This window comes from Dipodomys spectabilis, unplaced genomic scaffold (assembly GCF_019054845.1).
Source record: "Dipodomys spectabilis isolate Male_0828 unplaced genomic scaffold, ASM1905484v1 ptg000212l, whole genome shotgun sequence".
Classification (NCBI taxonomy): Eukaryota; Metazoa; Chordata; class Mammalia; order Rodentia; family Heteromyidae; genus Dipodomys; species Dipodomys spectabilis.
In genome coordinates, this window is record NW_024870889.1 from 1,528,315 (window position 1) to 1,654,203 (window position 125,889).

Sequence of the window (125,889 nt, forward strand, 5' to 3'; positions counted from 1 at the left end):
CCTGTGAGACTTTTATCTCCAATCACTCAAAAACCAGAAGTGCCCGTACATGAGTGGCTCATGCCTGTAATACTAGCTACATAGGAGGCTGAGATCTGAGAATCACAGTTCAAAGCCAGCCCTGGCAGGAAAGTCCATGAAACTCTTATCTCCAGTAAACTACTCAGAAAACCGGAAGTGTTACTGTGGCTCAAGTGGTAGAGTGCTCGCCTTGAGCTGAAGAGCTAAGGGACAGTGGAGGCCCTGAGTTCAAGCCCCAGGACTGGGGGGGGTGGGTACCTCAGGGACAGCAGCCAGGCCCTGAATTGAAGCTTCACCAACCAAAATTAACAAAAAAATGCAGGGAAGTATATTGTCCAAAGGGTCAAAGACTTCACTAAGTCCACCAAACATTGTTAGCCTCCTTATGGCTTTCCTGGGCAGGGCTTGAAATATAGGCGGGCCCAAATCCTGGTTGCCTAGCAGGGACTGTGATTTAGAATGCCAACCCTCCAGTCAGCCAAGCTGCTGTACTTACAAGATAACCTTCATTCCCTTCCAGCATCTCTGAATGTTGGCTCCTAACATACTGCGATGAAACACTAGTGCTAGAAGGAATATCTACTCTGTAGCTTGACCTCAAGGAGGACAGACATGCTTAACCAACCCTACGTGGCTTTAAAAGCTGAGAATGGGATGTCACAAAGGGGGACCAGCTGGCCAACCGAATGGTCCCTAACAATGGGGTACTACCTCAGTCCCCTTGTGGCCCACCACTCACAAACACAAGGCAATCAGTCCATGAAGAGGGAGCTAATTCATACTGAGCAGACTCTTAGACACCAATGTCTAAACAATCAGAAGGCCAGTTTGCTAATTTACCTCCGGGTGGCTACTCATCTCTGCCATCCCCGATGTGTGCTGAGATGCACAATCCATGCACTCACTCAACAAGGATTTCATAAGAACCAAGTGTACTTAACAACCTGTGAGTACCTGAGTGACGGAAATAACAAAGCCAAATGAGGTGGGAGCAGAAATGGGAGGTGGAATTGTGTAATAAGCTTGGCGTCAAACAAACTGGAGTTCAAACACTGTCTACTATTTATTAAACAGGTGACTGGGGGAAATTGTTTAACCTTCGAGTCCCTGTCCTCGTCTATAAAATATGGGTGGGGTTACTAATGTAAACTTCTTAGTTGAATTTATATTACTATTTCTCTGGAAAGATTTTAACAATACTTAAGGGAGAGACTCTAGGATCAGAAAGATCTGGCTTAAATCCTAGTTCTACTTACTGGGAACATGACTTTGGATAAGCAGCTTAATTTTTTTCACTCAGTGTCAATTTACTAATCTATAAAATGAGACTAGAAATCCCTTAGACCTAAGAAATAGTAATTATCTGAAAAGACTATCAAATTTTGAGGGTAATGATAAGCATTGAACAACAGTATGAGAAAGAGTAGTTCCGGGGCCTGTGGATGTGGCTTAGTAGTAGAACACTTGCCTAGAATGCATGAAGCCCTGGGTTCGACTCCTTAGTACCACATAAACAGAAAAAGTCAGAAGTGGTGCTATGGCTCAAGTGGTAGAGTGTTAGCCTGGAGCAAAAGGAACTCAGGGACAGTGCCCAGGCCCAGGACTGGCATAAAAAAAAAAAAAAAAGAGGACAGCCCACGATTTAGTAGTGACTAAAACATACACTAACAATGGGCACTGGTGGCTCATGCCTGTAATCCTAGCTACTTAGGAGGCTGGGATCTGAGGATCAAGCTTCAAAGTCAGCCTGGGGAGGAAAGTCTGGAAGACTTATCTCCAATTAATCACAGAAAAAGCTTCAAGTGGCACTGTGGCTCAAGTGGTAGAGCACTAGCCCTGAACAAAAGGAGCCTAGGGACAGGGCCCAGGCCCAGAATCCAAGCCCCAGGACTAGCAAAAAAAAAAAAGTATAAACTTTTGTTTGGGGGGGCGGGGAGAAGGGGCAATCCTGGGACTCAACCCAGTGCTCAGAACTTTTTGCACGCTCTACCATTTGAGCCACAGCTCCACTTCCAGCTTTTTGGTGTTTAATTGGAGGTCAGTTTCACATGGGTTGAAAATGTGGCTTAGTGGTAGTGCTTGCCCAGCATGCATGAAGCCCTGGGTTCCATTCTTCAATACATCAACAGAAAAAAACGGAAGTGGTGCTCCCTTTGAGCACAGAGGCTCAAAGTCAGTGCCCAGGCCCTGAGTTCAAGCCCCAGGCTTGTATAAAAAAAGAAAAAGAAAAAAGTTTCACTGACTTTCCTACATGGGCTGGTTTTGAACCATGATCCTCAAAACTCACTCTTGAGTAGCTAGGATTACAGGCAAGAGCTGCCAGCACCTGGGGCTTGAACACAGGGCCTGGGCTCTGTGTCTTGAGCCTCTTTGTGCTCAGGGCCAGGGCGCTACCACTTGAGCTTATTGGAGATCAGACAGAGTCTCATGAACTTTCCTGGAGCTGGGCTGGCTCTGAACCGCAATCCGCAGATCTCAGCCTCCGGAGTAGCCAGGGCACAGGTGGGAGCCACCGGCGCCCGCCTGGTACAAACTTCTGATGAATCAAAAAGTGGACAATCAAAAATCGTGCTTTTTCAAAAAGTAATGGCTTTGTACGCCCCATCTCGGCCTCGTTTCACAGCCCTAGTTCCCAAGTTTCTAATGCATTCATGCGGAGCCAAGCAAAAACGCGATGTCTCAATACTGCTAAGTCACGCTCCGCGGAGAGGGCCGCGTCCGCCGGGCCCGGCTCGCGCCGCGGGCCGGCTTACAATGGGGAAATCACAGAGGAGTAAGCAGAACCGTCACCTTCTGGCAAATTCGGCCTATCTAGAACAAAGGGCAGCCCCGTCGGGCTCCGCGCCGCGGGCAGCTCCCGGGGCGAGCGGCCGCCGCCCCCGGGGAACGCCCGCCCCGGGCTCCGGCGGCCGCCGAGGAGCGCGGCGTCCAGCCGGGTCGGGGGCCCGGGGGCTCCTCGGCGACCGGGCGGCCCCGCCACGCGCTCCCAGGGCCGGGCTGGGGCGCACTCCGCGGCGGCGGCGGCGTTTCCGCTTTGGGAAGCGACAGGCCGCGGACGCTGGGCGTCCCGGGCCGCGCGCGGCGACTCCGCCCGGCGGCACCGGGGAGGACAGGCCCGGGCCGGGGAGCAGGCAAGGGCCCGAGCGGCCCCGAGACCAGGAAAGGGCAGGGTGGGGCGCGCGCCGGGCCGCGTCCGGCCCCCGAGAGCTCTACCTAGGCGGCGGCTGCCAGCGCCGGCCCCGCGCTGCGGCTGGGAGTCACCGCGACGCCCGGGCCAGACCCCGCCCTGCAGGGGGAGGGGCAACCGCCATCTTCCCGGAGCGCCCGAACCGCCAGCCGGGCTTCGCTGTCGCGATACCGCGGAGAGCTCTGGGAAGGACGGGGGGGGGGGGGGGGGGAGGGGAGGTGGGGGAGGAGGAAGCCGGACCTGGGACGGGAGGCGGGCCGAAGCCGCTAGTGGAGCCCCAGGAAGCGGGGGAGGGCGGGGAAACGCGCGATTGATGCCGAGTACGAGCCAATGACGAGCGACCTGAAGCGGGCCTCCCACCAATGGGCAGTACGGCCCGCGGCGGGGGGCGGGCGCCGGGGCCGAGGGTAGCTTGAGCGCGGCGGCGGCGTTGTTCAGTCAGAGCGAGAACATTCCAGAGGTGAGTCCGCGGGGGGCGGCGGCCCGCGCCCCTGCCCAGCGCTCCCCGCCCCTCCTCCCCGCGGGCCGCAGGCGGGGGCAGGCGCCGCCCGGCCGCCCGCGGCTCACGGCCGTGTCCCCGCCAGGTCGCCAGGCTCGGCGCTGCCGGTGTGGACGCGGACGTCGCTGGGACAGCCCCTCCCGCTGCTCGGCGGCGGCACCTGCCCGGCCGCTCCTCCGCTCGCCGCCCGCCCCGCCGCTCCGGACCCGGATTCCAGCGCCTCTTCCTCCCAGTCCCGGGCGAGCCGCGTTGGGTTTATGTCTTTATTTGACGAAAACGGTGAGTCGCGGACGGCGGGCCATGGCGGCGACAAGATGGCGGCGCGGCCGCGTGACCCGCCGCGCGTGTGGCGCAGTTTGTGGGGGGGGCGGCGAGCGCGCGCGCGCCGGCGTCCGGCTGAGTCAGGCCCGGGGCGCGTTTGTGAGTCACGGCGCCCGCGGCGACGGCCGCTCCGCCTCGAGGGGGAGGCGCGGCCATGCGCGCCCGCCGCCGCGCAGCCTCGGGGCCCGGGGCGAAGGTCGGCGGCGCGCCCCACTAGGAGCGGAGCGCGGCCGGGCGCGGCCGGAGCGGCGTCCCCGCGCGCTCCGGCGGGGCAGATGGCTCCCGGCGTGGACCCGCCGCTGTGAGGCAGGCCGGGCCGCCCTCGCGTCGCCGTTGGCCGGCGTTCCCCCGACGGCGGATGGGGGAGGTAGGCCCGGGGAGGCTGATTGCCCAGCGGGCAGGGGCCCCGCGGCCGGCTCCCCCCCCCCCCCCCCGGCAGTTAGGACGCGGTGACTCGGTGACGTGCGGGGCGCGCCGGGCCCCCGCGCGGCCTCGGCCGCGGTCCGTGTGGTGTGGTGGAGGAGGCAGGCGTTTCCCTGCCGGCGCGGCCAAGATGGTGGCCTGCTCCCCGAGAATGTCACCTGCCCCGCCACCGCAGCTCGGAAGCTTTGCCACCTCGCAGAGGAGTTCACTGGGGCCTGACCCGGGCGGGGGGAGGCATTCCGGGCAAGAACCGTGGCAAGCCTGCGAGGACAGTTGTGTGTGTTTCTCCTTTCTCTTTCAGAGCTGTTGCGCAGCCATTGGTACCTGTATTGGGGAAACATAGCATACAAGCAAGAAGCTCACAGCCTCAGCGGCGAAAATTTTTTCATGTCAGAGACCGAGAACTCTTGCAGTCGTTTATGTCATCCCTTCTTCTCCAGACAGAAGATACCAAAAAGTTGCAATCAAAGATCTCTTCATCTTATTGATAAAGCCACTAATAAGCCAAAATGTCTGTCAACGTCAACCGCAGTGTGTCAGACCAGTTCTATCGCTACAAGATGCCCCGTCTGATTGCCAAGGTAATGTCCGTCTTCATCTTGGTAGCAGCTCAGTCCGGAGCGCTCTCTGCCTTAGCTTTGAAAGATTGCATTCACAGGGAAGACACAAGGAAACTAAAAATTCTTATTTCCTTTAGGTTGAGGGCAAAGGAAATGGAATCAAGACAGTTATAGTCAACATGGTTGACGTTGCAAAGGCGCTTAATCGGCCTCCAACGTGTAAGTAAAGCTTCTTGGAGAAGCCTGAACAGGTATATTACAGAAATAATCTTGACAAATCTTTGAGTTTTACTGTAAATTTTTGTCTGGATTATGAGCTTGTTAGCTTAAGGACTAAGTGTGGAGCCTGGGTTCAGCCAATTGATAGGTTGCTGCCACCGATTCAGTAAACTACCAAAGCCACACATTTCATTAGCCCCATAATTTTAAAACATGATCGGTTTTGTATAAATTTGGTTGCTTAGGCAGGCAGTTAGTTGTTAATTATAATGAGTCAAACCTTTTCTTCAAATAGATCCCACCAAATATTTTGGTTGTGAGCTGGGAGCACAGACCCAGTTTGATGTTAAGAATGACCGTTACATTGTCAATGGATCTCATGAGGCGAATAAGCTGCAAGACATGTTGGATGGATTCATTAAAAAATTTGTTCTCTGTCCAGAGTGTGAGAATCCTGAAACAGATCTGGTGAGTGTATTTCAGATTTTTAAAGTAAAGAAACAGTATTTTTTCTGGTGGGTTCTGTTATAACAATCTGTTGCTGTTCAAGCACAATTGACTGGCAGTATTGAGTCAGTATGGAGCAAAGTTTGTGTATGAAGCTAGTGTTTTAGGTATCTCTTCTACAAATTCATTAAGAACTTGCATCTTGTATTATTGATGAAATACTTTTTGCTTTTTTGGCAGCATGTCAATCCAAAGAAGCAAACAATAGGTAATTCTTGTAAAGCCTGTGGCTATCGAGGCATGCTTGACACACATCATAAACTCTGCACATTCATTCTCAAAAACCCACCTGGTAAGTCCTCCTAATGAACTTCTGAGGTCTTAATGTAAAGCAGCTAATGGTTGGAAACAGAAGTGAAGGACTTGTTACATTGGATTGAGATATTCATTGTAAAACATTATGATGGGAGACCACAGTGGGAATCTACTTGCCTCTTTGAGCTTCATTGGCATTGAACCACTGCAAGCAACACTCTGTGGCAGATAATCAAAACTGTCTGGCACAATTTGAGCTTGCTATAGTAAGAAAGTCTAACCTATTCCGGTGTTCTCTCCTCCATGAGACAAGCCGTTATATAGACTTAAACAATACTTTTTTTTTTTTTTTTTTGGGTCCGGTCGTGGGGCCTAAACTCTGGGCCTGGGCACTGTCCCTCAGCTCTTCAGCTCAAGGCTAGCGCTCTACCACTTGAGCCACAGTGCCACTTCCGGCTTTTTTCTTTTTGCCTATGTGGTGCTGAGGAATGGAACCCAGGGTCTCAAGCATGCAAGGCAAGTGCTCTACCACTGAGCCACCTTCCCAGCCTTAAACAATACTCTTAAATAAAATTGAGTTGAGATACAGCCTTGCTTTAGGTAAATAGTTTTAAGTGGTAAGGCCATCTACCTGGTGGTGATGCTTTCAAGTCAAGCTTTCTTAATCCTCAGTTATTTAAGTACTTGATGTTGCTGCGTTTTTTGTAACCTATGAAGGACATTTCTCATCTGTTTCCCTAGAGAATAGTGACAGTGGTACAGGAAAGAAAGAAAAAGAAAAGAAAAATAGAAAGGGCAAGGACAAGGAAAATGGCTCTGTATCCAGCAGTGAGACACCACCACCTCCACCACCAAATGAAATCAGTCCTCCTCCACATGCTGTGGTGAGTACAAGGTTGACAGGCTTTCGGTGGGCTCAGAAGTTGTATGAAGTATCCGGCATTTGGTTCAGGTGGGCAGACATGATAAAACCAGACTTCACTGGAACATTACAACAGTATATTGGTGACTTGAATTAAGGTAAATCAAAAGTATTTTAGTGAGAAATAGACTTACTGTCAACTTGACAGATCATATTTGTATATTTTAATACCTGATCTAAAGGTCTTTGTTTTTGTTAGCAGGAAGAAGAGGAAGATGATGATTGGGGGGAGGATACAACTGAGGAAGCTCAAAGGCGCAGAATGGATGAAATCAGTGACCATGCAAAAGTTCTGACACTCAGTGATGATTTAGAAAGAACCATAGAAGAGCGTGTCAATATCTTGTTCGATTTTGTTAAGGTGAAATAATATTTGCTTGATGTAAAAATGAACTTAGCACACCTCTTGTTTCAGCCTTTAGGTATTTTATTTACTTGGGCAGTTGTTATTTTGAGTATACATAGCCTGTTTTCACTTTTTTTTTATTGAAGACATGTTTGGGAGAGGTGGTAGTTCCAGGCAATCTTTAGCAATTGTGTGTCATTTAGAAATCATGAATTAGAAGAAAAATTAGGAAGACTGGTATCTCCAATGTACTAAGATGAACTCATGTTGCACCGTTTTTTCTGTTTTTTGTTTTTGTTTTTTCCAGAAAAAGAAAGAAGAGGGCATCATTGACTCATCTGACAAAGAAATAGTTGCCGAAGCAGAAAGACTAGATGTGAAAGCCATGGGTCCTCTTGTTTTGACTGAAGTTCTTTTTAATGAGAAGATTAGAGAACAAATTAAGAAATACAGGCGCCATTTCCTAAGAGTAAGCAAGTTTGGTGTACTTACACACCAGATTATGAGTGTGTGACCTTCTGAGGACTGTTTTAAATCCCCTTTTTGCATTCATTATCCTGTAAATGATATAAGCAGGCCTCCAGAGATAAGTAATGTAGGGATCTTTGCACTGACTTTTAGAACTTCTGAATGAGCCAGACATACCTTACCAAAACATTCTTGGCAAATACAGTGTTAACTTTAAACCTATACAAAAGCTTGTTAATACTTGTTAATTTTTTTTCTTTTTTGCAGTTTTGTCACAACAACAAAAAGGCACAGCGATACCTTCTTCATGGTTTGGAGTGTGTGGTAGCAATGCATCAAGCTCAGCTCATCTCCAAGATTCCACATATCTTGAAGGAGATGTATGATGCAGACCTTTTAGAAGAGGAGGTCATTATCAGCTGGTCAGAAAAGGTAAGGTGTACATAGTAACTTTCAATACTAGTAATTCCTAATACTTCATGTCTTTTTTTTTTTTTTTTTCCCCTGTTCATGGGGCTTGAACTCTGGGCCTAAGTGCTGTCTCTGGACTCGTTTTGCTCAAGTTGAACGCTCTACCACTTGAGCCACAGCACCACTTCCAGCTTTTTCTATGATTAATTGGAGAAAAGTCTCACAGACTTTTGCCCTTCCTTCCAACTGCAATTCTCACCCTCCTGAGTAGCTGGGATGACAGGCGCGAGCCACTGATCTAATACCTCATTTCTTGTCAGCATTAAGTTGTAATAGGTTTATTTATTTTGTTTTTGTTTGCATGTCCTGGGGCTTTAACTCCGATCCTAACCAACCACTGTCCCTGAGCTTTTTTGCTCACGGCTAACACCCCACCACTTGAGCCACACAGTGCCACTTTTTCTGTTTATATGGTGCCGAAGAATTGAACCTAGGGCTTCGTGCATGCTTGGCAAGCAACCTATCACTAAGCTACCTTCACCCAGCCCTAAATTGTGATATTTTTTAAGTGCTTGTTAAGGTTTTGTTAAGAATATTATGAGCCATGCGCCGGTGGCTCACGTCTATAATCCTGGCTACTCAGGAGCCTGAGATCTGAGGATAATGATTCAAAACCAGCCCAGGCAGAAAAGTCTGAGTCTTTTATCTCCAACAAACAACCAGAAAATTGGAAGTGGAGCTGTGGTTCAAGTGGTAGAGCACCAGCCTTGAGCTGAAGAGCTGAGGGACAGCTCTTAGGCCACACGACTGACAAAAAACAAAACAAAACTATGAACTTTTTTCTTTTTCGGTTTCTTTTTTTAGGCCTCTAAGAAATATGTCTCAAAAGAACTTGCCAAAGAGATTCGTGTCAAAGCAGAACCATTTATAAAATGGTTGAAGGAGGCAGAGGAAGAATCTTCTGGTGGTGAAGAAGAAGATGAAGATGAAAACATTGAGGTAATAAACATTGTTTAGTCTTGGCAGTAGGTGAGGTTCAAAGGTTGTGAACAGTTAGTTGTACAAAGTGACATGGGCAATTCTAAATTTAAGATTAAAAATGCATAAAGTATAGTCTCAGTTTGGGAAATTAGTGGCAAATATTTTTGCATGGAGGGGTAGGGTGAGTTTTTTGTGCAGTGCTGGGGATTCAACTCAGGACCTATGTAAGTTAGGCAACTGTTCTACTTTTGAACTACATTCCCAACCAAATTAAGTCTTCCCCCCAGGTATCAGACTATGGAGACCATAACGGGGGGGGGGGGGGGGGGGGGGAGTCGAGTCGAATATAGTTATATACTAAAGGTTGGGAGGATTTTATTTTTTATTGGTAAATCTATAGGTTTTCTCATTTGTGACCATTTGAGGGGGAAGGGGTGGAGTATACTAGGATTTCAACTCAGGACCTTGTACTTCATAAATGGTAGTCTTATCTTTTTTTTTTTTTTTTGGTCAGTTGTGGGGCTTGAACTCTGGGCTTGGGCACTGTCCCTGCACTCTTCAGCTCAAGACGAGTGCTCTACTGCTTAAGCCATAGCGCCACTTTTCTAGTTTTCTAGTGGGTTTATTGGACTTTCCTGCCCGGACTGGCTTTGAACATGATCCTTAGATCTCAGCCTCCTAGTAGCTAAGATTATAGGCATGAGCCACTGGCACCTGGCATATTCTACCGTTTTTGAGCCGTACTTCCAGCCTGGCTTTCTTTTGATGGTTATTTTGAAGATGGAATCTTGAGGATTTTTTTTTTTTTTTTTTTGTCGGTCGTGGGGCTTGAACTCTGGGCCTGGGCGTTGTCCCTCAGCTCTTCAACTCAAGGCGAGCGCTCTACCACTTGAGCTACAGCGCCACTTCTGGAATCTTGAGGAATTTTGTGCCTGCCTGAATCTCAGCCTTCTCCTGAGTTCCTAGCATTACAGGCATGAACCACCAGGAGCCAATTCATTGAGTATACTGATTTGTTTGGGCAAAGACCTACAACTAATAAAAATGCTTATTTACCAGGTGGTGTATTCGAAGACTGCCAGTGTACCAAAAGTTGAAACTGTGAAGTCTGACAACAAGGATGATGACATTGATATTGATGCCATTTAAAGGATGGATGCCACTTAGCTTAACAGTGTAATGCTGCAAAATTTCCTCCATTATCAGCCAGAAGTGCAACATGTATGTGCAAAAGCTAAATGGCTTAACATCATGCTACACTTTATACTAAAAATCTATTACTGTGAGTGGTCTGTGATTAAGCCCAATGAGACATCTAGGGAGTCCATACACACCAGTGAGCAGATGTAGTTTGCTTATTTATAGCATGTTTCTTTTGGAAAACTAGTGGTGGACACATTTGGATCACATTTATACAGTTATAAATAAAGATTTGATTTTGTTCATTCTTCAGATTTTGGGCTCTTAATGGCTTATCCTGAAGTAACTGGCTCCTTTTAAAAATGTCATGCTATCATTTAACCTGATAGGTCCTTGGAGCCTGGTAATTGTTATGTGCTGAGACTATATCAAAGTCTTCAGCAGAATATAAACACAAACTTGCTTGTAATGATCTTATTCAGCCATTAAGAAATAGAGAACTTTAAGTTTTATCTTTAGTCCCTTTGAATTGGCATCCTAAATCTTTTATACTAAGGTAATCCGATAATCAGATGGACAGTGCAACATCTTACTGAAGTAAAAATGACCTGCGTGTCCTTTTAAGAACAAGTTTTAAAGGTTTGAACTTGTGATTTTTCAGTTCATGTATCCTTGCCCCAAATTGTTGTATTTGGAGTCATGTGCGTTGCACGTTGGATAAGCCAGGGAAATTATTAGATAAATATTTTATGTGTATGTAGTGGTTGCTTTGTACTGAGAGAAAACTTAACTTTGAGGTGTAATTAAATAGTAAACTGATTTTATTTGGGAGAAACAGGAAAGAAGGTGCACTTAATCTTTAGCAATTTTTTTTCCAGCTTTTACCCCTAAATTATAATTTCAAAATGTTTAGACATACTGTGTATTGTGTTGTGTTCTTTTTTCCCCCCTGATATTATGGTTTATTTTTTAATGCCTTTTACATTGGACATATAGCTATGCTTTTTAGGTTTTTGTTGCTATCTTGCCAAAATAAGTGTTACTGTTGTTTCAAGCTTGATTTCCCCCACCCCCTCTCTGGGGGGAAAAACTACTTAACAAAAGTTAAAATCATACTTCCAAGTCAAAGCATATATTTTGGTGTGTGACTTGGGATATTTTTTACTTCACATTGAATATGGCTGGGCACCTGAAAAGTCTGGGTGGCAGGTGGTACTAGGACAGCAGGTCCTGGCAGGCTCTCGGACATAACCAGATGAATTCCTTACCCTATTAGCTGATGTTAACTCATTTGATAAGGGTTCTAACTATACCATCTTAAAGGTTAAATTTCCCTCAAAAAGCGCATTCTAAGACTTTTGAAGGGTCCATGTGGTTAATTTTGTGTGAAGCACTGGCTTATACCTTTTACTTTACTCCTTTGTTTCCCATCTCATAGATTGAGACTTTTAATAGCAAATGTATGTAAAAAATTTTCACATTGAAATTATACAAACATTTGATAAAAATAAAACCTTGTTAGCTTGATAATTAACAGGAATTGAAACCTAGCAATCTTAATGGATTATCTTCATTTGCCTTGTGATAGAGTCTGGAGAACTTGGAGCAGGAACCACATATATGCACCCAGAATATGTTAACGCACAGCAAAGAAGGTTTTGCAAGCTCACATACCTCCTAGGTTTGAAATACTTTGCAGCAGGGCCTGTTTGCTATTGAGATTGTGTACCAGCATACCTGGTGGCAAGCTATTGAGAGTCTTTTGGTTGAAATTTTCAGAGCTTCTCTAAGGAAAGGGTTTGGGCTTCAACTAGTGTTAAGTCTGGTGCCAAATTTCAGTGGAATTCAAATTCACACAATCTGGATTTTATTTAGAGGTTCTCCTAATAGAGTAATCCTTCACTTTGCTCTATTGTCTTAAAATTTGTTTCAAACAGCTACATTACTTGATTAAAACAATTAAAAATGATATTTTTGTCTCTGCTTTAATATTGAAGTCAACTTTCCATTTTATAATCAAAGCAGTTTTGTGCCTGCTGCTTGGAACTTGTATTGGATGTCCTGCAGCGACATTTGTCTGTCTGCCTTTGCCATTGCTCATCTCATTGGCTCATAGCTTTCCTTAGGTTTGGTGTCTTTTATGAACACAAGGTCTTTTTCTTAAAATCTCAAGTGCTTACTAGGGAATTCAGACTTTATACATAGAGAGCTGTATACCCATGGAGTATAGTAGAGGTCTATGAGCAGGAACGACTGCTTTCTGAAGCTGACATAACATTCGGTACTGGTTGGGTTTTCTAGAAGGGGTTGGGAGGGCTAGTCCTTGGCACTAGGGAGGAAGGTAAGAAATTACCTTGGCGTTTCTATTCACTTGTACCCGTGGCCCTGGGATGTGGGTACATGTCCGAAGGTCAGTCACCTACATCCAATCAAAATGGTTAAGGGCTGGGAAGCTGGCTCAGTGGTAGAGCACTTGCCTTGCATGCATGAGGCCCTGGGTTTGATTCCTCAGCACCATATAAGCAAAAAGAAAAAAGCTGGAAGTGGCACTGTGACTCAAGTGGTAGAGGGCTAGCCTTGAGCAAAAGGAGCTTACGGACAGTGCCCAGGCCCAGAGTTCAAACCCCATGACCAGACCCCTCTCCCCCCCAAAAAAAAAAAGTTCTAAGAGCTCTGGGCTGGGAAGGTGACTCACTGGTAGAGTGCTTGCCTTGCATGCATGAGGCCCTAGGTTCAATTCCTCAGCACCATATAAGCAGAAAAAGCCAGAAGTGCTGTGGCTCAAGTGGTAGAGTGCTAGCCTTGAGCAAAAGGAGCTTACGGACAGTGCCCAGGCCCAGAGTTCAAGCCCCACAACCAAAAAAAAAGCAACCTGGGGCTTGAACTCTGGGCCTGAGACACTGCCCCTGAGCTTTTCTTTTTGCACAAGGCTAATAACATTGCTTGAGCCACAGCACCACTTCCAACCTTTTCTGTGTATGTAGTACTGAGGAATCAAACTCGGCTTCATGCAATGTTAGGCAAGCACTCTACCACTAAGCCACATTCCTAGCCTGTCCCTGAGCCCTTGCTCAAAGCTAGCACTCTACTACTTGGGCCAAGCTCCACTTCCAGGTTTTTTGGTAGTTTAGTGAAGGTAAGTCTCAGACTTCCTGTCCAAGCTGGCTTCAAGCTGTGATCCTCAGGTCAGCCCTCCTGAGTAGCTAGGATTGCAGGCATGAGGCCACCAGTGTGGAATGATACAGCAGCTTTTAACTGTTTCCAGTTAACAGTTGTCTCTAGTACTGGGACTTGAAGGCAGGGCTTGGACTCATGGACTTTTCTAGCCTAGCCTGGCTTGGAACAACCTCAGAACTCAGCCTCCTGAATAGCTAAAATAACAGGTGTGAGCCACCTCTTCCTTTTTTGTCAGTCGTGGGGCTTGGGCACTGTCCTTGCGCTCTTCAGCTCAAGCAAGCGCTCTACCACTTGAGCCACAGCGCCACTTCGGTTTTCTAGTGGTTTATTGGAGATAGTCTCATGGACTTTCCTGCTCGGGCTGGCTTTGAACTGTGATTCTCAGATCTCAGCCTTCTGAGTAGCCAGGATTACAGGCGTGAGCCACCAGTGCCTGGCTTCCTGACATTTTTAATGACACTCTAGTGACATGGGTAAGTGACTAAGTTCTGCTCATAGGTGGTAGATGGGCATTTATATATCTACCTGCAATGGGAGCAGAGGTCATTTTAGAGTCAAGTCTCGATGAATTATGACCAAGAAATAACAGGTGTGCTCTGGGGTATAGGGAATGGCTGCATAGAGGAGTAGTTTATTCTTAGGACATGGGCAACTAACCCCAAGGTAAGGTAGGGATTAGATTAGCTCAATGCCTGCCTTTTGGTTATTCTACGGAACAATACAGAACAGAACCTTGAAAGCTGGATTCTGTCTGCCAAGGGTTTTCCTGAAAAACAGATAATGTTTTTTTTTTTTTTATTTGGGGGGGGGTGGTCCGGTTGTGGGGCCAGAACTCTGGGCCTGGGCGCTGTCCCTCAGCTCTTCAGCTCAAGCTAGCGCTCTACCACTTGAGCCACAGTGCCACTTCTGGCTTTTTTCTTTGCTTATGTGGTGCTGAGGAGTCGAACCTAGGGCCTCATGCATGTAAGGCAAGCACTCTACCACTGAGCCACCTTCCCAGCCCCAGATAATCATCTTCTAACTGGGGAAGATGTTAACCTACTTGAAGCTCTTAAGAAATCCTACTGAGAAACATGCATTCTTTAGAGGAGGTGCCTGGCTGAGGAAGTAGTGGAAACTTGGGAACTTACGTGCTGAGACCTCTAGATGGAGCAGGTACCCCAGTAACCAGGCAAAGGCAGTAGGCAAACAAAAGGAAAGCTACTCTTGGCTGTGAACTTGCAAGCTATCATCTCTGCTTCAAGTAGCTCTGATGTCCCAAAAGTGGTTGCCATCAGCAACACAACCTGCAGTGATACACCAAGCCATGTCCTCTTGGGTTCCCTCATAACAGCTACAAATATCCACCGCCAATCTTCTCTCCTCCCCCCCTCCTCCCCTTAATACTGATGACAGTATTGGGCAGGGGATGCGGCTTAGTGGTAAGAGTGCTTGCCTAGCATGCATGAAACCTTGGGTTCAATTCCTCAGTGCCACAAAGGACTCGGTGGAGGGTGTGGTTCCAAGTGGTAGAGTCTGCCTAGCAAACCTAGGCCATCAGTTCAAACTCCAGTGCTGCAATGATAGAACGTTCTGGAAGTAGGGATGTGGCTCAGGTGGGTGGTGCCAATGCCAATCTTCAGTGAAAAAGCCAAGTAAGAGCATGAGGCACTGAGTTCCTAGCACTCAAAAAAATTGAACAAACCTCTTTAATGCACGGTTTATACAATTAATACAGTAGGATCCTCATGTGCTTTTTTATGGTTTTGTGCACTTGGGTGTTTTGGGCTTTGGGGGGATTTTTTTTAAAGCATATAATATACTAACCAAGGATCACTAATAATAATACAGTTATTAAGTCCTTAGAGCTCTGAGGGAACCATATGAAGCACTTGCTATATGTAAATTTCTATATACATTCATGCACCTCTTAGGTGGGAAAATTGAGCTTTTATTCAAAGCAACCTGAGGAACATTCAGGGAAACTAATTTTATAATCAAGTAGAGAGTACAGATACATGTCCATTTGGCAAGTTCTCAGTTCTGCTGATAGCCAACACACAGCTTCTGCTTCATATTGGAACTATGGGGTTTTGAAGATCTGTGATGTGTTTGTCATCCAAACAGTACTTGGGGTCAACTTATTTGATGTGCTTGATTTTTGTGCGTGCTGGAACCAGGGCTTGAACCTCAAGGCTAGGCTCTTGCATGAGCTTTTTTTCCTTATGGCTGGTGATCTCCCAACAAAAAATCTTAAAAGGACACCTGTCAGCTAAATGCCAGTGGCTCATGCCTATAAGGCTATTCAGGAGGCTTAAGATCTGAGGATCTCAGTTCAAAGCCAGCCTGGGCAGGAAAGTCCTTGAGATTCACCTCTATCACCAAAAAGCCAAAAGTGCAGCTGTGGTTCAAGTGATAGAGTGCTAGCCTTGGGCAAAAAAGCTCAGGAACAGTGTCCAGGTTGTGAGTTCAAGCCCCAGGTCTGGCACAAAAATAAACATTTTTCTTTTTTTATAAGTTGTAATCAAAAAAGTAATTAAAAACATCTTCCCAGGATAAACATCTTTAAGATATTTCTCAAAACAGAGTAATAACTCGAGCCACGGCGCCACATCTGGCTCTTTGAGTAGTTTGTCTCAAGGACTTTTCTGCCCCAACTGGCTTCAAACCTCCATCCTCAGATCTCAGCCTCCTGAGTAGCTAGGATTACAAGTGTGAGCCCAGCAAAAGGTCTTGCTTTTTCACTATAAGTGTGTGAGACCCAAAAAAAAGGCATATGTACTTCTAACCAAGTTATTCACTAATACAATGTTTTTCTTAGTTTCTAGCTTTAAAAAAAATTTAATGGGGGCTGGGAAGGTGGCTCAGTGGTAGATCACTTGCCTTGCATGCCTGAGGCCCTGGGTTCAATTCCTCAGTACCACATAAGCAAAAAGAAAAAAGCTGGAAGTGGCGCTGTGGCTCAAGTGGTAGAGCGCTAGCCTTGAGCTGAAGAGCTGAGGGACAGCGCCCAGGCCCAGAGTTCAGGCCCCATGACTGGACCCAAAAAAAAAAAAAAAAATTAATGGCTATTTTCCTTTTATTTTTGTTTATTATTATTATTGTTATTGTTATTATTGCCAGTCTTGGAGCTTGAACTCAGGGCCTGGGCACTGTCCCTCAGTTCTTTAGCTCAAAGGTAGCGCTCTACCATTTGAGATATAGCGCCATTTCTGACTTTTTCTGTTTATGTGATTCTGAGGAATTGAACCCAGGGCCTCATGCATGCAAGGCAAGCACTCTACCAATGAACCACCTTCGCAGACCTTGAGCCTCTTTTTTGCTCAAGACTAGTACTCTACCACTTGAGCCACATCACTACTTCTGTTTTTTTCTGTGTATGTGGTACTGAGGAATCAAACCCAGGGCTTTATACATGCTAAACAAGCCCTCTACCACTGAGACACTTTCCTAGCCCTTTATTGTTTCTGTGGTACTAAGGAATCAATCTCAGGGCCTCAAGCATGCTAGGCAAGCACTTTACCACTAGGCCACATTCCCTGCCCAGTTTCTAGCTTTTAAGTCTCATGCTTTCTCTGTGTATGTGTCTGTATCCATCTGTCGGCTTTTGTGGGTAAAGACAGGTTTAGAATCAAACAGCCTGGATATTGTTGTTGTTGTTTTTTAGAATTAACCATATGGAAACATGGTTAAAAACTCAAATGAGTCCAGCATGTATTGAAAAGAAACAATGCCTGAATGCCTGCCTTCCCCTCCTCTCCCTATCTGAGCAACCAACAGCAGCTCAACTTTTTTTTTTTATGGTTAATAATTTATTATTTTTTATTGTGAAAATACCGTACAGAGGGGTTAAAATTACATGAGCAAGGTAATGAGTGCATTCCTTTTTTTTTTTTTTGGGTCCAGTCGTCAGGCCTGAATTCTGAGCCTGGGCGCTGTCCCTCAGCTCTTCAGCTCAAGACTAGCGCTCTACCACTTGAGCCACCATAGCGCCACTTCCAGCTTTTTTCTTTTTGCCTATGTGGTGCTGAGGAATCGAACCCAGGGTCTCAAGCATGCAAGGCAAGTGCTCTACCACTGAGCCACCTTTCCAGCCCATGAGTGCATTCTTTATCAAGCTGCAGCTCCATTTTCTGTGTGTTGTTTTTTTTTTTTTTTTTTTGTCAGTTGTGAGGCCTGAACTCTGCACCTGGGCGCTGTCCCTCAGCTCTTCAGCTCAAGGCAAGCACTCTACCACTTGAGCCATAGCACCACTTCTGGCTTTTTCTGCTTATGTGGTGCTAAGGAATTGAGCCCAGGGCCTCATGCATGCAAGGCAAGCACTCTACCACTGAGCCACCTTCCCAGCCCTGAGGTTTGGTTTTTTGTGTGTTTTTTTCCTGGTGACTAACATCTAATTACAGTCATGTGTTGCTTAATGATGGACCACCTCGGAGAGATTAGATGATTTTGCTAAGCAATTTCCTTATTGTGCAAACATCAGAGTGTACTCACACAAATTTAGGGGGGATATAGCTATCCTACCACACACCTAGATCAGGCGGCACATGAACGTTGCACTATTGTTCATAGGGCCATAGTGAACAGAGCACCCAAGATTAAGTCTTATCTAGCACAAAAGCAAAGGATGCAATGGAGAGATTTGGAAAACAGATGTTAGTGCTCTCTGTAAGATGGCATACTGTTTTATGGTAAATTATTTTTATAAGCAACAGGAGTACACTGTAAAATAACAATTACAGTAAATACATAACATGGCTATTATAATTGCCACGATGATGCACTACATAATTGTATATGCTACACATTTATACAATTGGCAGTGTGGTAGGTGGGTGTACACCAGTGTCACCACAAACACCAGGAAAACATTTCCCAATGATGTCATAATAGTTACCTTGTCACCAGGTAATAGGAATGTTTCAGCCGCATCTAAGTGTTGTGGGACCACCCCTGGACATCATTATGCACGACTATACTATGTGATAGGTGTGCTTTGCTGTGTGTTCCGACCATGCTGCTATCATTTAATGGTGTTCTAGGAGGACACATAAGCAGCTCAGCACTACATATTTTGTCTCAATCTGCATGTTGTTTTCAGCTCCTCTATTTGTTTCATAAGCATCCAGGTTATAATTTTATCATCTTCCTGACTACCTGGATCATCTTTTGTTTTTTGTCAGTCATGGAACTTGACCTGAGCTTGCTCTTGGTTCAAAATTAGTGCTCTACCTCTTGAGCCACAGCTCCACGTCTGGTTTTCGAGTGTAAATTGGAGATAAGAGCCTCCTGGGGACTTTGTTGCCCTGGCTGGCTATGAGCCGAAATTCAGTCCTCAGCTCTCAGCCTCCTGAGCAGCTAGGATTATAGGCGACAGGCACCAGTGCCTGGCATGAACACCTCGGTGAGTGCCGATACTTAGCTCTCTCACCATGGCTTCTAACTCCCACCTTGCTTAACGTGTCATTGGCGACTTTCTAAATTCTGTATGAGAAGTTGCTTTTGAGTGTCCTCATCCTTCATTGTTCACCTCCCAAAAGGAAAAAAAAAGAGAGATTAAAGGGGAAAAACAGCCTCTATCTCTTTAAATGTCTCACGCAGCCATTGCTGCTAGGATGCCCATCTTATGTAACAGCCGTGGTCAGAATACACATGCCCAATATTTGGAGGACAAGGTTGTATGTCCATCTTTGCTCCTGCTAGTTACTCCAGGCTTGCTCCAGGATGACAGGCTGGAAAGAGAGACACTGGAATTAGCCAGGATTTACCAATCAAGCTGCTATGGATTGAAGGTCCCCTTTGAAACTCGTGCTGAAATTTAGTTACCATTTTAACAGTAATAAGATAAAAAAAAAAAAAGGCCTTTAAAGAGAGTCTGAGAGATAAATGAGGGTGACAGACGTAGAGGAATAATTCCATTATCACAGAAATGTATTTGTTACCATCAATATGGGTTTATTATAAAAAGGGAGTTCTGTCTTTTTATACTCTGTCACTCTCTCTGCTGACACAGAATGAGATAGAAAGAAGGCCCCAGCCACATGCTTGGCCCCTCAGTCATGGAATTCTCAGCTTCCAGAACTTTAAGCTGGTAAATTTCTGTTGATTATAAATTACCTAGTCCCTAGTAGTCTGTTTTATAACTGCACAAACTGAACTGTGGCACAAATCCCTGGCCTGGGAGCTGTAAGTCTACCAGTAGATTTTAGATCTCCAAAGCTGTCACATCAGATTTTGCCAGACTGCTGTTTCATTGAAGAGATGGGTTCTTCATCATCGTCCATGATCTATCTCACTGCTACATAACCAAATGATAATGAAAAGATAATGCTAGGCACCAGTGGTTCACACCTATAATCCTAGCTACTCAGGAGGCTGAGATCTGAGGATCTCAGTTCAAAGCCAGCCCAGGCAACAAAGTCTGTGAGACTCTAATCTCTAATGAACCACCAGAAAACTGGAAGTGGTGCTGTGGCTCAAGTGGTAGAGTGCTCACCTTGAGCTGAAGAGCTGAGGGACAGTGCCCAGGCCCAGAGTTCAGGCCCCATGGACCGACAAAAAAAAAAGAATAAATCTCTGTTGTTTGAGTCACTAACTTAGGATTGTTTGTTACAGTAGCTACAAATGGCCTATTAATTTTTTAAAGGAAGATAACAAACTGGGACTCTGTTATACATACACTGATGTTGGGAGTATAAAATGTGACACTGTAGCTTTGGATAGTAGGCTGGTAATCTTTCAAAAGATTAAACACAGTGTTACCATATGAGCAAATTCTATTCCTGAGGAAACTTACCCAAGAGATGAAAATATATGTCCAAGTAGTAACTTGCCCTTTAATGTTACATCAGCATTAGTCATAGCCAGAAAGTGGAAACACCCAAAATGTTCAACTGATGAATGAATAAAGTATGGAATATTGTTCAGCACTGTTGAGTTGTTCTTTCTTAGTACCTATGAAATTCATTGTTTATTCAAGATGCAATACTATTACATAATTATATGTAGGGAAATGTGTTTTCCAAGTTTTTATCCCATTATTGAAGTAAGAGTACTGGGTCTAAGTAACAGTGTTGTGCTCACTGCCATCCTGGTGCCTTGCTTGGTGGTGGGAACTTTAAACCCAGCTCTGAAAAGCCTAGAGGTGAGATAGTCCATTCTTTAAATTGCAGGTGCAGCATGCTTGTATTTTGATTTTTCGTTGGCCAGTCCTGGGCTTGAACCTCGGGGCCTGGGCACTGTCCCTGAGTTGCTTTTGCTCAAGGCTAGTGCTCTACCACTTGAGCCACAGCAGCACTTCTGGCTTTTTTCTGTTTATGTGGAACTGAGGAATCGAACCCAGGACTTCATGCATGCTAGGCAAGCACTCTACCACTGAGCCACATTCCGTCCTGAGCTGTTTAGCTCCAGAAAACTGCAGACGTGTCATGCTGAGTATTTCCCTAGATGGAAACTTTTGCTCACTCCTAGATATTCCTCTGTATGGTTTGCTTTAACATTTCTGTTGGGTTTTGGGACCCACCCCAGACATGTGGTATTGCCTTTACAAACTTTGTATCAGCTATATTCTGGACTGCAGCTCTTTGGGACAGGAGTCCCCCTGAGTTACCAGTTTTCTCATAGGCCTCCAGAGCTGGGCGCCAGTGGATTATACATATAATACTAGCTATTCAGGAGGCTGATATTGTAGGCTAATGGATAGGAAAATCGTGAGACTCTTATGTCTAGTAAACTACTTAGAAAGATCCGGAAATGGAGCTGTGACTCAAATGGTAGAGTGCTAGCGTTGAGCACAGAGAGGCTCAGGGACAGAGCTCAGGCCCTGAGTTCATGCCTCAGGACTGGCCAAAAAACAAAAAAGCTAATAAAGACTCAATTTGACCTCTCAAAATGTGGCTTCTAGCCGGGCGCTGGTGGCTCACGCCTGTAATCCTAGCTACTCAGGAGGCTGAGATCTGAGGATCGCGGTTCAAAGCCAGCCCGGGCAGGAAAGACCATGAGACTCCTATCTCCAATAAACCACCAGAAAACCGGAAGTGGCTGCTGTAGCTCAAGTGGTAGAGCGCTTGCCTTGAGCTGAAGAGCTGAGGGACAGCGCCCAGGCCCAGAGTTCAAGCCCCACGACCGACAAAAAAAAAAAAAAATGTGGCTTCTCCGTATCTTGCGATTAAATTCCTATATAACATTATAGCCATTCTTGTTCACTCTCCCCACTCTTAATATTCTACTAGAATTCCTAGCCAGAGAAGGCAGGAGAAAGAAAAGGGATTCAAATAGGGAAGAAAGAAGTCAAATTAAACATATTTGTGGTAAAATGAAAGAAATAAGGAAACACTCCAATACAGAAACACTGGACATGGACTGGGAAGGTCGCTTAGTGGTAGAATGCTTGCCTCACATGCATGAGGCTCGGGGTTTGATTCCTCAGAACCACATAAACAAAGTGGTGCTGTGGCCAAAATGGTAGAACACTAGCCTTGAGCAAAAGTAGCTCAGGGATAGTGCCCAGGCCTTGAGTTCAAGCCCTAGGACCAGCAAAAAGGAAAAAAAAAAACAAACCCACTGGACACATAAATTGACTTGTTAAATTGTAACCTGCTTGTGAAACTTTGACATTTACACATTTACACACGTGTGTGTCCTGGCTGAGGCTATGACTCAGGGCCTGGGCACCTTCCTTGAGCTTTTTGTTGTTGTTGTTGGTCGTGGGGCTTGAACTCTGGGCTTCAGCGCTATCCCTGTGCTCTTCAGCTCAAGGCGAGCATTCTACTGCTTGAGCCACAGTGCCACTCCAGTTTTCTAGTGGTTTATTGGAGATAAGAGTCTCACGGACTTTCCTGCCTGGGATGGCTTTGCACTGCGATCCTCAGATCTCAACCTTCTGAGTAGCTAGGATTACAGGCTTGAGCAGGTGGCGCCCAGCTACTTCCTTGAGCTTTTTTACTCAAGCCTAGTGTTCTACCACTTGACCACAGCTCCACTTTGGGGTTTTGGCTGGTTAATTGTAAAGAGTTTCAGGGCTTTTCTGTCCAGGCTGGCTTCAAACAGTGATCCTCAGATCTCAGCCTCTAGAGTAGCTAGAATTTCAGCTGTAAGCCAGCTTGAATTGTTTTGAAATCAGGAAGTGTGAGTCATCCAAGTCTGTTTGTTTTCATTTTAAGGTTCTTAGGCTATTCTGAGTCCTTGCCACATGAATATTGGGGTTACTGGAAGCTTGCTGGAGATCATTCTAGGCAAGCACTCTGTCACTGAGGTTTTCTCCAGCGTAGGATCATCTGTCACTTTTTTAGCCTATGAGATTTAACCCCACTTTGCCTGTTTCCACAAAGAAGTCACCTGAGGTATTGATGAGGATTGCATTAAGTCAGATCAATTTAAAGAGTATTGTCTTTTTTCTTTATTTTATTATTTATTTATTTGCACCAGTTCTGGGGCTTGAACTCAGGAACTGGGCACTGTCCTGAGCTTTTTTTTTTTTCCTGAAGGCTAGCCACTTGAGCCACAGCACTACTTCTGGCTTTTTCTGTTTATGTGGTACTGAGGAATCAAACCCAGGGCTTCATGAATGTTAGGCGGGTATTTTACCACTAAGCCAATTCCCAGCCAAATATTGTCATCAGTATTAAGTCTTTCAACCCATGAGCATTGAATATCTGTTTAGGTCTTCTTAATTTTTTTTTTTTTTAACCAGTCATGGGGCTTGAACTCAGGGCATGGGGGTACTGTCTCTGAGCTTTTCTGCTCAAGACTGGTACTCTACCACTTTGAGCCACAGTTCCACTTCTGGTTTTCTGGTGGTTAACCAGAGAGAACTTTCTTGCCCCAGTTGGCTTCAAACTGCAATCCTCAGATCTCAGCCTCCTAAATAGCCTCCTAAATAATACAATTATAGGACTGAGACACCTGGTATCTGGCCTTCTTAAATTTCTTTCAACGATATTTTGTAGTTTTACAATGTAAGTTTGAACTTTTTTAAAGACTATATAGATAGGGCTCGGGAGGTGGCTCAGTGATAAGAGTGTTTGCCTCACATTCATGAGGCCCTGGGTTTGATACCTTTAGTACCATATAAACAGAAAAAGCCAGAAGTGGCGCTGTGGCTCAAGTGGTAAGAGCACTAGCCTTGAGCTGAAGAGCTGAAGGACAGCATCCAAGCCCAGAGTTCAGGCTCCACGACCAAAAAAAAAAAAAAAGAGGGCTGGGAAGGTGGCTCAGTGGTAGAGCGCTTGCCTTGCATGCTTGAGGCCCTGGGTTCGATTCCTCAGCACCACATAAGCAAAAAGAAAAAAGCTGGAAGTGGCGCTGTGGCTCAAGTGGTAGAGCGCTAGCCTTGAGCTGAAGAGCTGAGGGACAGCGCCCAGGCCCAGAGTTCAGGCCCCACAACCGGACCCCCCCCCCCAAAAAAAAAAGACTACACATAGGGAGGCGGTAACTGTTTAAAAAGAAATGTACTCAAGCCGGGCTCTGGTGGCTCACGCCTGTAATCCTAGCTACTCAGGAGGCTGAGATCTGAGGATCGCGGTTCAAAGCCAGCCCGGGCAGGAGAGACCGTGAGACTCCTATCTCCAATAAACCACCAGAAAACCATAAGTGGCGCTGTAGCTCAAGTGGTAGAGCGCTCGCCTTGAGCTGAAGAGCTGAGGGACAGCGCCCAGGCCCAGAGTTCAAGCCCCACGACCGACCAAAAAAAAAAATAAAAAAGAAATGTACTCATACCTTATGTAACTGAAAGACCATATATGTATATACACACACACACACACACACACACACACACACACACACACACACACACTGAGACATATATTTATGTATATATATGATAAACTTTTTCCTTTTTGGTTTGCTACAATATAGAATTTTTTTTTGCCAGTCCTGGGGCTTGAACTCAGGGCCTGAGCACTGTCCGAGTTTCTTTTTTTTGGGGGGGGTCTAGTCGTGGGGCCTACCTCCACCCCAGCTTTTTGCTGGTTATTTTGGAGATGGAGTCTTTACTTTCTTGTTAGGTTCCTTCAAACCATGATTGTGTCTCAGTTCCCTATAGGGAGGATTACAGGCATGAGCCACCAGTACCAGGCAATTTTTGCTTTTCTCTCTCCTCTCTTTATTTTCCTTCCTTCATATTTCCTTCCTTTGTTCCTTCCTTCCTTTCCTTTCTTTTTGTGCCAATACTGACACCTGAGCTCGGGGTCTGGAGCTGGTCCTGGGGCTTAAATGCAGGGCCTAAGCACTCTCCCTTGAGCTTTTTTTCCCCTCAAGGCTAGCATCCTGCATCTTTCATGGTATATTGGAGACAGAGAGTCTCACAGGCTTTTCTGCCCGGCTAACTTGGAACCATGACCCTGAGGTCTCTGGCTCCTTGAGTAGCTGGGATTGCAGGTGTGAGACACTGGCACCTGGCCCAAATAGATTTTTCTTGTTTGGGATGTTTTTGAGAGTTTTGTTATTTGCCTTACATCTAGAGTTCAAGAGAATCTCTTTTGGCTTAGCTACAAAAGCCAGTCTCTGCTTACTAATATTCAAATACAGTGATTATATTCATCTGCTCCTGGGCATATTACACACTCCGAGTCATCCACTCTCCTTCCCTCTTTGTGAAAGGAAGCTTTCAGTCCAGCCACTCCACAGGCAAGGAGTGTAGGTGGGACTCAGGGCTGACTCAGGGGCCAGCCCTGGACAGCTCACGTCTCAGACTGAACCACAGGAGAGGCGCATCACTACTTCAGAACCAGAATCTTGTTCTAACAAACTTCCCTGGCTCCATGCTGTCTTTGCCCAGATCCTGAGTCTGACTGTGTCAAGTCAGGGAATTATCAAGTACAAGGCTAGGTTACTGAGTGTTGGCCTTCCCTTCCTCCCTCCTTCCCTCTTTCATCTTTACATTCCATTTTCGGTAGTTTGAGACATGTTCTCTACGTAGCTCAGGCTGCCCTGGAATTTACTATGTAAGCTAGGCCAGCCTGGTGCTGGTGCTCCTCCGCCCACCATCCCGAGGGCTAGGACTGCAGGCCACCACACCCAGCTGCCATTTTGCTCCTTCAGTTGTCCTTTTCCTTGACCTGCGATCACGGCATTAACCAAATGCAGTGGTGGCAGAGATTAGGAAATTGGATGAGCAGCCAGGACCACTGAGCAGCGGGAGGGAAGGGAGGGAAACTCAAGTTCTGTGAGGGCATGAAGGCTGGCTGCTGTGGCTCTTGTGGTAGTGTGAGAAAGCCAAACAAGAGTGCCAGGGCCCAGTGCTTGAACACACACATGCACAACAACATAAACTACAAAAATAGCCAAGACATTTTCTCCATGCTGTCAGTGCTTGAACACACACATGCACAACAACATAAACTACAAAAATAGCCAAGACATTTTCTCCATGCTGTCAGTGCTTGAACACACACATGCACAACAACATAAACTACAAAAATAGCCAAGACATTTTCTCCATGCTGTCACTTGAGGCTGGTGACTTACTTAGCCCCGTTCAACGTGACTGCTGGAGGCTTAACAATGGCTCACGAAGGTATCAGGTGCTGGTGTCTGAACCTTGAGTGTGCTGCCTCTGCGTGGTGACTCTGCTGAGGTGGGGAGATGCAAACCCTGAAGAACACACAGGCGTCCTTAAAGAGGGGGAGGGGCCGGGTGCAGGCCGTGCACGCCTGCAATCCTAGCCACTCAGGAGGCTTAGGTCTGAGGACCCCTGTCTCAAGGCCAGCTTAGGAAGGAAAGTGAGACTTATCTTCAATTAACCACCAGAAGGCTGGAAGGAGAACTGTAGCTCAAACAGTAGAATACCAGCCTTGATGAAGGACAGTGCCCAGGGCCTGAGTTCAGGTCCTTGTATGGAGAAAAGGGGAAGAGAATGGGGGTGGGGGGAGCTACGGCAGTATATCCAGAGGCGAAATTAAGCATCCACTGGTAGAGTGCTGGCAACCACGGATAGAACCCCGGAAGAGGATGACTTTTTGCCCTGAAGCCCTGGGAGGAGTGCAACTTGTGGACACTTTTACTTCAGACTTGCAGTCTCTAGAACTGAGTATACATTCCTGTTGCCATCCCCTTGCCCAGGCCTCCACATCTGCCTTCAGGGGAGGCTGCAGCCCCAGCCGCTGGGCTGCTAAGATGCCCGCTTCCACAACACTGAGGCCATGTCTCTGCCCCCAATTGCAACATTGCAGGGTAGCCTCAGTTCTTTCAAGCTTCCCCATCATTGAGACCAAACCTGGAGATGCCTGTGCCCTCCCCATACCTTTATCCAGACAAGTCTGAGCCTCTATTTCCTCCTTTTACAGGGGCCAGCCTGGTGCCTGAGGCTCAGTCCTCTGGTGTTTTGCCTTCGATCAATTATCCATCCATTCTTTTTTTGTCAGGTCATGGGGCTTCAACTCAGAGCATGGGTGCTGTCCTTGAGCTTTTTCACTCAAAGCTAGCATTCTACCACTTCAAGCCACAGTGCCACTTCCCATTTGGTTAACTGAAGTCTCATGAACTTTCCTGTCTAGGCAGGCTTTGAACCATGATCCTCAGATCTCAGCCTTCTGAGTTGGTAAGATTACAAGCATGAGCCATTGGCGTCCGGCCTGACCATTCTTTTTTTTTTGGTCGTGGAGCTTGAACTCTGGGCCTGACAGTCCCTCAGCTCTTCAGCTCAAGGTGAGCGCTCTACCGCTTGAGCCACAGCGCCACTTCTGGTTTTCTAGTGGTTTATTGGAGATCAGAGTCTCAGAGACTTTTCTGCCCCGGCTGGCTTTGAACCACGATCCTCAGATCTCAGCCTCCTGAGTAGCTAGGATTATAGTCGTGAGCCACCAGCGGCCGGCCAAGTCCTACTGGTACCCAGCACAGCGGTACTGGGTGAGCGATCTCACCAATATGCAGTGTGCTTGTTGCTTAGACATCTCCTGAATCCCCAGACAGACTCGGGGTAGTCTTTCACCCTGTGTACTGAAGGTGGGGTTGCAGCAGGTTTGATACCTGTACTTACCCAGCAAGCCTCTTCTTAGAGCACTATTAGTTTACTGGTGGCTTGAACTCAGAGACTTTATTTGGCGCTCTACCACTTGAGTCACACCTCCAGTTCCTCTTTCTTGCAGGTCTTCATACACATACCTTGCCACCTGTTTCTACCTTTTTATAGCAATGTTACTTAATGTAGGTGCAAAGAAAATGTCAGTGTTACTTCAATTTTAACCTTGGTGAAAACCACAGCATCCTGGGGTGAGTACTGTCATCTTCACTTTGGCATTCACGGACTCACTGTGAGCAAAAGCCCAAGAGGACCCTCTTCCCTAGCGTGGAATGCTGAGTTCTCCATGAACTCCTTCAGTGCTCACTCTCTTCTTGTGGCTTCCATTCATCAGGATCAAGTGTAGGACTGGTGCTTCACCAAGTCCAAGCCTGCCTGGCTCCTGCCTCCCTCCAACTCACTTCTCCATTCTCATGCTCTTGACAGTACCCTGACCCAGCTCCTCTTGCGTGGACAGCACTCTTTCCACTTGGACTGCCCTTGCTTTTCATTCTCACTGAATGGCTTTACAGAGCATACACATGCTGCCCTCCAGGAAGCTTTTCCTGACCTTTCCACCAAGTTGGGCCAAAGGCCTTTCTGCTTGGTCTCCAACAACATTATGCTCACCCCCACTCATCACCTCCATTTCAGTATGGACCTCACAGGAATTCCAAAGAGGAAGAAGGAGACTGACACCTTCTGAGAGGGGGAGAAGGGAGCTCTGATGATGTCTTAGTCCTCTGATGTTCCTCTATTGGGATAATCTGGTTCTTTAAGGTGTGAATGATTCTTAGGTGTGAAGATGTTTCACTGAGCAAGAAGTGTCCCAGACCTAGGAAGATGCTGGAAGAAATTAAAATAAGGGAAAAGCAAACAGGATACACACACCCCACTATAAGACAAAGGTTATGAAAGCTTTAGGAATGGGGTTCAAGACCAAACTGGGTGCTTTGGGCAAACTACTCACCCCTTCAAATGGTCACCGAGCGGCTTGGGTAACCAAAAGGCTCCAAGGTACGCTCAGTAACCATTCACGTTACCCTCGCCCACGTAGGCCTCCCTCTTGGTTGTTTTTTTTTTGGCCAGTTATGGGTCCTGAACTCTGGGCCTGGGCGCTGTCCCTCAGCTCTTCAGCTCAAGGCCAGCGCTCTACCCCTGGAGCCACAGTGCCACTTCCAGCTTTTTCTGGTGCTGAGGAATCGAACCCAGGGCCTCATGCATGCAAGGCAAGCGCTCTACCACTGAGCCACCTTCCCAGCCCCATGGGCCTCCCTCTTGGAACCTACATTAGTGGACTCCACCCAGGGAGGACATGGAGAGGTGACTGTGCGGGCAGAGAATCCACGAGAGGGCCTCCTGGGCGGCGTGCCGGCCCGGGCTCTGGGAGCCTAGAGCGGCGGGAGCAGCGCGCGCTCGCAAGCCCGGCGGAGGCGGCGAGGGCGAGGCCAACCTGGGCTGCACAAAGCTGCGGTCGTGACAAGGCTTGAGGGCCTGGTGCCTGCGTGACTCAGGTTCGCCCGCGCCCTCACCCTTTGGCGGCATCTGGTGGCTGGCGGGTCCGGGTCCGGGTCGTTCTGGAAGCCCGGCCCTCGCGGAGAGCCAGGCGCGCCCGCTGGTCCCCAAAGCAAAGGCCAGAAGGTTCGTGGAGTGCTGGACGTCCGAGCCTCGCGGACGAGGCAGGGCCCCGCTCCCTCCCGCAGCCCTCCGGGAAGGGGCTCCCTGCAGAATCCAGCCGACCGGGTGGGAGGGCTGCAAATGCCGGCCCCGCCAGGGAGGCCGGCCCGCGCGGACTGCGGGAGTCCGCGGCCACCCCGGCCCGGGCGCGCGCCGCCCCCGCGGCCCGCCGGGACCGAGTCGCCCCTAGCAACAGCAGTGGGGCGGCTTCCTGGGTCGCGCTGATTGGCCGGCCTCCAGGAGGCGCTGTCGTCACTTCCGGCATCCGGAGGCCGCGGAGGAAGCCGAGGGGCAGCCATCTTGGGTCTGTGAGGCTCGGCGGTGCCGGGAGCGGCGGCGGCGGCGACGGCGGCGGAGGCAGGGCGGAGGCAGGGCGGAAGGCGAGCCGGAGAGCGAGAAGCGGCGGGTGCCGGCGCCTCCTCCGTGGCCCGCTCCATGGTCGGCGCCCGCGGCCCGCGGCGGACTGTCTCGCGCCCCACCTTCTCCACACCCTCCTGCGTCTCTTCCTCCGGCGGGGTCGCCGGCGGCGCGACGGGCGGGCGGGCGGCGTAGGCCCGGGGGCCCGGGACCGCGGGGCGCCCTGAGGCGCCGGGACGCCGGCCGGCCGCCCCGCCCCCGCCGGGCTGTTGGCCGCGGCTGCCGGCGCCCGGGGAGGATGAGCCCCGGGAGCCGTCGGGGCACGGCCCGGGCCAGGCCGGGCGTCTAGAGCGCGGCCCGAGAGGGCGGCCGGGCCCGCGGCGGGCGGGAGACGCGCCGGAGCCGGGCGGTTTTGCGTTCGCCCTCGCGTGGTGCAGCGTCGAAGCGCAGGAAGATGTCCACTAGGACCCCCCTGCCCACGGTGAACGAGCGCGACACCGAGAACGTGAGTGGCCCGCGCCGCGGGGGGGCGGGGGCGCCGCCGGGGCCCGCGGTCGGGGCCGGCGCCGGGGCCCGTGGGGCCGAGGGCCGCGCCCGCACCCGGCCCTGCCTGCTCGCGCCCCGGTCTTGGAGCTGGCGTGTGTGGAGCGAAGCCGTTCTCAGGGGCTCGCCTCGGTCCTCGCGGGTCTGGTGGGAAGCCGTTGGCTGAGCGTTCTGAGGGGCAGACGCGCAGCAAACGCTCTGCCCTCGTCGTCCACCCTCGGGACGCCCCCTCGGGGGCTTCGCTCCCCTCTTCCCACCTCCATGCCCCGCTGCCAGCCTGTGAACTCCACGGAAGGAGGCCTGGATGTCGGTCGTGTGGACTTTCAAACTAGGGACAGCGCGGTTAGGGAGTGACTGCTTGTAGTAGAAATTCCGTTGTTGAAATGTTAGACTCCGTCTCTGATCTCTTTTCTCCAGTTCAGGCATTCAGTTCAGTTATTGTCTGTGTAAAAACAGCTAGCAAATAACTTGTAAAAAACAACTTCACGCCGGGCGCCGGTGGCTCACGTCTGTCATCCTAGCTACTCAGGAGGCTGAGATCTGAGGATCGCGGTTCAAAGCCAGCCCGGGCAGCAAAGTCCGTGAGACTCTTACTTCCAATAAACCACTAGAAAACCGGAAGTGGCGCTGTGGCTCAAGCGGTAGAGCGCTGGCCTTGCGCTGAAGAGGCCAGGGACAGCGCCCAGGCCCAGAGTTCAAGCCCCACGACCGACAAAAAAAAGAAAGAAAGAAACTTTACTGGCATTCCATAAGGATTATGAGGTAATTGCTGGCAAGAAAATGCCATCTTATAGGGAAAGCTCCCTTGCTCCGAATGTTTTCATGCTTTCAATAGCATCCTGAGACATTGGTGGCTGGATAGCTATTAATTATCTGTCTATATAAATCTTAGTCTAAAGTATCCTGTTAGTATGTTATTGTGCGGTGCTGTGTGTATGCCTATGTATATATGATTGAGATGGGTTAGAAAATTACAGTACTAAAAGTTTTAACTAGATGAATGTGAACTCTTCCCACCTCCTTCTTCCCTTCTTCCTTTTCTTCCTTTCTCACCTATTCCTCCATCTCTTCCTAACCATCCATCCATCCATCCATCCCTCTTTCCTTCTCTCTTTTCCCTTCATTTTTTTTTCTTTCAAGATGAATCTCAGTATTGCCCAGCCTAACTCTTGGGCTTAAGTGTCCCTCCTACCTCAGTTTACCCAGTAGCCAAGATAGACATATGCTATCAATCATGGTGTCTTGTGACCTTTTTCTTACTAAGGTCCTTTTGAAGAAATCTGTCCCTGACATTTTTTTTTTTGACCACTATGAAAATGGAACAATGCAGGGGGGAGGGAGAGAAGAAGGAGCAGTTCAGGATTGATTGGTTTTGGTTGTTGATCTTTTCTCAGAGAATCCAAAACCTTACATTGTCCAGTGTGTAGCCTTGTGCTGGTGGCTCACGCCTGTAATCCTAGCTACTCAGGAGGCTGAGATCTGAGAATTGCAGTGCAAAGCCACCCTGGCTTTGATAAGAGTCCATGGGACTCTTCAATTAACCACTGAAAAATCCAGAGGTGAAGCTGTGCTTCAAGTGGTAGAGCACTAGCTTTAAACACAAAGCCCCCAGGACTGGCACACACACACACACACAAAAATTTTTTTTTCAACCAGTATGAGAGTTCTATACTTACTAAAATGGAATGAGAAATAATCACAACAAATTTGTGAAAATGAACATTTTTCAGTTGGATCTTTTTTTGCATATGTTCCCTTGATGGCTATTTGGAGACGATAGCAGGAGTTTAGGTGGCAGTTGTGATTATTACAAACTGACTTGTCATATTCACCTGTTCTTTGGTTAGTTTATTGATTGTTTCTCAGTTTTTTGTGTATGTTAGAGTTACTACCTTTGTTCTTTAAAAATCTAGGGCTGGGTGCTGGTGGCTCATGCCTGTAATTCTTGCTACTCAGGAGTCTGAGATTTGGGGGTTGTAGTTCAAAGCCAGCCCTGGCAGGAAAGTCCCTGAGACATAATTTATCTTCAACAAAAACCACCAGAAAACCGGAAGTGGCTCTGTGGCTCAAGTGGTAGAGTGCAAGCCTTGAGCTGAAGAGCTGAGGGACAGAGCCAGGGCCCAGAGTTCAAGCCCCATGACACTCCCCTCCCCCCCCTGCAAAAAAAAGGGGGAGCTGGGAAGGTGGCTCAGCGGTAGAGTGCTTGCCTTGGATGCACGAGGCCCTGGGTTCGATTCCTTAGCACCACATAAGCAAAAAGAAAAAAGCCGGAGGTGGCACTGTGGCTCAAGTGGTAGAGCGCTAGCCTTGAGCTGAAGAGCTGAGGGACAGCGCCCAGGCCCAGAGTTCAGGCCCCACTACCGGACCCAAAAAACAAACAAACAAAAAACCAAAAACGATTCCTCAGCACCACATAAACAGAAATGGCCAGAAGTGGCATTGTGACTCAAGAGGTGTAGAGCGCTAGCCTTGATCTGAAGAGCTGAGGGACAGTGCCCAGGTCCAAAGTTCAAGCCCTACGACCCGTCAGAAAAAGATTAGATTTGTAGCTTATATTCACCTTAAATTCAGCCTTTCCTTGTTCCATTTCTGATGCTCCTGTTGGCATGATACGGAAGTAGCTGTGTGTCTTCCTCAGTGTGGCTAGCACCTTGATTAGTATGAGACCTCAGGCCCACTTCTGACAGAGCCTATATTACTTCTCTGTCATTACTGCATGGCTAATGTCAGACTTCCTGTCAGTTGAGTGGTGAGTGTACTGTGAACAGAGCTCTCCATTTTTAGAGAAGTCCTTTTGTTTAAGTCAGGTTTTGAGATAAGAACATTCACGTTTAAAGTAGATGGTCTTGAGTTTGATGAATAGTCATGTAACCACCACTACATTCAAGATAGAGAACATGTCCGTCTCCCAGTTTCCCTGTATGTGCTCTATCACCTAGAATGGCTTCTTGTGGCCCTTTTTTTTGGGGGGGGGAGGGGGGGAAGGTCCGGTCGTGGGGCCTGTCCCTCAGCGTTTCAGCTCAAGGCTAGCACTCTACCACTTGAGCCACAGCACCACTTCCGGTTTTTTTCTTTTTTGCTTATGTGGTGCTAAGGAATCGAACCCAGGGCCTCAGGCATGCAAGACAAGCGCTCTGCCACTGAGCCACCTTCCCAGCCCCTGTTGTGGCCCTTTCTAAGACAACCCTTCTTCTGGCAACCATTGACTGATGTGTTTTTTGTCCTTGTAGTCAGTCTTACCTTTTCTAGAATGCTCATATTTGTAGAGTCATAGACTATATACATGTTTGTGTATGACTTTCTCATGCTGTTTGTTTTTGAGATGAGGTCTGATTTCAAACTTGCTTCAACAGGGCTGGGAAGGTGGCTCAGTGGTAGAGCGCTTGCCTTGCTTGCCTGAGGTCCTGGGTTTGATTCCTCAGCACCACATAAGCAAAAAGAAAAAAGCCGGAAGTGGTGCTGTGGCTCAAGTGGTAGAGTGCTAGCCTTGAGCTGAAGAGCTGAGGGACAGCGCCCAGGCCCAGAGTTCAGGCCCCAAGACCGGACCCCCCAAAAAAAGAAAGTTGCCTCAACATACTCAATGCTGGGATTACAGGCATGCACCACCATACCTAGCTGTACCTGACTTGAATTTAGCATACTACTTTTGAGATTTGTGTTTTCATATGTATTAGTACTTTATTCCTTTTTATTGCTAAGTAGTATGTTATTGAATGTACTGCAGGTTTGTTTGTGGTCTCTTTTTCTTTCTTTCTTTCTTCCTTTCTTTCTTTCTTCCTTTCTTTCTTTCTTTCTTCCTTTCCTTTCCTTTTCTTTTCCATCATTGGGCTTGAACTTAGGGCCTGAGCACTGTCCCTGAGCTCTTTTTGTTCAAGGTTCCAAGCTAGCACTCTACAACTTTAAGCCACAGTGCCACTTCCTGTTATGTGGTGGTTAATTGGAGATAGAGTCTCATGGAATTTCCTGCCTGGGCTGGCTTTGAACTGTGATCTCAGACCTCTGAGTATGTGTGAGCCACCAGCATCGGCTCACATTTTCTGTTTTTGCTTTTAATCCATTCACCAATTGATGGACGTTGTGGCTATTATGACTACAATAGATTTTTTTTTTTCTGTTTTATAAAAGGAGATTATACTTTTCTTTTGGGGGGGGGGTCCAGTCATGGGGCCTGAACTCTGGGCCTGGGCGCTGTCCCTCAGCTCTTCAGCTCAAGGCTGGCACTCTACCACTTGAACCACAGTGCCACTTCCGGCTTTTTTCTTTTTGCTTATGTGGTGCTGAGGAATCGAACCCAGGGCCTCATGCATGCAAGGCAAGTGCTCTACCACTGAACCACCTTCCCAGCCCCGAGATTATACTTTTCTTATTATGGGAATGTTACTTAATTATTTTGGGTGGTTGTGGGGCTTGAACTCAGGGCCAGGGCTCTGACCCTGATCTCTTTTGCTCAAGGCCAGTGCTCTACCACTTTGAGCCACTCTCTACTTCTGGGTTTTGACTGGTTAATTGGAGATAAGAGTCTCACTGACTTTTCTGCCCTGGCTGGCATCAAAATGCAATCCTCAGATCTCCCTCCTGAGTAGCTAAGATTACAGGTGAGAGCCACAGGCACAGGCTTAATTTTTTTTTTTTTTTTACATTAAAAAAATTTCTATTATAGCCAGGTGCCGGTGGCTCACACCTGTAATCCTAGCTACTGAGGAGGTTGAGATCTGAGGATCATGGTTCAAAGCCAGCCCGGGGCAGAAAAGTCCATGAGACTCTTATCTCCAGTTAACCACCAGAAAACTGGAAGTGGTGCTGTGGCTCAAGTGGTAGAGCGCTGGCCTTGAGCTGAAGAGCGCAGGGACAGTGCCCAAGCTCAGAGTTCAAGCCCCATGAATGACCAAAAAAAAAAAAAATCTATTATAGAAGTGCTATACAGAGGGGTTAGCCTTGAGCTGAAAAGCTGAGGGACAGCGCCTAGGAGCAGAGTTCAGGCCCCATGACTGGACCCAAAAATAAATAATGTGGCTTGAACTCAGGACCTGGAACACTGTCCCTGAGCTTCTTTCATCGAAGGCTAACACTTTACCACTTGAGCCATAGTGCCACTCCAGGCTTTTCTGTTTATGTGGTACTGATGAATCGAACTCAGGGCTTCATGCATGTCGGGCAAGCAATTTACCAGGAAGCCACATTGCTAGCCTCTTCATTTGTTTTATAAATGTTAAGATCCTCCTTTATGGTGGATAGATATGTCAAAGTTCACTATTACCACGTCATTATATAGTTCAAAAATTAAACAATTTGACCCAAGTAGTATGCTGAGACTCACTGAGGTAATAAGCCTGCTCATGACCATGGATTGTGTAGTAGAAAAGCCACTACACGACCTAGATCTCCAGCTCAATCTCCTTTCTCAAGAGCTAGTTTAACAACCAAGTGCTGTGGCTCACACCTGTAATCCTAACTACTCAGGAGGCTGAGATTTAAGAATTGTAGTTTGAAGCCATCCCAGGCAGAGCCTTCTGAGATTCTTATCTCCAGTTAATCAGCAAAAAACAGGACGTGAAGTTGTGGCTCCAGTGGTTGAATGCTAGCCTTGAGCAAAAAAACTGAGGGACAGTTGGTATAATTTGTGGAGGGGAAGGGGAAAAACAAATGGTTTAAATAGGGATACAGGTGGACCCATTGCAACAATGAGATGTACAAGTCATTATGTCGAAAACGAACTTTATGGTGCCGGGTGGGGGTGGAGGGGCGCCGATGGGAAGGGGAAACAAAGGAGGAGGCTACAATGCTTGATAAGAAATGTACTCATTATCTTGCCCATGTAATTGTAACCCCTCTGTACAGTATTTTCACAATAAAAAACAAAAAAATAATGCTTAGGGACAGCATAGGCCCTGCACCAAAACAAAAACCAGTTTATTCATTATTCAATGAGAGGGTGTAGTTGAACCAATATCCAGGACATAAGTAAAGTCAAATCTTTTTTTTTTTTTTTTGTCGGTTGTGGGGCTTGAACTCTGGGCCTGGGCGCTGTCCCTCAGCTCTTCAGCTCAAGGCAAGCGCTCTACCACTTGAGCTACAGCGCCACTTCCGGTTTTCTGGTGGTTTATTGGAGATAGGAGTCTCACGGTCTCTCCTGCCCGGGCTGGCTTTGAACCGCGATCCTCAGATCTCAGCCTCCTGAGTAGCTAGGATTACAGGCGTGAGCCACCAGCGCCCGGCAGTAAAGTCAAATCTTAAATAAGTCTTATTCTGAAATTTTCAAACAAGTAGAATAAGTAGTTACCACTGACCTTTATTTAACTCTGGACTATTAACAATGCCTAGAGATATTTTTGGTTGTCAAAATTAGAAGGGCAGATTGTTGCTGACCAGAAATTTTGCTAAACATTTTACAAAACGTAAAGACAAACCTCTCTTTCCCCCATTAAAATTTACCTAGCTTGAGATGTCAGTAGTCTACTGAGGCTGTGAAGGTGGCTCAGTGGTAGTGTGCTTGCCTTGTGTGCATGAGGCCCTGGGTTCGATTCCTCAGCATCACATAAGCAGAAGAAAATCAGAAGTGGTGCTGTGGCTCGAGTGGTACAGCACTAGCCTTAAGCTGAAGAGTTGAGGGGCGGCACCCAGGCCCAGAGTTCAGGCCCTACAACTGACAAAAAAAAAAAGAGTTAAGAAATCCTGGTATCTAGTGAGCTCCATGTTCTCAACAGCTCAGTGACAGTCTTCTTTATTCCTTCTCCCAGGAAACACGTTCAGTACGTCTTTTATCTCTAAACTTTCAGAAGAAATAAAGGCTTTAAAAAATTAACTGTGCCTTTATCGTGTGTATTTGTGTTTGTTTGTTTGTTTCTGGTACTGGGGATTGAACCCAGGATCACACACATTAAAATTAAAGGCTCCTTGATCCATGCAGACATACCCTCACACTTTTTTTTTTTTTGTTCAGTTGTGGGGCTTGAGCTCTGGGCCTGGGCCCAGTCTCTCAGCTCTTCAGCTCAAGGTGAGTGCTCTACCACTTGAGCCACTGTGTCACTTCTGGTTTTCTGGTGGTTTATTGGAGATAAGAGTCTCATAGACTTTCCTGCTCGGGCTGGCTTTGAACCTCTCAGATCTCAGCCTCCTGAGTAGCTAGGATTACAAACGTGAGTCACCAGCACTCAGCACATATTTTTTTGTAATGATACTCAGTGTATGTAGCTCAGGACCTTACACTTGTTAAGCACACACAGTGTTACTTGAGCCAGGCCCACAGCACTTTTACTTTCACTATTTTTTGGGTAAGTCTAGCCTGAGTCATGGTTCTCTTATCTATGCCACCACCCTAGTTGGGATGACAGACAAGTGTTACTGCATACCCAGCGTATTGGCAGAGATGAGGGTCCCATGAACTTTCTCAGCAAGCTAGTTCCCAACTGTGATCCGCCCAATCTCTACCTCCTGAACAGCTAGGATTATAGGACTGAGCCAACACATCTACCAAATACTTTTTTTTTTTTTTTTGGCTGTCCTGGGGATTGAACTCAAGTCTCACACTAGGTTTGTACTTACTTTACCACTTAAGCCTGCCTTGAGCCTGTTTTTTTTTTTTGTCAGTCCTGGGGCTTGAACTCAGGTTCTGGGCACTGTCCCTAAGCTTCTTTTGCTCAAAGCTAACTCTCTACCACTTGAGCCACAGCACCACTTCTGGCTTTTTCTGTTTCTGTGGTACAGCGCCACTTCCGGCTTTTTTCTTTTTGCTTATGTGGTGCTGAGGAATCGAACCCAGGGCCTCACGCATGCAAGGCAAGCGCTCTACCACTGAGCCACCTTCCCAGCCCTGTAGTCTAAGCTTTTGGGTGGCGGAGGCAGAAGGATTAGAAGTTTAAGGCCAGCCAAAAAAAGTTAAAATTTTATCATTCTGATGGATGCTAAGCAAGCTACATTCCCAGCCTCCAGCCTGTTTTTTTAAAGTTACTTTAAAAATGTGTGTGTGTGTGTGCATATGTGTATGCGCGTGTGCCTGCACGTGCGGTGCATTCTTGTAGCAGGACTTGAACTCGGAGCCTGAGCTGCTTTTGCTTAAGGCCAGTGCTCTAGCTCTTGAGCCACAGCTCTGCTTCCGGCTTTTTTGGTGGTTTAGTGGAGATAAGAGTCTCCTTACGATAAGACTTTCCTTCCTGGGTTGGCTTCAAACTGCAATCCTCAGATCTCAGCTTCCTAAGTAGCTACTCAGCAACCAGCTACAAAGGAGTTTTATATAGAAACTGGCCTACAGCAAGACTATGTAGTGAAGCCAGGTACCGGCATCTTGATCAGTGTCACCTCTTTCATCATTCTCTGTTTTGCTTTTGAGATAGAGACTAATTTTTCCCAGGCTGGCCTCAAGTTTGCTATCCTCTACCTTGCCTCCTGAATAACTGGAGTTACAGTCCTGTATCACCATGCTTAGCTATTTTTGGATTCTTGAGACAGAGCCTCACTGTTTAGCCCATACTGACCTGGAACTCCCTAGTTGACCCAGGCTGACCTCAAAGTTGTCTGTTTTCCTGCTCAGCCTTCTGAGTGCAGGGCTTATAGATGTGTAATCACCATGCTTAGCTACTTGTTTGTTTTTTATTTTCGTGCTGGTCCTGGGTCTTGAACTCAAGGCCTGGGCACTGTCCCTGAGCTGTTTTGCTTAAGACTAGCACTCTTCTGCTTTGAGCCACAGTTCCATTTCCAGTTCTCTTGTGGTTCATTGGAAATAAGAGTCGCTCACAGCTTTTCCTGCCAGGGCTGGACTTTGACGTATGACCCTCAAATCTCAGCCTCCTAAATAGCTAGGATTATAGGCTCCAGCCACTGTCTTGTGGCTATTAGTCATCTCCTAATAACCAGTAGAAACTTAAGAGAGTTATAAAACATGTTATTTACGTAGTAATTACTTAGAAACTTCAGTACACAATCTTGTATCTGTTACCTATTTCGAAGACTTCATTCTGCACAGGCTGTGGTGGCCCATGCTGTAGTCTAAGCTTTTTTTTTGTTTGTTTGTTTTGGGTCCGGTCATGGGGTCTGAACTCTGGGCCTGGGCGCTGTCCCTCAGCTCTTCAGCTCAAGGCTAGCGCTCTACCACTTGAGCCACAGCGCCACTTCCGGCTTTTTTCTTTTTGCTTATGTGGTGCTGAGGAATCGAACCCAGGGCCTCACGCATGCGAGGCAAGCGCTCTACCACTGAGCCACCTTCCCAGCCCTGTAGTCTTAAGCTTTTGGGTGGCGGAGGCAGAAGGATTAGAAGTTTAAGGCCAGCCAAAAAAAGTTAAAATTTTATCATTCTGAAATATAGCTAGATTTTATCCCTGCAGTTTGTCCCCAGAGTAAGGGAATGCAGCCCCTTCTGATCTCTCCTGGGAGGACTAAGGCAGGCATTGTCTCTCATGTCCATTTTACAATTTTTTTTTTTTTGGGGGGGGGGTCCCGGTTGTGGGGCCTGAACTCTGGGCCTGGGTGCTGTCCCTCAGCTCTTCAGCTCAAGACTAACGCTCTACCACTTGAGCCATAGCACCACTTCAGGCTTTTTTCTTTTTCCTTATGTGGTACTGAGGAATCGAACCCAGGGCCTCGTGCATGCAAGGCAAGCGCTCTACCACTGAGCCACCTTCCCAGCCCCAACCTTGTATTTTCTTCAGCCTATTGTGTAAGATATTAAAGCACCCCACACAAGAATCCAAGAGGTTTTTTGTTGTTCATATTTAATGTAAAATTGTGGCTGGGAAGGTGGTTCAGTGGTAGAGCGCTTGCCTTGCATGCATGAGGCCCTGGGTTCGATTCCTCAGCACCACATAAGAAAAAGAAAAAAGCCGGAAGTGGTGCTGTGGCTCAAGTGGTAGAGCGCTAGCCTTGAGCTGAAGAGCTGAGGGACAGCGCCCAGGCCCAGAGTTCAGGCCTTACGACTGGACAAAAAAAAAATAATAATAGAAAAAAAGAAAATACAGGGTTGATTTGTGAACCCATATGCACCCAGTTGTACAGAGTAATGGAGAGAGTAGAGGTTGGAGAGAGGAGAACTTTTCTGATGAAAACAATGGGCTTTTCTTTTTGGGTGTCTGTTATAGTTTGGGTGTTGAATGGCCCCCAAAGGTCTTATCTACTTAAGGCTTGTTGCCCAGTGTGGAGATACTGCCAGATTCTTTGGTCACTTGGCAGCTGGGGGTGAGATGCTCTCAAAGGGGATTGTAGAACCCGGGCCTCATCCCACTCTCATTTTTCTTTTTTTCACCATCTTTCTGACTCATGAGGTGAGTAGTTTACCTTCCCCACCGTTGGCTGTCAGGGCCCCAACCAGAGGGCAAAAGCAATGGGCCTGTCTGGGTTTGGACTGGAATCTCCAGAACTATGAGATAAAGAAACTTTTAAGAGTTTACCTCAGGGCTGGGAAGGTGGCTCAGCAGTAGAGTGCTTGCCTTGCATGCATGAGGCCCTGGGTTCGATTCCTTAGTACCACATAAGCAGAAGAAAGCTGGAGGTGGCACTGTGGCTCAAGTGGTAAAGTGCTAGCCTTGAGCTGAAAAGCTCAGGGACAGCACCTAGATCCAGAGTTTAGGCTCCATGACTAACAACAACAACAAAAAGTTTACCTCAAGCCTGGCATTGGTGGCTCACAGCTGAGAACTGAGGATTGTAGTTTGAAGCCAGCCCAGGCAGGAAAGTCTGTGAACCTCTTACCTCCAATGAACCACCAGAAAACCAGAAGTGGCCCTGTGGCTCAAAGTTGTAGAGCACTAACCTTGAGCAAAAGAAGCTCAGGGACAATGCCCAGACCCTGAATTCAAGCCCCAGGACTGGCAAAAACCAAACAAAACCTTCAGCATTGTACTGTAGCCATTTTCTTTTTTCCCTCAGTATTGAGTTTGAACTCACAGTCTAATGCTCTCTTGATTTGTTTGCTTAATTGGTGCTCTACAACTTTTTTTTGATCAGTCATGGGGCTTGAACTCTGAGCCTAGGCACTGTCCCTGAGCTCTTCAGCTCAAGGCAAGTACTATACCACTTGAGCCACAGAGCCACTTCCATTTTTCTGGTAGTTTATTGGAGATAAGGTCTCATGTACTTTCCTTGTCCTGGCTGGCTTTGAACTGTGATCCTCAGATCTCAGCCTCCTGAGTAGCTAGGATTACAGGTGTGAACCATCGGTGCCCGGCTTTCTACAACTTCTTTAGCCATGATTCCAGGCCAGCTTTTTGTTGGCTATTGTGAAGATGGAATCTTATGGAATTTTCTTCCACAGCTGTCTTTGAACTACAGTCTTTTAGATTTTAGCCTCTTGAGAAGCTAGGATTACAGACATGAATCACCAGTGCCTAGACTGATTTTTTTTTTTTTTCCGTCCGGTTGTAGGGCCTGAACTCTGGGCCTGGGCGCTGTCCCTCAGCTCTTCAGCTCAAGGCTAGTGATCTACCTACCACGTGAGCCACAGCGCCACTTCCAGCTTTTTTCTTTTTGCTTATGTGGTGCTGAGGAATGGAACCCAGGGCCTCATGCATGCGAGGCAAGTGCTCTACCACTGAGCCACCTTCCCAGCCCCTAGACTGATATTTTTATATTACCATTCTTTTTCTTTTTTGGTACTTGGTCTTGGGGGCTTGACCTCAGGGCCTGGGTGCTGTCCCTGTCTACCACTACTAGAGCCAAAGCTCTACTTGCAACTTTTTTGGTGGTTAATTGAAGACAGTCTCATGGGCTTTCCTGCCTGGGCTGGCTTTGACTGCAGTTCTCAGATCTCAGCCTCCTAAGGAGCTAGGATGACAGGGGTGAGCCACTGGTGCCTGGTTACATAACCATTCTTTATGCAGTCAGTCTACAATAGCAGATTCTAGAGTGAGAATGCTGGAAAGGAGTAGGCCTAGAACCACCTCTCGTTTGCCTTTTGCTCTTATACTTTCTAGAATGCAAGCATCTTTTGTGTAAAAGGTGTTTGAGGCTTTTTTTTTTTTAAATGACATTCTTTCCACATTCTGTCTCCAACTCTTTCCTTGACTTTCCTTACCTCACCTAATACCTGTCCTAAGCTTGCCAGTGGTATCTTTGGCATGAGTTAGCATTGCACGTAGAGTAGATTTAGTATTTTATTTTTTCTTCTCAAATCATTGAAAATAAGGCTACCATCTAGACATTGAAGATACTTGATAAAGAAATTTCCACATACTATGGTAATGTATTTGTTTCTTTTTCTGTTAACTAAATTCAGATTCTTAAAGTATTTCTTGTTGATTATTTAGTTGCTTATTGCTGTGGAACAAACCGCTCAACTACTTAGTAGTATAAAACAAGAAACATCTTACATTCACAGTTAATGTGGAAGAAATTTCATTAAGATATGGCTTATTGCTGGCCCCTGGTGGCTCATGCCTGTAATCCTAGCTACTCTGGAGCCTGAGATTTTAGGATCATGATTCAAAGCCAGCCGGGGAGAAAACCAGAAGTGGTGCTGTGGTTCAAGTGGTAGAGTGCTACCCCTGAGCTGAAGAGCTGAGAGACTGGGCCCAGGCCTAGAGTTGTGGAACTGATAAAAAGAAAGATATGGCTTATCTCTATTCTACCAAGACTAGACCCTCAGTTGAAGGGGACCCTGAAATTGAGTGGGTAGAATTTTTGTTGTTGTTGTTGTTGCTTTTGTTTTGGGTACTGGTACTGGGGGGTCTTGGCCTGGGCACCATCCCTGAGTTTTTATGCTCTGTCACTTGAGCTACACCTCTACCTCTAACTTTTTGGGTGATTAATTGGACATAGGAGTCACATGAACTTTCCTGCTCAGGTTGGCTTTGAACCTTGATCCTCATATTTCAGCCTCCTCAGTACCTAGGGTTACAGGCAGAAATCAGAAGAGCTCTGCTCTAAGGTCATGTTTTTAAACCACCACAGTAATAACTCTGGGTTTATAGAATCTAACCTGGTATTTTATTCTGTGGCCTGTGTACTCTAGTTAGCTTATCTATAAGATAAGCTAACTAGATGATAATGTCCTGACATGATTAGGCCTCTTATGACCTAGTTCCTTTACTTTAAAAAAAAATTATTTTTTTGGTACCAGTCCAGGGACTTGAACTTGGCCTGGGCACTGGCCCTGAACTTTTTTGCTCAAGGCTTACACTACCACAGCTCCACTTCTGGGTTTTTGGTCATAGTTAATTTTAGAGATAGAGTCCCATGGACTTTCTCACCAGACTAGCTTTCAGTCAGAACTCTCAGATCTCAGTCTTTTTTTTTTTTTTTTGGGTCCGGTCATGGGGCCTGAACTCTGGGCCTGGGCGCTGTCCCTCAGCGCCACTTCCAGCTTTTTTCTTTTTGCTTATGTGGTGCTGAGGAATCGAACCCAGGGCCTCGAGCATGCAAGGCAAGCGCTCTACCACTGAGCCACCTTCCCAGCCCCATGGGGCTTGAATTCTAAGGCTGGGTGCTGTCCCTGAGCTCTTTAGCTCAAAGCAAGCACTCTGTCACTTGAGCCACAGCACCACTTACGGTTTTCTGGTGGCTAATTGGAGATAAGAGTCTCTTGGACTGCCCTGCCTGAGCTGGCTGTAAACTGTGATCCTCAATCTCTGCCTCTTGAGTAGCTACGATTACAGGCACGAGCCACCGGCGCCTGGATCCATGAGCTTTTTACTTTGTTCAAGGCTAGTAGTGTTCTTCCACTTCTGGCATTTTTAGTAGTTTATTGGAGATGAGTCTCCCAGTTTCCTGTTCTAACTGACTGAACCACAATCCTCAGATCTCAGCCAACTGAGTAGCTGGGATTATTACAGGCATGAGCCACTGGCATCTGGCTCAGACTGCCTGCCTGCCTGCCTGCCTGCCTGCCTGCCTTCCTTCCTTCCTTCCCTTTCTTTCTCTCTTTCTTTCTTTCGCCAGTCCTGGGCTTGAACTCTTGGCCTGGGCGCTGTCCTTCCACTCTTCAACTCAAGGCTAGCACTCTATCACTTGAGCCATAGCGCCGCTTCTAGCTATTTCTGCTTATGTGGTGCCGAGGAATTGAACCCAGGGCTTCATGCATGCCAGGCAAGCACTGTACCACTGAGCCACCTTCCTGGCCCTCAGACTACTTTCTTAAAAGGCAATGTGATGAAATATGAGCCTCGTGTGTGAGAGAAAAATGAGACATAGAATCAACAGATTTTAGCTGGGCACTTGTTACTCATACCTGTAATCCTAGTTACTCAGAAGGCTGAGATCTGAGGATCACAGTTTGAAGACATCCCAGGTAGGAAAGGCAGGAAAAGTCCATAAGATTCTTATCTCCAATTAACCACCAGAAAACCAGAAGTGGAGCTATTGCTCTAAGTGGTAGAGCGCTAGCTAGCCCTGAGCAATAAAACTCAGGGACAGACCCTGAGTTCAAGCACCATGACCTAATAAAAATAAAAAATAAGGACTGGGCCAGGTACTGGGGGCTCACTCTTGTTAATCCTAGCTCAAGGAGGTTGAGATCTGAGGATCAAAGTTCAAAGCCAGCCCAGGCAGGAAAGTCCAGGAGACACTATCTCCAATAAACCACTAGAAAACCGAAAGTGGAGCTGTGGTTCGAGTTGACAGAGTGCTAGCCTTGAGCTGAAGGACAGTGTCCAAACCCAGAGTTCAAGCCCCATGACCAGCCAAAAAAAAGGAGGGCGGGGGCTGGGAATGTGGCTTAGTGGTAGAGTTACTTGCCTAGCATGCGTGAAGCCCTGGGTTTGATTCCTCAGTACCACATAAACAGTAAAAGCCAAAAGTGGCACTGTGGCCTGAGTTCAAGGTCCAGGACCAGCAAAAATAATAAAAAATAAAAAAGTTGCCGGGCACTGGTGGCTCACGCCTGTAATCCTAGCTACTCAGGAGGCTAAGATCTGAGGATCGCAGTTCAAAGCCCGGGCAAGAAAGTCCATGAAACTCTTATCTCCAGTAAACCACCAGAAAACCGGAAGTGGTGCTGTGGCTCAAGTGGTAGAGCGCTAGCCTTGAGCTGAAGAGCTCCGGGACAGCATCCAGGCCCAGAGTTCAAGCCCCATGACCGACCCAAAAAAAAAAAAAAAACCAAACTAAAAAACCCAAAAAGATGAGTCTGAGGTTGAAGAAAAGTCTAGATGTTTATGAGATAGAGTTGACAAAGTATGGAGCAAACTTGGTGACTGTAGCCCACACCTATAATCCTAGCTACTCAGGGGGCTGAGATCTGAGGATCACAGACTTTGTTCATAGCTAGGTGCCACTGGCTCACACTTCTAATCCTAGCGCCAAGGGTGGGGGGAGGTGAGATCGCATGGTTTGAAGCCAGCCTGCGCTGAAAAGTCTCTGTGAGACTCTTACCTCCCAGAAAACTGGAAGTGGTGTTGTGGCTTAAATAGTAGAGTGCTAGCCTTGAGCACACAGAGAGAGGCTCAGGGACAGCGTCCAGGCCTTGGGTTCAAATTCCAGGATGGACAAAAAAAAAAGTCTCATAGACTTCATTGCCTGGGCTGGCTTCAAGCCGCCATCCTCAGATCTCAGCCTTCTGAGTAGCTATGATTGTAGGTATGAGCCACCAGCACCCAGCTTTGTATTCTTACTTTAAAATTGAGTTCCTTGTGTTATGTCTTATGCTCCTGTATCTTCATTCCTTTTAGTTTATATTCTTTTGTGTTGGTTTTTCTGTTCTTGTGTTAGTGCTTTACATGTGTTCCTTTGAATTACTGTGACTTTGTAGCATACCTGTGTATTCACTAAATGTCTACTTTTGAAATAATTTTAAATTTGTAAGAAAATTATAAAAAGTTATGCCTTAGCCAGATACTGACGACTTAAACCTAGATTTTGGCTACTAAGCAGGCTGAGATCCGAGAATTGCAGTTCAAAGCCAGGCTTGGTATAGACAAGTTTGAGACTTTTTTTTTTTTTTTTTTTTTGCCTGTCTGGGGCTTGGACTCTGGGCCTGGGAGCTGCCCTTGAGCTCTTCAGCTGAAGGCTAGAGCTTTACCACTTGAGCCACATCTCTACTTCTGACCTTTTTTGCTTATGTGGTGCTGAGGAATCGAACCCAGAGCCTCATGCATGCAAGGCAAACACTCTACCACTGAGCCACTTTCCCATCCCCAAGTTTGAGACTCTTATCTCCAATTAACTACCAAAAAGCTGGAACTGAAAGGTGTGGCTGAGGTATCAGAGCTGTGAAGAAAAATCTGAGTAAGTGCATGAGGCCCTGAGTTCAGGCTGCCACACTGTACACACACACACACACACACACACACACACACACACACACACACACACACACACACACACACACACACACACACACACACACACACACACACACACACACACACACACACACACACACACACACACACAGAGCGGTTATATCTTTCTAGCTAATTTACACACACACACACAGCTGCTGTCTCTCTTTCTAGCTAATTCTCAGATTGTTAAACATTTTCCTTCCCTGGGGGAAGGAGGAGTTGGGGTGTTGGGGAGGGAAGGGATGGTAGGGGAAAAACAAAGGAGGGGGTAATGATGCTCAATAGGAAATGTAGTCATTACCTTACTCGTGTAACTGTAACAACTCTGTACATTATCTTTACAGTAATATATATATATATATAACATTTTTCTTCCCTAAAGCATTGGCCATAGCCTCCAGTGTTGTTTTTTATTTTTGTCCTTTTGGTGGTACTGGATTTTAATCAGGGCATTATGCTCACTGGTCTTGTTTGCTTAGCCATGAATCCAGTTCTCTGTGTTTTTTTTGTTTTTGTTTTTTTGTTTTTGAAGACAGTCATGTACCCTCACTGGCTTTGCACCTCAAACCTCTTGATCTTATTCTCTTGAATAGCTAGGATTATAAACATGAGCCACTAGTACCTGGCTTCCAGTACTGATAAATAGTAGTATAGGTTTACTATTTCTTACCTGAAGTGTTTGGGACCCATTTAAGATTTTAGAATTTGGGGCTGGGGGTTTAGCCCAGCGGAAGGGCGCCCGCCCAGCGCGTGCAAGGCCCTGGGTTTGGTCCTCAGCCCTGGGAAAAGAAAAAAAAAAGATTTTAGAATTTTCAGATTTGTGGGCTGGGATATGGCTTAGTGGTAGAATGCTTGCCTAGCATGCATAAAGCCCAGGGTTTGATTCCTTAGTACCACATACACAGAAAAAGCCAGAAGTGGTGCTGTGGCTCAAGTGGTAGAATGCTAGCTTGAGCAAAAGAAGCTCAGAGACAGTGCCCCAGGACTGGCCAAAAAAGTGTTTCAGATTTGGGAATATTTGCCCAGACTTTATTTGGTGAACATCCCTAATATAAAAATATATATCTGAAATACTCTGAAACTTGCTTAAAAATTTTTTTTGAATGACCCATTTGAGATTTTGGATTTTTTTTTTTGTTTTTGTTTTTTTTTTCGGTCTTGGGGCTTGATTGAATTCAGGGCCTGGGGCTGGGGCTCTGGCTGTCCCTGAGCTCCTTTGCTCAAGGCTAACACTCTACCACTTTGAGTCACAGCATCACAGTTTTCTGTTGGTTAATTGGAGAGTCTCAGGGACTTCCCTGTCCAGGCTGGATTCAAACTGTGATCCTTAGATCTCAGCCTCCGGAGTAGCTAGGATTACAGGTGTGAGCCACTGGCACTTGGCTTGGATCTTTTTGATTAGGGGTGCCAACCTGCACTGGTAAGAGGCAGACCTGACTTGTTCTAAAATGAGTCCAAAATTTCTTCTTTTGTTGTAGTTTTTGCTGAAAGTTGTGTTTTAGTCTGTGACTTTTTTCAGACCAAGAGAGTGTTGTCACACCCTAGTTTGCTAACAAATTTTTATTCCTTAGAAACGAAGCATGGCAGAGAAAGAGAGCAGAGAAAGAGACATGCCACAGGGAAGATGGCAATTTAGCCTGTATCTCTGGCATTTTGAGCAAGGCTTTAGCTGTTTTCCCAGCTGAAATAGTAACTAGTTTTGTAAAGTTCTGTTTCTGTAATGAATGAAATAATTATCTGCCATCAAAAATGAAATTAAACTTTGTATCTCTGAAGTACAAAAGAATTGGAAGATAGCCACTTATTGTTACAATTTGGCTTCATAAATGTTTTCTAAGATTTGGAAAACCAGTCCATGTGTTCAGGAGGTGGTTTGTTAAGGATTAGAAAAGATTTGTGGGCATATATCTCTTTTAGGGAAGAGACTGAATTCTGTTTACAAGAGTTAATATGTAGTTGCCAGGCGCTGGTGGCTCACGCCTGTAATCCTAGCTACTCAGGAGGCTGAGATCTGAGGATCGCGGTTCAAAGCCAGCCCGGGCAGGAAAGACTGTGAGACTCCTATCTCCAATAAACCACCAGAAAACCGGAAGTGGCGCTGTAGCTCAAGTGGTAGAGCGCTTGCCTTGAGCTGAAGAGCTGAGGGACAGCGCCCAGGCCCAGAGTTCAAGCCCCACGACCGACAAAAAAAAAAAAAAAAAAAAAAAAAAAGAGTTAATATGTAGTTAATCTTAAACTGGTAAATCTGTTATCTCCTCATATAGGAGGTAATTAAGTGTATTGGTTACTTTTCCTGTTACTTTGACAAAATACCTGATGGAGTTTATAGGACAAATTGTTTTTGTTGCTGAGTTTCAGAGGGTTCTCGTCCTCATAATATGTGTGATGGCAGGAGTGTGTGTCAGAGGAGGTTCTTCATGGTAGACAGGATATAGAGAAAGAAAGGAATGAGTCAGGGAAAAGATGCCCCTAAAGACCCACCTTCCTGTGACCCATTCCTCCAGGGAAGGCCCCAGCTCCTAATGTTGCAGAACTTCCCAAAATAGTGTCCAGTGGGGACCAAACTTTTAAAACATGAGTCTTTGGGTAGGATTTCAGATTGAATTTATTTTATTTTTTAATATATATTGTTTATTGTAAAGATAATGTACAGAGGGGTTACAGTTACATGAGCAAGGTAATGAGTCCATTTCCTATTGAGCATAAAGACTATAAACATATATGTCTAATGTATGTATATGTATATAGTCGGTTGTGTGGCTTGAACTCAGATCCTGGGCACTGTCCCTAAGCTCTTTTGCATAAGGCTAGTACTATTCTACTTTGAGCCACACTGCCACTTATGATTTTCTTGTAGGTAACTGGAGATGGACTTTCCTTGCTGGGCTCTTGAGTAGCTAGGATTACAGGCATGAATCACCAGTACCTAGCATAAGGAATATTTAAGTTTTGAATCACCAGTACCTAGCATAAGGAATATTTAAGTTTGTATCTTCAATGATTTATAATTTACAGCTCTTCTGTTATTACTATTTTTTTGTCCAAGACCAGGGCTTGAACTTGGTATCTGATATCTGATGCTTTTACTCATTGGCTAATACTTTTTAACACCTAAGCCATTCCTCTGATCCCTACACACCTCTTCTAAATATGGAGAGAGAGAGAGAGAGAGAGAGAGAGAGTGTGTGTGTGTACACTGAGGCTTGAACTCAGGGCATGGGTATTTTCTCTTAGCCTTTTCTTTTCTCTCAAGGCTGGCTTTCTACCACTTGAGCCATAGCTCCATTTCCAGGTTTATTGGAAATAAGCATGTCACTGCCTGGCCTGGCTTCAAACCACAATAATCAGGTCTCAGCCTCCTAAGTAGTTGGGATGATAGGTGTGAGACACTGGCACCCAGTTTTGGTTGTTGTTTAATTAGAACTAGTTTTTAAGTACTAGGCATGCTGGCCCATACTTATAATCTCAGCACTCTAAAAGTTGAGCTGGAAGATTGTCAGTTTTCTTTAATTGTGAAAATACTGTACAGAGGGGTTACAATTAACATGGGCAAGATAATGAGTACATTTCTTATCAAGCATTGACACCTCCTCCTTTGTTTCCTGTTCCCATCCCTTCCCATCCTCCCCCTGCCCCTGCACCCAATCCTCTCCCCCCCCAGATTGTCAGTTTTTGAGACCAATCTGGGCTACATAGTGAAACTCTTTAAAAAAAAAAAAAATTTTTTTGGGGGGGAGGCGAGGGAGGGAGGGAGACAAGACTCCTCTCCCCCAAAATTAATGTGAAACCAAAAATGGAGCAAATTTCTTTTCTTTTTCTTTTTTTTTTGGGGGGGGGGGGTCCGGTCGTGGGGCCTGAACTCTGGGCCTAGGCACTGTCCCTCAGCTCTTCAGCTCAAGGCTAGCGCTCTACCACTTGAGCCACAGCACCATTTCCGGCTTTTTTCTTTTTGCTTATGTGGTGCTGAGGAATCAAACCCAGGGCCTCAGGCATGCAAGGCAAGCGCTCTACCACTGAGCCACCTTCCCAGCCCATGGAGCAAAGTTCTTTCAACATCATAGTGATAAAAAGAAATTAGTAAATTCTCTGAATTTCTCATTTAGCCCCTGAATCATCTCATGAGCAAAGACATAGAGTCAGGCTTTACAGGTTGTGGTGAGGATTAGATGTGCAGGTGTAGTTGGTAACATGTAGGGAAGTTATACTCTGTGACCAGAAGGCAGTCCTATTTCTATTTTATGGGAATGCCACAGATTCTAAATACAGACGCTCCTCAATTTACCATGGGTCTGTGTCCTGGTAACCTGGTCTGGTCTAAAGTTGAAAATACCATACTTAATACCCATTTTTATAAATGACCAACTGTCATAGCTTAGCCTAGTTTTCCTTACATGTGGTCTGAATATTTACATTAGCCTTCAGTCTGTCAAAATCACATAATACAAGCCTACTTGTGGGCTATTTATATAATAACTCTACCTAAAAACTGGCACCATAGTATACTGTAGAATCTTGATTGCTTACTCTCATCTAAATGGCCAACGGTGTGCACTGAGAGAGTCAGAAAAACGTAATTCAAACTTAAAAGTACAGTTTCTACTGAATGTTTGGCTTTAGCACCAATACATAAAGTCAAAAAATCATGAACTCTAGGGACTGTGGCTCTACATTATATCTGACTACCCAGTTAAACTGCTAGCAACATTTGGTCTTTTTCTTGTTACATTTTCTTTGTTTTCCTCATAAATTTATATTATGTGGATAAAGTTCCTTTGCACTGCTGGATATACTGTAAGATTAAGATTAAATAAAGCCTTAATCTTTTGTTTCTTCTGCTAGAACCTCTTAAAACTTGGCAAGTACTTCATGTTCTCTCATTTCCTTGTCTTTGTGTACATTACATTGTAGCACACCTCACATGGAGATGGGAGGCAAGAAGTTACCTCCCGTACTGGGCGCTCTGGAGCAAGGTGTAGAAACTCAATAGCTTCCTGTGCAGATGAGCAACCTCACATCGGAAACTACAGACTGTTGAAAACAATCGGCAAGGGGAATTTTGCAAAAGTGAAATTGGCAAGACACATCCTTACAGGCAGAGAGGTAATACCTGTGCTTATTTTTGTTGTGCTGGAAGAAGAAAGTGCATGTATTGGGGATTTTTAAAAATTAATTTCCTTTTTTAAAAAAGAACATATCTTTGTTATACAGTGGGGTCTCATTGTGACATTTATATACACACACATATACGTATACAATATATCCTGATCAGCCTCCCTTATCACACTTCCTTAAAACAATTTTCTTAGATATCATTCGTTCGTTCGTTCGTCCGTCCTTCCTTCCTTCCTTCCTTCCTTCCTTCCTTCCTTCCTTCCTTCCTTCCTTCCTTCCTTCCTTCCTTCCTTCCTCCCTCCCTCCCCTTTCTCTCCTTTCTCTCCTTTCTCTCTCTCTCTCTCTCTCTCTCTCTCTCTCTCTTTTCTTTCTTGTGTCTGTCATGGAGCTTGATCTCAGGGCCTTGTGCGTGACCCCTGAACTTTTTTGCTCAAGGTTTAGCACTCTACCACTTTGAGCCATAGCTCCACTTCTTGTTTTGGGGTGGTTAATTAGAGAAGAATCTCATGGACTTTACTACCTGGGCTAGTTTAAAACCCTGGTTCTCAGATCTCAGCCTCCTGGGTAGCTAGGATTACATATGTAAGCCACCAGTGCCAGGCTTTCTTCTGTTGTTGTTGGCTTTTTGTTCTCCCCCTCCTGCTCCCCCACCAGTCCTGGGGTTCAAACTCAGGGCCTGGGCACTGTCCTTTGCCACAGCACCATTTCTGGCTTTTTTTGCTTATGTGGTTGGTACTAAGGAATTGAACCCAGGGCTTTGTGCATTCTAGGCAAGTACTCTACCACTAAGCCACATTCCTAGCCTCTGCCCTGCATTCTGTCCCTCAGCTCTTCAGCTCAAGACTAGCACTCTACCACTTGAGTCATAGCACCACTTCCAGATTTTTGGTGGCTTATTGGGAGATCAGAGTCTCATGAACTTTTCTGCCAGGCTGGCTTTGAACCGCAATCTGCAGATCTTAGCCTCCTGAGTAGCTAGGATTACAGGTGTGAGCCACCAGTGTCCAGCTCTGTTCTGTTTTTATACATGTAAATAAACTTCTATCATATTATTCATCCCTCTCACTACTGTCCATCTTCCCATCCAAACCTGTTTTATTTTCTTGTCATTCTTTTTTTTTTTCTTTCTGTGTATTGTATCAAGGGATTTCACTGTAGTATTACTACTTTGGATATATGTTACTTGTGAATTCTTGGGCTTCTCATTATATCATATTGGAATTGTCTTGTCTCCCTCCAGTAGCTATAAAACTATATGGTAGTTGCCAGGCACTGGTGGTTCATGCCTGTAATCCTAGATACTTAGGAGACAGATCAAGAAAAATAAATAGTTTGAGACCCCCATCTTTATCAGTAAAATTCTGGCACAATAGTTCTTGCCTATCATCTTAGCCACACAAAAAGTATATATAGGAGAAAGCAAATAGGAGAATTGCTGTTCAGGCCAGTCTAGGACTAAAAGTGAGACTCCATCTCAAAAATACCAAAAGAGGCCAGGTGTTGGTGGCTCACGCTTGTAAACGTAGCTACTCAGGAGGCTGAGATCACAGGATCGTATTTCAAAGCCAGCCTGGGCAGGAAAGTCTTGAGACCCTTATCTCCAATTAACCACCAGAAAACCGGAAGTGGCACTGTGGCTTAAGTGGTAAGAGTGCTCACTTGGAGCTGAAATGTTCAGGGACAGTACCCAGGCCCAGAGTTCAAGCCCCACAGCCAACAAAAAAACAACAAAAAAAACTCAAAGAGCGGGTGCTAGTGGCTCAGGCCTGTAATCCTAGCTATTCAAGAGGTTTAGACCTGAGGATCGTGGTTTGAAGCCAGCCTGGGCAAGGAACTCCAGAAGACTCTTTTTTTTTTTGTTTTGTTTTGTTTTTGGGGGTCCAGTTGCGGGGCTTAAACTCTGGGCCTGGGCGCTGTCCCTCAGCTCTTCAGCTCAAGGCTAGCGCTCTACCATTTGAGCCACAGCGCCACATGCATGCAAGGCAAGCACTCTACCACTGAGCACCTTCCCAACCCCTCCGTGAGACTCTTATCTCCAGTTAACAGCTAGAAATCTGGAAGTGGAGCTGTGGCTCCAATTAGTACAGCACTATCCTTGAGCAATAGGGTTCAGGCACAGTGTCCAGGCCCTGAGTTCAAGCCCCACCACCAATGATGACAACAACAATAAAATGAAAAAGGATTAGGTAGTACTTGTCTAGCAAGCATGAGGCCTTGAGTTCAACTCTAGCACCACCAAAACAAAATGTAGAAAAAAAAATATTAAATGACTATCATAATAATATTGCTGCTTTTTTTGTGCTATTCCTGCAGTTTCCTCAAGGCTAGCTAGCATACTTGAGCCCCTTTGGCTTTTTTTTTTTTTTGCCAGAGCTGGGACTTGAACTCAGGGTCTGGACACTGTCACTGAGCTTCTTTTGCTCAAGGCTCTAGCACTCTTACCACTTGAGCCACAGCGCCACTATTTATGAGGAATCAAATCCAGGGCTTCATGCATATTAGGCAAGCATGCTACTACTAAGCCACTTTCCCCGACTCCTCTCTGGCTTTTTAGATCAATTGGATATAATAGTCTCATTTGTTTTCCTGTTGGGATTGGCTTTAAACTGTGATTCTCAGATCTCAGTTTGCTAAGTAGCCACTGGTGCCTAACTTTGAAGACGTGTGTGTGTGTGTGTGTGTGTGTGTGTGTGTGTGCGCTCGCGCGTGTGTGCGTGCGTGCGCGCGCGCGCTTGAACTCAGCAATCTACAAGTAGAGCAAGAGCTCTACTTCTAGCCAGGCGCTGGTGACTCACACCTGTAATCCTAGCTACTCAGGAGGCTGAGATCTGAGAATCGCAGTTCAAAGCCAGCCAAAGCCAGCCCTGGAAGGAAAGTCTATGAGACTCTTTATCTTTATCTCCAATAAATCACTCAGAAAACCAGAAGTGGTGCTGTGGCTCAAGTGGTAGAGCACTCTCCTTGAGCTGAAGAGCTGAGGGACAGTGCACAGGCCCAGAGTTCAAGCCCACGACTGACCAAGAAATGAAAAGAGCTCTACTTCTGGATTTTTTTGGTGGTTAATTGGTGGTAAGCATCTCACAGACTTTCCTGCCCAAGCTGGCTTTGAACCATACTCCTAAAATCTCAGCCTCCTGGGTAGCTGGGATTACAGGCATGAGCCATTAGTGCCTATCTGAATTTCTTGTCTCTCTCTCTCTCTCTCTTCTCTCTTTCTTCTCTTTTTCTCTTTTTCTTTCTCCCCTCCCCTTCTCCTCCCCTCTCTGCCCTCTCCCTCTCTCTCCCATTCTCCCTTTCTCTCTCCCCCTCTCCCTTCCCCCTCCCTCTCTCTCCCCTCTCGTCCTTTCCTTTCCCTTCTCTCCCTATTCCCCCCCCCCCCCTTTCTCTTTTTTTGGTCAGTGATGGGCCTGGGTGCTGTCCTTCAGCTCTTCAACTCAAGGCTAGCACTCTTCCACTTGAGCCACAGCACCACTTCCAGCTTTTTCTGCTTATGTGGTGCTGAGGAATTGAACCCAGGGCCTCATGCCTGCGAGGCAAGCGCTCTACCACTGAGCCACCTTCCCAGCGCCCCCCATCTCCTTCCTTCCTTCCTTCCTTCCTTCCTTCTCTTCCTTCCTTCTTCTTCTTCCTTCCTTCTTTCCTTCCTTCTTCTTCTCTTCTCCCTCCTCCCTCTCTATCTCTCCCTTCCTTCCTCTTCTTTCCTCTCCCCTCCCTCCCTCCCTCCTCTCTCTTCTCCCGCTCCCTTCCTCCCTCCTTCCTTCCTTCTTCTTCCTTCCTTCCTTCCTTCCTTCCTCCTTCCTTCCTTCCTTCCTTCCTTCCTCCCTTCCTCCCCTCCCCTCCCTCTCTTTCTCTCTCTTTCTCTTCCTTCCTTCCTTTCTTTCTTTCTTTCTTTCTTCCTTTCTTTCTTTCTTTCTTTCTTTCTTTCTTTCTTTCTTTCTTTCTTTCTTTCTTTCTTTCTTTCTTTCTTTCTTTCTTTCTTTCTTTCTTTCTTTCTTTCTTTCCTGGGGCTTGAATTCAGGGGCTGGGCACTGCCTCTGAGCTACATTCTACCACTTGCTCAAGGCTGCACTCTACCACTTGAGCTACAGTACCACTCTGGCTTTTTCTGTTATATGGTACCCAGGGCTTCATGCATGCTAGGCAAGCACTCTACCACTAAGCCACATTTCCAACCTGAAGTTTCTTATTATTTGACTTTCATACAGATTTCTTTTGGAAGTCTGGTATTGTTAAAATAGTCTTTTTAAAATAATTTTTTATTGTGATTAAGTGATTACACATATTTCACAAATTCACAGTATTGTGAGATAGTGATACTTAAAGTCAGAAACACATTCTAATCTTCAAGAGGCACATTGTCATTATAGTGGCCTATAAAGCTTGTGAATTCTATGAGCTTTGATAATAGAGCTATTTCTTTCATATTGGGTGATATGTACATTTCTTTACTTTTGCTGCCCTTGAGTTGCTTAGTTTGTTTCATCATTATCCAGTGCAGCTGATGGGCCCCTCTGTTGTATGTTTTCCTGTTTCCCTCTGATTCTGTGTCCTCCTCCTAGTTTCCCTCAGATGTGCGCATATATGTATGTATGTATATACATACATATGTGTGTGTGTGTGTGTGTGTGTGTGTGTGTATATATATATATTACACCATACAAATGGTCAACAGCATGAGGTCATTTAGTAATGATATGACAAGATGAGTGGAGGTCCTTTGTAAAATGGAGTCTTAAAAAGCTGGTTTGAGGGGCTGGGAAGGTGGCTCAGTGGTAGAGCGCTTGCATTGCATCCCTGAGGCCCTGGGTTCGATTCCTCAGCACCACATAAGCAAAAAGAAAGAAGCTGGAAGTGGCGCTGTGGCTCAAGTGGTAGAGCACTAGCCTTGAGCTTAAGAGCTGAGGGACAGCGCCCAGGCCCAGAGTTCAGGCCCCACGACTGGACCAAAAAAAAAAGGTGTGTTTTGTTCCCATGCAAAGGATGTTGGCCTCCAAGTTTGCCTTCTGAAAGTTGTTGGACCCTAGATTTCTGTCTAGCTTTCTTTTCTAGGAACATTGGTTTGTCCAGGCAAGATTCTTTTTTTTATTTTTTATTGTGAGAATACCGTACAGAGGAGTTACAATTACATGGGCAAGATAACGAGTACAGGCAAGATTCTTTACTTCTTTTTTTTTTTTTTTTTTGGGTCCGGTCGTGGGGCCTGAACTCTGGGCCTGGGCGCTGTCCCTCAGCTCTTCAGCTCAAGGCTAGCGCTCTACCACTTGAGCCACAGCACCACTTCTGGCTTTTTTCTTTTTGCTTATGTGGTGCTGAGGAATCGAACCCAGGGCCTCATGCATGCAAGGCAAACGCTCTACCACTGATCCACCTTCCCAGCCCCAAGATTCTTTACTTCTGCCTGGTTGTAGGAGTAGGAGGCAACTTGTTGTCCTAGTCCTTGTTGGCAGTTGTCAGTTTCCTTTTCCATCTCATGATATACTCCTGTTGCCTGGTTGGCCCATCGTTCTTGAGTCCAAAGCTGTATCTATATTCACAGAGTAAGTGTCTATGTTTCTGTCCTACTAGGAGTCAGTGGTTATTGATGGGGTTAGTGCTGTGTATATTCTGCGTGACTTTGACTTGTGATTAGCCTAGCAGTCTAGTCTTCTTTGTACTTGAAGCCTCTGAATCAGGAGTTCTAAGTAATACTAGACAGATCACTTTGTCTCTGTGTAGTTTTCTCCGTTCCACTGTCAAAAATTATTGACACATTTTTCTCATTGTGGTCTTCTCAACTTACGTTTTCAAACTTGTGTCTGGTTAGTCATTCTTTCACATTTTCGTTGGAAGTGTCCTGTTCTCTTTTTTTCTGTGATCTGTCCCTACACATAGAGGACTGCAAAAGCAAGCTGAAGGATTTGGACTTGAACTACATACATTCTTAGGTCCTAATTCTGAAGAAAAAAAAAATTGTTTTTCTTTTTGTGCCAGTTCTGGAGCTTGAATTCAGAGCTTTGTACTCTTGCCTGGCTTTTTTTTTTTTGCTTAAAACTGGCATTCTAAAGGCAGGGAAGGTGGCTCAGTAATGGAGTGCTTGCCTCGCATGCATGAGGTTCTGGGTTAGATTCCTCAGCACCACATAAACAGAAAAAGCTAGAAGTGGCACTGTGGCTCAAGTGGTAGAGCGCTAGCCTTGAGCTGAAGAGCTGAGGAACAGTGCTCAGGCCCAGAGTTCAAGTCCCATGACCCCCCCTCCCCCAAGGACAAAAAAAAGACAAATGGTTTATAATAATTTTAACTTTATTCCCCCTCATCTTAGTGCTTTTTCAGCTTGAACTCTGAGCCTGGGAGCCATTCCTGAGGTCAGTTCTCTACCACATTGCTTCCAGTTTTTTTGTGGTTAATTGGAGATTGAGAGTCTCACAGACTTTCCTACGGACTGGCTTTAAACCACAATCCTCAGATCTCAACTTCCTAAGTAGCTAGGATTATGCTGCCACCCTGCTTACAAGGTTTTTTTTTTTTTTTTGGTGGGGGGGTGGTTGGCTGTGGACTTGAACTCAAGGCCTGGGCTCTGTCCCTGAGCTCTTTTGCTCAAGGATAGTGCTCTTCCACTTTGAGCCAGAGTGCCTGGTTTTCTGGTAGTTATTAATTAGAGATGAGTTTCATGGATCTTTCCTGCCCAGGCTGGCATTGAACCATGATCCCCAGATCTCAGCCTCCTGAATAGCTAGGATTAGTGGTGTGAGCCACCAGCACTGGCTAAAAGTACTTTTTTTTGGGGGGGGGGGGGTCAGTATTGGGCTTTCACTCTGGGCTTGGGCACTGTTCCTCAGCTCTTCAGCTCAAGGTGAGTGCTCTACCACTTGAGCCACAGTGCCACTTCCCGTTTTCTGGTGGTTTATTGGAGATAATCTTGCAAACTTTCTGGCCTGAGCCGACTTTGAACTGCGATTCTCAGATCTCAGCCTCCTGAGTAGCTAGGATTACAAGCATGAGCCACCACCACCTGGCTGAGTACATTTTTTTGTTTGTTTGTTTTTTTATTGTGAAAATACCATACAGAGGGCTTATAATTACATGGGCAAGGTAATGAGTACATTTCTTATCAAGCATTGTTGCCTCCTCCTTTGTTTCTCCTTACCATCCCTTCCTATCTTCCCCTCCCCACAACCCCTCCCTCCCAAGAATACATTTCTTATTGGACAGTGTTAGCCCTTCTATCACATCATTCTTTCCCAGTTTTTTCTTCCCATTCCCACCTACAAGTAGTATACTTCATTTTCAACATAATGTCTAGTGATACCACTGCTGCATTTGTTCACCTTTTGTTGGAATTAATATCTTTCAACTATAGAACTAGAATCCTAACTTTACATTTTTTTTTAACCTACATACAAATTCATTCTTCCCTTCTCCAATTCTTATTTGTCTCATGCTGAGGATATGGTACCGGTACTGGTACCGGCCTGACCTGGGTGTCAGAATCATATGTGCCTTGCCGCAGCATTTCCTTTTTCTAGTTCCTCTTGGGGTACATCCATAGGCAATCAGTAACTTGAGTGGGTAGAAGCATTAACCTAAATCAGGGAGATGTTTTTGTTTTCTTTTCTAAAAACATTGTTAATAGCCATAGTTAGGCCATTCCCAAAATATGCTATGGAAAGACTCCCTGGATGTTTCTGCAGCTCAGTTATGGGTCTTCAGAGTCAAATTTATTTGTCCTCTGATACTATTTTTACTCTCACTAATTGAAAGTGGAATTTCCAGAGGTCATGCATTCTGTAGGGTAACAAAAGCAGAAGCACATAAGAAAATTTCAAGAAGAAGCTTGACATTGGTGGCACATGCCCAAGATCTTAGCCACTCACAATCTAAAGATCATGGTTTAAAGCTAGCCGGCAGAAGAATTGAGCAAAATGCCAGAAGTAAAGGTGCAGCTCAAGTTCGTTGATTGCCGCTCTTGAGGGAAAAAGCTAAGCAAAAATTCAAGATCCTAAATTCAGTCCCATTCAAAAAATTATTTTTTTCTTCAGAAAAAGGGGAAAATAAATGAAGAGGATACATGAGGATGGATATGGCTAAAGCACTTTATTTGCACATATGAAAAGAAAACATGAAACCTGTTGGAATTGTTTTAGAAGGTGGGAGGGGGGTTGGTTTAAGGGGAGAATGCATGTATGAATGTATGGAAATATCAAAATGAACCAGCGTATGCAAGTAATGTATGCTGATAAAAACTTAAACTTAATTTCTTATGCATTATCTTGTAATAGGTTTGTTGCTGTTTTGAAATAAGTTCTTAATCTTTAGAGAAAAAATTGCAAGTGGTGGTGCTAGAGATCAAATCAAGGATCTTACCCATGATAATCACATGCTGTGCTACTGGACTGTATAGAAATCTTTTCTTTCTGTCCTCCCTCCCTCCCTCCCTCCCTTCCTTATTTGTTTCTTTGGGTTTTTTTTTCTTTCTTTTCTTTTTTTTCTTTTTTTTATTTTTGGGTCCAGTCATGGGGCCTGAACTCTGGGCCTGGACACTGTCCCTCAGCTCTTCAGCTCAAGGCTAGTGCTCTACCACTTGAGCCACAGCACCACTTCCGGCTTTTTTCTTTTTACTTATGTGGTGCTGAGGAATTGAACCCAGGGCCTCAGATATGCAAGGCAAGCGCTCTACCACTGAGCCACCTTCCCAGCCCTCTTTGTTTTTGAGGGACGGTGATCAGGGGCTTGAACTCTAGGCCTGGGTCCTATCCCTGGGCTCCTTTTGCCTCCAGGCTAGCACTCTACTACTTATTTGAGCCAAGCACCACTTCTGGCTTTTTATATGATTAATTGGAGGTAAGAGTCTCACAGATCTTCCTGTCTGGGCTGGCTTTTTTTTTGGTCATGGGGCTTGAACTCAGCCTGGGCGTTGTCCCTGAGCTCTGCCACTTGAGCCACAGCAGCACTTCTGGTTTTCTGGTGGTTTATTGGAAATAAGAGTCTCATGGACGTTCCTGCCCAGGCTGGCTTTGAACTGTGATCCTCAGATCTCAGCCTTCTGAGTAGCTAGGATTATAGGCATGAGCCACTGGTACCAGGCTCTGGTGTTGTATAAGTGTTTTCATAGAAATGTTTTGAAGGGGTTTTAGAAAAGATTATTTCCCTTATCAATATAACGAATACCAAATGCTATAATACTTGTACTTACATAAAGCATGTATTATCACCTACACACTTTTATGATGTTAAGATTATTAGCTGTAATCGAGCTTTTATGGTCAAGATGTGCTTGTTTGTCAGCTTTTTAGTATTATAGTACTTTACATGTGGGTTACCAGTTAGTCTGTAGTTAAATTCTGAAAATTTATGAATATTAATTTGATATTAATTTGTTTTTTTCTAGGTTGCAATAAAAATAATAGATAAAACTCAGTTGAATCCAACAAGTCTGCAAAAGGTAAGATTGGTCTAAAATTTGGTAAGATAAGAAATAAATTTCAGTATTAATTGCTATTTAGTTGGTTCCTTAAATATCTTACCTATTATTCATTATGTTTAGTACAGTAAGCTTCCTATTTAATTGAAATTAGCATACTGAGTGTACTGGTACAATGAAATAACCTTGGAGTCTGAAATAACCTCGGAGTGGAGAAATCCACAGAGGCATGGTCAAAAGTGACAAAGGAGGGCTGGGAAGGTGGCTCAGTGGTAGAGCGCTTGCCTTGCATGCTCGAGGCCCTGGGTTCAATTCCTCAGCACCACATAAGCAAAAAAAGAAAAAAGCTGGAAGTGGCGCTCTGGCTCAAGTGGTAGAGCACTAGCCTTGAGCTGAAGAGCTGAGGGACAGCGCCCAGGCCCAGAGTTCAGGCCCCACAATCGGACCCCCCAAAAAAAAAAGTGACAAAGGAGTCTTTATTATAGCCAGCCAGAGACTGACCTGTCCTGGGCTAAGGTGTCTCAGAACGAAGAGCAGTAGCAACCTCCAATGGGGTGTTTCTGAAGGCAGTAACCACACATAGGTGGCAGTTTCACAAGCAAGCAGGCTGATTTACAGAAGCTCAAAAAAGATCATTAGGGGAGGGGATATTCTTCAGCTGCTGGACAATAAAGATGGTCAGGCAGACAGCATTCAGCTAATGCAGCTGGGAGCTAGAGATTTGGGACTGGAGGTGGAGGTCAACAAGAAACAGAAAATGGGGTTCTTTTTTTTTTTTTTTTTTTTTTTTTTGAGTCCAGTCGTGGGGCCTGAACTCTGGGCCTGGGCACTATCCCTCAGCTCTTCAGCTCAAGGCTAGCATTCTACCACCTGAGCCACAGCACCACTTCTGGCTTTTTTCTTTTTGCTTATGTGGTGCTGAGGAATCGAACCCAGGGCCTCAGGCATGCAAGGCAAGTGCTCTACCACTGAGCCACCTTCCCAGCCCGAAAACGGGGTTCTTACAATATGACTGTAGTCCCAGCCATTGGGAGGTAGAGATTAGTCAGTCTGAAATTCAGCATGGTTTCTGCCTCAGAACACAAAAAAGAATGAAGTTTAAATTGAGTATTTTATAAAATTACTTAGATTCTTTTTATATCCCCTTTATCATAACAATAAAAAAATTAATAATTAGATTGTCTTCACTTGAAGGTAATTATAAATTTAGATGTTTTAGTAGCACAAACTGAACTTCAAACTGAACTTTTTTGGGGGAAGGAGGGGTCCAGTCGTGGGGCCTGAACTCTGGGCCTGTGCGCTGTTCCTCAGCTCTTCAGCTCAAGGCTAGCGCTCTACCATTTGAGCCATAGCGCCACTTCTGGCTTTTTTCTTTTTGCTTATATGGTGCTGAGGAATCGAACCCAGGGCCTCAGGCATGCAAGGCAAGCGCTCTACCACTGAGCCACCTTCCCAGCCCCAAACTGAACTTTTTTTTGTTTTTGTTTTTTTCTAGTAATTGGGCTTGAACTCAGAGCCTGGGTGCTTGTCTCTGAGCTTTTTTACTGGAGACTAGCATTCTTCTACTTTATTTACAGCTCCACTTCTGAGGTTTTTGTGTGTGTGTGTCGGTGGTGGAGCTTGAACTCTGGGCCTGGAAGCTGTCCCTCATCTTTTCAGTTCAAGGCTAGCACTCTACCACTTGAGCCATAGCACCACTTCTGGTTTTCTTTTTTTTTTTTTTTGGAGATAAGAGTCTCATGGACTTTTCCAGCTCTGGCTGGCTTTGAACCGTGATCCTTAGATTTTAGCCTTTTGAGTAGCTAGGATTACAGGCATGAGCCACTGGCGCCCAGTGCCCAGCCTGACTTTTTTGGTAGTTAGAGATAAGAATCACATAGGTTTTCCTCCCTGGGCAAGGTTTGAGCCATGATCCTTAGATCCCAGACTCCTAAGTAGCTAGGATGATAGGCGTAGTACCTAGTGAGTATTCTAAATGTTAGATCTGGAGGCATGTTTCAAGTGAAGCAACCAAATACTCCTCCCTATCTTTCTGGTAAAGACTTGTTCTGGGAAGCAGTGGTCATTCTGTTCATTTAACAGTTAACTAGGCTGGGTACTGATGGCTCAAGCCTATCATCCTAGCTACTTGGGAAGCTGAAATCTGAGGATCATGGTTCAAAGCCAGTCAGGGCAGGAAAAGTCCATGAGACTATTTATTATCTCCAGTTAACCACCAGAAAACTGGAAGTGTAGCTGTGGTTCAAAGTGGTAGAATATTAGCCTTTACTGAAAGAGTAAAGAACTCAGGAATGGCGCCCCAGCCTGAGTTTAAGCCCCATAACCAACAAAAATAAAAATGAGGGCTGGGAAGGTGGCTCAGTGGTACAGTGCTTGCCTTACATGCATGAGGCCCTGGGTTCGATTCCTCAGCACCACATAAACAAAAAAAAGCCAGAAGTGGCACTATGGCTCGAGTGGTAGAACGCTAGCCTTGCTTCCATGCTTCCACATGGAAATTTCAAACTAAAATAGCAGAAATTGTAACTTTGAGCCACAGCTCTACTTCCACCTTTTTGCTGGGTAATTGGAGATAATTGGTCTGAATTTGAACCTCAGCCTCAGCCTCCTGAGTAGCTAGGAGACATTACTATCAATGTCATCATCATCAAGCAAAATAGCCCGTAAGATTTATTTGTGTGTTTTTGCTGGTCCTGGGGCTTAAACTCTGGGAGCTCTCCCTGAAGTGCACAAGGCTATCACTCTACCATTTGAACCACAGTTCTGTTTTCATGTTTTTAGTGGTTAATTGGCGTCTCTCAGACTTTCCTGTCAGGCCTGGCTTTTTGAAGCATGAGCCTTTTCAGCCTCTTGAATAGCTAGGGTTACAGGTGTAAGCCGTTGGTACCCAGCCACAGAATCTTTCATTTGATCTGCTTTGGGGCCAGCAGAACTCTGTAACAAGCTTCTGCCACCAGTTTCTAAGCAGTGTGATCATTGAATGCTAAGGAGGTAGCTCAAACCATACTACCTGAGTTAGTGCTTCCTTGCAGGGATTTATCAAACAATTATGTGCCTGTTGTAGGCCAGGTTTGGCTTTAGGCCCTGTGGATGATAGGTAAACAGTTACATAAAAACCTGTCAACATTGCTCAAAGGATATTTCATGGAAGAAATGAAAAGAATAATTTTAAAAGTCACTCCGATTCTCAGAACCTTGCTGAGGTTTGAAGGGTGAAGACATGCAAAAGCACTCATGTCCTTGTAGGGGAGGTGTAGGAGCATGACTGGCATTGGCATCGGGAAGCCTGGCTGCCTTTGGAGGGATAAGCAGAGGCTGGTCCAGATCATGGCCAGGGCTTTGTTCTCAGTGCTCTGAGTAGTCTTAGCTGGATTGATAGAATGACCATCTTATATGCTTTCTGATTTAGCTGTTGTGGAAGCAGTTGGGAAATCCAAATGACAGCCTTAACTGTAGTGGATTGGAAAAAGGATTTCTGTATTAGCTGGACAGACTGAAGCCTGAACAGATGTCAGGAATATTTGTCAACAACACAAAAGGAATGTCAGAACGACCACAGTAGCAACAGGAGGTATTTATATTGGAGACAAAAGTGCTCCTGCCTCTAAAAATGAGCCAAATTCTTTTGAGTATGTGCTAGTACTGTGGCTTGAATTCAAGCCCTGGTGCGTTTTGTTTGATTTTTTCATTCAAGGCTAGTACCTACTACTTGAGCCAATGGTAGCTCCAATTCCAGCCTTTGGGTTGTTAGTTGAAGCTAAGAGTTTCACAAGCTTTCCTACTCCAAGATCCTCAGATCTCAGCCTCCTGAGTAACTAGAATCACAGACATGAGTCACTGGTGCCTGACAGTCAGTGCTTTAGGTAAGAAAAGGTATTCATCAGATTATGTCTAAACCTGTCCATAGCCATCTACCCTTGGCTGCTGATGCAACTCTAGATTAGACCAGTGAAGTGTGATAAGAATTCCATGCCGTTTTTGCCAATTTCTTTCACAGAGCCAGCTGCTGTTCTGTTCCTCTTCCAAGGCTTCCTCAGGCCTTGTTTGTTGTGTTCTTTTTTTTTTTTTTTTTTTTGGTTGGTCATGGGGCTTGAACTCTGGGCTTGGGCGCTGCCCCTGCACTCTTCAGCTCAAGGCGAGCGCTCTACCACTTGAACCACAGCGCTACTTCTGGTTTTCTAGTGGTTTATTGGAGATAAGAGGCTCAAGGACTTTCCTGCTCTGGCTGGCTTTGAACCGTGATGCTTGAGCCACAGCGCCACTTTCCGTTTTCTAGTGCTTTATTGGAGATAAGAGTCTCTCACTGACTTTCCTGCTCGGGCTGGCTTTGAACTTCGACCCTCAGATCTCAGCCTCCTGAGTAGCTAGGATTACAGGCCTGAGCCACCGGCGTCCAGCTGACTGTTGTGTTCTTGTATATCCTTATAATATCCTGTGTGCTAGGGAACTGATTTCTGGCTCCGTTCCCGTACAAAGTTAGCACAACCTTGGAAAAGGTTAAATAAGATGACCTTCCTGGTTTCTTGGTCCTGTTAACTGAGGCCATAATGAGATGCCCTTCCCCTCTGAAGTCCTAGCATATGTCTGCCACTGCGCACCGCCACTTTTCTACCTATGTGTATCCTTTTTTTTGCGCGGGGGGGGGGGTGGGGTGGGGTGGGGTGGAGTGGGGGGGTGAGGGTGGGAGCAGTCAGTCATAGTGCTTGACCTCAGGGCCTGGGCGCTGTCCCTCAGCCCTTCAGTTCAAGGTGAGTATTCTACCATGTGAGCCACAGTGCCACTTCTGTTTTTCTGGTGGTTTATTGGAGATAAGAGTCTTACGGACTTTCCTGCCCAGGGCTGGCTTTGAACTGGGATCTTCAGATCTCAGCCTCCTGGAGTAGCTAGGATTACAGGTGTGAGCCACTGGCGCCCAGCTGTGTACAACACTTAAAGTGAATTCAAATCATGGTTTGAAAATGACATCATGATAATGCGTTTTTTATTTTAGAAAAATGTGTGTGTGTGTGTCCGTGTCCATGTCCATGTCTATGTCTTTGTCTATGTGTCTGTCCTGGTCCTAGGGCTTGAAATCAGGGCCTCATTGAGCAACTTTGCTTATGTTTTTGTTATTATAAAGTTTCAATTGAGTTACAAGTATAGCTCACTGGTGGGTTCATCTGGTGGGTTGATGGGCTAGTCTCAGTCAGGCAGCTTGTCCCTTTTTTCTGCATACCACATCTCATCTTCAAAGAGACTGGACCACCTTCTTCATATTGTTCATTCGTCAGGGGTGAGAAGCATTTTATCCAGCCTTTAATTATTTTGAATTTGCTAATATTGAATTGACCAAAGCAGGTGATAACAGCCAGGTCCAATATGAATGTGAAAATCTGGTATACTCTACAGAAGTATACACTGTGAAGCATAGCTCAGAAAGGTCTTTAGTTTACACCTTCCATGCTAATTATTCCATCTTCAGTGAGGACTTCCTAAGTTGGTTTTTTTCAGAATCTTGTTATAGATGTATTTGGAATTGTCAATCTCATATGCTCATGATGAAGTTCATTAGGACTGTACCAGTTTTGGTTCAAAGAATTAGAACACCTGGGTAAAAGATTGAATCAGACTAAGATTAATCAGTATCTATTCCTGCCTATATCTGATCTTATTTTAAAGTAACGAACAGCCGGGCACCAGTGGCTTACTCCTATAATCCTAGGTACTTAGGAGGCTGAGATCTGAGGATCATGGTTCAAATACAGCCCAGGCAGGAAATCTGTGAGATTCTTACTTCCAATTAAGTACAAGAAAACTAGAAGTGCCCTGTGGCTCAAAGTGGTACAGCACTAGCCTTGAGCACAAAAGCTGAGGCACAATGCCTAGGCCTTGAGTTCTAACCCCAGGATGGACTGGGAAAAAAAAGGGAAAATTGAGAGTGTGGCACTGTGTTTCTTAGGATTAATGTTGTTTTCCATAAGTTAAAGCACTTGGGAATGCTATTTGGTAATTGGTTATAAACCCAGTGCAGTACTATTTCAAGCTTTCACATTATTCTCAGATATGGGATAATAAACATTAGCAGTAAGTCAGTTATCAAAGAGAAAATTTGTATTTCAGTAGTGGCCTGTAGTGTTTAATAACATGTTGTGATTATTTGTTTTGTTTTTGTTTCATTTTAGCTCTTCAGAGAAGTAAGAATAATGAAGATTTTAAATCATCCAAACATAGGTATTTTCTGCTTTCTTGTGAATACTTTAGGGGTCTAAATGCATTGATGAAAGTATCTCATGAAGCTAAATACATATTCCTGAATAGACTCTTCACTCATACTTCAGGTATACTTCTTAATTACACCCACACCCACTAATAGCACACACACACACACCATTTAATAGTATTTTGAGCTTGAAGCTTTAATACAATAGAAAGATCTATAATTAGACTGAGTGTAAATTTTTAGTGTGTTTGAAAACTTAATTGTATTACATTAGTAGATACGAGAAAGTGGAAGTATAGAAAGTCAGAATGTATACATTGATTTTTTTTATTTTTTGTTGGTCCTGGGGCTTGAACTCGGGGCCTGGGCATTGTCTCTGAGCTTTCTCACTCAAGGCCAGTGTTCCACCACCTTAAGCTACTTGACCACTTCAGTTTTCTTGTGGTTAATTGGAGATAAGAATCTCATAGAGCTGGGAAGTTGGCTCAGTGGTAGAGTGCTTGCCTGCCTCGCATGCATGAGGCCTGGGTACGATTCTTCAGCACCACATAAACAGAAAAAGCCAGAAGTGGTGCAGTGGCTGAAGTGGTAATGTTAGCCTTGAGCTGAAGAGCTCAGGGACAGTGTCCAGGCTTAGAGTTCAAGCCCTATGACCGACAAAAATAAATAAAATAAAGAATCTCATGGAATTTCCTGCCTGGGCTGGCTTTGGAGCTTGACCCTCAGATCTCAGCCTCCTGAATAGCTAGGATTACAGATGTGAAAGTAAGCTGGGACTTGACTCTAATGGCAACAAGCATCAGGCCCCTTCAATATGACCACAAAGGAATAAAGAAAATACTTGTACAGAGCAGTACTTACAAGACAGATGAGTTACCAGGCACCAGTGGCTCACAGCTGTAATCCTAGCTTCTCAGGAGGCTGAGATCTGAGGCTGAGATCATGGTTCGAAGCCAGCCTGGGTAGGAAAGTCCATGAGATTCTTTTTTCCAATTAACAACCAAAAAGCCAGAAGTGGTGCTATGGCTCAATTGGTAGGCAGTACCCTGGAGCAAAAAACTTCAGGAACAGTGGCAAAGCCCAAGGTTCAAGCCCCAAAACCAGCACCAAAAAGAAAAAAATAAATGGCATACTTGCTATCTAGTTTTTTTGCCAGTCCTAGGGCTTGAACTCAGGGCCTGGGCACTGTCCCTGAACTTTTGCTCAAGAGCCACAATGTTAGTTCCGGCTTTTTCTGTTTATGTGATACTAAGGAATTGAACCCAGAGCTTCATGCATGCTACGCAAGCATGCTACCACTAAGCCACATTCCCAGCCCTTTTTATTTATTTAATGACTTGTTGTTGTGTTGTTGTAGTTTATGTGGTACTGAGGAATGGAACCCAGGGCCTCATGCATGCTAGGCAAGTACTCTACAACTAAACTACAATCCCAGTCCATGATCTTTTTTTAATTTTTTAATATTTTATTTATTTATTTATTTTTGGGTGTGATCGTGGGGCCTGAACTCTGGGCCTGGGCGCAGTCCCTCAGCTCTTCAGCTCAAGGCTAGCACTCTACCACTTGAGCCACAGCACCACTTCCGGCTTTTTTCTTTTTGCTTATGTGGTGCTGAGGAATCGAACCCAGGGCCTCATGCATGCAAGGCAAGTGCTCTACCACTGAGCCACCTTCCAGCTTAATTTTTTTTTGGGGGGGGGTTCCGGTTGTGGGGCCTGAACTCTGGGCCTGGGCTCTGTCCCTCAGCTCTTCAGCTCAAGGCTAGTGCGCTACCACTTGAGCCACAGCGCCACTTCCAGCTTTTTTCTTTTTGCTTATGTGGTGCTGAGGAATCGAACCCAGGGCCTCATGCATGCAAGGCAAGCGTTCTACCACTGAGCCACCTTCCCAGCCCCCAGCTTAATTTTTTTAAATGTGGTGTTGGGCCTGGCTCCAGTGGCTCACGCCTATAATCCTAGCTACTCTGGAGGCTTAGATCTGAGGATCATGGTTCAAAGCCAGCTGGGGCAGAAAACTCTGTGAGACTCTTTTTTTTTGGGGGGTGGGGGGCGGTTATGGGGCCTGAACTCTAGGCCTGGGCGCTGTCCCTCAGCTCTTCATCTCAAGGCTAGCGCTCTACCACTTGAGCCATAGCGCCACTTCCGGTTATTTTCTTTTTGCTTATGTGGTGCTGAGGAATCGAACCCAGGGCCTCATGCATGCAAGGCAAGCACTCTACCACTGAGAGCCACCTTCCCAGCTTAATTTTTTTAAGTGTGGTGTTGGGCAGGGCTCCAGTGGCTCACACCTATAATCCTAGCTACTCAGGAGGCTTAGATCTGAGGATCATGGTTCAAAGCCAGCTGAGGCAGAAAAGTCTGTGAGACTCTTATCTCCAATAAACCACTCAGAAGTAGCTTATGGCTCAAGTAGAGTTCTAGCCTTGAGCTGAATAGCTGAGGGACAGCACCCAGGCCCAGAGTTCAAGCCCCACAACCGACAAAAAAATAAAAATGTGATGTTGGGTTCAGACCCAGAGTTTTGTGCATGTTAGGCAAGCCCTTTTCCATTGAGCTACAGGTTAGGCCATAGTTTGTTTTAGCAGTGCTGGGATCACCCAGGGCTTTGGGCCTGACTAGGTAAGTTCTTTACCACTGAGCTACATATCCAGCCTCAAAACTAAAGTTAAACACTGAAATTATACCTTGATTTAGAGTTCTCTGTTTACTGATGGTTTTTTGCTTATAGGATGAATTTTTTTTTTTTTTTTTTGCCAGTCCTGGGGTTTGAACTCAGGGTCTGAGTGCTGTTTCTGACAAGGCTAGCTTTCTATCACTTGAGCCACAGATTCCTCCACTTCCAGCCTTTTGTGCTTAATTGGAGATAAGAGTCTTAAGAGCCTGGGTTGGCTTTGAACCTTAATTCTTAGATCTTAGCCTCCAGAGTCGCTACGATGACAAGCAAGAGCCAACAGCACCTAGCTTGGATTGAATTTTTAAGAAATTTTTAAGAGATCTGGGCACTGATGGCTCACGCCTGTCATCCCAGCTACTCAGGAGACTGAAATCTGAGGATCGTGGTTCAAAGCCAGCCCAGGCAGCAAAGTCTGTGAGACTCTTATCTCCAATAAACTAGAAAAACGGAAGTGGCACTGTGGCTTAAGTGGTAGAGAGTTTGTCCAGGCCTGAAGAGCGCAGGAACAGCTTCCAAGCCCAGAGTTCAAGCCCCTCGACCGACCAAAAAAAAAAAAGAAAGAAAGAAATTTTTAAGAAATTTTGGGTACCCAGAAATAATATTGAATTTGTGACATTCCTCACTTTTACAGTCTCTTCTGTTATACTATATGATTAAAAAAATCCCTAGAAGCATTTTTTATTGGGCCAGTACTCAAAAACTCTCTCAATAGAGGAAAGTTGCTTTTCATAGTATATACATGTACATGGGTTGTTATGTTCATGGGTAAGCCTGCAGACATTTGTTTTTCTTTTGTCTTTTCCTCTCTCTCAGTGAAATTGTTTGAAGTCATTGAAACTGAAAAAACACTCTACTTAATCATGGAATATGCAAGTGGAGGTAAGGATATACTTTCCCCCCTTCTTTTCTTTCAGAAGATTGCATAGCCAGACTATCCATATGGATAATTGTTAAGTTTCATCTAAATCCAGACTCATAATACACTAGTGAAGAACCAGAAAAGCTGATATTTAGCTGATAAAAGCTGCTAAATATAATTTACCACTTGAACTGTTTCCAAGTCTGTAGTTCAGTGCTTCATGTGGGCAACTTTTCCCCACTGTCCATCTCCAGAAATTGTGTTAAACTGAAGCTATGTGTGCATTAAACCCTAACTGCCCATTTGCATCTTTCTCAGCTCCTGTTAACCACCATTCTGTCTCTGAATTTAACTACTTTAGGTACTGAATAGAATGGGAGTCATACAGTATTGTCTTTTTTTGCCTGGCTTTTTGACTTAGCATAATGTCTTTGAAGTAACCTGTTCTGTGGCATGTGCTGTTATTTCCTTCATTTTTAAGGCTGAATTCCTGTATATTTTGTGTACATTTTATTTGTCCCAAGTATTTAGATTTATTAATACATGAGTGTGTTGAAAATAAATATGTGCTATATGTTAGATGCTTTTCTTTCTAGATTTTAATGTCATTGGTGGCCAAAAATGATGGCTTCAGAACATATTACTGTATTTTTCTTAAAATGAAAATTAAGGTCTAATAGTTTTTTGAATTGATTCTCACTGTGGAGGTCAGCAGCTCTCCCGGCCACCCTTTCATTATCCCCGCCTCTGGCCCATGTCAGACATATGGTAGATATTCAACAGATTTAGAGTCAGACTGCATTTGTAAAATGTAAACCTCTGGAGAAGCTTCCTGCAAGATTGTAGTTTTTTTTTTTGTTGTTTTTTGTTGTTGTTGTTGCTTTTTATCAGTCGTGGGACTTGAACTCTGTGCCTGGGCACTGTCCCTCAGCTCTTCAGCTCAAGCCAAGCGCGCTACCGCTTGAGCCACAGCACCACTTCCAAGATTGTAGTTTTGTCTTATAATTGTTATTATTATTTTGCCAATCTTAGAGCTCGAACAGAGGGCCCGGGCATTGTTCCTAAGCTTCTTTTGCTCAAGGCTAGCACTCTACCACTTGAGCCATAGTGCCACTTCTGGTTTTTCTGTTTGTGTATACTGAGGAATCAAACCCAGGGCTTCACACATACTTTTGAGAATTTAGTTGGGATTTTCAAACTTGAGGAGCAATAGGAAGAACTGAAGGTTAATGCAGAACCAAAAATTTGTATAGAATTGCAGTACTCATCCTATGTGAAGCACCACAACATAGAATTCCCTTATAACTTCTTGTTTGTGTGACCCTTGCGGTGGTGGAGGTGCTTGATCAAGCATCTTGTTCTTCACAGTGTCTCCGCAGTATGCCTGGGCAGTTAGTGATGGGCCTTGAGGAAGTAGATGCTAGTAAGGCTTACTACAGTCTCCTACTGCCAGTTATGGAGCAAGGCCTTCTGTTAGCATATAACCTCTCTGGTTTATCAGTCTACCATTGTTCTCTGTTTCTCTGTAGCTTAGAGACTCAGACCATGGGATTACTCTTAGTTATATAGGGGCAAGACTGGAATGGATGAGAAGAATCCCAAGTTTAAGGGAAAGGAGATGGGTAAACTGTATGCTGGTAGCTAACACATATAATCCTAACTACTCAGGAACTGGAGATCTGAGAGGGTCAAGGTTCAGAGTCAGCCAGGGCAGGAAAGTCAGTGAGAGTCTTACTTCCCAATTAACCACCAGAGAACGTGTAGCTGTGGCTACACATATGGTAGAGTATTAGCCTTGAGCAAAAAAGCTCAGAGGCAGCCCAGGCCCTAAGCTCAAGCCCCATGACTTAAAAAAAAAAAAAAAGAAGAAGAAGAAGCCAGGTGCTGTTGGCTTATGCCTGCAATCTTAGCTACTCAGGAGGCTGAGATCTGAGGATCATGGTTCAAAGCCAGCCCAATAAACCACTAGAAAACCGGAAGTGGCACTGTGGCTCAGGCGGTAGAGTACTCACTTTGAGCTGAAGAGCTAAGGAACAGCGCCCAAGCCCAGAGTTCAAGCCCCATGACCGACAACAAAAAAAAAAAAGATGGGTAAATCCACCTAGCCCTTGCTGACCATATAACTTGAAAATTTGGCTGGCTGGGGTTTGAGAATGTGGCGGAGTACTGTGTTTCTTGAGTAGCAAGCCAAGGCCCTGAGGTCAAACTTTCATGTCAGAGTGAAAAATAATGTCCAGCTAACTGGGCTTCACTGTGGGTGTTCTAACACAGCCCTCAACATTATACCTTAAGGAATAGGTGTGGTTGTTTACTGTCTTGGGGTGGATTGTATGGTTTTGATGGTACTAGGATTTGAATTCCGGGCCTTGCTGTTTACTAGTGTAGTACTCTACCACTGAGCCATGTTTCTAGCCCTGGTTTTCATGAGTTATTTTTAGAATTGTCTCCCTTCCTGTGCTTGCTGGCTCCTGTGTCACGATCTGCCTACTTTAGGCTTTCCACAGTTACTGGAATCACAGGCAAGTACCATTGTTCAGCCTCCCTTTGTTGGGACAGTCTCAAGTACCTTTCTGCCCAAGTTGGCCTAGAATTGTAATCTTGCCATTCTCAATTTCCCATAAAGCCTTGGATGACAGGCATGAACCACTGTCCCTAGTTACAGTTTGAGAATGGGGTCTTATGAATTATTCTGCTCAGGCTGTCCTCAAACCATGATCCTCCTGTTCTCATCCCCTCAAGTAGCTAGGATTACAAGTATGATCCACTGGCACCCAGCTGGACTGTGTTATCATCAGCTCAGGGATGCACTGTCTGATATACACATTAAATTGACTGTTCTTGCTGGGTGCTGGTAACTTACACCTATAATCCTAGAGGATTGTGGCCCAAGCCAGCTGAGGCAGGAAAGTCCATGAGACTCTTATCTCTAGTTAACCACCAGAAAACTGTGGCTCAAGTGGTAGAGCACTAACAGGACCCATATCCAGTATCACCCCGTCCAACCTTTCTCTTGGTAAGGGTGCCACTCTGCTTTTTTTCTCCTGGTAAATAGCCTTTAGAGGGTTTTGGTTCAGTTGCTTAATCTGAATGTTAATACCTTTTTAATAAGGACAAAGAGATCTGATTTGAATTCCTAGTTTCTGAGTTGGATGATTATTAATTGCTTTATGGTTCCAGAAATCTCTTAAGAGGCTTATGTTGTATTTAAGTTTTTAAAAATAGTTTTAAATTATGTTAAGAGACTTGAACTTATCTGTGCTCTTTACAGCAGAAAGTGGTCTTCAACGTTCACTTGCTCTCTGTTCCTGAAGTTAAACTGCTCTCAGTCAATATTTACACATCCTTAGTTGTTTTCACTTATTTGGTATTGATACCACTTCTTTGGAAACACATAGGTCATTTATTAGAAAATGCTGATAATAAGCTGGATGTTGTGACACTCACCTGTAATCCCAGCACTTGGGAGATGGAGGCTGAACAGTTTGACACCAGCCTGGGCTACATGGCAAGACCCTGTTGAGAGTGGGGAGGGAGGAGTGAAGAGGAAGAGAGAAACTGGATTTCACTCACACTTCATCATAGTTAGAAAGCATTGTGTAGTGTTGGGCTGGGAAGGTGGATCAGTGGTAGAGCGCTTGCCTTGCATGCCTGAGGCCCTGGGTTCAGTTCCTCAGCACCACATAAGCAAAAAGAAAAAAGCCGGAAGTGGCGCTGTGGCTCAAGTGGTAGAGCGCTAGCCTTGAGCTGAAGAGCTGAGGGACAGCGCCCAGGCCCAGAGTTCAGGCCCCACAACCGGACCCAAAAAAAAAAGAGAAAAAAAAAGAAAGCATTATGTAGTGTAAATGAACATATCTGCCTGCCTTGTAAGAAACAGCATTATGTAATCAAGTGATAACATGGAAATATTTTTTCCTTCTGTTACTCAAATTTATTCAGTTGGGCACTAGTGGCTCCTATCTATTCAGGAGTCAGATCTGAGAGGATCATGGTTCAGCGCTCCAGTTAACCACTAAAAAGCCATTGGTGGAGCTGGAGCTATGGCCAAGTGGTAGAGTGCTTGTCTTGAACAAAAGAGCTCAGGGACAGCGCCCAGGACCTATGATCAAGCCCCAGAACTATAAAAAAAATAGTGCACTAGAGCTTGAAAGTTAGAGCCAGGTGCTTTGAATCAGCACACAATCGCCTCACCTCCACCTCCACCACACCCTCACCTCACCCTCACCTCCACCACACCCTCACCTCCACCACACCTCCACCTCACCTCCACCTCCACCTCACCTCCACCTCCACCACACCTTCACCTCACCTTCACCACACCTTCACCACACCTCCACCTCCACCACACCTTCACCACACCTTCACCTCCACCTCACCTTCACCATACCTCCACCTCCACCACACCTTCACCTCACCTCCACCTCCACCTCACCTCCACCTCCACCACACCTTCACCACACCTCCACCTCCACCACACCTTCACCTCACCTCCACCTCCACCACACCTTCACCACACCTCCACCTCCACCTCACCTTCACCACACCTTCACCACACCTCCACCTCCACCACACCTTCACCACACCTTCACCTCCACCACACCTTCACCACACCTTCACCTCCACCACACCTCCACCTCACCTTCACCTCCACCACACCTTCACCTCACCTTCACCTCCACCACACCTTCACCTCACCTTCACCTCCACCTCCACCACACCTTCACCTCACCTTCACCTCCACCTCACCTTCACCACACCTCCACCTCCACCACACCTTCACCACACCTTCACCTCCACCTCACCTTCACCACACCTCCACCTCCACCTCACCTTCACCACACCTCCACCTCCACCACACCTTCACCACACCTCCACCTCCACCACACCTTCACCACACCTCCACCTCCACCACACCTTCACCACACCTTCACCACACCTTCACCACACCTTCACCACACCTTCACCTCCACCACACCTCCACCTCACCTTCACCTCCACCACACCTTCACCTCACCTTCACCTCCACCTCCACCTCCACCTCACCTTCACCACACCTCCACCTCACCTCCACCTCACCTCCACCTCACCTCCACCTCACCTCCACCTCCACCACACCTTCACCTCCACCACACCTTCACCTCACCTTCACCTCCACCTCACCTTCACCTCACCTTCACCTCACCTTCACCTCCACCACACCTTCACCTCACCTTCACCTCCACCTCCACCACACCTTCACCTCCACCACACCTTCACCTCACCTTCACCTCCACCTCCACCACACCTTCACCTCACCTTCACCTCCACCTCACCTCCACCTCCACCTCCACCACACCTTCACCACACCTCCACCACACCTTCACCTCACCTTCACCACACCTCCACCACACCTTCACCACACCTTCACCACACCTTCACCTCCACCACACCTCCACCTCCACCACACCTTCACCTCACCTTCACCACACCTTCACCACACCTTCACCTCCACCACACCTTCACCACACCTTCACCTCCACCACACCTTCACCTCCACCTCCACCACACTTTCACCTCACCTCCACCTCCACCACACCTTCACCACACCTCCACCACACCTTCACCACACCTTCACCTCCACCACATTTTCACCTCCACCTCCACCACACCTTCACCTCACCCTCACCTCCACCTCACCTTCACCTCACCTCACCTCACCCTCACCTCCACCTCCACCACACCTTCACCACACCTTCACCTCACCTTCACCACACCTTCACCTCCACCACACCTTCACCTCCACCACACCCTCACCTCCACCACACCTCACCTCACCCTCACCTCACCTCACCTCCACCACACCTTCACCACACCTTCACCTCCACCACACCTTCACCTCCACCACACCTTCACCTCACCTTCACCACACCTTCACCTCCACCACACCTTCACCACACCTTCACCTCACCTCCACCACACCTTCACCACACCTTCACCACACCTCCACCACACCTCCACCTCCACCACACCTTCACCACACCTTCACCACACCTCCACCTCCACCACACCTTCACCTCCACCACACCTTCATCTCACCCTCACCTCACCTTCACCTCACCTCACCTCACCTCACCCTCACCTCACCTCACCTCACTTCACCTCATCTTCACCTTCATTGCACCGTCACCATGTCCTGAGTCCACTGCTCACCACCATTCTATGCTCATATTTATGCTTGACTACTGCACACGTTCCCCTCGGGTTCCCTTCCAACACACTCTCCTGTTTCTTTGCCCTCATCCTAACTCTCCTCTGTCAGCCAGATCCTTTTAAGAGTAAGTAATTTCCTTTTCTCAGTTTCCCATTTCCTGCAGAGTAAAGCTAGACATCTTCTTGAAGCCTGCTGTACGCTTCCCATATCCATTCCCTGTCCTCACCCCCTTGCTCCGTCTGACCCCATGGCGGCCTTGATGTTTGCTCTCACTAGCAACTGCTTCCTCAAACAGCTACATCGGCCTCTCCCTTCCATGGTCTGCAAAGTACAAACAAGCACAGTTATGCATGCACTTTTTCCCTGTTTTCTTCCCTCTTTCTGCATAACACTCACAGGCATTTAACATACTACTTGTTTGTTGTTTACCTCCCCTGCTAGAAGAGAAATTACAGAAAAGAGATTGTGCTCGTTCATTACTGTATTTTCCAGAGCTGTGAAATAGTACCTGTCATTAGTAGGCAATCAGTATGTGGTGAACAGTTAAATAACAAATGTACTTAGGAAATGCTTTGTGATCATTAGCCTACAAGAAGGGTATCCTCCTTTAATAGACTTTAATCCATCTTAACTATCCATTTTCATTACTTAGTTGTTAAGGCATATTGAAATTACATACCCCTTACAATTAAAAGTTGTATGAACATGAGAAACTTTTTTTTGGGGGGGGGTGTCAGTCGTGGGGCCTGAACTCTGGGCCTGGGCGCTGTCCCTGAACTTTTCAGCACAAGGCTATCACTCTACCACTTGAGCCACAGCGCCACTGCTGGCTTTTTCTGTTTATGTGGTGCTGAGAATTCAAACCCAGGGCCTCATGCATGCAAGGCAAGCACTCTACCACTGAGCCACCTTCCCAGCCTCCAATTATTTTTTTCTTTGATGGTACTGTTTTGTTTTTGCCAGTCCTGGGATTTGTACTCAGGGCCTGAGCACTGTCCCTGGGCTTCTTTTGCTTAAGGCTAGCTAACACTCTACCACCTGAGCCACAGCACCACTTCCAGCCTTTTCTGTTTATTAGTACTAAGGAACCAAACCCAGGATTTCATGCGTGCTAGGCAGGCACTTTACCATTAAGCTACATTCCCAGCCTTTATCTGGGGCTTGAACTCAGAGCCTTGTGCTTACTAGGGTGTATTTTCCTTCTTTTTTTTCTTTTTTTTTTTTTTGTCAGTCATGGAGCTTGAACTCTGGGCTTGGCGGTCCCTCAGCTCTTCAACTCAAGGCTAGTGCTCTACCATTTGAGCCACAGCGCCACTTCAGGTTTTCTGGTGGTTTATTGGAGATAAGAGTCTCCAGCCCAGGCTGGCTTTGAACCACAATCCTCAGATCTCAGCTTCCTGAGCAGCTAGGATTACAGGCATGAGTCCCCGGCACCTGGCTTTTGTTTGTTTTTGTTTTTTGAGGCAAGGTCTTACTTATATAGCTCAGTCTGGCCTTGAACTTGCTATATAGCCCAAGCTGGCTTCAAACTCAAGATCTTTTTCCTTCCTGAGTCCTGCAATTATAGAGGTACATTACCATGTCTAGCTCAGGAATTTAAGACTTTTTTTTTTTTTCCCAGTTTAAGATTTTATTGGTACTGGGCACTGGTGGCTCACGCCTGTAATCCTAGCTACTCAGGGGCTGAGATCTGAGGATCACAGTTCAAAGCCAGCCCAGGCAGGAAAGTCCGTGTGATTCTTACCTCCAATAAACCACCAGAAGACCAGAAGTGGCGCTGTGGCTCAAGTGGTAGAGCCCTAGCTTTGAGCTGAAGAACTGAGGGACAGCGCCCAGGCCCAAAGTTCAAGTCCCACAACTGGGGGGCGGAGGAAGGGGGGGGTGGAGATTTTATTGGTGAACCTTAATGCTTTTAGTTAAACTTTATACTTACTTTAGTTCATATTCCACATATTCTTCATACCTACATTAAAAATATAAATTAAAGCACTGATAAAAGGAAACAATTTATAAGAAAACTAATACTTAGATGTAGAACTTCTGCTTACTTTTATTTCTCTCAATTATAGGTGAAGTATTTGACTATTTGGTTGCACATGGAAGAATGAAAGAAAAAGAAGCAAGAGCTAAATTTAGACAGGTATGGATTTATATGTCGTCATTTTATTAATTTAATTAAAGATATCTTTCTAAACCTTAAACGAGTTTAAGAGTTTTCATGGGCCCGGGTGCTGGCGGCTCACGCCTGTAATCCTAGCTACTCAGGAGGCTGAGATTGAGATCTGAGGATTGTGGTTCAAAGCCAGCCCGGGCAGGAAAAATCCATGAGACTCTTATCTCCAATAAACCACTAGAAAACCAGAAATGGTGCTGTGGCTCAAGTGGTAGAGTGCTCGCCTTGAGCTGAAGAGCTGAGGGACAGCGCCCAAGCCCAGAGTTCAAGCCCCTCAACCGACCAAAAAAAAAAAGAGTTTTCATGGGGCTGGCAATGTGGCTTAATGGTAGAGTACTTTCCTAGCATGAATGAAGCCACAAGTTAGATTCCTCAGTGCCATATATAAACAGAAAAGGCTAGAAGTGGCACTGTGGAGGGCTAACCTTGAACCAAAAGAAGCTGAGGGACAGTGCCCAGGCCTTGAGTTCAAACCCCAGAACTGGCACCAAAAAAAAAAACCATTTATAAGGCCTCTTGGATGGAAATGGATTGGCCATCCAGTTCAACTAAAGTGTGTTGGGTGCATTCATTTCCTGCCTGAGGCGCTGTTAGAAGCAGACAAGTGCCTCTTACTTTTTTTTTTTTTTCCTCCCCCCGGCTTGATCTCAAGGCCTGGGCACTGTCCCTAAGCTTCTTTTGCTCAAGGCTAGCACTCTACCACTTGACACACAGGACTACTTCTGTGTATATGGTACTGAGGAATGGAACCCAGCGCTTCATGCATGCTAGGACAGCACTCTATCAAGCACTCTACTAAGCCACATTCCCAGCCTTCATTAACTTTTCTTCTTGCCTTATCTTTACCTCCTATTTAAAGAGTTGTTTTTTTTGTTTTTTTTTTGTTTTTTTTTGTTTTTTTTTGTCAGTTGTGGGGCTTGAACTCTGGGCCTAGGAGCTGTCCCTCCACTCTTCTGCTAGCACTCTGCCACTTGAGCCACAGTGCCACTTCCAGTTTTCTGGTGGTTAATTGGAGATAAGAGTCTCAAGACTTTCCTGCCTGGGCTGGCTTTGAACTGTGATCCTCATATCTCAGCCTCCTAAGTAGCTAGGATTACAGCCGTGAGCCACTGATGCCTGGTTTAAGAGACTCATTTTAACAAGCCATTCTCTTCTAATGAACCTAGGGCCTTGTGATTTGTTAGGCAGGCGTTTTACTTCAGTCCTATATTTATTTAAATCTTGCAGCAGCCTTATGAGTCGATAAAGATAGAAAACAGAAGCATTGGAAGATTATGTAACATGCACAAACTTTGTGCCTGCTAAGTAGTAGGACTGTTGTAGACTGAGACTCTCTGACTCCAAAACTCAGAGGATGCGTTGTCCTGCAGCTCATCAGCTCAAGGCTAGCGCTATGCCACTTGAGCCACAGTGTTACAACCAGTGGTTAATTGGAGATGAGTCTCATAGACTTTTCCTGCCTGGGCTGGCTTTGAACCTCACTCCTCAGATCTCCACCTCTTGAGTAGCTAGGATTACACATGTGAGCCACTGGCACCTGGCCAAAGTTCAGAGTTTTAAAAATCATTAAATTGGCTGGGTATTGGTGGCTATAATCCTATAATCCTAGCTATTCAGGAGGCTAATATCTGAGGATTACAGTTTGAAGTCAGCCTAGGCAGCAAACTCTGTGAGACTTTTTTTTTTCAGTCATGGGTCTTGAATTCTGGGATTGGGCGCTATCTCTTAGCTCTTCAGCTCAAGGCAAGTGATCTACCACTTGAGCCACAGTGCCACTTCCGGTTTTCTGGTGGTTAACTGGAGATAAGAGTCTCACAGACTTTCCTGCCCCGGCTGGCTTTGAACCACCATCCTCAGATCTCAGCCTCCTGAGTAGCTAGGATTACTATAGGTGTGAGCCACTAACCCCCCTCCCCCCCAACTCACACACCTGGCTGTGAGACTCTTATCTCCAGTTAAACACCAGAAAACTGTTAGTGATGCTGTGGCTCAAAGTGGTACAGCACTAGCCTTGAGTGAAAAAGCTCAGGGACAGCACCTAGGCATAAGATACTACTGTCCAAATAAATATGATCTTGTAATAAGACTTTATATGTAAAGAATAGAAGCTGAAAATGTTTTTTCTTACTGGTGATTGTTTCTAACATATTTATTTATAAGATGATTTCTGTGTTGCTTTGTATGTCCCTCCCCCACGGTATAAGCCCTGCTTTCACTGTATTTGATGTTGGTATAATTTGTGGAGGGGAAGGGAAAAAAAACAAATAGTTTAAATAGGGATACAGGTGGACCCATTGCAACAATGAGATGTATAAGACGTTATGTCGAAAAACGAACTTTACAACTCTTGGGGGGGGAGGGAAAAAAATAGTTTAAATAGGGATACAGGTAGACCCATTGCAACAATGAGATGTATAAGACGTTATGTCAAAAAACGAACTTTACAACTCTGGGGAGAGGGGGAAGAGGGGGGGAAAATGGGAAGGGGAAACAAAGGAGGAGGCAACAATGCTTGATAAGAAATGTACTCATTACCTTGCCCATGTAATTGTAACCCCTGTACGGTATTTTCACAATTAAAAAAAAAAAAAGAATGGAAGCTGCGAACCCTTGGCTCACATTTACAATCCTAGCTCTTCAGGAGTCTGAGATCTGAAAATCTGTCTAGGCAAGGAAGACTCTCATCTCCATTTAACCACCAGAAAGCCAGAAGTCGTGTTGTGGTTCAAGTACTCAAGTAGCCTTGAGTACAAAAGCTCAGCTACAGCTCCCAGGCCAAGTTCAAATTCCAGGACTTGAACAAAAAGGAGCAGGAATGACAGATATTAAATATCCAAGTTGAAAATGTAGCCATCATTTAACTTGACTTCTCACTGGAGTTTATAGCCTTAAAGAGAAGAAATTAGACTTAATGAATTCTGGAAACTCAAACATTTGTTTGTCCTTTGCATAACGCTGTGTGTGTGTGTGTGTGTGTGTGTGTGTGTGTGTGTGTGTGTGTGTGTGTGTGTGTGTGTGTGTGTGTGTGTGTGTGTGTGTGTGTGTGTGTGCTTTGCATAATGCTGTATGTGTGCGTGTGTGTGTGTGCTTTGCATAACGCTGTGTGTGTGTGTGTGTGTGTGTGTGTGTGTGTGTGTGTGTGTGTGTGTGTGTGTGTGCGCATGCGTGCCAGCACTGGCCTGGGCATTGTCTCTGAGTTTTTTCCTTTCAAGGCTAGTGTTCTACCACTTGAGCCACAGCTTAACTTCTGGCTTTTGGATGGTTAGTTGAAGGTAAGAGTCTCACAGACTTTCTTGCCTGGGCTTTCAAACTGTGATCCTCAGATCTCAGCATCTTGAGTAATTTTTTTTTTTCACTTTTTTTGTCGGTCATAGAGCTTGAACTCTGGGCCTGAGCACTGTCCCTGCATTCTTCAGCTCAAGGCGAGCACTCTATCGCTTGAGCCACAGCGCTACCTCTGGTTTTCGAGTGGTTTATTGGCGATAAGAGCCTCATGAACATCCGCAGATCTCAGCCTCCTAAGTAGCTAGGATTACAGGTGTGAGCCACTGGCCCCCGGATCCTGATTAGTTTTTACAGGTGTGAGCTACCAGCACATGGCTCAGTAACTACTCTTAATTATAAATTGGCTACCTAAAAGCCAATATTTTTTGCCTCATACAGCTTAAATTTTTCTCATCCAGAGGAATCTGATGAGGAGCAATTTATGTGAAAGTGATCTGTTGACCAAGAGATAAGGGTGTGCGACAGCCAGGGAGAGGAGAGCAAGCCGTGCCTAGTCCCTCTCCTATGCACTCCTCACCCCTGACCCCTACACTAGCTAGACTTGTCAGAGAGACTTAAGCAGTTATTGGACCGTGTCTTAAGATTCTTATTTTAAATTTCCTGCAGAAGGAACAGTATTCATTTGAGAAACCTTATTAGTCTGATACACAAAGTGGTTTATGTGTATGTGCACCTTATAGCTAGTGGCTAGATTTGCTGTACATAGAATTATTGTCATTACTTGTCACTTGACTCAGATAGCTCCTTCAGCCTAGAAGAAGCAAGCATAATACTGATTCTACTTTTCTGTTTCTAAGGTCTTACTTTTCAGCCACTAATAAATCATCACTATTTTGACTAATTTTTTTGAAAGTTTTCCTGTTTATGACAGAGCGGAGGAAGGTATTACACACATACACAGCACTGAAACAGTGTTTATGCCATATATAGGTCCTTCATTCCATGTTCAGCAAATGTTTTTCCCTCTTTCTACACCATTTCCATTCTTACTTAATATGTATGCCATTTTAATTTTTTGGTTGAGCTCTTTTTCTTTTCAAAGAAGATAGATTCTGCTCCACCTTCTTTGTTTGCCTCTGGCAGATGGTATCTCTGTTTTTTCCTGGACGACCAAAAGGGAATTAGTCTAGCTTCTTATGTTAACCTGGAAAATGTCCAGACCCCCAGCTTCCTTAAAGGTCACACTCGTAGCTTAAGAACAGATCCAGAAACAGCAGTAGAGTTGACTATTTTCCAGTTACCTTTGAGTTGTTTGGAACCAAAAGAAGAGAAATGATCTGAAAGAGGGCAAGATAAAGGCAAATGTGATTCAAAAGCAGAATTTGAAAATCACTTGCACCAGTAATCCTAGCTACTCTCAAGGCTACTCTCAAAGCTACTTCAGAGCCAGCCTGGGCAGAAAATTTCCAATTAGGGCTGGGAAGGTGGCTCAGTGGTAGAGCGCTTGCCTTGCATGCCTGAGGCCCTGGGTTCAATTCCTCAGTACCACATAAGCAAAAAGAAAAAAAAAGCGGGAAGTGGCACTGTGGCTCAAGTAGTAGAGCACTAGCCTTGAGCTGAAGAGCTGCAGGACAGCACCCAGGCCCAGAGTTCAAGCCCCACGACCGGACCCAAAAAAAAAAAAAAAAAAATTCCAATTAGCCACTAAAAAAAGCTGGGGAAGTGGTGCTGTAGCTCAAGTGGTAGAGTGCTCACCTTGAGCTGAAGAGCTGAGGGACAGCGCCCAGGCCCAGAGTTCAAGCCCCACGACCAACAAAAAAAAAAAAAAAGAATTTAAAAAAAGCTGGAAGTGGAGGTATGGCTCAAGTGATAGAGTGCTAGCCTTGAGCAAAAACCCTCAGGGACTGACTGTACTCTGGCTCTGAGTTCAAACCCTAGACAGACACAAAAATAAAAAGAAAACTTACAAGCTAAATCTCAGTATCAGAAAAATAAATCAGAAGGATAAAGTAATATCAGTACTGAATGAGGGGGAAAAAAAGAAAAAAGAATTCAGTCAGGAAGTAGCAAAGTAAAATGTTCTTTTTTTTTTTTTTTTGGGTCCGGTCGTGGGGCCTGAAGTCTGGGCCTGGGCCTGGGCGCTGTCCCTCAGCTCTTCAGCTCAAGGCTAGCGCTCTACCACTTGAGCCACAGCGCCACTTCCGGCTTTTTTCTTTTTGCTTATATGGTGCTGAGGAATCAAACCCAGGGCCTCGAGCATGCAAGGCAAGCACTCTACCACTGAGCCAACTTCCCAGCCCCAGGAAAGTAAAATGTTCTTGGGTTGTTTTTTTTGTCGGTCGTGGGGCTTGAACTCTGTGACTGGGTGCTGTCCTTGAGCTCTCCACCAGAGGGCCACTTCCAGTTTTCTGGTGGTTAATTGGAGATAAGAATTTCATGGATGGCTGGGAAGTTGGCTCAGTGGTAGAGTGCTTGCCTCGCATGCATGAGGCCCTGGGTTCAATTCCTTAGCACCACATAAGCAGAAAAAGCTGGAAATGGTGCTGTGATTCAAGTGGTAGGGCTGAAGAGCTGAAGGACAGTGCCCAGGCTGAGTTCAGCCCGCACAACCAACAAAAAAAATAGTCTTATGGACTTTCCTGCCTGGGCTGGCTTTGAATCATGATCCTCAAATCTCAGCCTCCTGAGTAGCTAGAATTACAGGCATGAGCCACAGTCACCCGCTATTCTCCATAAATTTTTGTTTGGGCAAAACAAATTTATTTTACTTACCCTGTTTTCAAGCAACAGTAGTCAAAATAACATGCTAGAAAGAAGAATGATGGAAGAAGTAACAGATCATAAATTGATATGTTAAATCAAAATCCTTTGTACAACTACTTAAAGGTAATAAGAGTAATGATAAATAAACATATAAGCCAGGAGCTGGTGGCTCATGCTGTAATCCTAGCTACTCAGGAGGCTGAGATCTGAGGATCACATTTCAAAGCTAGCCTGGGCAGGAAAAGCTGTGAAACTCTCATCTCCAATAAACTACCAGAAAACTGTGGTTCAATTGGTAGACCCCTAGCCTTGAGCTGAAGAGCTGAGGGACAGCACTCAGGCCCAGAGATCAAGCCCCATGACCGTCACAAAGAAAAAAGAAATATGTGGGCATCATTGGCACATACCTATAATCCTAATTACTTAGGAAGTCTGTGATCTGAGGATTTAGGTTAAAAGCTAGTATAGGGAGGAGAGTCCATGAGATGCTTATCTACAATTACCAGTAAAAAGCCAGAAGTAGAGGGGCTAGGAATGTGTCTTAGTGGTAAAGTGGTGTTCAAACATGCATGAAGCCCTGGGTTCCATTCCTCAGTACCACATAAATAGAAAAGGGCAGAAGTAGTGCTGTGGCTCAAGTGGTAGAGTGCTAGCCTTGAACAAAAGAAGCTCAGAGAAAGTACCTACTCCTTGTGCTCAAGCCTTCTAGGACTGGCAGAAAAAAGCCAGAAGTGGAGGTGTGGCTCAAGTGGCAGAAGCCAGACTTGAGTGAAAAAGCTAATGGATAGCACACAGGACCTGAGTTAAAACCCCATTATCAGTACGCCCAGAAAGGGAAGAAAGCTTCACCTCTCCTGTAGTTTTTTTTTTTTTTTTTTTTGTCGGTTGTGGGGCTTGAACTCAAGGCCTGGACACTGTCCCTGAGCCTCTTTGTGTTAAAGACTAGCACTCTACCACTTGAGCCACAGCGCCACTTCCAGCTTTTTCTGTTTATGTGGTACTGAGGAATCAAATCGAACCCAGGGCGGTTCATGTATTTTAGGCAGGCACTCTACCACTAAGCTACTGTGTAGTCCAGACTATACCTGCCTGCCTTCTCTCCTTCCTTGGGACGACGACACACGCCAGTGCTAAAACCAGGACTTGAACTCAGGGCCTCACATTCTTACTTAATCCAGGCTGGCTCTCTGCCACCCAAGCTCCATGTTCCTTTTTGGGGTTTTGCTGATTGATTGGAGAGAAGAATGTCATGATCGCCGGGCACAGGTGGCTACTCAGGAGGCTACTCAGGAGGCTGAGATCTGAGGATCACGGTTCAAAGCCAGCCTGGGCAGGAAAGTCCGTAGGACTCTTATCTCCTATAAACCACTAGAAAACCGGAAGTGGCCCTGTGGCTCAAGCTGTAGAGCACTGGCCTTGAGCTGAAGAGTACAAGGACAGTGCCCAAGCCCAGAGTTCAAGCCCCGTGACTGACAAAAAAAAAAAAAAAAATCTCATGATCTGGGCTGCTAGTGGCTCATGCCTTGTTACTTAGGAGGCTAAGATCTGAGAATCATGGTTCGAAGCCATCTTGGGTAAAAAAGTCTGTGAGACTCTTCAATTAACCACCAGAAAATTGGAATTGGAGCTGTACCTTAAAGAGCATGAGCATTGAGCAAAGAAACCTAAGAACAGTACCCAGGTTCTGAGTTTAAGCCCCATGACTGACACAAAGTTCTTAGAAATCTGTCTGCCTGGGCTAGTTTCAAATCCGTTTCTTAGATCTCAGCCTCAAAGCCTCCCAGTTACACTACAAAATAATATTGAAGTACTTTTTTTTTTTTTTTTTAGCACCATTACAGTTTGAACTCAGATCCTTGAACAAGTCTTTCATCTTAGGAATTACTAATGGTGATTAACCCTTGCCTGTCTTTTCCAGATTGTGTCTGCAGTACAGTATTGCCACCAAAAACGAATTGTTCACAGAGACCTCAAGGTGAGTGGTCACTTCCTTTGGTGGTAGTTTCACAAATGAGATACAGTTGATGGGTTTGGGGTTTTTGTTTTTTTGTTTTTGTTTTTGTTTTCTTTTCTTTTGCCTGTCATGGGGCTTGAACTCAGGGCATGGGCACTCTCTTTGAGCTTCTTTTGCTCAAGGCTAGCACTCTACCACTTGAGCCACAGCACCACTTCAGGCTTTTTTTTTGGGGGGGGGGGAATGGGCTTGAACTCTGGGCCTGGATGCTGTCCCTCAGCTCTTCAGCTCAAGGCTAGTTCTCAATCACTTGAGCTACAGTAACACTTCCAATTTTCTGGTGAATAATTGGAGATAAGAGTCTCATGGACTTTCCTGCCTGGGCTGGCTTTGTACCTCCATCCTCAGATCTCAGCCTCCTGAGTAGCTAGGATTATAGGCGTAAACCACCCGCCTGGCTCACTTCAGGCTTTTTTCTGTTTACATGGTACTAAGTAGCTAGAATCACCAGATCTCAGGACCCATACTTACTTAATCTCTGTACTGATGGCTTCTGCGTGCAAAGCCCTGACATCTTGATCACTGTACATCCAGATAACCATTTAGTGTCTGCTTTGTAGTAACATCCTGATTGTTTGTAATTAATGAAAGTGACTGTGATTTATATCTCTGGATTGATGTTGAGGATTCTTCCCACTTACAGCTATTTCAACAACGTTTAATGTGCCTAAAGAAAATACAAGGCTGGGTGCTGATAGCTCACACCTGTGATCCTAGCTACTCAGGAGCTAAAGATTGAAGTTCAAAGCCAGCCTGGTCAGACTTTACCTTCAATTAACTACCAGAACCGGAAGTAGCACTGTGTCTCAAAGTGGTATAGCACTAGCCTTGAGCATAAAAGTCCAAGGACCATCCCACAGGCCCTGCATTCAAACCCTATGACCAACAAACAAACAACAAAGAATACATCTTTTTAAAAAAACCAAAACCTTATTCTTTTTTTCTTTTTTGCCAGTTCTGGGGCTTGAACTAAAGGCCTGGGTGCTGTCCCTGAGCCTCTTTGTGCTCAAGGCTATAGCGCTCTACCATTTGAGCCACAGTGCAACTTCAGCTTTTTTGAGTAGTTCATTGGAGATGAAAGTCTCAGGGACTTTCCTGCCCCTGTTATCTTCAAACCACAATGCTTAGATCTCAGTCTCCTGAATAGGTAGGATTATAGGTATGAGCTACTGGCACCCAGCTTACAACCTTATTCTTAGTAGAAAAAGTTGTCAAAAGTTTTTCTTGACCTTGGGGTAGTTAATATTTAAATTTGTTATTAGCCTATATTTGATATTTATATTTGACTGTTGGTTCTAAAACTAGGAGTTGTAATTTGTCTCCTATTTTTTCCTCTAGAAAATATTTTCCAATTTTATTAATTAGGAGACATTTACCATATATTGTTGTAAAAAACTTTTATTCAATGCCTAATTCTGTCATAGTTGTGATTTTATTTAAGCTTTGCTTTTGTCTTGATGTTTTCCCTCTAGGCTGAAAATCTATTGTTAGATGCGGATATGAACATTAAAATAGCAGATTTTGGCTTTAGCAATGAGTTTACTGTTGGCAGTAAACTAGATACGTTTTGTGGTAGTCCTCCATATGCCGCCCCAGAGCTCTTCCAAGGCAAAAAGTACGACGGACCAGAAGTCGATGTGTGGAGTCTCGGCGTCATTCTGTACACTCTAGTCAGTGGGTCACTTCCCTTTGATGGGCAAAACTTAAAGGTATAAGAAGCAGTTGCTGCTGTGTTCTTTTTTTTTTTTTTTTTTTGGCTGGTCACTGGGCTTGAACTCTGGACTTGGATGCTATTCCTGAGTTTTGCTCAAGGCAAGTGAGCACTCTACCACTTGAGCCACAGTGCTACTTGTAGCTTTTTTTTTTTTTTGTCGGTCGTGGGGCTTGAACTCTGGGCCTGGGCGCTGTCCCTCAGCTCTTCAGCTCAAGGCGAGCGCTCTACCACTTGAGCTATAGCGCCACTTCCGGTTTTCTGGTGGTTTATTGGAGATAGTCTCATGGTCTCTCCTGCCCGGGCTGGCTTTGAACCGCGATCCTCAGATCTCAGCCTCCTGAGTAGCTAGGATTACAGGCGTGAGCTACCAGCGCCCGTCTTACTTGTAGCTTTTTCTGAGTGGTTTATTACACATAAGAGTCTCACAGACTTTTTGGCCCATGTTGACTTCAAACCTTAACCCTTAGGTCTCAACCTCCTGAGTAGCTAGGATTACAAGGGTGAGCCACTGGCACCCAGTTCTGTACTAATATTTTTAACATTATATCAGCATTAGTTTCAGTGGGTTCTTGTGGATTTTGTTTTTGTTTTGTTTGTTTGACTCACTAGTTTTATTTCTTCTCTACATGCCCAAAGGAACTGAGAGAGAGAGTATTGAGAGGGAAATACAGAATCCCATTCTACATGTCCACAGACTGTGAAAACCTCCTCAAACGCTTCCTGGTGCTGAACCCAGTTAAACGTGGCACTTTGGAGGTAACCGCTCCAGGGCAAAGGGAGAGAATTTACTGAACTTGGTTTGTGTGATATATTAATGCTTGTGTGGGGTGTTTTAACCAGGAAGTTAAAAAAAAAATTGTTACCCTGAGCAGTAATCAATGAAATATTGAAAATAAAGTTTCCTTAATATTGTGATTATTGGCTTGTTTTATTTTATGCTACTAATGAACAGTTGTCCATTTCAGCAAATCATGAAGGATAGGTGGATCAATGCAGGGCATGAAGAAGATGAACTTAAGCCATTCGTCGAACCAGAACTAGACATCTCAGACCAGAAAAGAATAGGTAATTAATTATTCTGTGTTTGCGTAGTGTGTGTATTTGTAAAAGAAAAGCATTTATTTGATTCCTGTGTGTATATTTCAAAAAGGAAAAACACAACGTTTATGGATCAGTTCTTTCATAATACCTGTAGTTTCCTGTTCCAGTACTCAGTAACTCAGAAAGACAGCTAGCTGCGTGTTCATGTTAGAACATGGGGAATCTTTTAGGTCAAATAAGGGAAATTGTTTTGCCCTGTAACAAAATGACTTTTTAGCAAATTAGAACATTATAAAATATATTTTACCTTTCTTTTAGATATTATGATAGGAATGGGATATTCGCAAGAAGAAATTCAAGAATCTCTTAGTAAAATGAAATATGATGAAATCACAGCTACGTATTTGTTGTTGGGGAGAAAATCTTCAGAGGTAAGAGTAATCAGAGAAGACTCAAAATACCTTTGGTGTTCATTATCAGTTTATGTGAACTGTACTCTAGTTTTAAAAAAAATGTATGTGTACTGTATTAAACACATCATTAAGGGGCTGGGAAGGTGGTAGAGTGCTTGCCTTGCATGCATAAGGCCCTGGATTTGATTCCTCAGCACCACATAAGCAGAAAAAGCCACAAGTAGCTCTGTGGCTCAAGTGGTAGAGCACTAGCCTTGAGCTGAAGAGCTGAGGGACAGCGCCCAGGCCCAGAGTTCAAGGTCCACGACAGACAAAAAACAAAACAAAAATCATTTAAAAAAAATCTACCTGCGGATAACAAATTTCCTTTAGCCACTATGAGCTATTGTTTTAAATATAATAATCATTTATGATAGTGTAATAAAACTGGTTATTCCTAAATTAACCTGTAGTTGTTAATAGTTTGGAAATTACAAACTGGCAGAGTAAACAGAATGTCTTTGGCTATTTGGAAAAGGTTAGGAAGATCATTGTGTGAGTTTTCCCAGTCATCAGAAAAATAATTGTGTCTAAGTTTAGGGTTGTCTTTTTTTTGTCATGATACCTTAAGTACATGTTCGTGAGAAGTGTGTATGTCATGAGAAGCTGAGTTCCTGACAAACCCCTGGGGTCTGTGTGGCTGTTGTTCTTATTCTCCTGTAGCTGGATGCTAGTGACTCCAGTTCTAGCAGCAACCTTTCACTTGCTAAGGTTCGGCCAAGCAGTGACCTCAGCAACAACACTGGGCAGTCGCCTCACCACAAAGTGCAAAGAAGTGTTTCTTCAAGCCAGAAGCAGAGACGGTACAGTGACCACGGTAAGCCTGAGACCATTCTAGTGCCTTCTCTGAGCGTGTCCTCTTTTTTTGTCGGTCGTGGGGCCTGTACTCTGGGCCTGGGTGCTATACCTCACTCAGCTCTTCAGCTCAAGGCTAGCGCTCTACCACTTGATCCACAGTACCACTCCTGGCTGTTTCTGCTTATGTGGTACTGAGGAATCGAACCCAGGGCCTCATGCATACAAGGCAAGCACTTTACCACTGAGCCACCTTCCCAGCCCTGAGAGTATCCTCTTATATAAGCCTTGCATGTTTGGAGATTGACTTAATGTCTATTCCTAGGATTTCTTGGGGCTCCTACCAGTGCTGACATGATCAAGGCTTTGATGTTGGCACATTAGGTTTTTGTTTTTTTTTTGTCGGTCGTGGGGCTTGAACTCTGGGCCTGGGCGCTGTTCCTCAGCTCTTCAGCTCAAGGCGAGCGCTCTACCACTTGAGCTACAGCGCCACTTCCGGTTTTCTGGTGGTTTACTGGAGATAGGAGTCTCACGGTCTCTCCTGCCTGGGCTGGCTTTGAACTGTGATCCTCAGATCTCAGCCTCCTGAGTAGCTAGAATTACAGGCGTGAGCCACCAGCGCCCGGCTTTGTTGGCACATTTGGTAGGCTTTTGCTAGGTAAGGTTTTGTTGAGTGGGAACATCAACCTCTGCCCTTTGAGATCCCAGTGGTTCAGCTCATCGATTCTCCACCTCTTTCTTGGGCTGTCTAGAGCAGCAGTGCTGGTAGAGCTGTCTGTGCTGGGTGCAGTGTTCTCTGTGTAGTCGGGACAGCTAGCTGTGAGTCATGAGAGGCTAATGAGACTTGAGTGGAGGAAATGAGCAACCTTTTAAAAATTTAATAACACATGTCCAGTGGATGCCATATTGGACAGACTGCCCTGGAAAATACGCATATCCCATTCTTGCCTCAATACACAAGTTGAGTGTTTACTGTCACCTGTACCTTCTCTCTTGGTGTGGTGAAACCACCCTCACTTTTGTGCTTCACCACAAGTTGCTCTATTATGAGGCAGATAGCCCTCACAAGTGTGCTTCTCAAGCCCGTGGCTATTCCACTTTCAAGGCTACCCTATATTGAGTCCTAAGTCAGTAACATATGTGTGTCTCGTCACCTGAAATTATAAATGTTCTAATATACAATCCTTGTTTGTCCCTGTTCATTGCATTTCCTTGCCCTGGATGCTTTCTACCTCCACTCTCTCATCTTTGAGATTTGAAACTGAGTGCTACACCAAACATTTCAAATGTACACAGCTTGGTTTTACACTGAATAATGAAATTTGCTTGGCTTTTACTTCTCTTTTTGCAGCCATGTGCCCTTCAAGGCCATAAGTGTCAGCTATGCCTGGGAGAGCCAGAACCTAGGAGAGCCAGAACCTGTTCTGACACCAGTATTTGTGTAGATAGTTTTGTTTGGCCTTTTTGGGTTTTTTGTTTGTTTGTTGTTTTTTGGTCGGTCCTGGGGGTTGAATTCAGGGCCTGGATTCTGTCCCTAAGCTTTTTCACTCAAGGCTAGTACTCTACCACTTTGAGCTACAGCGCCACTTCTGGTTTTCTGGTGGTTAATTGAAGATGAGTCTCACAGACTTTCCTGCCTGAGATGGCTTTGAACTGCAATCCTCAGATCTCTCTGCCTCCTGAGTAGTTAAGATTATAGGCATAAAGCCGGGCACCATTAGCTCACACCTGTAATCCTAGCTGCTCGGGAGGCTGAGATCTGAGGATCACACTTCAAAGCCAGCCCAGGCAAGAAAGTCCGTGAAATTTATCTCCAATAAACCACCAGAAAACGGGAAGTGGGGCTGTAGCTCAAATGGTAGAATGCTAGCCTTGAGCTGAAGAGCTGAGGGACAGCATTCAGGCCCAGAGTTCAAGCCTCATGACCGACCCCAAAAAAAAAAAAGATTAAAGATTATAGGCATGAGCCACTGGGGTACCTGGCTTGCATATAGCATTTACAAATGAAACTGTGATCTGGATTCTGTCTCTTCTAGTGGTAGTGCTTATGACACGAAGGGTGCATGTAGCTCTAAAACTAGTTTAAAGAAAATTGTTCCTATCAGTAGAATTTTTCATTTCTCTATGGCTTAAGTTTACTCTTCCTTAAGTTCATTTTTCCATCTGTATTATCAATGCCTTTTTCGCAGCTCAGAAATACTACGATAAAAACCAGGAGCCAGTGGCTCACACCTGTAATCCTCGTTACTTAGGAGGCTGAGATCTGAGGACTGAGGTTTGAAGCCAGCCCAGGCAGAAAAGTTCATGAGACTCTTACCGCCAGTTCATCACACCAAAAAGCTAGAAGTAGAACTGTGACTCAGGTGGTAGAACAGTAGCCTTGGTCACAAAAACTCAGGGACAGTGCCCAGGCCATGAGTACAATCCCCAAGACTGACATCAAAAAATTTAAAAAAATAGAGAGAGATAAAAAGAAGTTTGGATCTGGTAGCAGACATTCACAAATCCTTAATTTTATCAATAAGAAAAAAATTAATTTGGATCCATTTTTTACATTTTACCCAAAGTAAGATTCCAAGTAAAGTAAAGATCTAAATATAAAAACTTAGGCTTGGGAATGTGGCTTAGTGGTAGAGTGCTTGCCTAGCATTCATGAAGCTCTGGGTTCGATTCCTCAGTACCACCTAAATAAAAAAAGCTGGAAGTGGTGCTGTGGCTCCAGTGGTAGAGTGCTAGCCTTGAGCAAAAGAAGCTCAGGGCTGGACTCCTGTGGCTCATGCATGTAATCCTAGCTACTCAGGAGGCTGAGATCTGAGGATTGTGGTTTAAAGCCAGCTCATGCAGGAAAAGTCCGTGAGACTCTTATCTCCAATAAACCACTAGAAAACTGGAAGTGGCAGTATGGCTCAAGTGGTAGGGTGCTTGCCTTGGGCTGAAGAGCTGAGGGACATCGCCCAAGCCCAGAGTTCAAGCCCCACAACCAACAAAAAAAAAAGTCTTTCAGACTGTCCTGCCTAGGCTGTCTTTGAACTGTGTTCCTCAGGTCTCAGACTTACAAGTAGCTAGGATTATAGATGTGAATCAACAGCAGCCAGCTTCCTTATTTACTTTTAATTCGTTTTCCCATAAGGTAAATATTTAGATTTTTGTCATGAAGTAGCTATTTCACTGTTCACCTTTCAGTAGGCTTAAAGACTTTTACCGTAGAATAAATGTTGAGTATTTTATGCTGTTCTCTTTTTGAAACAGGGTCATCTGATTTTTTTCTGGTGGTTTTCTGGAGATAGGACTTTCACAGACTTTCCTGCTTAGGCTGGCTTTGAACTGTGATCCTCAGATCTCAGCCTTCTGAGTAGCTAGGATTACAGGCGTGAGCCACACCAGGCCAGTGCTGTTCTTTTTGTTGTTGATTGTGGTCGTGAGGCTTGAACTCGGGTCAGGGTACTATCCCTGAGCTCTTTGGCTCAAGGCTAGCATTTTGCCACCTGAGGTAACAGCACCGCTTTTGATTTTCTGGTAGTTAATTGGAAGTAAGAGTCTCATGGACTTTCCCTGCTTGGGCTAGCTTTAGACCGTGATCCTCAGATCCAGGCTTCTTGAGTAGGAGTACAAGTGCCACCAGTGTCTGGCCTTCCAGTGCCATTCTTTTTTTTTTTTTTTGTCAGTCATGGGGCTTAAACACTGTCCCTCAGCTCTTCAGCACAAGGCAAGTGCTCTACCACTTGAGCCACAGCGCCACTTCTGATTTTCTGGTGGTTTGTTGGATATAATAACAGTCTCACAGACTTTTCCTGCCTGGGCTGGATTTGAACTGCGATCCTCAGATCTCAGCTTCCTGAGTAGCTAGGATTACAGGCATGAGCCACCAGCACCCAGCCGGCTTCCAGTGCTGTTCTTTAAGATTACTACTGGAATAGCTGGAAGCCGTATGCCTATGATCTAGTTACTCAGGAGGCTGTGACTTGGAGAATATAAGCACTCAGCTTGTCTTTTGTCTTTTAAAAAGTAAACTTTATATTGTAGCTGGACCAGCCATACCTTCAGTTGTGGCATACCCCAAAAGGAGTCAGACCAGCACTGCAGATAGTGACCTCAAAGAAGATGGAATTGCCTCCCGGAAATCTAGTGGCAGTGCTGTGGGAGGAAAGGGAATTGCTCCTGCCAGTCCCATGCTTGGAAATGCAAGTAATCCCAATAAGGCAGATATTCCTGAACGCAAAAAGAGCCCTGCTATCCCCAGTGTAAGTATCATTGGACTGTGGAGTAGTGTTGGCACTCTGTTATTTATTTATTTATTTATTTTGTCCGTTGTGGGGCTTGAACTCTGGGCCTGGACACTGGCTTTGAACCATGATCCTCAGATCTCAGCCTCCTGAGTAGCTAGGATTACAGGCATGAGCCACCAGCGCCCGGCTGTACTCTGTTATTTAAAGCCTTGACTCCAGCCCTGGCTTTTGCTGGTTCATTGGAGATGGAATCTTAGAGAATTTTCTATTTAAGATCCACGTCTTAGTCCCCTGAGTAGTTATCATTACATATGTGAGCCCATCAGTACTCAACTCTCCCCCCCTTTTTTTGGGGGGGGGGGTCCGGTCATGGGGCCTAAACTCTGGACCTGGGCACTGTCCCTCAAATCTTTAGCTTAAGGCTAGCGCCCTACCACTTGAGCCACAGCACCACTTCTGGCTTTTTTTCTCTTTGCTTATGTGGTGCTGAGGAATCAAACCCAGGGCCTCATGCGTGCAAGGCATGCGCTCTACCACTGAGCCACCTTCCCACCCACCCCCCCACCCCTCCGCCTTTTCTTTTTTTTTTTTAAGTTGGTCGTGGGGCTTGAACTCTGAGCCTGAGCGCTGTCCCTCTAGCTCAAGGCTAGTGCTCTACCACTTGAACCACAGTGCATTTCTGGTTTTCTGGTAGTTAATTGGAGATAAGAATCTCACGGACTTTACTGCCCGGGCTGGCTTTGAACCACAATCCTCAGCTCTAAGCCCCCTGAATAGCTAAGATTAAAGGCATGAGCCAACAGCTCCCAGCCATTTCCCCTTTTAATAAAATCTATGCTATTTTTTTTTTCCTGTTGGTGATTTTGGTGTATTATATATGAATCTGCTGTTAAAGCCAACATGATATTCAGGCACCAGTCACTCACGCCTGTAATCCTCATTATTCAAGAGATTTGAGATCTAAGGATCTCAGTTGTAGTCCAGCCCAGGCAAACAGATCCAAGAGATTCTCTTCTCCATTTAATCAACAAAAAAACACAAGTGGAAAAGTACCAGCTTTGTGCAGAAAAGCTAAGCAAGAGGCTGTTAAGTTCAATCCCTAGTACTGGGACAAGAAGAAAAGAAATTCCAACATAATACAGATAGTTTATGTCTGAGAGAGAGAGAGAGAGAGAGAGAGAGAGAGAGAGAGTGTGTGTGTGTGTGTGTGTGTGTATGATCCTGCCTTTTAATTTTGCAAGAATGAGCTTTTAAAAATAATAGAGCAGGTTGGGTGCCAGTGGCTCATGCCTGTGATCCTAGCTACTCAGGAGGCTGAAATCTGAAGATCATGGTTCAAAGCCAGCCCAGGCAGGAAATCTGGGAGACTCTTCTCTCCAATAAACCACTAGAAAACTGGAAGTGGCGCTGTGGCTCAAGCAGCAGAGCACTCGCCTTGAGCTGAAGAGCTCAGGGACAGTGCCCAAGTCCTATGACAGACAAAAATAATAATAATAATAATAATAAAGCATTCTACTGTCCTGTTTTCACTTAAGTAATCTATATAATATTTAAAAGTCATAGCTGGAATTTTTTTTGTTTTTTTTCTGCTAGGGCAGAATGTAGAGATTCTGTGGCTATCACTCCAGTTCTGATCTCTTTATCATTTCTGTTGACATTCTTACTTAGAGAATGAGTAGTTACATTTACATAAATAAGGTTTTTGTACACATTTACTTGTACGTATTTAAGACAAAAATGCCCATTTCTTGCAGAGTAACACAGCATCTGGTGGGATGACACGCCGAAACACTTACGTTTGCAGTGAGAGAACTCCAGCAGACAGGCACTCAGTGATCCAGAACGGCAAAGAAAATAGGTATGGAGACTTACTTGTCAGCATGAAAACTTGCTTTTTCACCAAGAAAAATGTATGTTAGTTACTTGTTAGTTTTTATAATCAAAATAAATATTCTCTGAAGGTAAGTTAAATTTCAATGGTAATTTTTTAACAAGAAAATAGAATTCCAAATTTTTATTATCCAGAACATCCTTCTGATGAGAAAGTACTGGTTTAAATAGGGGATATTTATTTCAACAGGTAGATAGTAAACTAAGGTCTCATTATAGAATAGTGAATAGGCAAATGACACTGATTTTTGTCCAGAAAGGAACTAGAGAGCAGGTGCTAGGAATATGGCTCAGTGATAGAGTGCTACTACTCGGTCATTCACATGGCCTTGGGTTTCATCCTCAGCTCTGTAAAAGCAATAATAATAATTAGAACAGAGGGTGGATATGAGAGGAATAGAGTCCTGAGGCAAGGCGTCTGGAGGATGTGTGTGTATGCAAGGGAGGGAAGAGATCAAGTTTTCCACCAAGGAACAGAGTGCTGAGTTAGCGACAGAGACCCTGCAAGATGCACTTTAAGCTACAGGAGAAATATAATCCAACTGTCTGGATTAAAATATTAAGCTGGGTGGTAGTGACTTGTGCCTATGAATCCTGGCTAGTCAGGAGGCTGAGCTCTGAGGATCACGATTCAAAGCCAGCCAGCCAGGGAAGTCTATGAGAATCTTACCTCCAATTATTCACCAAAAAAAAAAAAGCCAGGGCTGGGAATCTGACTCAGTGGTATAGTGCTTTCCTGGCATGAATGAAGCCATGGGTTTGATTCTTCAGTACCACATAAAGAAAAAGGCAGAGGTAGTGCTATGGCCCAAGTGGTAGAGTGAACAAAAGCTCAGGGACAGTGCCCAAGCCCTGAGTTCAAGCCCCAGGAATAAAGCCAGAAGCGGAGCTGTGGCTCAAGTGGTAGAGCATGAGCTTCTAGCTGAAGAAGCTCAAGGATGGCACCCAAGCCCTGAGTTCAAGACCATCATAGACTCAGAAAAGTAGAATTAGGCTAGGCACCAGTCGCTCACACCTGTAATCCTAGCTACTCAGGAGGCTGAGATCTGAAGATCAGGATCACTGTTCAAAGCCCAAGCCTGGGTAGGAAAGTCCATGAGACTCGTTTCTAGCTAAGCACCAAAAATGCCAAAGGTGGAGCTGTAGCTCAAGTGATAGAGCCCTAACCTTGAACCAGAAAGCTCAGTGCCCAAGCCCTGAGTTCACCAGCAAAAGAAGAAAGAAAAGTAAAATTAGGTAGTTCCAGAGATAGGAAAAGAAATAGAAGTTAGGCTGGTAGAAAGTAAATACATGTATATTCCATGCACAGCAAATTTCTCAGTTTTCATCTTTACAAACTAAATTCTGAGTGAAAAGATAAAAAAGGGATTCTGGAGTAGAAATCCATAAAAATAAACCTCTATTTTTGTCATCTGTATTCTCAACTTGAGCACTGTCTGGTCATATCTACAATCAAAGTGGCTTCTTTGTTTTTTTTCTGTTTGCTTAGGTTTTTTTCCATTTGGTCATCTTGTGACATTAGGTTTCTGAAATTGCATTAAAGGTTTCTGTCTTCCTTAGATCTCATTCGTCAGATGACATGTGACTGCAGAGAAAGGGCCCCCCGCCTTAAACCCTGTGTACCATGCCCCTGTTCCATAGGCCACTTAGGTTTGAACTGATAAGCTAAACTTGTAACATAAAACTATACTTATACTATATGTACACTGTAATATTTTTGTCTGACTCCTGGTCTTTGGATGTGGGGGACACATGTCAGTCTTGGACTCGTATTTAGGGCCTGGGCTTTGTCTGAGCTTTTTTACTCAAGGCTAGTACTCTTCCACGTGAGCTACATCTCTACTTTTGGCTTTTTGGTGGTTAATTAGAGATAAAAGTCTCCATGGAAGCCAGGCACTGGTAGCTCACACCTGTAATCCTAGCTACTCAGGAGACTGAAATCTGAGGATCCTGGTTCAAAGCCAGCCCGGGCAAGAAAGGCCATGAAACTTTTTTTTGTTGTTGTTGATAGCACTCATCTTTATTCTTTTTTTTTTTTTTTTTTTTTGTCGGTCATGGGGCTTGAACGCTCCAGCGCTCTACCTACCGCTTGAGCCACAGCGCCACTTCCTATGAAACTCTTTTTTTTGGGGTGGGAGGGGGTTCAGTCGTGGGGCCTGAACTCTGGGTCTGGGCGCTGTCCCTCAGCTCTTCAGCTCAAGGCTAGCGCTCTACCACTTGAGTCATAGCGCCACTTTCGGCTTTTTTCTTTTTGTTTATGTGGTGCTGGGGAATCGAACCCAGGGCCTCAGGCATGCAAGGCAAGTGCTCTACCACTGAGCCACCTTCCCAGCTCCCCTATGAAACTCTTATCTCCAATAAACCACCAGAAAACCAAAAGTGGCACTATATAGCTCAAGTGGTAGAGCGCTGGCCTTGAGTTGAATAGCTGAGCGAGCACTCAAGGCCAAAGTTCAAGCCCCATGACTGATCAAAAAAAAACAACTTGAGAACATAATTAAGTTAGTTTTCAGGTAATGATTGGTATATTTATTTCCTGACAATATTCTGTTCCCTGGTAGATTTTTCTTTTTTTACCGTTTTGTTCTCAACTCATCAAATATGTTTGAGTTCATAAGTGAACTTAATAAGAGATAAGACTGTTACAGATTTCCTATAGGACAAGAAAACAGTTGTTTCTTGGTTGTTCTTGTTTTTAGAAAGGTTTCTAACTTGTTGAACTGCTCTGTCAAGCTTCCTGGCCACTTCTAGAGCTTGTGGTTCTGTAAAGTCCAGTCAGACCTTGGTATTCAGTCAGACCTTTGTATTCATGCCCTGCTTCACCTTCCTGTTTGTGTAGGTATATGCGTGCGCGCGCGCGCACACACACACACACACAGAACTCTCCTAATCCCTCTTTCCTAAAGTCTTTTGTTTCACTCTGGAAATAGTTTGCATTCCTCATATACTTTCTACCTTGGGCTCACTCTCCCATATCCTACCTGGGCCACAGTATTCACTCAGCTTGAATCATTAAAATATTTTGCTTTTGCATTTTGAAGATGTTTTTATTTTTTATTTTCTATTTTTTTTGGGTCCGGTCATGGGGCCTGAACTCTGGGCCTGGGCGCTGTCCCTCAGCTTTTCACCTCAAGGCTAGCGCTCTACCACTTGAGCCACAGCGCCACTTCCGGCTTTTTTCTTTTTGCTTATGTGGTGCTGAGGAATCGAACCCAGGGCTTTGAGCATGCAAGGCGAGCGCTCTACCACTGAGCCACTTTCCCAGCCCCTGAAGATATTTTTATAAGCCAAAGTTTCAGGACCACATGCTACATACATAATAGGGCACACAGTTTGGGGGCTCATTTATTGAGAGGATGCTGTTGAACAGTACTGGAGTTTAATACTCAGGGCATTGCATTTTTTTGGGGGGGGGCTCCGATCGTGGGGCCTGAACTCTGGGCCTGGGTGCTGTCCCTCAGCTCTTCAGCTCAAGGCTAGCACTCTACCACTTGAGCCACAGCACCACTTCCGGCTTTTTTCTTTTTGCTTATGTGGTGCTGAGGAATCGAACCCAGGGCCTCATGCATGCAAGGCAAGCGCTCTACCACTGAGCCACCTTCCCAGCCCCTGGGCATTGCATTTATTATGTAGTCATTCTACCATTTGAATCATACCCCTAGATTTTCCTTTTAGTACCAGCAATTGAACTTAGGGCCCATAGTTTTGTTGTTTTGATTTATGGGTTTTTTGGTGGGTGTTTTTTGTTGTTTTTTGTCAGTTGTGGGACTTGAATTCGGGGCTTACTTAGGTACTGTCTCTGAGCCCCTTTGTGCTCAAAGCTAGCATTCTACCATTTGGACCATATCACCACTTCCGATTTTTGAGTAGTTATTTGGAGATAAGAGTCTCATGGGGACTTTTCTGTCTGGGCTGGTTTTGAAAACCATGATACTCATATTTCAGCCTCTTGCGTAATAGAATTATAGGCATCAGTTGTTGGTGCCCAGCTTGTTCTTTTCTTTATAAGATTTTTTTGTAAAACTTATTATAGGGCTGGGAAGGTGGCTCAGCGGTAGAGTGCTTACCTTGCATGCATGAGGACCCTGGGTTCAATGGTGGCTCAGTGGTAGAGCGCTTGCCTTGCATTTGTGAGGCCCTGGGTTCGATTCCTCAGCACCACATAAGCAAAAACAAAAAAGCCAGAAGTGGCGCTGTGGCTCAAGTGGTAGAGCGCTACCCTTGAGCTTAAGAGCTGAGGGACAGCGCCCAGGCCCAGAGTTCAGCCCCCACGACCGGACCCAAAAAAAAAAAAATTCCTCAGCACCACATAAAACAGAAAGAAACAGAACTGGTGCTGTGGCTCAAGTGGTAGAGAGCTAGCCTTGAGCTGAAGAGCTAAGGGACAGCACCCAGGCCCAGAGTTCAGACCCCATGACCAACCAAAAAATTTTTAAAAATTTATTATAGCCAGGTGCCAGTGGCTCATGCTTGTAATCATAGCTACTCTGAAGGCTGGTATCTGTCTATACCAGTTCAAAGCTAGCTCAAGCAGGAAAGTCTGTGAGACTCATCTTCAGTTAACCATCAAGAAAACTGGAAGTGGCAGTAGGGCTCAAAGTGATAGGCTACCCTTAATGAAAACAAGCTCAAGGAACAGTGCCCAAGCCTGAGTTCAAATTCCATGACTGACCAAAAAAAAATTATAAGGGGAGATAGTGAGAAACAGGCTAGTAATGTGCTTAGAGATAGAGTACTTACTTAGCATGCAAGAAGCCTTGGGTTCTATTCCTCAGTACCATGTAAAGCAAAAAAGCAGTAGCTGGCACTGTGGCTCAAGTGGTAGAGTACTAGCCTTCAGCAAAAGAAGCTCGGGGACAGCACCCAGACCCTGAATTCAAGCCCCAGGACTGGGGAAAAAACTTAAAAATAAAAATAAAGGTGCTATATAGTTATGTAAGTCTATAAAGAGTACATTTTATTTTGAACAATTTCATCATTCTCTCACTCTTGTAGTTTTTCCCTCTCATCCCTACACACAGTTGTATAGCTCATTTTCTTTTTCTTTTTTTTTTTTGGGGGGGGGTCCGGTCTTGGGGCCTGAACTCTGGGTCTGAGCACTGTCCCTCAGCTCTTCAGCTCAAGGCTAGCGCTCTACCACTTGAGCCACAGCGCCACCTACGGGTTTTGTTTTTTTTTTTTTGCTTATGGGGTGTTGAGGAATGGAAACCAGGGCCTCATGCATGCAAGGCAAGTCCTGGTATTATATCATACACACACACACACACACACACACACACACACAATTAGTTCATGTATTGCTTTTTTTTTAATTAGTTCGTGTATTGCTTTTTTGTTGTTGGTCATGGGGCTTGAACTCTGGGCCTGGGCCTGGGCGCCGTCCTGCAGCTCTTCAGCTCAATGCTAGCGCTCTACAACTTGAGCCACAGTGCCTCTTCTGGTTTTCTGGTAGTTTGTTGGAGATAAAGAGTCTCACTGGGGGCTGGGAAGGTGGCTCAGTGGTAGAGTGCTTGCCTTGCATGCCTTGGGCCCTGGGTTCAATTCCTCAGCACCACATAAGCAAAAAGAAAAAAGCCGGAAGTGGCACTGTGGCTCAAGTGGTAGAGCGCTAGCCTTGAGCTGACGAGCTGAGGGACAGCGCCCAGGCCCAGAGTTCAGGCCCCAGGACCGGACCCCCAAAAAAAAAAGAGTCTCACTGACTTTCCTGCCTAAGGTGCCTTTGAACAGTGATCCTCAGATCTCAGCCTCCTGAGTAACTAAGGATACAGGCATGAGCCGCTGGTGCCCAGCTATGTATTGGTTCTATGGTTATTGTTATTATTATTATTATTATGTACAGAGGGGATACAGTTACATAAATTAGTTAATACAGTCCTTTTTTTTTTTTTTTTTTTTTTGTATGTGGGTCTTGAACTCTGAGCTGAAGAGCTCAGGGTAAGAACTCTACCACTTGAGCCATAGCACCACTTCCAGTTTTCTGGTTATTAATTGAAAATAAGAGTCCTATGGAATTTCCTCCCTAGGCTGGCTTTGATCCTCAGATCTCAGCCTCTTGAGTAGCGTGAGCCACTGGCACCTGGCCAAGAATGCATTTATTTTTGGACAGTGTCACCCCTTCCCTTGCTATCTCCCAGTTTTTCTCTCTTAATATATTGGTTTGTGATAGTTTAGTCTTGGGCGCTGTCCCTGTGCTCTTCAGCTCAAGGCTAGTGCTCTACCACTTGAGCCGCAGCGCCATTACCAGTTTTCTAGTGGTTTATTAGAGATAAGAGTCTCATAGACTTCCCTGTCTGGGCTAGCTTTGAACCGTGATCCTCAGATCTCAGCCTCCTGAATAGCTATTACAGGCTTGAGCCACTGGCGCCAGGCTTAGACTTCTGTTTTATCGACTCTTCTATGTGAAGAATAACGTTCTTGGGTTTAGAGGGAAATGTGGTTTCAGCAGGATCTTTTGTTATGTATGCGTGAGGTCTGAGAGCCTGGTTTTGAAGCCCATCTGCTGATAACCTGCTTACTCTCTGCTGTAGTGTCCCTGAGGCAGTCGCTCACACGCGTTCTGCAGTCTCTGAAACTGGCCCACTAATGCCAGTGGCCATGGTTCTACCATGACCATGGGTTGGCATAGTACGATTTGGTTCTGTCAGCATAAAGTAGGTTGCAGTGAGTCCTAAACCACTCTGCAGACACTGACACATAGTGTCCAACAAACTGTTGCTTTTGTTGTCAATAATAAATTAAACTGTTCAGAAAGAATGTGAGTAATTTTCCTAATGTAGGTCGTGTAGTTTTTCTAGTTAATAATGTCACTGAACCACCCACATCCATGGGCCTCTACCCTGCTTGTCCTGTGCCTTTAGATGTCTGCATGAGACTAAAAATTAAATAGCTTTATTTAGCTGTGTATGTGTGTGTACTGGTACAAGGCTTGAACTTGGGGCCTCGCTTGGCTTTTCTGCTCAAGGCTGGCACTCTACCTCTTGAACCAGCTCCACTTACTGGCTTTTTTTTTTTTTGGTCCGGTTGTGGGGCCTGAACTCTGGGCCTGAGCACTGTCCCTCAGCTCTTCAGCTCAAGGATAGCACTCTACCACTTGAGCCACAGCACCACTTCTGGCTTTTTTCTTTTTGCTTATGTGGTGCTGAAGAATAGAACCCAGGGCCTCATGCATGCAAGGCAAGTGCTCTACCACTGAGCCACCTTCCCAGTCCCTTACTGGCTTTTTTTATTGGTTAGAGATAAGAACTACTTTTGGATTTGTCTGTACAAGCTGGCTTTGAACCACAATCCTCACATCTCAGCCTCTTTAGTAGCTAGAAATACATGCATGAGCCACCAGCAGCCAGCTGGTGTAGTATTCAGAGAAGGATGGGCAGAACCAGACATGTATAGATTTCTTTCGGACTATAGTACTTGTAGTGGTGGTGGTGGTGGTCACATGCTTGAACTCTGGGCCTAGGCGCTGTCCCTCAGCTCTTCAGTTCAAGGCAAGCGCTCTACAACTTGAGTCACAACACCACTTCCAGTTTTCTGAGTGGTTTAGTGGAGATAAGAGTCTCATGGAGGGCTGGGAAGGTGGCTCAGTGGTAGAGCACTTGCCTTGCATGCCTGAGGCCCTGGGTTCGATTCCTCAGTACCACATAAGCAAAAAGAAAAAAGCCGGAAGTGGTGCTGTGGCTCAAGTGGTAGAGCGCTAGCCTTGAGCTGAAGAGCTGAGGGACAGCGCCCAGGCCCAGAGTTCAGACCCCACGACCGGACCCAAAAAAAAAAAAAAAAAAAAGAGTCTCATGGACTTTCCTGCCCAGGCTGGCTTTGAACCATGATCCTCAGATCTCAGCCTCCTGAATAGCTAGGATTACAGGCGTGAGCCCATCAGCGCCTGGCAGGACTACAGTACCAGAGTTTTGCTGTCACAGAGTAAGCTTTTAGCTTGCGTGAAAATGTGTCTGTGTTCTGACCTGGGCTAGATGTCTCAGTAGCAAACAATTCAAAGTGCTATCCCTTAATAGTAGCCTTCAGTGGCTTATTGATTGACCAACCTGCCAGGAGGGTATGTGGAGCATCTGTTCCTTCTGAGGCTTTCTCTTGACCCTAGGGATACCTGGGCCATGTTTGTAGGCCAATGGCAACAAAAAAAATGATTACAGGTACAATGCAGTTTATGAGCACATGCTAAAAACTCAGGAAGAAGTAACTGGTTCAATGAGTATGCAACCTCGAGGCTAAAATTAGATAAAGGAATAGACGCCAGCTGTCCAGACAGAATAGCTCGTTGATCAAGTTTTGTTTGATGTGTGAACAAGGGACTGCACATGATCGGGAAGGCCAAAAGGTCAAGTTCCAAGACTGAACAGCAGAAGGTAAAACCTGGAGGAATGGCCAGAGCCAGACTGCATCACCTGAGGATGAGCAGCATGACTGTCAGGATGAGAGCTTTAAAAAATATAAGCAGAGGGGCTGGGAAGGTGGCTCAGTGGTAGAGTGCTTGCCTTGCATGCCTGAGGCCCTGGGTTCGATTCCTCAGCACCACATAAGCACAAAGAAAAAAGCCGGAAGTGGCGCTGTGGCTCAAGGGGTAGAGCGCTAGCCTTGAGCTGAAGAGCTGAGGGACAGCGCCCAGGCCCAGAGTTCAGGCCCCACGACCAGACCCAAAAAAAAAAGAAAGAAAATATAAGCAGAGGGGCAACGAGGTCAGGTGGTGTCAGGAAGTTCTGGCTGCATTGTGGCTAGGTTGGAGATGTAGGGGTGGAGGCAAAGGAGAGCAGCAAAGAGCAGGGTGAGGCCCTCAGCTTGGAGGTAGAGCCTTCATGGGGAGGACAGCCCCAGGGAAAGAAAGTACCACCTCCATACTCCAGCACTCCATCCAGAAAAACATTTGGGGGGTGGGGGGAACTGCATGGGGAGGTTGCTCAAGATTCCTGGTCCTTGCTATTCTTAAAGGAAAGGAACTGCCTTTGGAATCCCAGGGCTATGAGAACTGAGGTGTTGTCCTGATGAACCTTCATGTGTATTGTGAGGGGAGCTGTTTATGTCAGGTGAAACAGCAGGTTACAGCCACTGTCACCATTTTTTTTGTGAACAGTTGCTGAGTTTTCTTGTGTTGAAGAAATGAGGCTTAGCTGGGTGCTGGTGGCTCATGCCGATCATCCTAGCTCTGAGGATCATGGTTTAAAGCCAGTCTGGCAGGAAAGTCCATGAGATTCTTTATCTCCAATAAACCAGAAAACCAAGAGTGGCACTGTGGCTCAAAGCTGTAGAATGTTAGCCTTGAGCAAAAAGAGCTCAGGAATAGCACCTAGGCCCTGGGTTCAAGCCTTGTGACACACACACACACACACACACACACACACACACACACACACACACACACACACACACACACACACACACACACACACACACACACACACACACACAAAAGAAAAAAAGAAAGAAAGAAAAATGAGATGCAACCCTGGGTGCTAGTGGTTCACACCTGTAACCCCAGCTACTCAGGAGGCTGCAACCTAGAGGATCATGGTTCAAAGCCAGCTCAGGCAGAAAAGTTACATAGTCTCTGACTTCTATCGACCAGCAAAAATTGCTGGCCAGCCGGGCGCTGGTAGCTCACGCCTGTAATCCTAGCTACTCAGGAGGCTGAGATCTGAGGATCGCGGTTCAAAGCCAGCCCAGGCAGGAGAGACCAGTGAGACTCCTATCTCCAATAAACCACCAGAAAACCGGAAGTGGCGCTGTAGCTCAAGTGATAGAGTGCTCGCCTTGAGCTGAAGAGCTGAGGGACAGCGCCCAAGCCCAGAGTTCAAGTCCCACGACCAACAAAAAAAAAAAAAAAAAATGCTGGCCAGAGGCTCCAGTGCTAGAGCCACCAGTCATGAGCAAAAAAACTAAGCCAGATCTTGAGACACTAGAAAAAGGAGACATGCTGAGCCTCGGGGACGTGCCAAGGCCCTAAGTTTGAGCCCCATGACTGAAAAATAAAGTAGAATAAACTCTGTCCGTGATTTCTCAGCACAGATTGAGAGTGTAGTGTGGCTATGTCTCATACTTGTTTGACCAGATAGACTTGTATTTAGACATCTCCTTCAGGATAGAGAATATAGACCTTATGTAGACTTGAAGGACATCATCTGTCTTACAAGCATTCAAACATATTCTCTTAAGGTAATTGTTGTTTAGCATGAATTGAAGTCTCCCTACATAAGATTTTTAAAAAGAAAAAGATTGCTGTTTTAAAAATGCAGGAATATGGAGCTGGGAAGGTGGCTCACTGGCATAGTGTTTGCCTTGCATGTATAAGGTCCTGGTTTCGATTCCTCAGCACCACATAAGCAGAAAAAGCCAGAAGTGGCATTGTAGCTCAAGTGGTAGAGCACTAGCCTTGAGCTGAAGAGCTCAGAGACAGGGCCCAGGCCCAGACTTCAGGCCCCACAATGGGCAGGAAAAAAAGAAAAATACTGGTATAGCCGGGTGCTGGTGGCTCACACTGTAATCCTAGCTACTCAAGAGGCTGAGATCTGAGGATCTCAGTTCAAAGCTACCCCAGGCAGGAAAGTCCAATGAGATTCTTATCTCCAGTTAACCACCAGAAAACCAAAGTAGCGCTGTGGCTCAGGTGGTAGAGCCCTCCTTTCCTTGAGCTGAAGAGTTGAGGGACAGCCCTCAGGCTCAGAGTTTAAGCCCCACAACTGACCCAAAATAAAAAAGTATATGCTGGGTACTGGCAGGTTGCACTTGTAATCCTAGCTAGATCTCAGAAGGCTGAGATATAAGGATTGAGATTCAAACCCAGCCTGGGCAGAAAAGTCCCTGTAGAAGCTGGAAGTGGAGCTGTGGCTCTAAGTGGTAGAGCGCTAGCCTTGAGCAAAAGAGCTCAGGGACATCGCCCAGACCCAGAGTTCAAGCCCCATGACCCACCAAAAAAAAAAAAAAAAAGACTGGCATTTGATCCAGAATCCCTAAAACGTTAAAGAGCTTTTTGTTCTTGGATGGGTCACGGGTCTGGGGAGGAAGCTGTGCTTTGACAGCAAGTTGCTCTTTGGTCACTGCTCCATCACACTGTTGTTTCTGCCTCTGCCTGAACCCAAACCCCTCCCAGCCTGACAGAAGTGTTCGCTTATGCAGCTAGCCCTGCCTCAGTCTGTGCCACACCTTCCACCTGTCGGCTGAGACATCAGAAGTCGATGTCCATGTCAGCCTCGGGGCACCCCAAGATGATGTTACCTCCAATAGACAGTGAAGGAGATAACTTCAAGGCTATGTAAGAAAAATACACATTGCTTGTGAAACTAATGTGTACCCACTGCCGCTTAATTTTTGTGCTGTGGATTTTTACAGCCCAAGGCTTTGTTAGAGTTGTCTCCAAGGTGTCTTTCCTCTGTGTGGTTTTGGTGAAGTACATTCTGTCTCATGGTGTCCCGGTTGTCTGCCTATATCTGTGCCTTTCCATGCTACTAAGGGCATAAAAATTGCCCCCCCAAGTTGCTTTCAGCATGTGGGGTTTCACACATACCATCTGTGTGCTTCTAAACTTTTTGGTTGCATCTTCAGTCACACATGCAGTCCTTTCTTTCTTTCCTTTGGCACGATTCTCTGTGTGTAAGCAGTCTGAGAGGAAGCAAAGCGGGAAAGCTTGAGTCAGTTTCCCTGCATTGAACTTGTCCTTGGAAATGTACATGTACCATATATACCCTTACACAGTTCGGCTTCTTCTCATGCCCTGTTTGTTTGGTAACCCTATCCCACTTAACGTACCTTTTGCCTCCTGGTTTTTTCCACTGTATAAAAGGTATATGGTAGTTACAAATTTTCATGTGCCATGACTTTGTTAATACATACCTTTTGTTTCCTGCTCTCTCAGTGCTATTCCTGATCAGAGAACTCCAGTTGCCTCCACCCACAGTATTAGCAGTGCAGCCACCCCAGATCGCATCCGCTTCCCAAGAGGCACCGCCAGTCGTAGCACTTTCCATGGCCAGCCGAGGGAGCGGCGGACGGCAACATACAACGGCCCCCCTGCCTCGCCCAGCCTCTCCCACGAAGCCACACCACTGTCCCAGACTCGAAGCCGGGGCTCCACTAATCTTTTTAGTAAATTAACTTCAAAACTCACAAGGAGGTAAGTGCATGCCAGGTAATGCTGTTTATGTTAGACCAAATTCACCAAGTAAAAGCAGAAATATGCCAGGTGCCAGTGGCTCACACCTGAAATCCTACCTACTCAGGAGGCTGACATCTGAGGATCATGGTTCAAAGCCAGCCCAGGCAGGAAAGTCCGTGAGACCCTCATCTAGAAAAACCACTAGAGCCGGGCGCTGGTGGCTCACGCCTGTAATCCTAGCTACTCAGGAGGCTGAGATCTGAGGATCGCGGTTCAAAGCCAGCCCGGGCAGGAGAGACCGTGAGACTCCTATCTCCAATAAACCACCAGAAAACCGGAAGTGGCGCTGTAGCTCAAGTGGTAGAGCGCTCGCCTTGAGCTGAAGAGCTGAGGGACAGCGCCCAGGCCCAGAGTTCAAGCCCCACGACCGACAAAAAAAAAAAAAAGAAAAACCACTAGAAAACCGGAAGTGGTGCTGTGGCTCAGGCGGTAGAGCGCTCACCTTGAGCTGAAGAGCACAAGGACAGCACCCAAGCCCAGACTTAAGCCCCACAACTGATTCCTGCCCCCACCCCCCAAAAAACGCAGAAATATGTCCTGTTTTGTAGATCTGCTGCCTAAATGCTTTTCATTCTGTCCATAGCTTGTGAGTTGAGAGAGAGAGTGTGTGTGTGTGTGTGTGTGTAAAACTGGTCTTTAAAATAAAAATTGCATGGGGCTGGGAAGGTGGCTCAGTAGGAGAGTGCTTGCCTGCATGAATGAGCCCCAGGGTTCGATTCTTCAGCACCACATAAGCAAAAAGAAAAAAAGCCAGAAGTGGCCCTGTGGCTCAAGTGGTAGAGCACTAGCTTTGAGCTGAAGAGCTGAGGGACAGCGCCCAGGCCCAGAGTTCAGGCCCCACAACCGGACCCAATTAATTAATTAAAAATTGTAAGGTATGAACTGGTTGGCTCATGCCTGTAATCCTAGCTACTCAGGAGACTGAGATCTGATGATCAGAGTTCAAAGCCAGCCCAGGCCGGAAAGTACATGAGACTCTTACCTCCAATTAACCACCAGAAAACCAGAAGTAGAGCTGTGGCTTGAGGGAAAAGTTCAAGCTCCATGACAAACCCGAAAAAGAAAATGAGAGAGGGGAATGTGGCTTAGTGGTAGAGTGCTTGCCTAGCCCTGGGTTTGATTCCTCAGTACCACATACACAGAAAAAGCTGGAAGCGGCACTGTGGCTTAAGCCTTGAGCAAAAGAAGTTCAGGGACAGTGCCTAGTCCCTGGTTTCAAGCTCTAGAAAGAGAGAAAAAAATTACAGAACTCGGTGTCTTTTCACAACATTTTGGATGTTTCTGATAATTTTTAGTTCCTGCTCCTGTTAATCCACACACATTCATTCACATGGCGGGTCCCTAGACAAGGAAGAGAGACATTTCCTCTTCTTTCATATGGTTATCAGTTAATAATGGTTGCTAAATTTCTCAATCTGAATTTTGAAATGGTTCTCATAAGTTACAATGAGAACCAGGCAACTCTCCTCTAAGTGGTAAGTTTTAGCAATAAAATTCCAGCTTATTCTGAAAAAGTTGTATCTTGAAGGCTTGGCTCAGCAGTAGAGGGCCTGACCAGCGTGAGACCCTGGGTTCAAATCCCAATTCCACCCCCCCCACCCCCTACCGCCCCCCCCCCCCCCCCCGCCCAAAATATGTATATGCCGGGCACCAGTGGCTCACGCCTGTAATCCTAGCTACTCAGGAGGCTGAGATCTGAGGATCGTGGTTCAAAGCCAGCCCAGGCAAGAAAGTCCATGAGACTCTTTTTTTTTTTTTTTTTTTTTTTTGTAGGTAGTGGGGCTTGAACTCTAGGCCTGAGCACTTTTCTTCAGCTCAAGGCGAACACTCTACCACTTGAGCTACAGCGCCACTTCCGGTTTTCTGGTGGTTTATTGGAGATAAGAGTTTCACAGACTTTCTTGCCCGGGCTGGCTTTGAACCTCAATCCTCAGATCTCAGCCTCCTGAGTAGCTAGGATTACAGGCATGAGCCACCAGTGCCTGGCTTCCATGAGACTCTTATCTCTAATAAACTACGAGAAAACCTGAAGTGGCGCTGTGGCTCAAGCGGTAGAGTGCTTGGCTTGAGCTAAAGAGCTGAGGGATAGTGCCCAGGCACAGCTAATATTTTTTTTTTTTTTTTTTGGGTCCGGTCATGGGGCCTGAATGCTGGGCCTGGGCGCTATCCCTCAGCTCTTCAGCTCTTCAAGGCTAGCGCTCTACCACTTGAGCCACAGCGCCACTTCCGGCTTTTTTCTTTTTGCTTATGTGGTGCTGAGGAATTGAGCCCAGGGCCTCAGGCATGCAAGGCAAGCGCTTTACCGCTGAGCCAACTTCCCAGCCCCTATATATATTTTTATATATATTTTACATATATATATATATAGCTAGTAGCTATTCAGGAGGCTGAGATCTGAAGATCATGGTTCAAAGCCAGCCCAGGCAGGAAAGTCCAGAAAACTGCAAGGGGCACTATGGCCCAAGTGGTAGAGCACTCACCTTGAGCTGAAGAGCTCAGGGATAGCACCCAGGCCCAGCGTTCAAGCTCCATAACTAACAAAAAAAATATATATATATATATATATATACATATTCCTCCAAGAGGTCTTGGGTCCAGGGGAGGTCTTGGGTCCAGAGAATCTGAGTGTCCATTCAGAAACACTTTCTCCACCATCTGAGGTGATTGCAAGAGCATAGCCAAATCAGCACACACACACAATGAAAGAAGAAGGATGGTACTCTTAAGACCCAAGACCTCTCCGGCCCTTGACTTCCATACCTTCCTAAAAGAGTGTTCTGAAACTCAGCTTCAAGAGCCTTGTACCTGGACCCTGGAGGTTTGCCTGGTGCCTGCATTCTTACTAAGTGTTTATGTCTTGCAGAGCAACAGCGGGGTTTTCGGAGGCGCTGAGTGAAAGGTGCCACCATCTCTTGTTTCTCTGCGTATCTCATGGCCCACTAACAGTGCTCATTATTTACACTGTAAGCTCTGTGTCACGCTCCAGTTAGTTTTATTTTATATTAGATAAGTCATCTAAACCTTAGGTGAGGGCACCTAGAGATGTCACTCAAGTGATATAAAGCACCTGTCTGGGCCGGGCGCCAGTGGCTCACACCTGTAATCCTAGCTACTCAGGAGGCTGAGATCTGAGGATCACGGTTCAAAGCCAGCCTGGGCAGGAAAAGTCCGTGAGACTCTTATCTCCAATAAACCACTCAGAAAACTAGAAGTGGCGCTGTGGCTCAAGTGGTAGAGCACTACCCTTGAGCTGAAGAGCTCCGGGACAGCATCCAGGCCCAGAGTTCAAGCCTCACGACTGACAAAAAAAAAATAAAAACACGTGTCTGCACATCAAGAATCAGGCTTCGGTGGACCCTTTAAGTGCTTTGCTCAGCCACGTGCTCTGCCACCCATTCCAGAGTGGGGAGAACACAATGGTACCCAGGGCCTCGTGCTTTGGATGCCTGTCCCTTGGCCATGGGACACAGCGACCCTTGAATAGCTTCTTCCTTTCTCCTGGCATCATTTAGAAAGGATCATCCTGTCCCAAGTCTCTTTTCTCCAGCTTCTTCTCGGGGACAAGGCTGAGATGGAACCTGCCTCTCAGACTAGTTGCTCGCCCTTTCACCTCTGTTTAATCATGCATCAGTCAGGTCCAGAAATTCAGAAAAGATAGTATGTGTCCACACACTTTGCTCTTTTTCTTGGGCAGGACAGGGACTTGAACTCATGGCTTGTGTGCTACCTTTTGAGCCATGCCTCCAGTCTTGCACTTTGCTAGTTAGTTGAAGATGGACTCTCACAACTTTTCTGCCAGGATCCTCCAGGTCTCAGCCTCCTTGAATAGGTAGGATTACAGGCGTGAGCCACCAGTGCCTAGCTATAATGTGCTCTTTTTTTTTTTGGTCAGTCGTGGGGCCTGAACTCTGGGCTGGGTGCTGTCCCTCAGCTCTTTAGCTCAAGGCTAGCGCTCTACCACTAGAGCCACAACACCACTTCTGGCTTTTTCCTGCATTTGTGATGCTGAGGAATCAAACCCAGGGCTTCATGCATGCAAGGCATGCACTCTTCCACTGAGCCACCTTCCCTATAATGGGCTCTTTAAATAAGACCTTGGACATCATTAAACCCTAGACCTTCCTCCTCTGTGCTCTTTGGTCATCCTAAGACTATCATAGCTAAAAATACCAGCTACTGTTATTTGAATGTTTACTGTCATAGGTATCTATAGAAATAGGTGTTAACTCATTTTATATGTGTGTGTGTATTTCATACAGTTTTATGTACAATTCCATATATATAAGTAGTATACACATTTCTGTGTATAGTGAATGTTCTTATGTGTCTAATATAATCACCTTCCCCCACACACACACCCATATTCCATCCCTCCAGTTCACCCTGTGGGTTGGTGTTCCCTACTCCATAGAAGAAACTAGAAGGGCTGAGGCAGACATGTTAGATCCTACAGCAGAAACATGGCTGGGCCAGGAAAAGACCATCAAGCCATAATCTGTGCTCACCACAGAACACTTGGTTAAAGGGCCACTGAGGGAGCAAGTCCTTTGCTCTAATTTTCTCATTCATTTATTTTATACAATATAATGTTTAAATTGAAATCAATGTTTCTGATTTAAAAAAAAAAAAAAAGGTGGTCCAGGCTATTTCTACCCTTTTAACTTTGTGATAGGGTCTCATTATATAGGTGGCCTTGAATTCACCATCCTCCTGCTTTAGCCTCCCAAATGTACTAGGATTACAAGCATATATGCCATATCCAGTCCTGTCTTTTTTTTTTTTTTTTTTTGGTCATGAACTTGAACTCTGGGCCTGGGCGCTGTCTCTCAGCTGTTCAGCTCAAGGCTGGCACTCTACCACTTGAGCCACAATACCATTTCCAGTTCTGGTGATTTATTGGAGATAAGAGTCTCAAGGACTTTCCTGCCTTGTCTGGCTTTGTACTGCAGTCCTCAGATCTCAGCCTCCTGAGTAGCTAGGGTTACAGGTGTGCACCACCAGTACCCAGCTATGTCTAGTCCTTTATATCCTTAGATATTTAACCAGTTCTGTGAAAGTTTACAAACTAACATCTGTCTTTCTTTTTTTTTTTGCCAGTGCTGGGGCTTGAACTCAGGGCCTGGGCACTGTGCTTTGCTAAAGGCTAGCACTCTACCACTTCAGCCACAGTGCCACTTCTGGCTTTTTCTGTGTATGTGGTGGTATTGAGGAATCGAACCCAGGATTTCATTCATGCTAGGCAAGCACTCTACCACTACACCCCATTCCAGCCCCTGGTTAAATATTTTGTAGTTTGATTTTTTTGTACTATGTAGATGCCAAGATTTTTAACAAGATTTTCTGAAGAATATTAGAAAATGTCATTTATTATTATGTTGCAGTTAACTTCTTTACCATAAGACATTGAATTTTATCATAAAACTATCCATCTGAAAGCTTTGAATGAATTGAGGTACAACTAACATCAACAGTTACTGTTAAAGTTATTCTTAGAGGTGGGTGCCGGTGGCTCACGTCTGTAATCCTAGCTAATTCAGGAGGCTGAGATCTGAGGATCACAGTTCAAAACCAGCCCTGACAGAAAAGTCCGTGAAACTCTTATCTCCAGTAAACCACTAGGAAACCGGAAGTGGTGCTGTGGGTCAAGTGGTAGAGTGCTCACCTTGAGCTGAAGAGCGCAGGGACAGTGCCCAAGCCCAGATCTTGTTCAAGCCCCACAACCCACCAAAAAAAAAAAATCTAGATAAACGATCTTGTCCATTATCTGTAATAATTTTAAATTTCAACTAATGTCAGTGTTTTTATTTGTTTTTTATTACTGGCCAAAAGAGGAGCCTTATTTGATTGTTTTTTACTTTTTTCTTTCTATAAGAATTGATTAAATTTTCTATTTATGCAAATCTTTTTGTTAACTTTTTTTTTTACTTAATTTCTTTTAGAAACATGTCATTCAGGTTTATCAAAAGGTAGGATTTATATATGCACACTTATTTAAATCCTCACTCCCAAATGGCTCCTGCAATTAACACCAGGTTTGGCTTTCTGGCCCTTTTTTTTCCTTAAGAACTAAACTTTCTGCTGAAAACTAAATACTTATTTCTTTAGAAGGAAACTGGAAAGAAATAGATTAACTCTGTCAGGCATTTTAAAGGAACTGTGGCACCCATGCAAAAAAAAAAAACCTCTGCATGCTCTGTGCATTTTCTTTCTTTGGTAGAATTATTTAGCATCCAAATAATTCTGTCTTCATACTAATAACACTTAGCATGCTCCTGTTTGAGGAATGAGATGTTCAGTAACATTAACCTACCATTAATGATTAGCTACAAACATGCAGAAGGTAAGTGTGGAATAGTATTTCTTATCATTTTTTATCTTAGGACTGACTTCACAAAGGCTTTAAAATGACAGAAATTAATACTCTGCTTTTTGGAGATGAGCATAAAATTCAGACCTCCAGCTGTAAGGGTTGAAGAGTAAATAGTATCCTATCTAAAGCTATTTCCCACCACCCACTGAAGAAAACATATTTCGCCAGGTGCGGTGGCTCATGCCTGTAATCCCTGGAGGCTGAGATCTGAGGATCATGGTTCAAAACCAGCCCAGGCAGGAAAGTCCACAAGACTCTTTATCTCCAGTTAACCATCAGAAAACCGGAAGTAGTATTGGGGCTCAACTGGTAGAGCACTAGCCTTGAACTGAAGAGCTCAGAGTACACCACCCAGGCCCAGAGTTCAAGCCCTACAACCGACAAAAAACAAAACATGTTTCACTGTTTTTACTAATATATGACAGTTGGTGACATCTCAACTTGATTAATATTTTTGACATGGACAGTCAAAGGAATAAAACTTTTACTGTTTTTGGAATATATGTGTATGAGGCCAGAAATCTGCCTTTAAGGACCGTGTCAAACCTGTACCTTGTCAGTGTACAATAGGCCAGGTCACTGTTTGTATACTTATGAAATTGATGATCACTGCAAGGGTCTTGTTAACAGAACCCTTTGTCAGAAACTGTGGGACAAGAACTCCCTTGATTATTTTTCAGTTGGTCTTCCTAATCAGATTTTGGCTTCAAGGATAAATATTGGTTGCTCACGCTTGTAATCCTAGCTACTCAGAAGGCTGAGATCTAAGGAACACAGTTCCAAGCCGCTAGCCTGGGCAAGAAAGCCAGAAATGCAGCTGTGGCTCAAGTGCCTTGAGCAAAAAAGCTCAGGGACAGTGGCCCTGCCCCTGAGTTCAAGCCCTAGGACTGGCACTGAAAAAAAGCAAAGTTTCCTTGGACAGAGTTAAAGTTGAACCTAGGATAGCCTCCTTTCTTTGTTCCTTTTGGAAACCTATTGTACTGTGAAGAATGGTTACAGCCAGTGCCCAGCCCATGGCCATGGTGTGCCTGACTGGAGCAGCCACCAGGGACACTGGCACTGACACCACACTAGAGCCGTTCTAGGCACACATGCCTGTGTCCTCACAAAGGAGAATGAGTCACTGCCTGGGTAACATTAGAGAAGGAAGAGAGGTTATCTTTAAACACAAAGCGGTTTCAGTTCAACTGTCAATGTATAGAGTGCATCTTGGTCAGTGTCACCCTTTACAGTTCTCTCAGGAAGTTTTAAGAAGACCTCTTTTGGATGCTCAAAAAGTGTTTGGGCTGCCGGGCACCCGTGGCTCACGCCTGTCATCCTAGCTACTCAGGAGGCTGAGATCTGAGGATTGCAGTTCAAAGCCCGCCTGGACAGGAAAGCCCATGAGACTCTTATCTCCAATGAACCACCAGAAAACCAAAAGTGGTGCTGTGGCTCAAGTGGTAGAGTGCTTGCCTTGAACTGAAGAGTGCAGGGACAGCACCCAAGCCCAGAGTTCAAGCCCCATGACTGACCCCCCCCCCCCAAAAAAAAAGTACTTGGTCATACTGGTTCATTGTATGTTTTGATATCAGGGTAGTTGTGTACCTGTGTGTAAGATTTCTTTTCTCTTTCTCACTTCTCTTTGCTTCTACATTCTATTCGTTGAGGCTTCCAACTGAATATGAGAGGAACGGGAGATATGAGGGCTCAAGGTGAGGGAAATGATTTTTACTTAAAATATCTCTTGGTACTTAGTTAATTTTTGTGGCAGAAACTGTTTCTGAAGGGTGTGTGTGTGTGTGTGTGTGTGTGTGTGTGTGTGTGTGTGTGTGTGTGTGTGTGTGTGTGTGTGTGTGTGTGTGTGTGTGTGTGTGTGTGTGTGTGTGTGATGGGGCTTGAACTCTAGGCCTGGGCACTGTCTTGAGCTCTTCAGCTGAAGGCTAGCCCTCTACCACTTGAGCCACAATGCCACTTCCAGCCTTTTCTGTTTATGTGGTGCTGTGGAATCGAACCCAGGGCCTCATGCATGCAAGGCAAGCGCTCTGCCTCTGAGCCATCTTCCCAACCCCCCGTTTCTGAATATTGTACTCATAGTCCTGCTGCCCCTTTGGGAAAAGTACATGGATATAGATACAGATATAGATGTATAGCAGGCTTGGTTCTGGTTCCCACTGGTCCAGGGAGAAGGCTGCATGTTCCTCTGTGACCAGATGAGGGCACCAGTGTGCTGTGACACTGATACTCTTGCATGTGTGGGGATGGGTGGCCTAGGGTCATTGTCAGTGCTCACAGATAAAATCTTGCACTCATCACTGCTGTTTAACGTGATTCTGTTCTCTCAGCAGAAATGCAGTAGGAGTATTTCAAACAAGATGCTCTAATAGGATGTTAGGATCGTGGTGTGAACATGGGGTCACAGATAGGAGTCTGTAGTGGTGATCTCCTCCAATTGGCCTCTTTCACGGCAGTCACCCCATGCTATTTCTCTTCTCTGGTCTGTCCAGTGCTAGCTCTGGTATGTAGTTATCATGAGTGCTACGTGGGCTGCCCAGGCTGTCACAGCCTGCAGCGGATGTCCAGGTCTGTGACCCCATCCACAACAATAGGGAAGGGAGGAAATACCCTCCAAACATAGCAGGTTGGAATTTTTTTGTTTGTTTGTTTTTTGGGTCCGGTCGTGGGGCTTGAACTCTGGGCCTGGGCGCTGTCCCTCAGCTCTTCAGCTCAAGGCTAGCGCTCTACCACTTGAGCCACAGCACCACTTCTGGCTTTTTTTTTTTCTGCTTATGTGGTGCTGAGGAATCGAACCCAGGGCCTCAGGCATGCAAGGCAAGCGCTGTACCACTGAGCCACCTTCCCAGCCCCAGGCTTGAGTTTTAAGATGTACATTTTATTATTATTCAGGAATGAAGGGCAGACGGATCAGGAGATGATCACCATGCTCAAGGAAAGTAACACCACACGTCAGAGGGCCAGATGAGAAAGTATGAGAGCCAGGCAGGACGCAGAGGCCTAGGGAAGAGCCTTGTTCATGTGTTTCATAGGGCGGAATGGACTGAGTGGGATATGCAGGTGTAGTGGTGCCTAGTTTGAATAATCCCCAGGCCTCTCCCTGCCTCATCTGACTTCTGTCAGTCCCCTCGGACCTTTGAGTGTGCTGCATCTTGCTGCATTAACGGGGCCTGGAGGCATTTCTAGCTAAGACCCCTGAGTATACCAGGAGGAGTTTATACTCCCCTATCTTTCATGCAATGCATGGACGAAGGAGGAACTTCCTCATAGTGTCCTGTATGGTTGTCTCAGACTCTTCCCACCTTCCCAGGAGGCACTTCCTCCCTGAGCCGAGCACCTATATTACCAGGGAGGGGAGGCTCTGCATCTCCTTGGCTGTTTAAATTTGGTCCCCACAGCCAGCTCTTAAGGCTTGGGGATAGATGGTCTCCAGCCCTTCCTCCAAGGGGAGCAGGGTTTGTGAAGCTGGCTGGCAACTAAAAGAGACTGGCTTCAGAAGGTACACTTTATGGCCAAAAAGAGGGGCTGGAGGCCTACCTCAGCAGTAGGTGACAGCCTAGCAATTATGAGGCCCTGAATTCAACCCCCCCCCCCAGTATTGTGAAATAAATAAAACAGTAAAAATAAAAACATGCTTCCTGGTACGAAGCAAGATGACCCGGCCATGGCTGTCGGATGCCATGTAAGTACACAGATGTTCTGCCCTAAGCCTGCTCATCTGCCTGCCTTCAAACAGAAACTCCCCCTGGCTCCCTTGTATTTCATTGGCATGCCATGGAGAGTCTCTCCAGAGGCCTTTCTTCTTCCTGCTCCACTTCCTTGTGCGTCGCCCCAGCAGGCGCTCACCCCCCCATGCGTACCGCTTCACCACAGTCCCTCAGGTGGCCAGTGCTTTCGCTGTTTTGTAATCCAGTGAGTATGAATATAGCAATTTAGCTTGCGCCCAGGATTACACAGTATGCACACCAGTCATTTCAGTTCCCCACAGACAAATGAGCTGTAACTTCATTTTTCCATTTCATGAATAAGAGTATGTCATCTGGGTATTTTTGTTGCTTGTTTTCGGGGGTTGATGGGAGAGTGAATGTCCTTGCTGGCCTTGGACTCCTGGGCACGCAACATCTCCTCCAGTAGCCCCTTGATATGATGAAATTGGGAAATTTACAAAATGGAAGGAAATCAGTAAGGGGATAAAGGTGATGGGATGGTTACCCCCTATGCATGCCCAGGCTCTTTGCCAGGAAGACAGTTTTACCTCTTTTATCCTTTGTGTCAACTTCCTTGGCGCTCAGGGTGAGCAGAGTCAAAGGAATATACACCAGGTGCCGGTGGCTCATGCCTATAATCCTAGCTACTCAGGAGGCTGAGATCTGAGAATTGAGGTTCAAACCCAGCCTTGGCAGACAAATCTGAGGGACTCATCACCAGTTAACCAGCTAAAAGTTGGAAGTAAAGGCATGGCTCAAATGGTAGAACACCAGCCTGGAGTGAAAAAGCCAAGGGGAGAGCATGAGGCCTTTAGTTCAAGCCCCACTGCTGGCATAATCAACCCATTTATTGTTTAAAACAAACAGCCACAGATAATTTCCATCTAATAAATAATAATCTACCACTGTACATTTCAGTCGAAATGTAACTTCAGAGCAAAAGGACGAAAATAAAGAAGCGAAACCCCGCTCACTGCGTTTCACCTGGAGCATGAAAACCACTAGTTCCATGGACCCCAGTGATATGATGCGGGAGATCCGCAAAGTGCTGGATGCCAACAACTGCGACTACGAGCAGAGGGAGCGCTTCCTGCTCTTCTGCGTCCACGGCGACGGGCATGCCGAGAACCTGGTGCAGTGGGAAATGGAAGTCTGTAAGCTGCCAAGACTGTCTCTGAACGGGGTCCGGTTTAAACGGATATCAGGGACATCCATAGCTTTCAAAAATATTGCTTCCAAAATTGCCAATGAGCTAAAGCTGTAACCCAGTAATTATGGTGTAAATTAAGTAGCAATTTAAAGTGTTTTCCTGAACACGATGGAAATGTATAGAGTAATATTTAGGCAATAACGTCTGCATCTTCTAAATCATGACATTGACGTCTAAGGGCGAGAGCATGCCTGGGAGCGAAGGCTGGCCTTTTCTACGAATGCACTACATTAAAGTCGTGTCACCCTGGCCTCTGTCTTGTTTCCATTGCCCTGGGAGTCAGCGTGTGGCACCGCCTGCCTGTGCCTCCTGTGTGTGGTGTGAGTTGGTGTGTGCAGAGCAGGTGTGTGGGAACATCTCTTGAGGCTGGCACTAGTACCTCTGTGGGAGATCCTTTGGTGCTAAAATATTACGATTGCCAAGGAGGAAAATACTGAATTACTGCTAAGAATTAACCTTAAGACTAGTCAATAATTAATACAGGTTTACAGTTCATGCCTGTGGTTTTTGTGTTTGTTGTTTTGTGTTTTTTTAGTGCAAAAGGTTTAAATTTATAGTTGTGAAACATTGCTTGTGTGTGTTTTTCTAAGTAGATTCACAAGATAATTAAAAATTCACTTTTTCTCAGTAAAATCTTGCATTGTCTCCTCATGCTATATTTAAGATTTAGACCAAGTACTTTGCCCACCTCCATCAAGGTGAGCAGAAGCGGAGGGATACATGGAGTCAGCGCTGGTCCTCTGTGAATCTAGCAGTTTGAGCCACTAACATCTTTTCTTTCAAGCCTGGTACCTTGAGTTAGGGGGGGTAGCAGGAGTAGCTGGTGACTGAAACGCACAGGTGGGGGAAGTACCTGGCCTTGGTAGCTCTGTGATCTCCTCTTTCTGTTGTGATTCACATTTGAATCAGACTTACACATTCTTACCGGCAACTACATGGTTTGGCTAGGGAGGTTGGGGGCGGGGGGAGGAATTGAACTTAACACTCAGGACATCATCGCTTCACGGTGTGTGCCTTGGGGTCTGCTGATGCCCCATGTAGGAGGCTGGGCAGCCCTCCCTCCATCGCAGGTGTTGGCCAAGGCACCTTCATATAAGACACATGAACAAGGAAAGTGTAGGTCCCTAGACTTGCATTGCAGGTAGTTGGAAAACTAAATGTGAAGAATTAACCTGGTTCAGAACATGCTGAGAGGGCCTGGGGAGGCCGCTCAGTGGTAGAGTGCTTGCCTTGTATGCAGGAAGCCCTGGGTTCGATTCCTCAGCACCACATACACAGAAAAGGCCAGAAGTGGTACAGTGACTCAAGTGGTAGAGCACTAGCCTTGAGCACAGAGAGTGCCCAGGCCCTGAGCTCTAGCATCAGCAAAAGAAAAAAAGATCGCAGACACCAGGCATGGTGAACGTATTGATATTTTTGCTGCTTAGGAGACAGAAGCAGGAGGATCACAAGTTACAGCCACATTGGACCACTGTCACAAAGGAAGAGGTTATTCAGGCTGTAGCTCACTGGTAGGACACTTGTTCTAAGTTTGATCCCCAGCACTTTGAAAATAAATTTGCCAGGATCACATCTGTAATCCTACGGACTCAGGAGTCTGAGTATCGAGGTTCAAAGCCTGCCCCTAGCAGGACCATCATCTCCAACTAACTACTAAAAAGGCCAGGAATGGGCTGGGAAGGTGGCTCAGTGGTAGAGTGCTTGCCTTGCATGCATGAGGCCCTGGGTTCGATTCCTCAGCACCACATAAGCAAAAAGAAAAAAGCCGGAAGTGGTGCTGTGGCTCAAGTGGTAGAGCGCTAGCCTTGAGCTGAAGAGCTGAGGGACAGCGCCCAGGCCCAGAGTTCAGGCACCATGACTGGCAAAAATAAAAAATAAATAGGCCAGAAGTGAAGGTATGGCTCAAGTGGTAGTGTTGGCCTTGTTCAGAGTGTCCCTTGTGCAGCACCCAGATCCTGAGTTCAAGCCCCAGGACTGACACAAAAAAGAAAAGCATGGGTATGACTAGTTTTGGACCTGAGCAGCAGGAAGGATTGCTGGGCCCCAGCATGGAAGGTGGTAGAGCTTGGTGGGAGGGAAGAACGACTTGGAAGCAGAAAGCGGCTGGATGAGTCAGCCGGGACACAGGTTGGCCGGCGGGTAGATGGAGACTGGAGAATCTCAGTGGAAGAGGGGCCTGCTGGAGCCCTGAAGCCACCACAAGAGGAAGAAGAGAATGCCAAGCAGCTGCAAGGTAGGAAGACACTCTGACCCTGCAGTCCCTGTCCTGGCCTACCCTGTCCCATTGGAACTTAGCAGCTTCACGGGAAACGGGAGATGGCTCCTGTTAGGTTTTTAAAGAGAGGTAGCTGAGTAAGAACAGCACCACCCACGTGGTATTCAGGTAAGGGGTAGGTTTATTTAGTAGACCTGCTGGGACCAGGCAAGGTTGGCACTCCATGCGGCTGGCAAAAGAGAGCGTCTGGCCCTGGGTTAGGCCTTATATAGGGTAGGGGGCGGGGAAAGGTGTGTCCAGGTAAAGGAAAATGGGACCAGGTGGGAGAAAGGTGTGGCCACATCAGATTCAGATGTGACCTCTTCCAGGTGTCCCAGTTGCTTAGGTAATGCAGGTACTGGGCGGGGTCTGCTCACCATCCAAGAATGGACCTTACAGCTCCCAAATACAGTTTTGCAGAGCAAAGTGTTGGGTCCTGTCCAGCGAGTAATTGTGCATCTCTAAGAGCAGTACTGAGCCACAGGTTTCCTGAGTTGCTTTTGTTTAGGCTTTGTACTAGTTGATGTTGATTTTAGTGACTGTTAGTAGTTACTTCCTTCACCAGGATCAAGACAGGAAGCCCTTTAGCTTCCATAATTTAGAATACAGGGTTTTTTTATTTTGAACACAGTGATTTTTTTGTTTTATTTTTGTGTCAGTCCTGGACTTTGAACTCAAGTCCTGGGTGCTGTCCCTGGGCTTTTACGCTCAAGGCTAGCGCTCTACCACTTGAGCCACCAGGACTATTTCTGGTTTTCTGGTGGTTTATTGGAGATCAGAGTCTCAAGGTTTTCCTGCCTCTGCTGGCTTTGGACCACAGTCTTCAGATCTCAGCCTCCCGAGTAGCTAGGCCGACAGGCGGGAGCCACCTGCTCATACTTTTATCTGTGTAATTGTTGACTCACTAGTGCTGCTTGGCCCGCTGGGGCTGATGGAAGGATAAATGGTGCCCTGCGGCTGTGGAGGACACTTTTTAGAGAGGGTGTCTCTAGTCTTGCTGTAGGTCAGTCTCATTATAATACTGGTCTCAACCTCCCTTTCCCCTTGAATGCTTGAATTACAGGTGTGTGCTACCTACCACACCCAGCCAACAACTTCTAAGAAGTAATTTGATTTGCAGTTTTGGAAAAAGCCCTGCACAGGTAAGCTTTTCTTATGGACTCTGTGGCGCTGCGGTGATGTGAAGTGGCTATGTGGGGGAGGCAGGACGGGGCCTGCAGGGCCTCACCCAGGCAAGTGGCCCACAGAAAGGGAGTGAGGCTGCGTTGGGGGGCGGGCACACTGAACTACCAAAGCAAAAGCTGCGGCTCAAGTGGTAGAGCGCTACCCTTGAGCACAAAAGCTCAGGGATAGTGCCAGACCCTGGGTTCAAGCCCCAGGACTGGCACAAAAGATAGAAAAGTGGAAGTGATCAGTAATATCTGGCTTGGGCTGCTGGACAAAATAGAGCAGGCAGGTAGCAGGTGCCCACAGGGCTCCCAGCAGCGCCCTCTGCCTCGGTCCTGAACAGGAGCAGGGTTGGGATACGAGTCAGTGTGCATGCCTCAAATGTACCATGCCCTGGGTTCAAATCCCCAGCACCAAGACTAGGAAACAGGAGCTCTGGGGAAGGGGCAGGGCTAGCACAGGAAGGGGGAGGAAAGTGCCTGCTTCCTAGCTGAGGAGCCTGCTGTCACTGCCAGGCATGGTTGGCTCCCCAGCTGGCTTGGATAGTAGAGCCCACTTCCCCTTCCTCCTCAGAGGCAGCCCAGGCCTGGCCCGACCCTGCCTGCCCCTGGGGGTACTCCCTCCTGGAACACTACCCAGTCCTCAGTGCCACACACTTAGTCTGTCCTGTCTTCCTCCCCACCCTACTATGAGCCCACAGGGCAGATCTCTTCTAGATCCCAAGAGCTGAGAATAGCATCTGGCCCCTGCTGTGAAATGAGCACGTCTGTGAAAGTGTTAATGAAGTGTTCAGAGACTGGGAAGTGTAGGGCTCTTGGTGGTGGGTGGGCAGGCAGCTGCTCCTGAGGTCCCCAGCCGCCCAGCCGCCCAGACAGCAGCTGCGGGAGTGAGGTTTGACTTGCAGCGTCTTGTCCGGTCTGGCCTCCGCCAGCCCCTCCTCCAGGCCCTTCCTGTGAGATCCAGCAGGCCCAGACCCCGAGGTGGTCAGCCCCTGGGGTCTGCCTCCTCCCTGGCAGGCTGCCCACACCTGGCACCATCATGCACAGCTTTTGTCATTCAGCTCGGCTCAGACACAAGTCCTGGCCAAGACACATGGGTCCGCCTGAGCATGCCATCTGGGGTTAGTCTGCCCATCACCCCAAGACTCTGGTTGTCTTATAGCTTCTGGAATGTGCCCCATGGGAAGAATCACAGCCTGGTGGCCCGGCAGGCTGGTGCCCACAGTCTCAGCAGTGGGCTTGCTGCCGAGCTTGCCCTGGGGTGTGGGTTAAGCCTCTAACAGGCTGTACCTAAGATGGACTGATGCTTCCTTGATTTGTTTTGGTTGCCTTATGTCGTGCAGGGCTATTTGGGGGTGTGGGCTTCCCTTGCTTTCCCGGCTTCCTGACTGCCATAGACTCGGAGTGTCCTGGGAAGAAAACTGTGTGACAGTTCCACCTGCTTAACCCACCGGGTGGTTGTTTTTTTTTTTGGGGGGGGGGGGGGGGTCCGGTCATGGGGCCTGAACTCTGGGCCTGGGCGCTGTCCCTCAGCTCTTCAGCACAAGACTAGCACTCTACCACTTAAGCCACAGCGCCACTTCTGGCTTTTCATTTTTGCTTATGTGGTGCTGAGGAATCGAACCCAGGGCCTCATGCATGCAAGGCAAGCGCCCTACCACTGAACCACCTTCCCAGCCCCCCGAGTGATTTTTTTTGGGGGGTGACCGTCCTGGGGCTTGAACTCGGCCTGGGCACTAGCCCTGAGCTTTTGTGCTCAAGGTTAGCACTCTGCCACTTGAGCCACTTCCAGCTTTTTTTTTTTTGGCAGTTAATTGGAGATAAGTCTCACAGACTTTTCTGCCCCCACTCACTTTGAACTGCGATCCTCAGATCTCAGCTCACCTGAGTAGCTAGGATTATAGGCGTGAGCCACTCTGGCCCCCCAGAGTGGTTTTAAATTGATGTCCCAGACCCCTTCCCTCCACAGGAGGGAGTCTCCTCAGGGAGCTCTACGCTTCCCCCTCCAGCCTGCTCTGCAGCCTGGGCCCCGCAGCACGCAGGCTCCCCGAGACCCCAGGTACCTGGGACCACTGCTCCTACATTTTCTGGTCTATGACTTCCTGCTTTTTGGGCCAAGG

At 45.9% G+C, this 125,889-nt stretch overlaps 2 protein-coding genes and 1 non-coding gene across 7 annotated transcripts; all 3 read left to right on the top strand.

Moving 5' to 3' along the window:
* Nucleotides 1–3,530: 3,530 nt before the first annotated feature.
* On the top strand, nucleotides 3,531–11,822 carry Eif5 (eukaryotic translation initiation factor 5). Of its 2 annotated transcripts, none has more exons than XM_042696830.1 (12): nucleotides 3,531–3,668; nucleotides 3,793–3,986; nucleotides 4,753–5,032; nucleotides 5,149–5,230; nucleotides 5,526–5,698; nucleotides 5,918–6,029; nucleotides 6,734–6,876; nucleotides 7,117–7,275; nucleotides 7,568–7,729; nucleotides 7,996–8,160; nucleotides 9,004–9,138; nucleotides 10,180–11,822. In XM_042696830.1, exons 3-12 carry the CDS (start codon nucleotides 4,961–4,963, stop codon nucleotides 10,267–10,269), a joined length of 1,293 nt encoding a protein of 430 aa, XP_042552764.1. In that variant the 5' UTR covers nucleotides 3,531–3,668; nucleotides 3,793–3,986; nucleotides 4,753–4,960; the 3' UTR covers nucleotides 10,270–11,822. The 2 variants fall into 2 exon arrangements, with proteins under 2 accessions (XP_042552764.1, XP_042552763.1); XM_042696829.1 differs by having other exon boundaries at nucleotides 3,572–3,668; nucleotides 7,114–7,275.
* On the top strand, nucleotides 6,202–6,327 carry LOC122122629. The gene has a single exon (XR_006150184.1). It is a non-coding gene; the product is annotated as a small nucleolar RNA SNORA28 (small nucleolar RNA).
* An 18,002-nt stretch (nucleotides 11,823–29,824) lies between the features above and the next one.
* On the top strand, nucleotides 29,825–120,982 carry Mark3 (microtubule affinity regulating kinase 3). Of its 4 annotated transcripts, XM_042696850.1 has the most exons (18): nucleotides 29,826–29,954; nucleotides 51,103–51,294; nucleotides 60,671–60,724; nucleotides 66,865–66,913; nucleotides 70,389–70,454; nucleotides 78,691–78,761; nucleotides 86,701–86,757; nucleotides 88,269–88,505; nucleotides 89,147–89,266; nucleotides 89,476–89,575; nucleotides 89,870–89,982; nucleotides 90,667–90,820; nucleotides 94,822–95,039; nucleotides 96,779–96,882; nucleotides 108,769–109,026; nucleotides 115,008–115,034; nucleotides 117,088–117,132; nucleotides 120,058–120,982. In XM_042696850.1, exons 1-18 carry the CDS (start codon nucleotides 29,904–29,906, stop codon nucleotides 120,401–120,403), a joined length of 2,262 nt encoding a protein of 753 aa, XP_042552784.1. In that variant the 5' UTR covers nucleotides 29,826–29,903; the 3' UTR covers nucleotides 120,404–120,982. The 4 variants fall into 4 exon arrangements, with proteins under 4 accessions (XP_042552787.1, XP_042552784.1, XP_042552786.1 ...); XM_042696852.1 differs by lacking the exon at nucleotides 117,088–117,132; XM_042696851.1 differs by lacking the exon at nucleotides 115,008–115,034.
* Nucleotides 120,983–125,889: the final 4,907 nt, after the last annotated feature.

Bases quoted from the DNA above. Each gene is read 5' to 3' on its own strand.
- Eif5 (XM_042696829.1), top strand. From the start codon at position 4,961: ATGTCTGTCAACGTCAACCGCAGTGTGTCAGACCAGTTCTATCGCTAC. The intron at 5,231-5,525 runs GTAAGTAAAGCT...TTCTTCAAATAG, and splicing joins GCTTAATCGGCCTCCAACGT to ATCCCACCAAATATTTTGGT. The intron at 7,730-7,995 runs GTAAGCAAGTTT...TCTTTTTTGCAG, and splicing joins ACAGGCGCCATTTCCTAAGA to TTTTGTCACAACAACAAAAA.
- Mark3 (XM_042696850.1), top strand. From the start codon at position 29,904: ATGTCCACTAGGACCCCCCTGCCCACGGTGAACGAGCGCGACACCGAG. The intron at 70,455-78,690 runs GTAAGGATATAC...TCTCAATTATAG, and splicing joins CATGGAATATGCAAGTGGAG to GTGAAGTATTTGACTATTTG. The intron at 117,133-120,057 runs GTGAGGGAAATG...TGTACATTTCAG, and splicing joins GGGAGATATGAGGGCTCAAG to TCGAAATGTAACTTCAGAGC.